The following is a 135,515-nucleotide window of genomic DNA, read 5'->3' on the forward strand; positions in this document are numbered from 1 at the left end:
TTTATCACTGCCTGTGGCTTTCCTACCATCTGATATGTATGAAAGGTACGACAAAATTCAACCACAACTTTATGTAATCCAGGCCAACAGAAATGCTTCTGTATCTTAGCCTGTGTCTTAGTCTTCCTCACTCCTAGATGATTTCCCTTAATTTATGGGCTACTCACAATACTTCCTGTCTGTACTCGACTGGCAACACAGTCTGGTGAACTTCTGCCCATTTCCCATCTGCACGAACCTGCCAAGGTCCCTATTTCTGCTTTAAGATTTTATCCTTAAGGTAACAGCATTCTGGAATACATTCTGATTTCTTTTTCAAGTAGGCTTTATGATATACATACTGTGGAAAATTCCAGGTCATTTTTCCTTTTAACTCCCCAGTTCCATGGTTTTCTTTTGGCTTTTTAACTATCAATCCCACCTGTGATCCAGCTATATCATTTCCAAAGTTGACTAACAGGAGGCTAGAAGAACATAGCCAGGCAGTATCTGGAGAAGAAAAGTCAACAAGTGTGAGGGGTAGGGAGTGGTGAAATGGAGGCGTCTGGTACCTTCCTTCACCCACTATCTGCAGCTTCCCCGACCCCCACATACAGACCTGAAGAAGGGTAACATCTTCTCCCTTCCTTCAGATGTTACCTGGCTTGCTGTGTTCTTCCAGCCTCCTGTTTGTCTACCTTGGATTTCAGCATCTGCAGTTTTTTTTGTCTTTACCCATATCATTTCTGAGAACAAACCGCATTCCTGGAATAGCCAATTTTCAATCACTCCCACCATCACCTCCCCAGTCTTAAATGGACTATCTAACATCATCTTACACAGGGAAACACTAATCCCTTCTCCATTTATTCCACAGATTATCATTCTCAGGCAATATTTCAGAAGGAGAGCAAATATTTTCATCTCTTAACTATTAGAGATTAACCAGCTTCCGTATCTCTCAATATTTTAACTTCTTTTCTACTCCCCTTATTCCAACTTCCCCACACAGGTGAAGTCTTTGAAAAGACTGGGCGCTATCTTAATATCCAGCTCATGACTAGGCTGATCACTCCACTGCAGCTCTTCAACTTCTCTTCAGATTTCCTTCACCACCTCAACTAATCTCACTAGTTTATCCTCTTTTACCACATTCTTTTTCCCAGTATCTTTCGTAAACCAGCAACACTGACTCAGTGTGTCCCACTTCATTACAATAAAAACAGCTGAGGTCTTTAACCTCTTTTCCACCTTCTTGAGTAACTTCTTTCACATGTGGTGCTCTGTTTCCAGTGTGATCTACTTTTTGTTTTTCATTGAAGGAGCTCCCTCTTTCCATCCCTCACAGAATGAAATTGCTGACAAAAGACAGATTTCGATTTATGAACTTTTGTGTATTCATCCACCGTCTCTGCAGCACTTCTTGCTGATTTAACTTTCTGTTCCTCAACATGAGTTCTTATCACTTCTGGAAGTGAGCTTTATGAACTCCTCCAGCAGAATAACATCTCTATGATCCTTAACTGCCTTTAGTATTTTTAATGCTCTCATCCATCTAAGTTGCTCTGTTTAATTCTTTCAAGTTCAACATAAGTCTGACATGGTTCCTTTCTTACATTTCTGAACTGTTCTCAATATGCTTCTAGTACTAATTCTTAGTCACACAAAATAGCCTTTTCTACATCTTCATATTCTCCTGACATCTCCTCTGACAGCACTGCTAACACGTCACCAGCCCTGCCTACCAACCTGGTCTGAATTAACATTACCACAAAGTCTCTGGCCAGTTCATCTGTTTAACCAATTTTTCCAAAGGGAAATGAAATAGACTTTTACATATTTTTCATCAAATTCTGGTAATGTTTTTACATATTCATATATATCTATACCAGGTCTTTGGCTATGATGGGTCTGCTCATCATCACCCTCCTCCTCTCTAAAGCTATCTTCTAACTTCATTTCCATTGTTTTAAGTCTGCTATCTTGTCTAATTTGCAACTTTTGAAGTTCAAACTCTCTTTTACTAATTCTAACAGTTCCAGTTCCCTTTCCTGTTCAAGTTGATTCATCTGCAATTGAATTCTAGCCATTTCCCCAAATACTCTGATGGTGTTCCCAGCAAATTTTAATGTCAAGCTGTAATCACTTCTCTTTTTTCCCCCTCACAGGCAAAGGCAACTCCAACTCCAGCTTGTCTGCCAATTCTTGTAGTTTTTCCTTGCTCACCTTTTGTAAAAACTCCCAAAGTCACTTCTGCCCACCCCCAGAAAACTCTTAGAGACTGAAAGAGACATCACATCACTTTTAATTTAAACAATCACTAGCAACCAAAATTAAACAGATTTTCTACTTTTCAGCAAGTTTTATTTAAAGATCTAGGACACTAGTCCCCAAATCTGTTTAAATCTGCTGGGAGCTCTTGCGCCCTAAATCTGTTCAAATCTGTCCAGTTCTCTTGAGGTCCATTCAGATCTGTCCCAACTTCCCGAATCCCAGACCTGAGCTGGCCAGATCACAGACCCGAGCCCTGAATCTGTTATAACGCAAAAGTTGACCCGCCCCCACCAAGAACCAAAGCCAAAACACCCAAACAGAAGTACCTCACCCTATAATCTATTAAAAGGGTGTGAGAAGGTGTGTAACTTATCTTTCAGCAACTTCTAGTGGTTAGATCAAATAAATCCCTGACACTCACTTTACAATCAACAAGTAACAATTATTTATCTGACTCTAACAGTGAACAAATTAACTAAACTATTAACAAACCAAAGAAATCTCTTCTAGTAACCAGTGCAAGATTCAAAATAATGCAAGATTGAAATGTTCCAATAAATACAAGTCACACTTATATATCAAAACAATAGAATTCTGTCTTTCAAAATTATAGCCAGGTTACATCTTCCAGAATGTTCTGTGTGTTTTCCATCGACTCTTGTGTCAGGAACACTCTGTTAATTCTTCTGTCAAGAATCTTAGCTAAGAGTGCCGTGGTACCATTGCGAATAGACGGTGCTTTCTTTAGGAACTGAGAGCTGTTATCTCTAGCAGATAGCAGTTAGCTCTGCTGATTTTCCAACTGCCCCATTCTTTTGTACCTCTGAAGATGTATCAATTTCTGGTAATTCAATTGGTCCTAGGTTGTCAAAACCGTCAGATTCAAATTTAATGGGTTTTATGTATCTAAGTGCCTGGTTCAAATTGATTGGCTAAATTCACAAACCTGTTGTCTTGGTAAAAAGGCCTGGCCTTTTGACACAAATGTTTTGATTCAGGTGTTCTCTGTATTTGCAAGCTTCCAAGCTACTCACAGACATCTCCAAGCACAGAAAAAGCACAATCTTTTAAAGGGACCACACAAAGCTTTCCTCCTAGCATTTCAAACACCAATACTTTAAAAACAGCAAATTCTAATGTCCTGCCTCCCAGTCCACAAATACTCTACCCAGCTTTGCAACAATTATCTATTAGGATAATGGATCCTAATTATCTATTGCGACACTTTGGTATGAGGAATACGGAGGCTACATTTGTGTTGAATAACGAAAGTCTGAATAGAGAAAGGATGAGAAGAATGTAGGGATAGGTATTTCCTAATCATTACAAGTAGCCTCATAAATTAGTAGAATCACAACACAAATAAAATAATTTATAGAGAAATAGAATCAAAAGAGATAGTATATTTCTTGGACAACACTTCAAAGACTGTGTAATAGTTCTGGTGCCTATATTACAAAGAGTTGAGGAGGTACTGGAGCACTGCTGCCTCACAGCACCAGGGACTCAGGTTTGATTCCACTCTTGGGCAACTGTCTGTGTGTTGTTTGCACATTCTTCCCATGTCTGTGTGGGTTTCTTCCCACAGTCCAAAGATGTGCAGGCTAGGTGGATTGGCCATGCTAAATTGCCCATAGTGTTCAGGGATGTTTAGATTAGGTGGGTTTCAGGGGATGAGTCTGGATGGGTTGCTCTGAGGTTCAGTGTGGGCTTGTTGGGCTAAAGGGCCTGTTTCCATACTGTAGGAATTCTATGAAAGGAATGTGAAGAGTTTCTTGTGGAACATTTACATGGGCACAGTTGTGTTAATGATCAGTTTCTGTGTTGTAAGCTCTATGTAATAATTTATGATTCTTCAAATAAAAGCTGCTGACAGGAGATTAAGGGGATAAGATTTTCTATTGTGACTCCAATTATCTCAATACTACATTGAGTAATATCACTTAAAAATAAATTAAGAAAGATTGCATAATTTACAGCAGAATGAGAGTCAAAGGGGCTGAAGAAGACAATTAGCACTCGTTGGTAGCTGTTAGTGAGTATGGAAATCTCTGTCAAATCTATTTTTTGTTTGTATTTAATATTTACCTGAGATCTAGTGTTCCAGTTCTCAATTTCACAAGCTTAAGTAGTCTTTTACAAGGTCTCCACTGGAAAAGCAATTGAAGTTAGATGATTGAGGATGGTAGCTGTGACCATTTTCTCTATAATTGGGGTCTGCTGGATTTTTTGTTTCAGAAGCAAATCAAGCCAAGCGTGCTCCGTCCATCTTTGAGATTTGGTGTTTAACACGATTTGGGGGAAAGGAGCAGGAGAGGAGTGGAAGGAGGGAAGGAGGTCTCCTTTGCTTTTTCTAACTTTATCACCTCTCTACATTGATTTTTACTGAACCACGGAGAGGAAGCAAACTATTTGGTGAGATTTGATGTTAAGATCTATTCTGTTCTTAATGTTCACAATAGCATAGGAACTGATGAGAAGATGAACAAATATATTCAAAAGAAACATAAATAATTGAATAAAGTTGTGAATTCAAATAAATTAAGGATGGTAGGAAAGTTGATTGATTATGACTGCAATATGCTTGTGTTTCTTGATGCTTTCACATCTACAGTAAGTGCTTGTGACTACAGAAATTTTAGATTCATAGATTCATACAGTGCAAAAAAAGGCTCTTTGCCCCACCGAGTTGGAAGAGTAGCACAAGAGCCTTAGTCTTTGCAATTATCAACTGGATTTAAGGTTGTTTCAGCTTGTTTGGATTTAGAATCATAGATCCACTACAGTGTGGAAACTGGCCATTTGGCCAAATGAGTCTGCGCAGGCCCTCCAAAGAGCATCCCACCCAGACTAAGGGTCTCAACCCAGCCCCGCAACCCACATTTATCCTGGCTAAACCATCTAACCTGGACATCCCTGGACACTACAGAGCAATTAGGAATAATTAATTCAACTAAACTGCACATATTTAGACTGTGGGAAGAAACCAGAGCACTTGGCGGAAACCCACGCAGAAAAAGAAGAACGTGCAAACTCACACAGACAGTCACCTAGGACCGAAATCAAATCTGATCCTAGTGCTGTGAGACAGCAGTGCTGACCACTGGGCCACCAGGCCACGTAACTGGGGACTGAGCTAACTTTCAATAGCACCACGATTCAGGAAGCCATTCAAGTTGTCGGAGCAAAAAGGAATGTAGTGATGGAAGGGGAATATAGTAAGTTACTAGTTTCTGCAGCAAAGAGCAAGAATCTAGAAGGCTATGTTTGCTGCCTAGTGCCAGTGTTTTTCCATTCACTCATAGGATGACCACCATTTATTGCCCATCCCTAGCTGCCCTTGAGAAACTGCCTTTTTGAACTACATGTTAGACTCACAATGTCATTTGGGAGGAAATTCCAGCAATTTTACCCAACCGAAGGAACTGCAATATATTTCCAGGTCAGGAAGGTGAATATAAAATCAGTGTGGAACTGGAGGAACACAGCAGGTCAGGCAGCATCAGAGGAGCAGGAAAGTTGATGTTTCAGGTTGGGACCATTCATTAGTACTAGGGAAGAGGAAGGGAGCTCGGAAATAAATAGAGGGAAGAGGGGTGGGGCTGGGGGTAGGTAGGTGGGATGGTGATAGGTGGATGCAGGTAGGGAGTTATAGGGATTGTTCAGTGGGAAGGGTGGGACAGAAGATGGACAGGTTGTGTCAGGCCACGGAGGTGGGGATGAGGGGGAGGACAAATCAAATCTGATCCCAGTGCTATGAAGCAGCAGTACTGACCACTGGGACACCATGCCATGTAACTGGGGACTGCAGTATGAATGAGATATAGGATGAGGCTGGGGGTGGGGAGATTTTGACACTGGTGAATTCTATATTTAGGCCATCAGGCTGTAGGCTACCGAGGTGGAACATGAGTGCTGTTCCTACAGTTTGCACATGGCGTCATTGTGACACTAGATGAGGCCCAGCATGGACATGTCACCAAGGGAGTGGGAGGGGGAGTTAAAATGGTTGGCAACTGGAAAGTGTTGTTGATTATAGTGTACAGAGTGCAGATGCTCCACGAATCAGTCATCAAGTCTGCGCCTGGTCTCACCGATATAGAGGAGACCACATCAGCAGCAATGGATACGGTAGATCAGGTTGGATGACGTACAGTATAGGGGCAGGTGTAGTACCTCTTGCGGTTGCAGGGAAAGTTGTTGTGTTGGGTGGGGTTGGGGCGGAGAGTAGAGCAGATGAGGGAGTCACGGAGTGAGCAGTCCCTACGAAAAACCGATTGGGCGGGAAGGGAAAAATCTCTTTAGTGGTGGGTTCGGATTGCAGGTGGCGAAAGTACTGGAGGATGATGTGCTGGACGCGGAGGTTGGTGGGGTGGTATGTGAGGATAAGTAGTCTCTTGTCCTTATGTTTGTTGGGAGGAGGTGGTTTGTGAGCAAAAGTGCAGGAAATGCAAACAATGTGGTTGAGGGTATTATGAATCAAAGAAGGGGGAAGTTACAGTCCTTGAAGTAGGAGGAGGACATCTGGGATGTCTGGGAATGAACAATCCATCTTGGGAGCAGATGCGACAGAAGCAGAGGAATTGGTAGTAAGGGATTGCATCCTTGCAGGAGAGTGGGTGAGAGGAGGTGTAGTCCATGTAGCTGTAGGAGTCCAAGATAATAAAATGTGAGGCTGGATGAACACAGCAGGCCCAGCAGCATCTCAGGAGCACAAAAGCTTCGGAATGAAAAAGCTTTTGTGCTCCGGAGATGCTGCTGGGCCTGCTGTGTTCATCCAGCCTCACATTTTATTATCTTGGATTCTCCAGCATCTGCAGTTCCCATTATCAGCTGTAGGAGTCAGTGGGTTTGAAATAGATATCAGTGCCGAGATGATTACCAGAGATGGAGAGAGAGAGCTCCAAGAAGGGGAGGGAGGTATTGGAGATGGTCATGGTGAATTTGAGGTTGGGGTGAAAGGTGCTAATAAAGTTGATAAACTGTTCAAGCTCCTCTTGGGAGAACGAGGCAGCGCCAATACTGTAATTTATTGTAACAGAGGAAGAGGTGACGGATGGTACCAGCGTAACAGTGGAAGACAGACTGTTCCATGTACCTTATGAAGAGGTAGGCATAGCTCAGATCCATATGGGTGGCCCCAGCCACCACTTCAGTTTGTCGGAAGTGGGAGGAGTTAAAGGAAAAGTTGTGGAGGGTAAGGGCAAGTTAGGTAAATGAGGGTGTCGGTGGAGGGAGACTGGCTGAGCCTGCGAGAGAGGAAGAAGCGGAGGGCTTTTAGGCTATCTGCATGGGGGATACAAGTGTACAGTGACTGGATCTCCATAGTGAAGATGAGTTGTTGGGGGCTGGGGAACTGAACATCTTGAAGGAGGTGGAGGGTGTGAGTAGTGTCCCAAACATAGATGGGGAGTTCCAGGATGGGGAGAGGGAGAGAAAATGGAGTCAAGCTAAGTGGAAATGAGTTCAGTTGGCAGGAGCAAGATCAGACAATGGATTCACCAGGGCAGTCAGGTTTTTTTGGATTTTGATAAAGAGATAGAACTGGGTGGTGCGGGGTTTAGGAACAATGAGGTTGGAGGCTATGGGTGGGAGGTCTCCTGAAATGATGAGGTTATTGATGGTCTGGGAGATAATGGTTTAGTGATCGGGGTGGGATCATAATCAATGGGCTGATAGGAGGTGTAGGAGAGTTGGCACTTAGCCCCCACAATGTAGAGGCCAGTATGCCATACCACCACCTTATCTGTGAGTCTAATGGTCAAGTTGGGGTTGAAGTGGAGGTAGTGGAGGGCTGTGCATTCTGTTGGGGAGAGGCTGGAGTGAGTGAGTGGGATGAAGAGGTTGAGACTATCAATGTTGTGACAGCGGTTTGAGATGAAGAGGTCAACGGAGGGTAGGAGGCTATAGCTTGGTGTCGAGGAGGTTCAGGTTTGTTGGAGGTAGGAAAAGCGGTTTGCAGAAGGTGGTTTAGACTCCTAGACAAAGAAATTGGTCAGGATGCCGAGGCGGCAGAAGAAGAGTTTGAGTCCTGGCATGTGCAGGACTCGTTAATGTATGGACACAGGGGAATGAAGGTGAGTCCTTTGCTGAGGACTGACTGTTCATCCTCAGTGAGGGGAAGGTCGGGGTGGAGAATGGTGAGTACCTGGCAGGGCTTGGGCTAGATGTAAAGTTGGAGCTAGAAGTGGGGGCTGAGACTGTCTTGGGAATGGGTCTGTGTATGGCAATGGTAACGTTGGAGGCAACGAAAGTGACATTGTCGACAGCAGCAATGGGAGTGATGTTGGCGGCATTATTAGTGATGTTGGCAGTGGAAGTGTCACTATTGGCAGCGGAAGTGACATTGTTAGTGGTGGGACTGGCATTGTTGGTGGCATCAGCAGCGAAAGCAGATTTGGTGGTGATGTTAGGAACAGCAGCCAAATCAACCACATGATTAACGGCATCCGGTGAATTAAGGATGAGGTCATGCAGGGGGTTTGGGTCCTACGGTAATGGAGGAGGTCTGAGTTTGGAGGTAAGCATGAGCAAGTTTGGTGTACTTACAATCCTTGATGTCCGATAGGGTGAAGAAAAAGCATTTGCTGAGGTAACGGATCTTGTATAGAATAAAAATCAGTAGAGGTCCTTTGCAGGTCTGGGGGATGGTAGAATGCTTCTACTTAAGGAAAATAAGTAATAAAAGAAGAAAAGGTGGCACTGCACTTCTGAAAAGCTATAACATCAGTGCATTGGTAAAAGAGGACGTAAGAACATAAGAACTAGGAGCAGGAATAGGCCATCTGGTCCCTTGAGCCTGCCCCACCATTTAATAAGATCACGGCTGATCTTTTTGAGACACAGCTCCACTTACCCGCCAACTCACCATAACCCTTAATTCCTTTACTATTCAAAAATTTATCTAGCCTAGCTTTAAAAACATTCAGTGAAGTAGCTTCAACCACTTCACTGGATAGGGAATTCCCCAGATTCACAACCCTTTGGGTGAAGAAGTGCCTCCTGACCTCAGTCCCACATCTGCTTCCCTTTATTTCCCTGGGTTTCCTCCCACTGTCCAAAGATGTGCAGGCTAGGAGGATCGGCCATGCTAAATTGCCCATAGTGTTCAGGGTTGTGTGGATTATAGGGGGATGGGTCTGGGTGAGATGCTTCAAGGGGCAGTGTGGACTTGTTGGGCCGAAGGGCCTGTTTCCACACTGTAGGGAATCTAATCTAATCTAAGCATATGGATGATGATGGGATAGTGCAGGGGGAAGGGCTTAGATTAGCTCACAGGTTGGCACAACATCGAGGGCCGAAGGGTCTGTTCTGCCCTGTATTGTTCTATTGTTCTATAATCTATTTTGAGGCAATGCCCTCTAGTCCTACTTTCACCTGCTAGCGGAAACAACCTCTGTGTCTTCACTTTACCCATTTCCTTCATAATCTTACAAGTTTCTATAAGATCTTATGAATTCCAATGAGTATAATCCCAGTCTACTCAGTCTCTCCATAAAAACCAACCCTCTCAACTCTTGATTCAATCGAGTGAATCTCCTCTGCGCCAGCTCCAGTGCTGGTATATCTCTTCTCAAGTAAGGAGGCCAAAACTGCATGCGGTACTCCAGGTGTGGCCTCACCAGGACCCTATACAGCTGTAGCATAGCCTCCCTGTTTTTAAACGCTATTCCTTGAGCAGACAAAATTGCATTTGCCTTTTTTAATCACCTGCTGCACCTGCAATCCCGTCTTCAGCGATTCATGCAAAAAGACACCCAAGTCTCTTTGCACAGCAGCATGCTGCAATTTTTTTACCATTTGAAACATAGTCCATTTTGCTGTTATTCCTACCAAAATGGATGACCTCATGCTTATCAACATTGTACTCCATTGGCCAGACCTTTGCCCACTCACTTAGACTAAATATACACCTCTGCAGACTTTCAGTGTTTTCTGCACACTTTGCTCTACCTTAGTGTCATCTGCAAATTTTGACACACCACACAGTCCCCAGCTTCAAATCATCTACGTAAATTGTAAACAATTGAGGTCCCAACACTGATCCCTGCAGCACACCACTAGCCACGGACCTCCAACCAGAAAAACACCCATTTACCCCTACTCTTTGCAAGGACCTTAGATCAAAGGATCAAAATGTAGATTTGTATGGATGTAGCTAAGAAAGAGCATGTGGAAGTAAATATTAGTGGGAATTGAATCATAGAATCCCTACAGTATGGGAACAGGCCATTGAGCCCAACAAGCCCACACTGACCCTCAAAGCATCCCACACATTCGCATCCCCTACAAACCACTTAATCCACAGATCCCCGAACACTCTGGGCAATTTAGCATGGCCAATCCACCTAACATGCACATCTTTGGACTATGGGAAGAAACCAGAGTGCTCGGAGGAAACCGGCAGAGATGCAGGGAGAATGTGCAAACTCCACCCAGACAGTTGCCCGAGGGTGGAATTGAACCCAGGTCCCTGGTGCTGTAAGACACCAGTGCTAATCATTAAGCCACCATGTTGCCCTGAATTGTTTGCAAAATACCAAACTATAATACCTGTACTAATGCTGAACATGATATAAATCAAGACATTAAAAATACATTGGGGGTAATATAGTAACAAAGGTCAACTTCAAATTTTGGCTTATAGCTTGGGTTAACCAAGTCAGCACTAATGCTGTGAAGGATGAATTTGTGAAGTGTGTCCTAGCAACAACAGGGTTTCAGAAATAGTACAGAGAGGAACCAACTAGTGATTGGTCTATTTTGAATTTGTATTCTATAAGGATGAAAGTGACCAATACAAGATTTTAATCAAGTTTGAATGTATCAGTTATTTCTGAAGCCAGAATATTAACTGAGCAAGGAAACTGAGGGTATGAGGGCAAGTTAGCCATGGTGGATTGGGAAAATATACTATTAGATTTGAACTTGTCAATGTCTACAACAGTCATATATTCCTTGAAAGTACAAAGTCCCACAGGGAATGGTTAATGACAGAGGTTAAAAATTGCTTTAGATCAAAAGAAGTGATTTATTGGAATACCATAAATAATGGTAAGCCTGTGAACTGAGTAATTTGTGATTCAGTAAAGAAAGATTCAAAAACTGATAACAGAAAACAGAATATGAAAGCAAGTCAGCAAGAACATAAAGGCAAACGGCAGAAGCTACTACCCACAAGTGAAAGGAAACAGATTAACAAGAAAGAGTGCAGGTAGGATAGAGGATTTATTCTGGAGAGTACAGAAATGGTAGAGCAACTAAATAGTAACATTGAAGAAACAGAAAATCTCCCAGCAATACTGGGTGAACAAGGGATTTGTGTATCTGAAGAGCTATAAAAAACAGGAAGACATAGTGAACATAGAGTCACAAAATAATCCCAACAGTGTGAAAGCAGGCCATTCAACCCATTGAATCCACACTGACTCTCCAAAGAGCATCTTACCCAGACGCCTATTCTATTCCTGCAACCATGCAGTTCCCAGGGCTAATCCACCTAACCTATACATCCCTGGATACTAGGGGAAATTTAGCATGGCCAATCTACCTGGCCTGTACATCTTTGGATTTACTGGTACTTATCTTCTTTAATTCTGTCGATTCTAGAAAGGTTCCCGCTGATTGGAAAATTACAAAGTAGCCCAATGAGAGTGGAGAACTACAGACCTGTTACATTGATGTCAGCAATAGGAAAATGTTAACATCTATTATAATGGAAGCAATAACTGAATATTTAGAAAATAGTTATAAAATTGGGCAGAATTAACATGGACTTAAGAAACGGATATCATGTTTCAGAAACACTTTGGAGTTTTTTTCAAAATGTTACTTGTAACATTTACACAAGAAATCCAGTAGAGGTGGTGTATGTAGATTTTCAGAAAGTTTCTGATTAGGTCTCACGCTGATGTTTAGTAAATAAAAATATTCTTCATGGCGTTGGTATACTAAAATGCATTGAAAGTTGGTTAATAGATAGTACGTAGAGTAGAAACAAACCTATCATTCTGGGGATAGCAGTATATTATCATTGGGGTACAAAAAGGGTCAGTGCTTGGTCCACAACTGTTTACAACACACATAAAGGCCTTGGATGAAAACTGTAATATTTTCAGATTTGCTCTTGACACCAAACTGGCTGCTAAAGTAAGTTATGAAAAGGATACCAGGAGGCTTTAAGAGGACCCGGCCTGGCTGAATGAATAGATTTTAGCATGAAAGAACAGCAAAAAAAGGCACAATATTCCTTAAATGGAAATATGGGTGTTCAAAGGGATTTGCATGTCCTTGTTCATGAGTCACTAAAACGAGCAAGCAGGTGCAGAAAGCAATTTGGAATGCAATTGATATGTTGATAATAATTTCCAACAGATTCTGAGTGCAGAAATAAAGATGTCTTACTGCAGGTGTCTACAGCCTTGGTGAGACCTCATCTGAGGGACTGTGTACAGTTCTGGTCTCCTTATATAAGGAAATGTACACATCCCATACAGGGAGTTCAGCAGAAATTCACCACATTAACCCCTTGAATGGCGGGACTATAGAAACACAGAAACAAAAAAATTGGAGCAGGAGCAGTTCTTTGAGCATATAACAAGCAGAGTTGATGAAGGGAAGCAATAGCTGTCATGTATTTGGGTTTCTATTTGCCACTTAACAGGTTATTACACTAGACAAAAGCTTGCAGTGTTGGGGGGTAACTTGTTAGCAAGGATTAAGGATTCGCTAACATACAGAAGACAATTAAGACTAGTGTGCATTTTCAGGTTGAAAGATGTGACTAATCGAGTGCCATGAAGATCAGTATTAGGGCCTCAATTATTTACCATCAATATTAATGATTTGCACAAGAGGGCAAAGTATAATAACTTGAACTTGCTGATGATAAGAATAAGTGAGTGAGTATGTTGTGACGAGGATATTAGGAATCAGTAAAGGGATACAGATAGGTTGAGTGCGTGAACAAAAACTTGGCAGATGGAGTTTAATGCAGGAAAGTATGGGGTAGGAAAAATCAAAATGCAGGTTATTATTTAAATATACTCCAAAAAATACCGCCAGTGAATATTGTCATAACTGATTCAATCTCTCTCCATACGTCAGTCCTGCTACCCCAGGAGTCAGTCTGGTAAACTTTTGTTGCGTCCCTCTATATCCAAAACATCCTTCTTCAGATAAGGAGACCAAAACTGCATACAATCCTCCAGGTATGGTCTCACCAAGGCCCTGCATGATTGCAACATACACCCCTGCTCCTGTGCTTGAATCCTCTCACTACAAAAGCTGTTTGCTTTCTCCACCACCTGATGCACCTGATTGCTTTCTTTCAGCGTCTGGCATACAAGACACCCAAGTCGCTTTGCATCGCCCACTGTCTAAATCAATCACCATTCAGATATTAATCTGTCTTCTGGATGCTACCAAAGCAAATCACCTCACATTTATCTACATTACATTTCATATGTCATGCATTTTCCCACTCACGCAATTTGCCCAAATCACATTGAAGCATTTCTGCATCATCCTCACAGCTCACCCTCCCAACTAGCTTTATGTCATCTCCAAACTTGGAGATATTACACTTAATTCCCTCATCGAAATCATTAATATATACAGTGAACAGTTGGGGTCCTAGCATCAATCCCTGCCATACCATACTAGTTACCACCTGCTACTCAAAAAAACTTTTTCTCCTCCTCTTTGTTTCCTGTCTGCCAAGTTCTCTATCCATATTAGTACATTACTTGCAATCCTATCAATTTCCCTAATACTGGTTTCCTTCAGTTCCTCCCTCTCTCTAGAACCTGTATTCCCCAATATTTTTAAAATACCATTGTGTCATCCTTTGTGAACATAGAACCAAAATATGTATTTGAATCAAAAACAGAAATTGTTGGAGAAACTCAAAAGTTCTGGCACCATGTGTGATAAGAAAACAGAGTTAATGTTTTGAGTCTAGTGATTCTTCTTCAGAACTTTTATATTTATGTAATTACTTAATTTACCAGCTCTTTGTTTACCACTATAACTTCCCCAGTTTCTGATAGCTGGACATGCCAAGTTCAAAATAACAAAAACTAGAACAAATTAGAACTAAATCCATAATGAATCACAGGCAACTATACAGGAGGAAAATAAGAAATTTTGAAAAATCTCCAATTTCTACCATTTCTGACTCATTTATTCTTTTTCTCTTCATATCCCTATGAAAGCTTTTACAATCAATTTGTACATTCCCACAAGCTTACTCTTGTATCTCTTAATCAATCCCTTTATCCACTAGAGTAACTGCACAGAGGCTGGTATCCTGTCACCAGGTCACCCTTTACTTACTTGAGCACAGTACACGGGCTGTAGCCAACCAGCTCGCAGTCAGTTGCCTGAACAGAGGAGATTCTAAAACCCTCTTGATATCGGTCAGCCAGGGCTTCCTGGTTGGCCGAGGTTAACAATCCCAATCAAGGATCTCATAGTTATCAAAATCCAGGAAAGCAGGCCTGGTCTTTCTCTCATAATAAATTGTGAAGCTGGATGAACACAGCAGGCCAAGCAGCATCTCAAGAGCACAAAAGTTGATGTTTCGGGCCTAGACCCTTCATCAGAGAGGGGGATGGGGTGAGGGTTCTGGAATAAATAGGGAGAGAGGGGGAGGCAGACCGAAGATGGAGAGAAAAGAAGATAGGTGGAGAGTAGAGTATAGGTGGGGAGGTAGGCAGGGGATAGGTCAGTCCAGGGAAGGAGGACAGGTCAAGGAGGTGGGAAGAGGTTAGTAGGAAATGGAGGTGCGGCTTGGGGTGGGAGGAAGGGATAGGTGAGAGGAAGAAGAGGTTAGGGAGGCAGAGACAGGCTGGGCTGGTTTTGGGATGCAGTGGGGGGAGGGGAAGAGCTGGGCTGTTTGTGTGGTGCAGTGGGGGGAGGGGACGAACTGGGCTGGTTTTGGGATGCTCCCTGGTCGACCCATTGTCTCAGCCTGTTCCTGCCCCACCGAACTCATCTCCACCTATCTGGACTCCATTTTCTCCCCTTTGGTCCACGAACTCCCTACCTATGTCCATAACACCACCCACGCCCTCCACCTCCCCCAGAACTTCCAATTCCCTGGCCCCCAACACCTCAGTTTCACCATGGACATCCAGTCCCTATACATCTGTATACCGAATGCAGATGGCCTCAAGGTCCTCCGCTTCTTCCTGTCCCGCAGGCCCGACCAGTCCCACTCCACCAACACCCTCATCCGCCTAGCTGAACTCGTCCTCAACCTCAACAACTTCTCTTTCGATTCCTCCCACTTCCTACAGACAAAGGGGGTGGCCATGGGCACCCACATGGGTCCCAGCTATGCCTACCTCTTTGTAGGTTATGTGGAACAGTCCCTCTTCCGCACCTACACAGGCCCCAAACCCCACCTCTTCCTCCGTTACATTGATGACTGTATCGGCGCCACCTCTTGCTCCCCAGAGGAGCTCGAACAGTTCATCCACTTCACCAACACCTTCCACCCCAACCTTCAGTTCACCTGGGCCATCTCCAGCACATCTCTGACCGTCCTGGACCTCTCAGTCTCCATCTCAGGCAACCAGCTTGTAACTGATGTCCATTTCAAGCCCACCGACTCCCACAGCTACCTAGAATACACCTGTTCTGGGGGAGGTGGAGGGCGTGGGTGGTGTTACGGATGTAGGTAGGGAGTTCATGGACCAAAGGGGAGAAAATGGAGTCCAGATAGGTGGAGATGAGTTCGGTGGGGCAGGAACAGGCTGAAACAATGGGTCGACCAGGCCAGGCAGGTTTGTGGATTTTGGAAAGGAGATAGAAACAGGCGGTGCAGGGTTGGGGAACAATGAGGTTGGAGGCTCTGGGTGGGAGGTCCCCTGAGGTGATGAGGTCAAGAATGGTGTTGGAGATGATGGTTTGGGGGTGCGGTCATGATCAAGGGGGCGGTAGGAGGAGGTGTCGGAGAGTTGGCGTTTGGCCTTGGTGATGTAGAGGTCAGTGCGCCATGCTACCACTGCACCACCCTTGTCTGCGGTTTTGATAGTGATGTTGGGGTTGGAGCGGAGGGAGCGGAGGGCTGCCCGTTCTGCGGTGGAGAGGTTGGAGTGGGTGAGATGGGTGGGGAGGTTGAGGCGGTTAATGTCTCGACGGCAGTTGGAGATGAAGAGGTCGAGGGAGGGTAGGAGGCCTGGGGGTGGTGTCCAGGAGGAGGACTTGTGTTGGAAGCGGATGAAGGGGTCAGTGGAGGGAGGGTTAGGATTTGGATTAGGGTTTGGATTCTCCAGCATCTGCAGTTCCCATTATCCCTTGTCTTTCTCTTGTAGCTTTTCCTGCAATGTTTTTACCCTAGGTCCAGTTTCTCGAACTCGGACTCTGATACGGATGGCAAGCACAGGACCATATCCTGACTCTTGCACTTTGAGTGTCTCAGGAGAGTTTTCTCCTCTTCTTCCAGCGGTAACTTTATCAAGGCTGCATCAATCTTCGACTCTGAGGTTTCCTCAACACTGGTTGGAGGGGGAGATCCCACGGTATCTGACAGGCCTCTGGCTGTTGTGACAGGCTAGGTACATTTTGTTCCTGACCTGTTTGCGAGATAACAGTTCTAAAGCCATCCACATGTTTGTCCAGAACTGTCTCATCTACTTTGTAAGTCACGGGACCAGATCTTGCGTCAATCTCGCCTCGCGCCATGCAAGGCCATTTCCATGGTTCCAGCACCAAATTTCATCCCCTGAATAAAATTATCTACCTCATTTAGAGGAGGCATTTGGTCAGCATTGGCATTCCTGCTGCCATTTCACCCTCCCCATTTCTCCCCATCAGCAACTCTGCTGGATCTATTCCTGTTGTTATGTGAGGGGTGGCCCTGTAACCCAGCAGAAACCAGGACAGTTTGGTTTCAAACGATACTGTTAGTCTACTTCTTTAAGCTTGGCTTCAACGTTTGGATCACTCTTTCTGCTAGACCATTGGACCCTCCCCAACTACGCTAGCAAATACTTCACCTGGGACAGCAGTACTAATCCTGCCTGGGTATAACCTATTCAGCTTGTAGTGGTCCCATCGCCCCCAAATCTAATCCCAATGTCCCAGGAATCTGAAACCGTCCACCTCTCACCATCTCTCTAGCCATGTATTCAACTAGTATATTCTGCTGTTGCTACTCTGATTAACACAAGGCACTGTTGCCAATCCTGAAATCACTACCTTTGAGAGCCTATTTTTTAACTTGCTTGGTAACTTGCTTTGAAACAAACCTTGTCCCTTTTTCTTAAACCATGTTATTTCAACCAATGTGTACCACAACCTTTTGCTACTCATCCTTCTACTCCAGAATGTCTTCACAACATACCGGGTCATCCTTGACCCTAGCACCCGTACCATCCTGGAATCTCACTTGCAGTCGCAGAAATGACTAGCTCTTCACTTGATAATTGAATCCTACATTGCTATAGGCTTCCTACACTTATTCCTCCCCTCTCATGCAGTCAGAGCCAACTGTGGTGCAGCAAATTTGGCTGTTGCTACTTTCCGTTGAGAGAGTATTCCCCCCAACTATATCCAAAGCAGATACATATTTTATAGAGGATTGACCACAAGGAACACCTGCACTGCCTGCCTATTCCTCTTGATCTGCCTGGTAGTCATCCATTCCTGTCTGTCAAGTCTTCATCTGTGGAGTGACCATCTCTCCTTATATCCAATCCATGATACTGTCAGCATCATAAATTCTCCATAGTTCCCAGCCACCACTCCAGGTCTAGCTCCAGCTCCAAAACTCAGCTTCCAGGAACCGCTGCTGAAGGCATTTGCTGGACACATTCTGATACTTTTTTTATCAGAAGTATATTTTATTCATTAAAAAATCTCTTTGTATGCAATATATATATTGGGGTGGCGGGGTGGCACAGCGGTGAGCACTGTGACCTCACAGCGCCAGGGGCCCGGGTTCGATTCCAGCCTCAGGTAACTATCTATGTGGATTTGCACGTTCTCCCCGTGTCTGCGTGGGTTTCCTCCAGGTGCTCCGGTTTCTCCTACAGTCCAGAGATGTGCAGGTTAGGTGGATTGGCCATGCTAAATTGCCTGTAGTGTTCAGGGAGGTGTAGATTAGGTGGGTTATAGGGGGATGGGTCCGGGTGGGATGCTCTGAGTCTCAGTGTGGACTTGTTGGGCTGAAGGGCCTGTTTCCACACTGTAGGGATTCTATGATTCTATGATATACACATATATACATTGACACAAAAGCAGCTCAGTTCTGCACAGTTGGAAATCAAGTAAACACACAAAACATTGGAGTTAACAAAGTGTGAAGCTGAATGAACACGGCAGGCCAAGCGGCATCAGAGGAGCGGGAAAGTTTGACGTTTTGGGTCGGGGCCCTTCTTCAGTTACTACTATCTCTGTAACATTTTCCTTCACACTGCCTTTGCAAAGGCACATTCCAGAAGGAGATGCATGACAGTCTCAACACCCTTGCAGCCACCCTTGCAGCGTGTGGTCATGCAGACTGACTGGACGTACATAAAGGATCTCACAGGTAGTGACTTCTCACCACCAGCCAAGTTCTGGTGATGAGGCATTTTGTAAAATGACTTTGACAGCATGCTCAGGGAACCATGCCACAGGATTCCGTTAGGGTCTCGAGGATGCTATGTGCTGATCACTTCCTGATGGACATGTGGTCAAAGGTGTTTTTCTTTCCAAATTTCCCAACAAAGGGATGACATCGGGTAGTCCAACTACTTGGAGAATTCCACAGCAGTGAGGCTAGTCCCATCCTTTGCAAGACCAGGGAGAAGTAAAACCTCTGTACATAGTGACACTTGGTGTTTACATACCGTGGGTCTACGCAGAGCTTGATGCTGCCGCATACAAATGCGTTCTTCCCCCTCTTATCCACAGTTTTGTATGTGGAGCCCCTCCAGACCCGGTCTACCTTAGGCTTCCAGATAAAATGGAAGATGGCTCCCGTGACTGAAACTTTGCAGTTCTGTGGGATAGGGCATACCTCTGCTATGTAAAACAACAGAGATAGTGCCTTGCACCTGATGATGAGGTTTTTACCTGCAATGGAGACGGAGCAGTGCTCCCAAAAGACCAGTTTCTGCTTAACTTTGGCAGTGCACTTCTCCCAAGATTCTGTGCATTCCCTGTTCCTTCTGAACCATGTTCCCAGTACCTTCAGGTAATCTGTCCTGACGGTGAAGGGAATGGAGGATCAGTTAGCCCAGTTCCCAATGATAATAGAACATAGAACATAGAACATTACAGCACAGTACAGGCCCTTCGGCCCTCGACATTGTGCCGCCCTGTCATACCGATCTCAAGCCCATCTAACCTACACTATTCCATGTACGTCCATATGCTCATCCAATGACAACAAAGAGTTCCATTCCCTTACTACTCTCTGCGTAAAGAAACTACCTCTGACATCTATCCTATATCTTTCACCCCTCAATTTAAAGCTATGCCCCCTCGTGCTCGCCATCACCATCCTAGGAGAAAGGATCTCCCTATCCACCCTATCTAACCCTCTGATTATTTTATATGTTTCAATTAAGTCACCTCTCATGCCCTCACTCTTCCCCCAATTTACTTGGGCATTCAAGGCCAGTTTAAACTAGTCACAGATGCTCATGAGTCTGTGCACTGACAGTGAAATCCATGCAGAAAACAGCGACGTTTTCAAAGTACAGGGAGGCATTGACCTGCAGGCCTCTGCTGCCTGGAATCGTCACCCCTCTCAGGATCACATCCTTCCTGACAGACTCAGCAAATGGCTCTATTCAACACACTAACAAGGCAGGAGAGAGTGGGCAGCCCTGCCTGCCACTCTGGATCTGATCGGGAAGTTTTCTAATTCTCACCCGTTCATTGAGACTGTGCTAACGATGTTGGTGCACAGCAGTCAGATCCAATTGCAGATTCCCTCCATAAGGCCCATGTTGAACAACACGTCCCACATGTACGCGTGCGATATCCCTTCAAAGGCCTTCTCCGGGTCCAGGCTGATGAGGCAGGCATCCATCCTGCTGTCCTGTACATAGGCGATCATATCCCTGAGGAACGCAAAGCTCTCAGAGATAGTCCTGCCGGGTACAGCACAGGTTTGATCAGGGTGAATCACCAATCGAGAGCAGACCTGACCTGGTTGGCAATGACCTTAGACAGAATTTTGTGGTCTGCATTCACAAATGAAACTGGCCACCAATTTTGAATTTCCTCCGTCACCCCATTCTGCTTGTAGACGAAGGTGATAATATCTTTCCTCTTTGTATTTCCTCGTGGTGCCTGCCAGAAGCATACTGTCATACGCCTGAAACAGGTCCTGACCAATCAATTCCCATAGAGCTGAATAAAACTCAGCCAGGAAACCATCATTTCAGGAAGTTGTTATAGAGATAGTAGGAAATGCTGATGCTGGAGAATCTGAGATAACACGATGTACAGCTGGTTGAACACAGCAGGCCAAGCAGCATCAGAAGAGCAGGAAAGCTGACATTTCAGGTCGAGACCCTTCTTCTGAAGGCTCTACACCATATTACTTTAGGAAGTTTCACTGTTTTCTAAGGACTTGAGAGCATGTTCTTGGGCTGGGGGCTGGAACCATACCCAACTCCCCATATAGGACAGGGAGAACACACAGTGTCTGGAGATCTCTTTCCATGACTTACCCCTTTAAATTGTCCTTAAAATCACACAATATTCACAAATACACTAGGGCCATTCCTCTTGGAATTGCTGCACTATTGTTCTTAATAAATTCAAACCCAAAATCAAGACCTTACAAACTACAGACAATAAAAATACTATAAATAATCACCCGATCTTACTCAACCAATCAGCTGCTTCCTCTGGTCCAGCATAACTCTCGGAATCTGGACATCACCTCACAAGTGCTGCCTCTGGATTCAGTGAAGGTTCTCTTTGGTCCTCTGTACTCCATTTCCATTGTTGTTCTGACTGAGCTCAATCTAAGCTTTATACTTCAAGCTTTCATTGGGAAGTTCCATTATCACTGTTCACCCCTCCATTCACTTCACTTCTTCTTGTCTTATGAAAAGAGAGTGAGGACACTCAGTTAATATTCCCCAGAGTTTAGAAGAATGAGAGGTGATCCCTACAAAACTCATAAGATTCTGACAGAGTGGACAAAGATGTTTCTCCTGGATGGTGAGTCTCAGACACATAATCTCAATATATGGGAGGGTAATCTAAGAAGGTCAGAGAAGGTACAGAGAAGCTGTAGAAGCTCAATCAATGAGTGGGCAGAGTAGTAATCAAGACATAAATGCAGAGGTTTCTGGAGACTAAGGTTATGAAAGGATAAGGAGATAGTGCAGGAAAGTAGCATTAAGGAGTTGATAGAATCATACAGTTATTCAGCATGGAAACAGACCGTTCAGTCCAACTCATCCATGCTGACCAGCTTTCCTAAACTGATCTAGTCCCATTTTCTAGCATTTGGTCCTTATCCCTCTAAACCCTTCTTATTTATGTACCCATTCAGATGCCTTTTAAATGCTGTTACTGTACCCACCTCCACTATATCCTCTGGCAACTTGTTCCATACATGCACCACCCTTTGCAAGAAAAAGTTGACCGTAAGGTACCTTTTAATCTTTCCCTTCTCACCTTAAACCTATGCCCTCTAGGTTTTGGACTACCCTTCCTGTGAAACATACCTTGGCTATTAATCCTATCCATGCCCCTTCATGGTTTTATAAACCTCTATAACGTCATCCCACAGCCACCAACATCCCAGAGAAGAAAGCTCCAGCCTATGCAGCCTCTCCCTATAGCTTAAACCCTCCAACCCTGTCAATGTCCATGTAAATCTTTTCTGAACCCTTTCAAGTTTAAAAACATCTTTTCTATAGAAGGGGAGACCAGAATTGAACAAAGTATTCTAAAATTGGCCTAACCAGCATCCTGCACAGTGGTAACATGAGACCCAAGTCTGATGCTCAATGCACTGATCAATGAACCACTTTTAACAAACTCCACTTTCAAGGAACTATGCACCTGCACCTCTCTGTCCCTTTGTTCAGCAACAATACCATTATCTGTATTAGTCCTGACCTGAACTGTCTTATCAAAATGCAATACCTCATATTTAGCTAAATTAAACTCCATCTGCCACTCCTTGGCCCATTGGCCCTTATGATTAATGTTCTATTGTACTCTGATATAACCTCCACTGTCCACTACACCAGTAACTTTGGTGCCGTCCGCAAACTTACTAAACATACCTCTTATAGTCACATTCAAATCATTGATATAAATGACAAAAAAACAGTGCACCCAGCACTGATTCTTATTGCACACCACTGACCACAGGCACCCAATCCAAAGAACAACCCTCCACCACCACCCTCTGTCTCCTACCATCAAGCCAATTTTGCTTCCAATTGGCGAACTCCCCCTGGATTCCATGTGATTATCCCTAATCAGTCCCTTCCTTTCCATGTAAATCTTGTCCATCAGAATCCCGTCCAACAACATACCCACCATTGACATCAGGTTCACCAGTCTATAGTTTCCTGGCTTTTCCTTACCAACTTTCTTAAATAATGGCACCACATCAGCCAACCTCCAGTCTTCCAGCACTTCATCTGTGGCTGTCAATGATACCAATGTCTCAGCAAGGGGCTCAGCGATCTCTTTCCTAGCTTCCTAGAAAGTACTGGGATACCTCTGATTAGGTCCTGGGGATTTATCCAGCTTAATGCATTTTAAGACATCTAGCACCTCCTCTTCTGCAATATGGACACTTTTCAAGATCTTATTATTTATTTCCCCAATTTCTCCAGTTTGCACATCCTTCTCCACAGCAAATACTGATGTGGAATACTTGTTTAGTATCTCACCCATCTCCTGCGGTTCCACACATAAAGCATTGTTGATCTTTAAAGGATCCTATTCTCTCCCTAGGTACTCTGTTGCCCTTAATGTATTTCTAGAAACTCTTTGGGTTCTTCTTAATCCTATTTGTCAATGATATCTCATGTCCCCTTTTTGCCCTCCTGATTTTCCTCTTAAGTATACTCTTATGTCGCTATACTCCAGGGATTCACGCGATCCCTGATGTCTGTACCTGACATGTGTCTCCTTCTTTTTCTTGACCACAGTCTCAATTTCTCTTCGTCATCCAGCATTCACCCCACCAACCAGCTTTGCTCTTCGCACTAACAGGAACATACAGTGTCTGAAATTTTGTTATCTCATTTTTGAAGGCCTCCCACTTTCCACCCATCCCTTCACCTGCTAATAGCCTCTCCCAATCAATTTTTGAAAGTTCTTGCCTAATACCTTCAAAATTGGCCTTACTCCAATTTATAACTTTAACTTTTAGATCAGTTCTATCCTTTTCCATAACTAGTTTAAAACTGTTAGAATTATGCTCACTGGCCTCAAAGTGCTCCCCCACTGACACCTCAGTCACTTGCCCTGCCATGTTTCTCAAAAGAAGGTCAAGTTTTGCTCTTTCTCTAGTAGACATACATACATGCTGAAGAAGAAAATTTTCACGTACACACTTAACAAATTCCTCTCCATCCAAGCCCTTAACACCACTGTAGTCCAGCCTATGTTTGGAAAGTTAAAATCACCTACTATTGCAACCCTATTTTTCTTACAGGTAACCAAGATCTCCTTCCATGTTTGTTTCTCAATTACCCACTGATTATTTCCCACTCAATTACGTCCCCATAACAGCTTAAAGCTTCCCAAGCAGCACTAGTAAATCTCCCCACAAGGATATTATCACCCTTCCAATTCAGGTGCAACCCATCCTTCTTATGCAGGTCATTTCTGCACTAAAAGAGATGCCAATGATCCAAATATAAATCCTTGCCCCGTGCACCATTTCTCAGCCATACATTCATCTGTCCCATCCTATTTCTATTCTCACTAACACATGGCACTGGGAGTAATCCAGATAATACTACCCACAAGGACCTCCTTTTTAACTTGCTGCCTAATTTCCTACATTCTCTCTGCTGAACCTTGTCCCTTTCCTCGTCCTTGTTGTTGGTACCAATATCTACAATAACCTTTTGCTGATCATTCTCTCCTTTCAGAACATTTTGCACCCTCTCCAAGGCATCCTTGGCCCTGGCACAAGGGAGGCAACACACCATTCTGATGTCTTGTTGTCAGCTACAGAAACATATGTCTGTGCCCTGACTAAAGAATCCCCGATCACAATCAATCACTTGGTATCTGGCATACCCCTCATTACCATACAGCCAGTCTCAGCACAAGAAACCTGGCTGTCAGTGCTATGTTCCCCTGAAAGGCCGTCACCCTTTAACATTATTCAAAACAACATACTTGCTTGAGATGGGGATAGCCACAGGAGACTCTTGCACTACCTGCTTAGCTTTCCTAGTAGTAACCTATCTATCTGATTGTATCTGCAGTTCTTCAACCTTCCTGAAACTGTCATCCATCACACCCATGGCTCCTTTAAATTCCATACTGCCTCTATCTGCTGCTTCAACTGATCCATATGATCCTATAGATTCACATCCAAACACACTTGCTGCAGAAGTAATCTCCAGGAACATTGAAATGCTCTCTGATCTCCCACATCTGACAGCATTAAGCTGCAAGGATTGCTGCTGGATCCACTACTGTTTGTCATTTACATAAATGATTTGGATGAGAATATAGTGGACTTGGTTAGTAAGTTTGCGGATGGCACCAAATTGGTGGGATAGTGAATGGTGAAGAAGGTTATCTTAGAGTACAAGGGAATCTTGAGCAACTGGGCTAGTGCACTGAGGAACGACAGACGGAGTTTAATTTAAATAAATGCAAGATGTTACATTTTGGTAAGATAAACTAGGGCAAGACTTACACAGTTAATGGTAGGACACTGGGGAGTTTTGTTGAACAGAGAGACCGAGGGGTGTAGACACATAATTCCTTGTAAGTGACATCACAGGTAGACAGATCGGTGAAGAAGGCATTTGGCACGTTTGCCTTCATTGGTCAGAGCACTGTGTACAGGCATTGGGAGATCAGATTATGCCTGTACAAGACATTGGTCAGGTCACATTTGGAGTACTGCATTCTAGGCTGGTCACCCTGCTATTGGAAGTTTGATATTAAACCGGAAAGGGTGCAACAAAAGTTTACAAGGATATTACCGAGACTGGAATGTTGAGTTTTAAGGAGAGGCTAGATAGGCTGGGAGTTTCTTCCGTGGAGCATAGGAGGCTGAGGGATGATATTGTAGAGGTTTATGGAATCATGCAGGGGCATAACTAAAGTGAATAACCAAGGTATTTTCCCCAGGGTAAGGGTGTCCAAAACTAGAGGGCATTGGTTTAATGTGAGACGGGAAAGATTTAGAGGAGACATGAACGGTAACATTTTCACACAGTGCGTGTACGGAAGGAGCTGTCAGAGGAAGTGGTAGACGCGGGTACAATGACAACACTTAAAAGACATTTGGACAGGTAGATGGATGGGAAAGTTTTAGAGGGATATAGGCCAAATGCAGGCAAATGGGACTAGTACGGTGTAGGAAAACTGGTCAGCATGAATGAGTTGGGCTGAAGGTTCTGTTTCTGAGCTGTATTATTCAATGGCTGCAGTAGTAGAGGAGACTGAGGGGGGACATGATTGAGATATAAAATATGTTCAGGAGCGTAGATAAAGTAGACAAGGAAGAACCTTTCCCTTTAGTGAAGGGGCCAATGACCAAAGGTCACAGATTTGAAGTAAAGGGCAGTAAGCTTAGAGGAAAGATTTTTTTCATCCAGAGGGTAGTGAGAACACTGGAACTTACTGCCTGTAAGAGTGGTACAGGTTAAAGTCCCCATTACACTTAAGAATGTTTTAGATGTACACTTGCAATGCCAGGGTATATAAAGCTGAGGGCCAAGGAGATTAGAATAGTTAGGTGCTTGTTTTAGCCATCATCGACTCGATGGGCTAACGGTTCTTTTCCTGTGCTGGAGATTTCTATGACTCTATGACTCAAAAAAACCCTATTAACTTATTCTTTAGGGATGGAAATCTGCCATCCTTACCTGGTCTGACCTACAGCTAGGTGGTTAACTCTTAATTGTCCATCTGAAAAGCCTCTTGCTGTCTCCTTCCTCCCTGTTTTATGAAAGGTGAAGTGTTGGATACCCAATTCTGAACGTCGATATAACCTACAAAGACAGAAATTGCTGGGAAAGCTGAGCAGGTATGGCAGCACCTGTGGAGAGAAAGCAGCATTAACACTCTAGACCCTTTGACTGGAAGGTCATCATTGCTGAAGCTTTCTTCGAAGATGCACGTACAAGTCCCATATAGCTGAATACATGGAATTGCTTGCATTGGCAACATTCTCACCTCTCAGTTAGAGAGGAATTGGAGGATCCTGAATTATATTTATGTGTTAATAGGACACAGGCATCACTCACGAGGCCACTGCAATCTTTGAGGTTTAACTTGCAGGTGATCCAACACAGCAGTGAGAGAGAAGGCAGCAAGAACTTATATTGAAGCCCAGGATTGGGTCCAGTGACCGCTCTTCAGAACTGAAGAACCCGTTCTGAAAAAGTGTCACTGGATTGGAAACATAATTTCTGTTTTCTCCCAAAGATGCTGCCAGACCTGCAAGTTTTTTTCCAGCAATTTCTGTTTTTATTTCTGATTTCCAGCATCCTTTCGGTTTTTTGCTCAATGTAACTTCTTGCTGCCTATTCTCTCATTGCTGTGTTGAAGCTGAAGTGCTAGACCCCTGGCTATAATATAACCTCTTACTGACTCCTCTCTTACTGCTGTGTGAAACGACCTGAAAGTTCCTCTCCAAGTCATACAGTATTTTGACTCAGAAATGTATCGCCATTCCTTCGCTGTTGCCCCGTCAAAACTCCTGGACCTTCCATGCTAAAAAAGCACTGTGTGTGTTGTTGCATCTTAAGGACTACAATGGCCTGGTGAGTGATGCCCACATCCCAGCAATGCACAAATAGAGTTTGGAACCATGCAACAACACCAACTCTAATTGAGAGGTTGAGATGTTTTCAAATTTACCCAATGTAAGCAATTCATGCAGAGTCGCCTGTCTGGGACTTCCACATGCATCTTCGATAACACTTCAGCAATAATGATCTTCCAATCAAAAGGTCAGGAGTGTATAGTGAGAGAGAGAGATAACAAAGTGTAGAGCTGGATGAACACAGCAGGCCAAGCAGGATCTTAGGAGCACAAAAGCAGACTTTTCGGGCCTAGACCCTTCATCAGAAATGGGGGAGGGGTAGAGGGCTCGGAATAAATGGGGAGAGAGGGGGAGGCAGATCAAAGATGGATAGAAGAGAAGATAGGTAGGGAGAGACAGACAAGTTAAAGAGGCGGGGATGGAGCCAGTAGAGGTGAGTGTAGGTGGGGAGGTAGGGAGGGTATAGGTCAGTCCAGGGAGGATGGCCAGGTCAAGGGGGCGGGATGAGGTTAGTAGTTAGGAGATGGGGATACGGCTTGAGGTGGGAGGATGGGATAGGAGAGAAGAAGAACAGGTTAGGGAGGCGGGGACGAGCTAGGCTGGTTTTAGGATGCAGTGGGGGGAGGGGAGATTTTGAAGCTTGTGAAATTCACATTGATACCTTTGGGCTGCAGGATTTCCAAGCGGAATATAAAGTGCTGTTCCTGCAACCTTTGGGTGGCATCGTTGTGGTACGGCAGGAGGCTCAGGATGGACATGTCATCTAAGGAATGGGAGGGAGAGTTGAAATGGTTCGCGACTGGGAGGTGCAGTTGTTTATTGTGAACCAAGCGTAGCTGTTCTGCAAAGCAGTCCCCAAGTCTTTGCTTGGTTTCCCCAATGTCAAGGAGGCCACAACGGGTACAGTGGATGCAGTTTACCACATTGGCAGATCTGCAGGTGAACATCTGGTTGACGTGGGAAGTCTTCTTGGGGCCTGGGATGGCAGTGAGGGAGGAGGTATGGGGGCACGTGTAGCACTTCCTGTGGTTTCAGGGGAAAGTGCCGGGTGTGGTGGGGTTGGAGGGGAGCGTAGAGCGGACAAGGGAGTCACAGAGAGAATGGTCCCTCCAGAAAGCAGGCAAGGGAGGGGAGGGAAAAATGTCTTTAGTGGTGGGGTCGGATTGCAGATGGCGGAAATGTCAGAGGATGATGCACTGGATCCGGAGCTTGGTGGAGTGGTACGTGAGGACAAGGGGGATTCTCTTTTGGCGGTTATTGGGGGGGTGGGGTGTGAGGAATGAGTTGCGGAAAATGCGGGAGACACAGTCAAGGGCATTCTCGACCACTGTGGGGGGGGGGGTGGAGTTGGGGTCCTTGATAAACGAGGACATCTGAGATGTATGGGAGTGGAATGCCTCATCCGAGGAGCAGATGCAGCAGAGGCAAAGGAATTGGGAATAAGGGATGGCATTTTTGCAGGAAGGTGGGTGGGAGGAGGTGTATTCTAGGTAGCTGTGGGAGGCAGTGGGCTTGGAACGGATATCGGATCCTAAGTGGTTGCCTGAGATGGAGACAGAGAGGTCCTCAAAGGTGAGGGAGGTGTTAGAGATAGTCCAGGTGAACTTGAGTTTGGGGTGGAAGGTGCTGGTGATGTGGACGATATGTTCGAGCTCCTCGTGGGAGCACAAGGTGGCGCCGATACAATGTCATCAATGGAATGGAGGAAGAGGTGGGGTTTTCGGCCAGTGTAGGTACAGCAGAGGGATTGTTCCACATAACCTACAAAGAGGAAGTCGTAGCTTGGGCCCATGCGGGTACCCATGGCCACCCCCTTTGTCTGTAGGAATGTGGGAGGAATCAAAAGAGAAGTTGTTGAGGGTGAGGATGAGTTCGGCTAGGCAGATAAGGGTGTCTGTGGAGGAGGACTTGTCGGGCCTGCATGACAGGAAGAACACAGAACATAGAACATAGAAAAGTGCAGCACAGTACAGGCCCTTCGGCCCACGATGATGTGCCATGGAATAATCCTAATCCAAAAATAAAATAACCTAACCTACATTCCCCTCAATTCACTGCTGTCCATGTGCATGTCTAGCAGTCGCTTAAATGTCACTAATGACTCTGCTTCGACGACTACCACTGGCAAACTATTCCATGCGCTCACAACTCTCTGGTTGAAGAACCTCCCTCTGACGTCTCCTCTATACCTTCCTCCTAACACCTTAAAACTATGACCCCTCATGGCAGTCAATCCTGCCCTGGGGAAAAGTCTCTGGCTATCGACTCTATCTATGCCTCTCATTACCTTGAACACCTCGATCAGGTCACCTCTCTTACTCCTTCTCTCCAGAGAGAAAAGTCCGAACTCAGTCAACCTCTCCTCGTAAGACAGGCCCTCCAGTCCAGGCAGCATCCTGGTAAACCTGGTAAATGCACGATAATTCCTCGAGGCATGGCATTCCAACCGGAATTCCATCAACAAACACGTTGATTTGGAGCCAATCTACCATCCTCTGAGAAAAAGAACAGGAAATGACATCACCAACGCATGAAATGACATCACCAACCCAAGGAAACCTAAACAGATAAATAGAAAGCGGGACATAACACCAGTGCTTCATCGGAGGCTCACTGATGATGTTACCTAAAATGGTGACGAAACGTCTGAAAACTAACCTTCCAGCTCAGCAAGCAAACTCACATCCAGAACTTACCATCTACAACCACTCGCTGCCTCCTGTCAGCCATCCAATTCTGAATCCAGACAGCCAAATCACCCTGTATCCCATACCTCCTGACTTTATGAATGAGCCTGCCGTGGGGAACCTTATCAAATGCCTTGCTGAAGTCCATGTACACCACATCCACTGCTCGATCCTTGTCAACCTGTCTCGTGACTTCCTCAAAGAATTTAATAAGATTTGTAAGGCATGACCTGCCCCTCACAAAGCCATGCTGACTCCCTTTAATCACACTATGCTTTTCCAAATGGTCATAAATCCTATCCCTTAGAATTCTTTCCAAAACCTTGCTGACCACAGACGTAAGACTGACTGGTCTGTAATTTCCAGGGATTTCCCTATTCCCTTTCTTGAAAAGCGGAGCAACATTTGCCTCCCTCCAATCTTCCGGTACAACTCCCATGGAGAGTGAGGAAGCAAAGATCTTCGCCAGCGGCTTAGCAACCTCCTTTCTCGCTTCCCGGAGCAACCTAGGATAAATCTGGTCTGGTCCTGGGGACTTATCAATCTTAATGTTTGCCAAAATTTCCAGCACATCAACTTCCTCAATCTTGATCTGTTCAAGCCTGTTTTCCTGCTCCTCAAAGTTCTCATTCACAACAAGGTCCCTTTTCTTAGTGAAAACTGAAGCGAAAAACTCATTTAGGGCTTCCCCATCTGCTCAGACTCCATGCGCAAGTTCCCTATGCTATCCCTGATTGGCCCTACCTTCTCCCTGATCATTCTCTTATTCCTCACGTATGAGTAAAATGCCTTTGGGTTCTCCCTAATCCTTCCTGCCAAGCCTTTTTCGTGCCCCCTCCTGGCCCTCCTCAGTCCACTTTTGAGCTCCTTCCGAGCAAGCCTGTAATCCTCTAAAGCTGTGCTAGACCCTTGCTTCCTCCACCTTACGTACGCTGCCTTTTTCTTTTTGACAAGAAGCACCTCTGTTCCCGTCGTCCAAGGCTCCTTAATCTTACCCCTTCTTACCTGTCTCAGAGGTACACTTTATACATCACTTGCAACAATGCTCCTTAAACAGCCTCCACATGTCTGCTGTGCCCTTTCTGTGGAACAATTGCTCCCAATCTGTATTTCCCAACTCCTGTCTGATAGCGTCATAGTTTCCTCTACCCCAGTTAAACATCTTCCCCTGGTAACTGCTCCTTTCCATCTCCATGGCTATGGTAAATGTGAGGCTGTTGTGGTCACTGTCGCCAAAGTGTTCTCCCACTACGAGATCTGACGCCTGTCCTGGCTCGTTGCCGAGCACAAAATCCAAAATGGCCTCCCCCCTCGTCGGCCTGTCCACATACTGAGTAAGGAAACCCTCCTGAACACTCCTGACAAAAATGGATCCATCCAAACCATCTGCACTAAGGAGGTTCCAATCTATATTGGGAAAGTTGAAGTCACCCATAACAACAACCCTGCTACGTTTGCACTTTCCAACAATCTGCGGCCAATGTTCTTCGATCTCTCTACTGCTATTTGGGGGTCTGTAGAAAACCCCAGTGAGGTGACTGCTCCCTTGCTGTTCCTAACTTTCACCCATACTGACTCAATCGACAAACCTTCCTCGGCAACCTCAGCCCATACCACCTCAGTAGACGAGTCCTCGTCAAAGGTTCTTTCAGCCGCCGTTATACTGTCCTTGACCAACAAAGCCACACCTCCCCCTCTTTTACCACCTTCCCTAACCTTAATGAAAGATCTAAACCCTGGAACCTGCAACATCCATTCCTGGCCCTGCTCTATCCATGTCTCCGAAATGGCCACAACATCGAAGTCCCAGGTACCTATCCAAGCTGCAAGCTCACCCACCTTATTCCGGATACTCCTGGCATTAAAGTAGGCACACTTCAATCCAGCTTGCTGTCTGCCAGCACACTCCTGTGACAGTGAGGTCCTGACCATGTCCTCCCTATGCTCATCCTCCTGTGTACTAAAACTACACCTCAGTTTCCCATTCCCCTTCAGAGCTAGTTTAAATCCACCCGAATAGCACTAGCGAATTTCCCACCCAGGATATTAGTGCCCCTCTGGTTCAAGTGGAGACCATCCTGTTTGTAGAGGCCCCACCTTCCCCAGAATGAACCCCAATTGTCCATGTACCTGAAGCCCTTCCTCCTGCACCATCCCTGCAGCCACATGTTCAAGAACAAGTGGAAGGCCTTTAGGCCATCTGAATGGGGAATGCAGGTGTATCGGGACTAGACATCCATAGTAAAAATGAAGTGTTGGGGACCAGGAAATTGGAAGTTCTGGAGGAGCTGGAGGGCGTAGGTGGTGTCACGGTTGTAGGTAGGGAGTTCCTGGACCTAGGGTGGGAAAATGGAGTCCAGATAGGTGGAGATGAGTTCGGTGGGACAGGAGCAGACGGAGACGGGTTGACCAGGGTAGTCAGGTTTGTGTATTTTGGGAAAGAGATAGAAACGGGCGGTGTGGGGTTGGGGAACAATGAGGTTGGAGGCTGTGGGTGGGAGGTCACCAGAGGTGATGAGGTTGTGGATGGTTTGGGAGATGGTGGTTTGGTGCTTGGGGGTGGGGTCATGTTCCGGGGGTGGTAGGAGGGTGTGTCGGGGAGTTGGAGTCTGGCCTCAGCGACGTAAAGGTCAGTGCATCATACGACAACTGTGCCTCCCTTGTCCGCGGGTTTTACGGTAATTTTAGGATTGGAGCAGAGGAAGCAGAGGGCTGCATGTTCTGCGGGGGGAAGGTTGGATTGGGTGAAAGAGGTAGAGAGGTTGAGGCGATTGATAGCATGATGGCAGTTGGAGATGAAGAGGTCGAGGGAGGGCAGGAGGCCTTGGGATGGTATCCGGGAGGAGGGGGTGTGTTGGAGGCAGGAGAAGGGGTCAGTAGAGAGACGGTTAGGCTCACGGTTAAAGAAGTAAGTGAGGAAAAACTGCTCGATGTCCAAACATGACTGGTATTTTTTGATGTGTGGGTGGAGGGGGGCAAAGGTGAGCCCCTTACTGAGGTCTGACCGTTCGTCCTCAGTAAGGCGGAGGTCTGGGGGATGGTGAAGATTTGGCAGGGCTCAGTGTTGCTGTCTACTCTGCAGCTGCTGGCTGTGGAGGCTGTGAGCGGAGCGATGTCAGCATCGGCTGTGGGCGGAGTTACATCAGCATGGCAGTAGGTGGGGTTCCATGGCATCAGCGGTGAGCGGAGTTGCATCGGCGGTGGACGGAGTTGCGTCCACGTCTGTGATGGGAGAAGCGGGGTGAGTGGTGGGAAGAGCGGGGTAGGTGGCAGCCGTAGTGGTGACTGTAATGTCTGTGGTGTTGGTTTCAGAAGTGGAGGCGGTGGCGACAGCAGCGATGGCGTTCGCTGTCCCGCGAGTGGTGTATCTGGCGGTGGCGGATGTGACGTTATCTGACAGTGGCCTCATAGCCAATGGCGGTGCATACATTGTGGGGAAGGTCCTGGGTACGGCTGGGGATTTGGGAGGTGGAGGAATCCTGTTTTAGGTGGCAGGGACCAGTGAGTTTACTGTACTTACAGTTTTTAGTGTCCAATAAAGCTGTGTAGAATTGTGAGTTCAGGTTGTGGATCCTATAAAGAATAAAAAAAAACAGGAGAGGTACTTTGCAGATCTGAGAGAATGACTGTCTGAGCTGGGGTAGGCTTGATTGTAGTGCCTGGAGATGCCGGCGCATTGCTGCAAGTGTGTGTTTCAGGAGTCGCAGGGCGAAACACTTCTGAAGGGTCTCAATGTTCTCGATGTAGATATTGTCACGGTTGGGGAAAAATTGGGAAGGCCTGAATGTGGACTGTAGTCCATTGAGGACGATCTGATTCCATAGGCAGGTACTAAGAAAGGTGATGTGGCTGCAGTACCTGGTTTGCTTCAGGACATGGTAGAGCAGTTTCAAGGCCGATGAGATTACAAGAGAGTTGCAGTGGGAGAGAGATCCCCTGACGTTTGTCCGGAGGAAGGAGCGTAACTTCTTCAGGTTAGGGATCCCCAGAAGAGGCTTCGCATTTAGGTTAAAATTGTATCAGAGATAATAGGAACTGCAGATGCTGGAAAATCCGAGATAATAAAGTGGATGAACACAGCAGGCCAAGCAGCATCATAGGAACTCAAAAGCTGACGTTTCCGGACTCGACTCTTCATCAGAAATGGGGGAGGAGGAGAGGGTTGAGCCTGGCTTTTGTGCTCAAGTGTTTAGAACAGCATCAGAACCTTCAAGTAATTGCCACCACCGTAGTCAGAGCTTAATATTAAAAATTAGTGACTTATGAAAAGTTCCCGGCACGCTTGTGGGATAATGTAAAGACTTAAACAAGAGCACAATAAACCGCTATTTTGTCGACAAATGTTCTCAAATTTCTGCAGATAACCTGAAACTATGAAGCCAATAATTAACTCCCGAGGGTTTTACGTTAGTTACTAAGTATGACCTAAACTGAATAACTGCTCCGCCTACCGCTTGTATGCAGCGGAGACTTCAGGGTTCAAGTTTATTTCATCCTGGTGGAGCAGCGACACGTCAGGCTGACGCTCGCTCGCTCACCATGGGCTGTGTCTGTGGCTGTGTCTGTGCTCTGCTGCGGTCTCTCTGGTTGCTCAGTGTGATTTGCATGACACGCACTTCTTCCTTGGAACTCACGATTCTTCACACTAACGATGTGCACGCCAGAGTGGAGGAGACGAGCGAGGATTCGAGCATGTGTGCCACCAACTGTTACGCAGGCGTGGCCAGGAGATTGACAGCCATCCGCCAGATCAGGGAGAAAGAGAAGAATATGCTGCTGCTGGATGCCGGGGATCAGTACCAGGGGACCATCTGGTTCAATTATTTCAAGGGTGCTGAGGCTGCTCACTTCATGCGCAAGCTGGGATACGACGCAATGGTAGGAATGCTCAGGTGTGCCGGTAATACCGGCTAAAACCACTGTAAAAGTGTGCCCTTATCCGTGAACAGGAGTGTTTTTTTTGCAATCAAATATTAAGCAACCTTTTTGTTTCTCATTTCCTTTCCAGAGATTTAAAAAAATGCATTTTTGTGCTATTTAACAATCTCAAAACACCCCAAAGGACTTTACAGTCAATGATATATTTTTAAAGTGTACTTATTGTAACGAAGGATACACAGCAACAAAGTTGCACACGTCAAACTCCCACAAATAGCAGCTGGTTATACGGTTCTGGATGTTGATTAAGTCATGTTGATTAAGGCCAGAAACCCAGACACATCTTTTCTGTTCTTCTTTGAAGAGTGCCAATGAATATTTTATGTCCACTTGCCAAGTAGAGATGATGCCCTGGTTTAATGACTTGCCTAAAAGATAACAAACATCTCCCAGCAGTGTAACATCTCCTCAGTATTGCACTGGAGCGCCAGGGATAGACTGTAGGCTCTTCTGGAACCGTGATTAGCATCTAATGAGCTAAACTCACCAGCACATTAACAACAGTCACAGTTCAGTCTGCATACTTGCAGTCTTCTCCCGATAATAATGCAAATCCATAACCCCTTGCAAATACACAGCTTGTTGTAAATGTTTTGTGAGACAACCGACTGCTCCAAAATCTCCACTGCCCATTACAGACTTATTAAACTGTTGAAGACTGTGAGAAACGTATTGAAGTGTACATGGGAGTGGAAAATTTGAGGCGTACAAATATCATGCATTTGTGAGAAGGCGTATGCTGTTTTTAAATGCTTGATATTGGCTGATAACCGAGTTTTATATTGATGTCAAAAGTCAACTGACAAAGTTCCTCACTGGAGACTGTCAGCTTAATGAAGCTCAAAAAATTACTGACCTGATTAGGACATTGACTAATGCCAGAAGACAGTGAGCAGGAACAATGTACGGGTATCTAAATTGGAAGGAAATATCCAATGGTGTGCTGCAAGGATCTATAATGGGGCTTCAACTATTTATCATATTTATTAAAAACTTAGTTGATAGGCTATAAAGTCATATGTTCACATTTGCTGATGACATTATCAATTATCAAAAAACCCAAGCTTCTGGTTCATTGATGTCCTTTAGGGAAGGAAACTGCCATCCTTACTTGGTCTTGCCTTCCTATGACTCCTATGACTGTGATTGGGGCAGCACAATGGCTCACTGATTAGCACTGCTGCCTCTCAGTGCCAGGAACCCGGGTTTGATTACACCCTCAGGCATCAATCTGTGTGGAGTTTGCACATTCACCTGTCTGCATGGGTTTCCTCTGAGAGCTGCGGTTTTATCCCAAAGTTCAGAGATATGCAGGTTCGGTGGATTGGCCGTGCTAAATTGCCCATAGTGTTCAGGGATGTAGACGCTAGGTGGGTTTGCCATGAGAAATGCAGGATTAAGGGAAAGGGTACGGGGGCGGTGGGGTGGTGTCAGGGGGGATGCTTTTCAGAAGGTAGGTGCAAAAGTGATGGGTTGAATAGCCTGCTTCCACACTGTAAGGATTGTATGACTCTTAACTGCCACTCATACAATTAGAAATGGGCAATAAGTATTGGCCTAGCCAGTGACACCCACATTCTGTGAATTAATTTTGTTTTTAAATTGATCCATTGTGACTCCATCGGCAATCTGACCTTTTTAATCCTGACTTTTCCCGATAACCCTGCACAGTGTTTCTATTTAAATACTTATCTCGCAAGATCCAGATCATTTATTTTTATATGTGTATATGTAGAAATGCAAGAATATCAAATCCAGCCCCTAGGGAATTCCACATTAAACATCCCAGACTGAAAAATATCCATTAACTATTACTCTCTGTTTCTTTTCCCTCAGCCAGCATTGTATTCAAGTTGCTTATGTTCCTTTTATAATTTATAAGCCTGAATTTATAAGCTAATTTGCTAAATCACATCTTAAAACTTTAGAAAAAGCCTACATTAAGCCTGGAAGCAACAACTAATGAATTTGCAATTCTTCCTTTTGTTATTTATAGCATCCAATAATTATCACATTAGTATTAATTTCCCATGTGATCTACTTAAATAAGTAGTCAAACCATTTAGAATAAAACATGTAGACACTAAGCTACCTAGGCTGCATCTAGTCTGCTACAACAGTGTATACAGGAATATGGCATGAATGCATTCAAAATAACGTGTAGAGGAATTTCAACCATGCGTACTCCCCTGCAATATTCACAAAGTTCTAGGATTAAGTGAGTTGAACCCTTAGCATTGGGTCATATGGAGCTCTTCTCTCCTGTGTTATAATGAATATGAACAATTAATTGGTTTATTGCATTCACTTTTCTAAGTCATAACTAAAATCACTTTTTAAATAATATTCATTTCTGCTGAAGTTTGTCCCAGGGCTGTTCAGTCTATGCAATAAATTGTCAGCCTGAAAAAAGTGATCTTGCAAAGCAGTTGTTGACAAATATTAAAACAGTTTGGCGCATACTATAGTGTTTAGCAAAATTAGACTTGCATCTATATTGCACCTTACGCAGCCACTGACATTCTCAAGCATGTTACAGCCAATGAAGTACTTTTTAAAATGCAGCCACTGTTGTAAGGCCCATGTGTCAGTCTGTTTATAGGAAGTTCACACAAGTAGCAATTTGATAATCATAGAATCCCAACAGTGCAGAAGGAGGCCATTCAGCCTGTTGAATCTGCGCCAACCCTCCAAACAGCATTCCACCCGACCCAGCCCCCTACTGTAACCCGTAATCCCACATTTGTCATGGCTAATCCACCTAATTTAACACAAGCCTGAAAACATTGGACAGTTTCAGTATGAACAATCCACCTAATCTGCACATTTTTGGACTATGGGAGGAAACCAGTCCACCCAGAGGAAACTCATGCTGGCACAGGGAGAACATGCAAACCCCAACAGAGAGTCACCCGAGGCCGGAGTCAAACCTGGGTACTGGTGCATTGGTGCTTTTTTATGATAAGTGAAAGCCAGGAAAAGTTCTGTGAACTGTGATACTGTTTCTCACCCAAAACCAAGTGATTGCCAAGGGAAGATATAAAATTAGATTGGAAGGACGGCTAAACAAAAGAGCAGCTTCGGGAGAACTTTCCATGAGAAGTATGTCTAAAATCTTAACTTAAGAGGACAGCTCATCTTTCTCCTGTATTCTTCACAAGCTACTGAAAAACACAAAAATGTAAGAATATAGGAGGAGGGTGTTCAGTGCAGTTAGATTCCAGTAATATTTAAAAGGATAGATCCAATAAAGATCTACCAAAGGTAAGTTATCAAATCCAGTGAATAGTGTTTTACACATGTGAAGCAATTCTGACTACAAGTTAATTTAATAAATACATGAATAAATGAGGCCTAAGATAAAGTCATAGAAGCACTAGGTTGGGCTTTAAATCATTCTGAGTTTATCGCCAATTCACTATTAAAAATGCAGAATGCCTCTCACCACTCATTTAAACTGTCTAAGTCATTTAATGTCTTTTATACTATTAAAATAAGTGACTGCTGTAACTGAGAGAAAGAGTTTACATAATTGTTCTGTGAGCAAGATGGAAGTGATGGAATGACCATGTATACTAAATGCAGAATAGTTATTGTGAATGGAGGACCAAAGTCGATACAGAGTAATCAGCTTTAGAAACATCTCTGCAGTGTTGTACCATATGGACAGGTCAGTGGGAAACAGAAGTAGATTTGGATTTTTTTTTGTTTTTAAGACATTTGCATCACAGGTTAGACAGTATTTATTATTCACCACCAGTTTTCTTCCAGACAATAAGGACAAGCTTCTGGAATTTTGAAATAAAAACAAAAATTGCTGGGAGATCTCAGCAGATCTGGTAGCTTCTGTAGAGAGAGAAACTGAATTAATATTTTATTTTATTGTGACTCTTGTCCGGAACTCAACTCAGAACATTCTTCACAATCTTTAGTTGGAGGAAATTGCAGCTGATCCAAATCTGAATGTCAGTTAAGCAGCCAGGCAACACCTGGTAGTCAAAGAGGTAATGGAAGCAGTGATTGAGGTTTGTCAACATATATGGAAACTTGTGTATTTACATGCAGCCACCAAAGAAACCTAGATTGGATTACTGGGTGACATTGGAATAGGAACAGCAGGAAAAAATCCATTTCTACATTTATGATTGAAATAATTTTCAGAGAAACCAAGCATTAGATTTACAGGACAGCTGGAGTCCAGGTGTTGAGGAGGATGGTTTGGTCAATCATATCTAAGGTGGCAGAGGGGTCTAGAAGGGATAGCACACCATGAATCCTGTCAGAGGTCACTGTGATAACAAGGTGTGGAGCTGGATGAACACAGCAGGCCAGGTAGCATCAGAGGAGCAGGAAAGCTGACGTTTTGGGTCTGGACCCTTGTGAATGTTATTAGGTCCATTTCAATCCAGTTGCACAGAGTACTTGGCATTGCCTAGGCACCAGAAATACTAATGATAAAAACAGCCCTGTTGGCCTGCAAAGTCCACCTGACCAAAATTTGGGGGCAAGTGCTAGAATTTAGACAGCTGTTTCACAGCCCAGATACCAGGGTGGCACGGTGCCTCAATGCTTAGCACTGCAGCCTCACAGCACCAGGGACCTGGGTTCGATTCCAGCCTCGGGCAACAGAAACTCTGTATGGAGTTTGCACATTCTCCCCGAGTCTGCGTGGGTTTCCTCCCACAGTCCAAAGATGTGCAGGCTAGGTGGATTGGCCATGCTAAATTGCCTGTAGTGTTCAGGTGTGCGTGGGTTATAGGGAGATGGGTCTGGGTCTGGGTTGGATGCTCCATCGGGCGGTGTGGACTTGTTGGGCCGAAGGGCCTGGTTCCACACCGTAGGGAATCTAATCTAATCACCACCATCACCATTCCTGAATATGTCCAGTCCTACCAGCTGAATGGATCCAGCAGAGGTCACATATGTAGTATATAATTGGGAGGGATTTGCCCTGGAAATCCTCAATATTGACTCTAGGTACCATAAAGTCTCATGGTATCAAGTGAAACATTGGCAAGGAAACCCCCTGCTATTTGCCACGTGCTGTCCTCACTTACCTGATGAATTAGTTGTCCATCATGTTGAACAATACTTGGAGGATGCACAGAAGGTGACAAGGGTGCAAAAGGTACTCTGGGTGGGGAATTTCAACATCCATCATGAAGAATAGCTCTGCAATAGCACTAATGATTGTGCCGGCCAAGTCTTTAAGGACATAGCTGCTGGACTGGATCTGTACCAGGTGGTGAGGAAAAACATACTTGATATCATCCTTGCCATCCACCTGCTGCAGATGTATCTATCCACAACAATACCCATGAGTGACCACCGCACAGTCCTTGTGCTGTGTGGCTTCCAACATGCTAAATGGGGCAAATTTCAAACAGATCTGGTAACTCAATATGAGGTATCCTCAGGTTCTGGGGACCATCAGCAGCAACCAAAGTGTACACCAATGCAACAGCAACTTCATGGCCCTGGCATTTTCCCCACTCAAACATTGCCATCAAGCAAAGGGATCAAGGTATACCTAAAAATGAGGTGTTAACCTGTTGAAGCTACATAGCAGGACTATTTGCCAGCCAAACAGCATAAGCATCAAGTAAAAGATGGAGCTAGATGATCCCACAACCAGAGGATTAGATCTAAGCTCTACGTTCCTATTATGTCTAGTCATGACGGGTGGTGGACTATGGACCATTAAACTACTCACTGGAGAAGAAGGCTCCACAAATATCACCATCTGAGTGATTTTGTCAAGAGACAGTTTCAGGTGCTAGATACTGCAAAGTCAATGGGCCTAGAAAGGATGATCTTCACACTCAAATCCCTCTTCCACATCAGTCAAGACTCATTTCTTAATTCAAACTTTTATTCATGTATACACAGGAGGTGTACCCATCAAACCTAGCACATGATTCAAGCTTTACAACAACAAGAAGCACAATTTTATATTAAAGTTTTGGCAAAGATCCATAGCTCGGGTTGTGAATGAGGTTGTTGATTTGTCGCCAAGCTGGCTTGTTGTTATTCAGACGTTTTGTCACCATGCTAGGTGACATCATCAGTGGAGCCTCCGGTGAAGTGATGTTATTCTACTCTGCTTGGAATTTATATTGTCCAGTCCACTATGGTGAGTACCACCCTGTCACTTCCAGTCTTGATCTGTATGGGTTTATATATGGGGTCCAATTCTATGTGTTTGTTGATTGAGGTACGGGTGGAAAACCATGCCTCTAGGAATTCGTGTGTGTGTCTATGTTTGGCTTGGGCTACTGTGGTTACTTTGCCCCAGTTAAACTGATGGCATTATTGTCTGAATGTACAGATATTAAGTACTACACCCATAGAACAAGCCATCACCATCAACCAACACAAAACCAAAACTAAGAAGAGATACAGACTACGGGAGAAACTGACCAAACTGATCCAACACAAAAACAAGAACAACAACAAACTGGACACATGGATAGAAACCTATCTAACAGACAACTCACAACAAACATCAGCTCGCAGCAAAACAGCACAATGAACTATCTTCAATAACTGCACATTCAGACAATGAAGGCCATCAGTTTAATTGGGAAAAAGTAACCATAGTAGTTCAAGCCACACATAGACACACACGGGAATTCCTAGAGGCATGATTCTCCATCCATACCTCAATCAACAAACACATGGAATTGGACCCCATGTATAAACCCATACAGATCAAAACCAGAAATGACAGTACTCACCATAATGGACTGGACAGTATAATTTCCAAGCAGAGTAGAATAACATTGTTTCATTAGAGGCTCCACTGATGATGTCACCTAGCATGGTGGAGAACATCTGAACAAACACAAGCCAGCTTGGCAAGAAAGTCAGCAACCTCATGATTTTAGATTATTTCTCTGGATAATAAGTTTTCAATCAAAACATTTTATATTTACTCACTCATATCACTATCCAACAGTGTTCACATAGTTTATATTCCAGTTTAGTACACATGATTATCCAACCATGTCATAACACATTCTCATTTTCTAAGTCTAAGTATTTACTTATGATTCGCAGAATTCTTTACTGTCCTTTCCTCCTTTCAGGCCCCGAGAACATTTCACGAATAGTAGAGTCATACAGACCCTTCGGTCGAAGTCGCGCTTGCCGACCAGGTTTCCCAAATTAAATTTGTCCCACTTGCTTGTGTTTGGTCTTTATTCCTCTAAACCTTTCAAAAACCATGTACCTGTCCAAATGTCTTTTAAATGTTGTAACTGTACTTATATCTACCACTTCCTGGGGCAGCTCGTTCCATGTACACACCACCCTCTGTGCAAAAAAGTTGCCTCTCAGGTCCATTTCAAATCTTTCTCCTATCACTTTAAAAATATGCCCCCTAGATTTGAACAGCCTACCGTAGGGAAAAGATCTTTGTTATTCACCTTATCTATGCTCCTCATGATTTTATAAACCTCTGTAAGGGCACCACTTGCCCTCCTACAAGCCAGGGGAAAAGAGTCCCAGCCTATCCAGCCTCTGTTTATAATTCAAGTACTCCATTCCTGACTTCCTGGTGTATCTTTTTTGAACCCTCTCCAATTAAATAATACCCTTCCTAAAGGGGGACAATAAGAACTGTACACAGTACTCCAAAAGTGGCCTTACCAATATCCTGTATAATCTCAACATAATGTCCCATCTCCCATTCTCAGTGGTCTGAGCAATGAAGGCAGGCATGCCAAATGCCTTGGAATGGCTCAGACTTTTTTACTGGAGTGTAAGAGGTTGAGGGGTGGCCTTATGACCGTTAAGATAAGTGACAAAGATCTTTTCTCTAAGGTGGGAATTCAAAATTAGGGGGCAAGCTTTTAAGGTGAGAGGAGAAAGATTTAAAGAGAACAGAGAGTGATTCCTGTGTAGAATGAACTTCCAGAGGAAGTGGTTGATTCAAGTACATTTTATATCCAATTGGCAATCTCTCCCTGAATTCCATGTAATCTAACATTACTAATTAATCTACTGGGTGGCATGGTGGCTCAGTGGCTAGCACCGCTGTGCCATGTGCCAGCAGTGCCTGGGTTTGACTCCACCCTTCGGCGACTGTGTGTGGAGTTTGCACATTTTTCCTGTGTCTGCATGGATTTCTGCTGGATGCTCCAATTTTCTCCCAATGTCACAGATGTGCAGCTTGGGTGGATTGGTGATGCTGAATTGTCCACAGCATCCTGGGAATGTGCAAGCTGGGTGGATTAGCCATGGGAAATGCAGGGTTATATGGATTGGGTAAAGGGTAAGTTTGGGTGGGTTGTCTTTGGAGGAACGATGTGCCTTGATGGATCAAAGGGCCTGCTTCCATTCTATAGGGATTCAATGCTTTGTAACCCTGTCAAAGGCTTTACCAAAGTCCATTTAGACAACATCTAGCCCTCTGCCCTCAAAGAACTCGATCAAGTTTGTGAGACATGATTTCCCAAGCACAAAACCATGCTGACTACCCCTAATCAATCCTCTCCACAAGCATGTAAATTCTATCTTTCAGAATCATTTCCAACAACTTACCCACCACCAATGTCAGCTCACAGGTCTCTAATTCCCAGGCATCGCCTTACAGCCTTTCTTAATTAAGGCCACAACGTAGGCCACCCTCCAGTCCTCTGGCACCTCACCCATGGCTGTAGATGAAACAAATATCTGTGCTAGACACCCCATGATTTCTTCCCAAACTTCCCAAAATATCCTGTGATTTCTGAACAAGGGTCCCAGCCCAAACCTCAACTTTCCTGCTCCTCACACTAACAAGTAAGAAGATTTTGTAGATTTTTCACTTATAGAACACAGAACATAGAACATTACAGCACAGTACAGGCCCTTTGGCCCTCGATGTTGTGCCGACCTGTCATACCGATCTCAAGCCCATCTAACCTACACTATTCCATGTACGTCCATATGCTTGTCCAATGACGACTTAAATGTACCTAAAGTTGGCAAATCTACAACCGTTGCAGGCAAAGCGTTCCATTCCCTTACTACTCTCTGAGTAAAGAAACTACCTTTGACATCTGTCCTATATCTTTCACTCCTCAATTTAAAGCTATGCCCCCTCGTGCTCGCCGTCACCATCCTAGGAAAAAGGCTCTCCCTATCCACCCTATCTAACCCTCTGATTATTTTATATGTTTCAATTAAGTCACCTCTCAACCTTCTTCTTTCTAATGAAAACAGCCTCAAGTCCCTCAGCCTTTCCTCGTAAGACCTTCCGTCCATACCAGGCAACATCCTAGTAAATCTCCTCTGCACCCTTTCCAAAGCTTCCAAATCCTTCTTATAATGCGGTGACCAGAACTGTACACAATACTCCAAGTGCGGCCGCACCAGAGTTTTGTACAGCTTCACCATAACCTCTTGGTTCCGGAACTCGATCCCTCTATTAATAAAAGCTAAAACACTATATGCCTTCTTAACAGCCCTGTCAACCTGGGTGGCAACTTTCAAGGATCTGTGTACCTGGACACCGAGATCTCTCTACTCATCTACACTGCTAAGAATCTTACCATTAGCCCTGTCGTTTGCCTTCTGGTTACTCATACCAAAGTGCATCACCTCACACTTGTCTGCATTAAACTCCATTTGCCACCTCTCAGCCCAGCTCTGCAGCTTCTCTATGTCTCTCTATAGCATCCTTCGTCACTATCCACAACTCCACCGACCTTAGTGTCGTCTGCAAATTTACTAACCCATCCTTCTACACCCTCATCCAGGTCATTTATAAAAATGACAAACAGCAGTGGACCCAACACCGACCCTTGCGGTACACCACTACTAACGGTCTCCAGGATGACTATTTCCCATCAACTACCACCCTCTGTCTTCTTTCAGCAAGCCAATTTCCGATCCAAACTGCTATATCTCCCACAATTTCATGCCTCTGCATTTTGTACAAATGTACAACTTGATTGAGTTCTTTGAGGCCAGAGGGCTGGATGTTGTCTAAATGGACTTTGGTAAAGTCAATGTAACTTACAGGCTGATTCTGCTACTTCTGTTTCTTCTAAATTTATACCTTCATCGATCCCATCCTCACCGTATCCCTGACACCTGCCCAAGTAGGATACATGGAACAATTTACTATACTGGCCCTATCCCCCACCTCTTCCTTTGTTAATCGTTGACTATATCTGCGCTGCCTCATGCTCCCATGAGGAGCTCGAACAGTTCATCCACCTCACTGACCACCTTTCATCCCAACCTTAAGTTTACCTGGACCATCTTCGATACCTCTCTCTCCTTCCTGAACCTCTCTGTTTCCATCTGTGGCAACCACCTGGAAATCAATATCCATTTCAAGCCTACCAACTCCTACAGCTACCTAGAATACACCTCCTCTAACCCAGCTTCCTGCAAAAATGCCACTCCCTATTCCCAATTCCTTTGCCTCCGCCGCATCTGCTCCTGAGATGAGACATTCCACTCCCGGACATCCCACACGTCCTCGTTTTTCAAGGACCGCAACTACGCCTCCACAGTGGTCAAAAACACCCTCAACCATGTATCTCGTGTTTCCCACAACTCATCCCTCAAAATACCCCCTTCCTGTAATACAACCAAAACAGAATCCACCTCATGTACCACCTGACCAACCTCCAGATCTAACGCATCCTCCTCCGCCACTTCCGCCATCGGCTATGTGACCCTGCTCCCAAAGACATTTTTCCCTCTCCACGCTTATCTGCCTTCCAGAGGGACCACTCTCTCCATGACTCCCTTGTCCGCTCCACACTCCCCACTACCCCCGGCACTTTTCCCTACAACCACAGGAAATGCTATACCTACCCCCTCACCCTCATCCCAGGCCCCAGATAAAACTTTCCACATCAAGCACATGTTCAATTGCACATCTGCTAATGTGGTATACTGTATCCGCAGTTCCCGATGTGGCCTCCTCTACATCAGGGAAACCAAGCGGAGGCTTGGCGACCGCTTTGTGGAACACCTACGCTCAATTTGCAACAAACGATTGCACCTATCAGTCACGAACCACTTCAGCTCTCCCCCCCCCCCCACTCCTTGGATGACATGTCCATCCTGGGCCTCCTCCAGTGCCACAACGATGCCACCCGAAGGTTTCAGGAACAGCACCTCACATTTCGCTTGGCAGCCCAATGTTATCGATGTGGACTTCACAAGCTTCAAAATCTCCCTGCCCCAACCGCATCCCAAAACCAGCCCAGCTCATCCCCGCCTGCCTGACCCATCCATCCTTTCTCCACCTATCCACTCCTCCCACTTCAAACCCCACCCCCACCTCTTACTTACCAGCCTCATTCCACCTCCTTGACTTGCCTGTCTTCCCTGGATTAACCAACCCCCACCCTAACTCCCCACCTACACTCACCTTTACTGGCTCCATCCCCGCCCCTTGACCTGTCGGTCTCCTCTCCACCTATTTGCTCCTTTATCCATCTTCCATCCACCTCCCCTCCCAATTTATTTCAGAATCCCCTTCCCCTCCCCCATTTCTGAAGAAGGGTCCAGACCCGAAATGTCAGCTTTCCTGCTCCTCTGATGCTGATTGGTCTGCTGTGTTCATCCAGCTCTACACTTTGTTCTCCAAGTTTCTCACTGTTTCTCCTCCCCTCTATAAACTCATGTAGTTTGTCTAGAATAGCTCCTCAGTAACTATTTATGCACGCAAGTATAATTGATCCTCATGTCCCTTTGCTCCTCAAACTACTATTGTGACCCTCTGCTCTTAAAAGCCAAGACTTCTTCCATCTGTCTTATCCAACAACTTTCTATCTCCCTTAATTCTCCAAGGCCTTGGTACATGCTGTAGCCATACACATAGGTACAGAAAAAACTGTTCAAAGTTCTTAAGAACTCATAGAATGTGACCGTGACTAGAAAACAAGTTTGTCATTCTTGAAGAAGAAATTTCAAGGCTCTAATGAAGGGTTAGGGAGGACAAACATATTATAGCATTCTTTGTGTTCTTGCCTCAGGGTAAGTTCAAAAGTTGGTGTTATTAACATAAGAGAAACTACTATTCAAAGTGACTTTACAGAAGTTATTCAAGTTAACAGGATATTGGATTCTATACTTTTGTGAGGGTCATTTGTGAAACACAAAAGTTTGGATGAAAACTGATAGAACTACGTATGCTATAAATCAAAAACAAAATCAGAAATGCTGGAAAAGCTCAGCAGGTCTGGCAGCATGCGTGGAGAGAAACCAGAGTTAATATTTCGGGCCAAGTGACCTGTCCTAAGTCTGGATGAATGGGCCGCATTAATTTTTCTTATTTAATAATACTGGAATTGCTAAGCATTTCCCATGGTCTGGATACTCTTTTGTGCAAGAATTTTTGTTTTAGTCATTCATGAGATGTCGACGACATTAGCTAGGCCAGTGTTTATTGCTTGGTGACAATGGTAGTGAATTGGCTTTCAAAAATGCTGCAGGCAATGGGCAGGGGACACCCACAATGCTCTTAGGAAGGGAATTCCAGGATTTTTATCGAGCAACTGTGAAGAATTATTACAAAAAAATTCCAAATCAGGATGGCTTGTGGCTTGAAGGATAACTTGTAAGTGATGGTGTTCCCACGTATCTAGGTGTAGAGGTGTGAGTCTGGAAGGTGCTGTTAAATGAGCTTTGGTGAGATACTACAGAGCATCTTGTAGATGGTACACTCTGTTGCCCTGTGCATCAGTGGTAAAAGGAATGAATGTTAAAGGCGTTGTATGGGGGCCCAATCAAATGGATGCTTTGTTCTGAATTGTCGCAAATGTCTCGAATGTTGGAAGAGCTGCACTCATCCAGGCAAGTACACAGTATTCCATCACTTTGACTTCTGTCTTGTACATGGTGAACAGTCACTGGGAGACCAGGAGTGAGTTACTGCCAGCAGAATTCCTAGCCTCTGATTGGCTCTTTTAGCTAGTCTTTATATGGTTGGACCGTTTAGTTTCTGGTCAGTTGTAACCTCCAGGATGTTGTTAATGGGTGATTCAGCAATGATAATACCATTGAACATTACTGTGGGATGGCTGGATTCTTTCTCACTGGAAATGATCATTGCTGGGTGCTTGTGTGGCACAAATCTTTCTTGTCTCTTATCAGCCCAAGCTTGGATGTTATCCAGTTCTTACTGCATTTGGACATGGACTACTTCAGTATGTGAGGAGTCACTAATGGTGCTGAACATTTTGCAATCATCAGTGAATATCTCCACTTCTGACCTTATGATGGAAGAATGTTCACTGAAGCAGCTGAAGTTGGTTGGATTTAAGACAGTACCCTGAGGAACTCCTGCAGAAATGTCCTACAACTGAATTGACCTCCACCCACCAAAACCATCTTCCCTCTGTGGTAGGTATAATTCCAAACAGCAGATAATCTTTTCATTATTCCCAATGACGCCTATGTTCCTAGGGTTTCTTGCTACCATGCTCAGCTTTGATGTCAAGGCCTATCGATTTCATCTCATCAGATGATTAAGAAAGCAGTTAATATTTAAAGTGTTTGAGAAGATTTGTTGCTCAGATGGTGGATGAGGTTGTAGGCATGCTTGCCAAGCTGGTGCATTTGGTTGCAAACGTTTTGTCACCCTACTAGGTAACATCGTCTGTGCATCTCCGGTGAAAGCGTTGGTGTTCTGTCCCACTTGTTATTTATATGCCTTGGTTTACTGAAGTGGTTGGTATTACTTCTGGTTTTCTTTCTCAGTGGTTTGTACACAGGGTACAGTTCAAAGTGCTTGTTGATGGAGTGCCATTTGGAATACCAGGCCTCCAGGAATTCTCTGGCGTGTCACTGTATGGCTTGTGTGATTATCGATGTGTTGCCTAGTCGAATTCCTGTCAGTCTTTTTCCGTGTGTAGTGAGACAACAATCAAATTCAACTGGCACTACACATCGATAATCACACAAGCCTAGCAGAGACAAGCCAGAGAGTTTCTGGAGGCCTGCTATGCCAACCGGAACTCCATCAACAAACACATTGAATATATTGGGTAACTTTCCACATTGTCAGATAGATTCTTACATTTTAGTTCTGGAGTAGCATGATGAGGGGTACAGCTAGTTTTGGAGCACATGCCTTCAGTACTATTGCTCACGTATAGTCAGGACACATAGCCTTTGTTGTATGTGGTACTTCTTGATATTACGTGGACTGAATCAATACAAATATCTGTGATGTTAGAGACCTCAGGAGGAGGCCAAGATGGATCACCCACTCTGCACACTACATAAATGCTTCAAGCTCATCTTTCACATGGAGCTGCTTCATCCTTAACATTGAGGTTATTTATGGAGTTGCCTACTCCTGCCAGTTGTTTAGTTGTCCACCACCATTCATGGCTGGAAGTATCATTAAATCTCCACAGTACTGATAGAAGACATTTCTTCCATTAAGTCTGCACCAACCATCCAAACAGCATCCTATTCAGACCCACTCTTTTCTTATAAACCTGCATTTACCATGGCTAATCCACCCAGCCTGCACATCCCTAGATACTACAGGGCAATTTACCACGGCTAATTTGCCTATCTGGCATATCTTTGGACTATGGGAGGAAACTGGAGCACCCAGCAGAAACCCAGGCAGACAGGGCGAGATTATGCAAACTCCCAAGGTCTTTGGTGCTGTGAGGTGGCAGTGCTAAAAACTGAGCCACCATGCTGCCTGTAGTAGCACTTCGGAGTCTAAAATCTGATCTGTCGTTTATGGGAGTTAAAAAGACAATTAAAAAGAAAATGGCAGGTAGTGTAGGGGTCCCCGGAATGATCCCACTCTCCAACCAGTGTACTGTTCTGAATACTGATGAAGGTAATGGTGTATCTGGGGGAGTGCAGCTAAAGCCAAGAAATGCCATCACCGCTGACTCAGCTGCAGGTGGAGAAAGGAAAAACCATAGTAATAGGAGGGTCTAGGCCCAAAACATCAGCCTTCCTTCTCTTCTGACAATGCTTGGCCTGCTGTGTTCATCCAGCTCTACACCTTGTTATCTCAATATCTAGATTACTTCTGGTTCGGTATGAGCAGGATTAGAAATGCAAGGCAAGAGCAGATGAGGGCAAGGCTGGAGAAGTGGTACAGGAGAGGTGGCATTAAATTCTCGAGGCATTGGGATTGGTTTGGAGGTGGGAATGTGATCAGTACCAACCAAACAGGTTGTACCGAAAAAGAACTAGGGCCAATTTTCTTGCAGGTCAATTTGTTAATGCTACTTTTGAGCGTTTAAACTAATTTGATAGAGATCTGGAAGCCAGGAGATAATATCAGAGGGGAATACAAAGGTCCAAAAAATGTTGGGAGCTAGGCAGTTGGCTCACTGTAAGAAAGAAAGTAACATAGTCTAAATTAGTGTTTATGGTGCATTAATGTGAATGTGTAAGTATAGTAAATAAATTGTTCAGCAGTAGATACAGTTAGCCACATGACAAGTCTTTACAGGGATTGGACTTAAAGAATGGTTGAACTAGGTGTTAAGTTTTCTTGTTACAAGGTGTTTAAGAGTGACAACATTACCTAAGGTGAGCAGTTCTGAAGAAACAAGATATCCCAAAAATGTCAAGCCTAGATTCTATTTGGTTCAAGCTAAGGAAGAAAAAGTTGCAATTACATTACTAAGACTGGTCAATGGGCCACTATCCAGTAGCAATGATTGTGAGGAACAGATTTGATAGGAAATTACAAAGAAGTTCAAGAATCATAGAATAGTTACAATGGGGAAATATTACAGCCTGATTTGGATAATATAAGAGGCAGAAAGGGGCTCGAATTCTTAGTGTGTACAGGCTGTCTTTAGAGGAGAAAGAATTTAGACACTTTCAGGTATAATCCTATATAGTGGATAGCTCCTCAGATGATGGAAGAGTTAGTCATTAAGATGAAGCTGAGAAGTGTGCTTATGACAGATATCAGACAAAAACAAAACTGAATATTGAAGGTTGAGGGAAAGTTAGAAAAGCAAATAAAAGAAGCAAAGAAAGTCTATGAGAAGAGACTGGCAGATAATATAAAAAATGAATCTAGAAGTCTTCTATAGCTTAGAAACCCCATGAAGTGCTTCTGCTCCTGCTCCAGAAGGAGCGTATTGACATTTCTGAGTGTGTGATGCTGCTTGGCCTGCTGTGTTCATCCAGCTCCACACTTTGTTATCCCTTGATTCAAAAATATGTACACTTAGGAAAAAGAAAAAGAGGAGCTGAGCACATTAGAGATCAAGAAAGTAATTTGTATATTGAGACAGGGAGCATGACTGGGTACTAAATTAATTATTATTAATATCTCTCTTTATCAAGGAAAAAATACTCCAAGGTCATAGGGAAAATGGATTCAGTTCAAATACTTGAAGGATTTAAAATTAGTAAGGGGATGGTATTAGACAGGCTGTCTGTACTTGAAGTTGATAAGACAACTGGATTGATGGTGATGCATCCCAAGATAATGAGGGGAAATTGGTGGAAATTATAAAGACACCAGACATAATTTTCCAATCTTAGGCTTTTTGGGTGATGCCAGAGGATTTGAAAATTATTTAATGAAGGTGTAACAATAAGGTGAATAACTACAGCCAGCCAGTTTACAATCATTGAGGTTTACAGCACAGAAAAATGCCCTTTGGCCTATTCAGTCTGCGCTGATCAAATACCATCACATACCTATTGTAATCCCATTTTCCAGCACTTGGACCATAGCCTCATATGCCTTGGCGTTGCAAGTGTACATCTAAATACGTTTCAAACATTATGAGGACTTCTGCCTGTACTACCCTTGTAAAGCGGTGAATTTCAGATTCCCACCACCTCTAAGCCAAAAAAATAGCTTCTTCACATCCCCTCCGAATCGCCTGCCCTTTGCCCTGCATCTATGTCACTTGGACATTGATCCCTCCACCATGAGGAAAAGTTCATTTTTGCCTGTCCTGTCTGTGCCCCCTTACAATTCTAAACATCTCAATTATTTCCCCCCTAAGTGTCTTCTGCTGCAAAGACAACAACCCTAGATTATCCAATCTATTCTCATCAGTGAAACTCTCCAGCCCAGCACCATCTCCAATATAATCACATCCCTCCCATAACTTGGATTCTGGAAGTGCCAACAATGCTCTATTTGTGGTCTCACCAATGCTTTATACAGTTTCAGCGTACCCTCCCTGTTCTTAAATTATGCCTCAGCTAAGAAAGTATCCCATATGCCTTTTTAACCACTTTATCTAACTGTTCCACTATCATATGAGATTGGTGGACATGCAACCTAAGGTCCCTCTGACTCTCAATGCTTCCCAGTATCCTACTGTTCATCATGTATTCCTTTGCTTTGTTTATCCTGTCCAAGTGGATCACCTCACACTTATCTGGATTGGATTTGATTTTCCACTAATAAGCCTGTCTGGCCAAACTATCTACATCCTTCTGTAATTTAAGGCTATCCTCCTCATTATTTACTACTCCACAATTTTCATATCATCTGTATATTTCCTGATGAAACCCTGAAAATTAAAGTCAAAATCATTTATATAAACCACAAATAGCAAGGGCCCCAACACTGAACCTGTGAAACTCCACTGGACATGGGTTTTCAGTCACAAAAATACCCTCAACAATCACCCTCTGTTTCCTGCCACTCAGCCAGTTCTGTGTCCAATTAGCCAAATTTCCTTGGATCCCATGGGTGCTTACCTTTGCTATCGGTCTCCCATGTGGCACCTTATCAAAAACCTCGCCGAAATTCAAGTAAACTATGTCAAATGCATTGCCTTTACTTAGATACATGGTTACCTCTTCAAAAATTGGTTCGCCTTAGTAGTCGCAAAGGCTTTTAGAAACAATAATTCAGGAAAAATTAATGGTCACTTGGGAAATTCAGGTTTATTCAAGAAAGCCACTATAGATTTGTTAAGGGCAAACTGTGTTTGACTGACTTAGTTTGAGTTTTTTGATGACAAAACAGAAATGGTTGATGTGGCCACTGCTGACGCTGTGGTGTAGATGAATGTTCAAAGGGCATTTGATGAAATGCCACACCGCAGACTTATATACAAAGTTAGAGCTCATGAAATAAATAGAACAATTGCAACATGGATATGAAATAGGCTGAGTAAAAGGAAATGAAGAGTAATGATAAATGATTGTTTTCAAGCTCTACCTAGTTCGCAATGTCCTTCAGGAAAGCAAAATCCTGTCCTTCACACATGCTGACTTATATATGATTCCAGACTTGCAGCAATGTGATTGACTCTTGACTGCCCATTATGATAGGCTTAAGTTCAAGGAAATTAGAGATGGACAACAAATGCAAATCTTGACTACAAATCACATAACCGTGAAAGAATAAAAGGAAAATGATGTACTGTTACACTATTGAGCTTCAACTGGAATATACGTCTAGTTTTGGGTACCACATTTTAGGGAGAATGTAAAGGCATTACTAAAAATAATCACAGGTAATACGCCATGGTAGATAGATTGCAGAAGTTGGAACTGTCCTCTTTGGAGAAGGCTGTGATAAGATTTAATGGAAAAATTCAATATTAAGGGGGATTTGGACACAGTAGATAGGGCAAAACTGTTCCCTTTGTGGCATGATCAACAGTCAAAGGATGTAAATTTAAGGTTAGTGGCAAAAGAAACAATGAAATCATAAGGAAAAATACTTTTCATCCAGCAATTAGTCAGCATCTGGAAGCATTATACTAGAATGTGGTGGAAGCAAAGGTTAATTAAAGGTTTCAAGAGGGAATTGAATCATGGTGTGAAAGAGAAAATATTGCAGAGCCACACATAAAAGACAGGGGAGTGGTATCGGTTAAATTGCTCCTCAGAGAGCCAGAACAGACATGACAATCTGAATGGCCTCCTGTGCTATAACAATACCATGATTGCAACTTCAGTTTGATATCAGAAAGTGTTTATTTTCTTTCTCAACTATTGGCTTCAGGGTTAGAAGGATGTACATTCAAACCCAACTACAGAAACCTGAGTTCAAAATCTAGGCTGAAACTCCTGTTTCATACTGAAGGAGTACAATACTGTTGGCAATATTTCACATGAGATTTTAAACCAAAGCTTCAACAAGCCCTGTCTGTTAAATGCAAAATTATCCCATTCAAAAAGAGCAGAGATCAACATTACGACAAAAATTATCCTATTCTCCATTAATACCGACATGAAGTGAAACATCGATTTCACAGTAAATGAAAAGTCAAGCCTTATACTACATGTTTATGGAATCTTGCTACATACAGATTGGCTGCTGCATTTCCTACCATACAATAGTAACCACACTTTGAAAGCCTGTGATTTTCCATTCTCACTTCCTTTAGGGATGACAGCATCCCACCCAGTTTAAGTGGCTTTTCCACTTCAGTATTGCCAAACCTTCCTCCTCTTGATTTTTTTTTAGCAATAGCCAATTTAAGCAATAAAACTGTTCTGTGTTTGGTAGAATTATGCCTTGTGGTTTTCTAGTTGCGTATTATCGGAATAATGATGGTTTGAATGCTCTCTGTGTCTTAGAGTTGCTGGTGCAACCCAATTTAAATCATTTGCAGCTGGCTTCTCCTGTTCCTGAGTCTCACTCCTGATCCTCCCCCTGCTTTTTCTAACAGAATTTACTTTGTACTATAAAATATTATAAATAGAATCTTATATTGTATCATTAATTGAGAATTTGGACTTCAGAAGTAAATAGGTTTTGACTTTAGTTTTGCGAAGTTAACTTGCTTTATTAAGAGGTCACACAGTAGTTTTGAACAATTACTTCAAATATCATTTTCAAGAAAGCATTTACCATAAGCTAAATGACCTAGACAAACTACTTGGGAAGTTATCTGATGAAATATTTAAACAAAGTTGAACGCTTTGACATACAGAAAGACAGACAAGAGACCACTATCAGTTGAGAACAACAGTTTCCTGCCAGCAGAAAGGAAGTTTAGTCTGTGGCAATTCAAACTTCATGAGCTGAAAAATGACTTAGAACTCTTTTAGCAGTTTAGGTAGACATAAATTTTCTTAACATTCAGTTAGAAAAAAAATCAGTGAAGTAGTCATGCCCCTGTGTTTCGTGGAGTAACAAAGAGAATTACATCTGGTGAATGGCTAGGATGACACTAAATGAAGATACTTGCAATCTTGTCAGCTGAGTAAGAAACTGAAGACTTCAAGATAGGATTAACACTTCACTGGGATTAGGTGATTGTAAAGAATATTCTTGGGAAAAGGGTTGAATCTTTCTTTTTGCGATTTCTAAGTTCTTATTAGACAATCATATGTATAGTGTTCTTGTTTGTGTAGTAAATGATTGTTCTTTTGTTAAGTACACATTAGCAGCCTTGTGTGGCATTCAGTGACAAACCACCATATTAACCAAATTTCAAAACTAAAACTCATGACCCATTTAAACAGGTTTCACTCTGAGACATGACTTGTCCAATATTACCACAGTATTTTACATAACAAAGAGCAGATAAACTGTCAGTGGAAAGCAAGGGTGCTGTACTGCATGACCAAAAATTGTATCATTTGCTCACGACAAGTTTTCAGTTTTTTTCTTGGTCTGACTTCTCATTCTTTAAAATCACAGTATGAGAAACTTCCTTATGGTCCTTTCTTCTCCAAAAAACAGAGAACTTGAGATATGTTTCAGGGTTGCATTAGTTCCCTCCAATACAACTTCCCTTTTTTAACAAGACTGTTTTAATAAGGAACAAAAGCAGAAGTTGCTGGAAAAGCTCAGCAGGTCTAGCAGCATCTGTGAAGTAAAGTCAGAGTTAACTTTTCAGGTCTGATGACCCTTCCTTAGAACTTTCCAAAAACTTCTGCTTTTGTTCTTGATTTACAGCATCTGCAGTTCTTTCATGATGTAACATTGAAAGACATTTCCCTCAGACCTCCAATGCATGTAAATCCAATGAATTCAATGCATGTATCTCCATACATACATACTTAAATTACTGAAATATTGGATATCCCTATCACTCATGTAACAACCACATCCATTCACAGATTAACACTCAGGGGTATATTTTGTTTGTCATGTTTTTATTGTTTTGTAGCATTTTTACCAATTTTCTAATATTGAGAGTACAGGTATATACATTCTATTCTGCTACCTGCAGTGCCGATCCTTACACCGTCCCACTGCTTGTGCACATATGGCTAATATCGAGTTTTGAGAAGATTTGTAGCTCAGGTTGAGGTTCTGGATGTGAGTTTGCTCGCTGAGCTGGAAGGTTAGTTTTCAGACGTTTCGTCACCATTCTAGGTAACATCATCAGTGAGCCTCCGACGAAGCACTGGTGTTATGTCCCACTTTCTATTTATCTGGTTAGGTTTCCTTGGGTTGGTGATGTCATTTCCTGTTCTTTTTCTCAGGGGATGGTAGATTGATTTGGAGCCAATGTGTTTGTTGATGGAGTTCCGGTTGGAATGCCATGCTTCTAGGAATTCTCGTGCATGTCTCTGTTTGGCTTGTCCTAGGATGGATGTGTTGTCCCAATCAAAGTGGTGTCCTTCCTTATCTGTATGTAAGGATACGAGTGATAGTGGGTCAATGTCGTTTTGTGGCTAGTTGATGTTCATGTATCCTGGTGGCTAGCTTTCTGCCAGTTTGTCCAATGTAGTGTTTGTCACAGTTCTTGCAAGGTATTTTGTAGATGACGTTCGTTTTATTTGTTGTCTGTATAGGGTCTTTTAAGTTCATTAGCTGCTGTTTTAGTGTGTTGGTGTGTTTGTGGGCTACCCTGATGCCAAGGGGTCCGGGTAGTCTGGCAGTCATTTCGGAAATATCTTTGATGTAGGGGAGAGTGGTTATGGTTTCTGAGCCCGTTTTGTCTGTTTGTTTGGGTTTGTTGCTGAGAAATCGGCGGACTGTGTTCATAGGGTACCCATTCTTTTTGAATATGCTGTATAGGTGATTTTCCTCTGCTCTGCGTAGTTCCTTTGTGCTGCAGTGTGTGGTGGCTGGTTGGAATAATGTTCTAATGCAGCTTCGTTTGTAGCCTGATGATGTTGTCCTTGCAAGTGGACCTATGCCTCACCACCCACTTCACTTTCAATAACAAAACCTACAGACAAACCAACGGTACACCCATGGGATCTCCGATATCAGGGTTCTTAGCAGAGGCAGTAATGCAGAGACTCGAACAAACAGCTCTGCCAATCATTCAACCTAAACTTTGGGTCCGCTATGTGGATGACACCTTTGTCATCACTAAACAAAACAAATTAGAGGAAACATTCAAGACCATCAATAATACCCTTACTGGCATAACATTCACAAAAGAGGAGGAAAACAACAACAAACTGCCATTCCTAGATGTCACAGTAGAGCGAACAGCCATTGGGGAACTTCAAACCAGCGTCTACAGGAAAACAACACATTCAGCCCAAATACTGAACTACAGGAGCAACCATCCCAACACCCACAAACGAAGCTGCATTAGAACATTATTCCAACCAGCCACCACACACTGCAGCACAAAGGAACTACGCAGAGCAGAGGAAAATCACCTATACAGCATATTCAAAAAGAATGGGTACCCTATGAACACAGTCCGCCGATTTCTCAGCAACAAACCCAAACAAACAGACAAAACGGGCTCAGAAACCATAACCACTCTCCCCTACATCAAAGATATTTCCGAAATGACTGCCAGACTACCCGGACCCCTTGGCATCAGGGTAGCCCACAAACACACCAACACACTAAAACAGCAGCTAATGAACTTAAAAGACCCTATACAGACAACAAATAAAACGAACGTCATCTACAAAATACCTTGCAAGAACTGTGACAAACACTACATTGGACAAACTGGCAGAAAGCTAGCCACCAGGATACATGAACATCAACTAGCCACAAAACGACATTGACCCACTATCACTCGTATCCTTACATACAGATAAGGAAGGACACCACTTTGATTGGGACAACACATCCATCCTAGGACAAGCCAAACAGAGACATGCACGAGAATTCCTAGAAGCATGGCATTCCAACCGGAACTCCATCAACAAACACATTGGCTCCAAATCAATCTACCATCCCCTGAGAAAAAGAACAGGAAATGACATCACCAACCCAAGGAAACCTAACCAGATAAATAGAAAGTGGGACATAACACCAGTGCTTCGTCGGAGGCTCACTGATGATGTTACCTAGAATGGTGACGAAACGTCTGAAAACTAACCTTCCAGCTCAGCGAGCAAACTCACTTCCAGAATATGGCTAATATTTATGCATGTGATTTTGCCCTGCTAGATCAGCTTATGTTTCCGAAGTGTTAGTGTCAAGGCCGCTAGGTTCATTCAAATGTGTGAAAATGACAGACAAGGAAATACCAGCCGGCTTGTCAGTCCTGTAGCATGCTTACTGGAACATGACGGGGGGACATGCTAAGGCACCACCAATCACCTCACTCCATCAACCACTGACAACTACATTATAGCCAAGGAGAGACAAAAGAAAAATTAATCATCCAGAATGATGAAAACCAACAGGCAGCTCTGGGAACTTACAACTGAAAAAAGGTTGCATGACAGAATATGGCACAACAGTGGAAGCACCAGGCAAGAGCAGTAAGGACACTCTTCCCTCCTTAGCGTACTTGCCAAACAGCAGAAGCTCCACTGAGAGCTTCACATATTAAGCAACTTAGTGCTAAATTTACATGAATGCCCTCCTTGACTATTAACATAGGATATGCACATCACTCTCTGTAATCGTGTTTATTAGTTTTTATAATTTTGAAAAATATAATCTCAAATTATGGAATATGGAATACATTTAACATATAAAAGGTAGGCTTGAGTTCTCAGGCTTTGATTATGTCACGGCAACTGCAGGTCCATTCTATGCCTTGTCCTTGTGCTGGGACTTGTCATTAAATAATTGTTTTAAAAATGATTAATGCACCTTGGGGCTAGTTTCTTGCCAGCAATATGTAACCGATGTAACTAAATACAACTTTGGAGTTGGGTGAATACAGGGAGTTTCAAGGGGTAAGTTGCAAGCAGTAAGTGATAATTAAACTTGATTTCACGACTTATTTCTAAGCTAAATTAGTTCTTTAATCTAGTAACTAAAAACTGCTGTGTATGAATGGGTCTAGTTGTAATCAATTTATGAAACTGGAATCTGCTGAATCACTCTTAGGTGAAGCGGGTTAGCTGAACAACAGGTTTTATTCAGGTCAGAAGTGTTGTTTTTGGAGAATATAATAAAGGAGACAACCTCAGCACTTGTTACACTGTGAGTGTTTCTTGGCTAAGTGAGAATGCTTTGGAATTGAGTGAAATTGGGGAGTTAGATGAGACAGGGAGTAGGTGAAGCTGAATGATTGAGTGCATTGCTCAGTCTCAGTTTGGGTAGTTAAGAAAGTGGCATGCTCCCAATGGAAACACCATCTGGTAAGTGATACCTGCAGAGTATTTTCTTATAGTTTTTAAAGCATGTTAGCTTAACTAAGGTAGGGTCTTTTGTTTATAATAGAAGTGTTTGAAACGATGGAAGTTCCTTCACTTATTTAAATTCCCTTAAAGAGAGTAAGTAGCTTAATCTAGAAAGAAATTATGACAGGAGAGCTCAGACCTGTGGAGTACTCCTCTTGTGCAATGTGAGAAATAAGGGACACTTCTGGTGTGCCTGATGACTATGTATTCAAGAAGTGTGTCCAGCTGTGAATACTGGCTATCTGTTTTTTTTGGAATGAGCAGACTCACTGTTGAGCATGTGTGATGTTGAGAATGTCATTGATAGCATGTTTTGTGAGATGGTCACACTGGAGGTGAGGATCACATAAGCAGAAATGGAATGAGTGACCACCAGACAAAGTAAAAGGCTCAGGGTGGAAGTGCAGTAATCCCCTTCTCACACAGATATACCGCTTTGGATATTCTTGGGGATGCAGGTGGCCTCTCAGTAGAAAGTTCATGGCAGATGGGTAGCTCTGCTGCATAGAAAGGAAGGCAAATGAACAGCAGGGCCATAGTGAGAGAGGATTCAATAGTAAGGGATGCAGATGGGTGCTTCTGTGACTGCAGATGTGAATCCAGGATGCTTTGTTTCCAGAGTCAGGGATGTCAGGAGTGGGTGCAGGACATTCTGGAATGGGAGAGTGAACAGCTGGTGGTCATGGGACATTAGGTAAACAAAGGAATGTGCATCTGAAAGCTGAAAATAGGAAAGCTAGGAGATAAACTAAAATATAGGACCTAAAATGTAGAAATCTCAGGATTACTCCCAGTGCCATGTGCCAGGAAGAGTAAGATTAAAAGGATAGATTAAACAAATGCTTGGCTGGAGAAATGGTGTACCACAGAGGGCTTTATGTTCACGAGGCATTGAGACCATTTCAAAAAGTACCTGGATCTGCATCTTTAGGGCTGTACATTGCAGGGCTGTGTGCAGGAAGATGGGATTAGCAAGGGCATCAGGGTGTCTTTGGGTTAGTCTGACAAAATAGGCTGAATGGCCCCCTTCTGAGCTGTATCATTTTGATGGTTCTAAATGTTGGTCAAGCACTATATGCAAACATGTAAACTAGCATGAATTTATTTTCAGGAATGAAATACTGAATCTCAATTTCAGTCTTGCAAAATGGATCAGAAATCACCATTCTTGACATGAATGACCTGCAAGTCAAGTCATCATTATGCACACATACCCAAATTCCATGAGTGGACTACAGTGGAAGTGGGACTTACTGAAGCACATTGTTTTGCTGAGGCTGATGCCTGGATTCTACAAGGCAGAGAGTAGACAAAATCAAAAAGTTCTGAAACAAAACCAAAAATTGCTGGAAAAGCTTAGCAGGTCTGGTAGCATCTGTGGAGAACGAGTTTAGAATCACAGAATTCATATAGTGTGGAAGCAGGCCATTTTGGCCCATTGAATCCACATTGACCATCAGAGCATCCCAACTAGATCCAGCCCCCCTACCCTTCCCTGTAACCCTACATTTTCCATGACCCATTCACCTAGCTTGCACAAATATGGGGCAATTTAACATGGCCAATCCAGGCAGCCTATATATCTTTGGACTGTGAGAGGAAACCAGAGCACCCAGACAAAACTCATGGAGAGATGGAGAGAATGTGCAAACTCCACACACAGTCACCAAGGCTGGAATTCAACCCAGGTTCCTTGTGCTATAAGGTAGCAGTGCTAACCACTGAGCTCTGGGTCATCTTCAAAAAGGTTTTTTAGCAATATGCAAATATGTACATGTCATAGCACAGATAACAAGGTGTAGAGCTGGATGGACACAGCAGGCCAAGCAGCGTCAGAGGAGCAGGAAAACTGATGTTTCGGGCCTGGACCCTTCCTCAGAAATGGGGGAGGGACAGGGGATTCTGAAATAAATATAGCGAGAGGGGGAGGCGGATGGAAGGAGGATAAAGGAGCAGATAGGTGGAGAGGAGACAGTTGGGTCAAGGGGGCAGGGATGGAGCCAGTTAAGGTGAGTGTAGGTGAGGAGTTAGGATGGAGTTTGGTCAGTCAAGGGAAGACGTTAAGGTCAAGGAGGCGGGGATGAGGCTAGTAGGTCAGAGGTGGGGGTGGGGGTTGAGGTGGGAGGAGTGGATGGCGGGAAGAAAAACAGATGGGTCAGGGAGGCAGGGACGAGCTGAGCTGGTTTTGGGATTAGGTCAGGTGCAGGGAGATGTTGAAGCTTGTGAAGTCCACATTGATACCATTGGGCTGCAGGGTTCCCAAGCGAAATATGAGGTGCTGTTCCTGCAAGCTTTGAATGGCACCATTGTGGCACTGAATGAGGCCCAGGATGGACGTGACATGCAAGGAGTGGGAGTGGGAGGGGGAGTTGAAGTGGTTCGCGACTGGGAGGTGCAATCATTTGTTGTGAACGAAGCATAGGTGTTCCACAAGGCAGTCTCCAAGCCACCACTTGGTTTCCCCAATGTAGAGGAGGCCACATCAGATACACTACATTGGGGAAACCAAGTGGAGGCTTGGAGACCACCTTATGGAACACCTACACTCAATTCACAACAAACGACCGCACCTCTGCCTCCCCCTCTCTCTCCATCTATTTCAGAATACCCTTCCCCTCCAGAATTTCTGAAAAAGGGTCTACACCCAAAACGTCACCTTTCCTGCTCCTCTGATACTGCTTGGCCTGCTGTGTTCATCCAGCTCTACACCTTGTTCTCTCAGATTCTCCAGCATCAGCAGTTCCTACTGTCTCCACATCATAGCACAGATTGATAAAGTAACTGCAGCATAAGTGTTTGGAAAGTTATGGTGACATGCGCATTCTTCCAAGCCACTTCAAATGTGTGGAATCGAGATAAATGCAGTTAAGCTGACTTTTGAAATTCATATCTAATTGTGACCTACAGGATGCTCTTTTTCTAGTTTCTAGAAGTGCCAGTGATTCTAGACAAGAGAAGAAGTACTTGGGGAAGGAGGGGGGAAAGATGGGGAGGAGGGAGGAAGATACACAGGAAAGCTACCCAGCTGAATTTTTTTAAAAATCAGATAATGATGTGTATAGATTTCAGATGTTATTAAATATCTCCAACTTTCACTCCCAACATTACCTTGTTCTTGAAGAGCAGTAGCAACAGTGGACAGTGCCCCAAAACCAGGCGAAGCTGTCAAACAAAGTGACCTTACACATGGGAAGGAAAGCCTACAAATGCTTAATCACTACTACAAAGGATCCTGTCAGCATCAATACAGCTGATAGGATCCAAACCTACTCAAATAAAAAGATGAAAGAACTGCAGATGCTGTAAGTCAGAAACAAAAGCAGAAATTGCTGGAAAAGCTCAGCAGGTCTGGCAACATCTGTGGAGAAAAATCTGAGTTAATGTTTCGGGTCGAGAATTCTGAGGAAGAGTCACTAGACCCAAAATGTTAACTCTTTCTCTCCACAGATGTGGCCAGACCTACTGACCTTTACAGTAATTTCTGCTTTTGTTTCCAGCCTTACTAAGCTCACAAAAGGAGACGGTCCATCAGGCCACGATGTAGCAGCAAGAGGGAAAACAAGATGGCAGCTGAGGATCAGCAAAGTTCTCGCACTCTCAATCTAAGACTTGGATAAATGATAGTTGCTGGATCTTCTGTCTAAAATCTAGTAAGGAATATTACTGGAATTAAAGCAAAATACTGCAGATGCTGGAAATCTAAAACAAACAGAATGTGGAAGAAAGCCAGCAAGTCCAGTAGCATCTGTCAAAAAACAGTTAACATTTTAAGTCCAGTATGACACTACTTTCAGAACTGAAAGATATTGGAAAAGTGTTTTGAATACTCTTTGGCAGAGGCAAAAGACAAAGACATTTTTGATGGTGTTGAAAGATGTAAAATGGGCACAGGTGAAGGTGTGAAAGTAAGGAAATGAATTCTCTGTACTAAAAGTAAAGCAAACGAGACAATGTTGTAGGGAGAAGGAGGGAGAGAATTTTTTTCAAAAAAAAATACACATAACAAACATTAATCAATTTCTGAAAGTATTGAATTCAATTTTGAGTCCTCAAGGCTGAAAGTAGTGTGCTGAAGCAGAAAATGAGGTGTGTTACTTCAGCTTCTGTTGTGCTTGATTGGAACATTGCAGCAGGCCTAAGACGGACATGCTAGCGTGACTATAAAATGGATTAGATTAGATTCCCTACAGTGTGGAAACAGGCCCTTCAGCCCAACAAGTCCACACCGCCCCTTGAAGCATTCCACCCAGACCCAGTCCCCTATGACCCACACACCCCTGAACACTACAGGCAATTTAGCTTGGCCGATCCACCTAGCCTGCATATCTTTGGATTGTGGGAGGAAACCGGAGCACCTGGAGGAAACCCACGCAGACACGGGGAGAATGTGCAAACTCCACACAGACAGTCGCCCGAGGCTGGAATCGCACCCGGGTCCCTGGCACTGTGAAGCTGCAGTGCTAACCACTGAGCCACAATGCCATTTATTGAAATGTCAAACAGTTGGGAGGTCAGGGTCATTTCTGTAGGCAGAATGGAGGTGTTCTGCAAATCAGTCACCTCATCTGCATTTGATGCCTTCAATGTTAGGAAATCATATTATGAGCAGTGAATACAGTAGACTAGAAAGTAGAAGTAAAACTGTGTTTGGGACCTTGGGCAGTGCGGAAGTAAGAAGTGGGAAAGAGCAAATGCATGGAAAGGTGCTATGTGTAAGTGAGGAGATGTTAGGAGAAGTGGAGGAGTGGACCAGGGTATCCATGAAGGAACAGTCCCTGTGAAATGAGAGAGTGATCTCTGCGGAAGGCAGACAAGGGTGGGGATGGAAAAATGTCTTGGGTGGTGGGGTCGGATTGTAGATGGCGGAAGTGTCGGAGGATGATGCGTTATATCCAGAGGTTGGTGGGGTGGTATGTGAGGACGAGGGGGATTCTCTTAGGGCAGTTATTGCGGGGGTGGGGTGTGAGGGGTATGTTGCAGGAAATGTGGGAGACACGGTCAAGGGCGTTCTTGACCACTGCGGGGGGGGGAAGTTGCGGTCCTTGAAGAACGCGGCCATCTGGGATGTGCGGGAGTGGATTGCCTCATCCTGGGAGCAGATGCGGCACAGGCGAAGGAATTGGGAACAGGGGATGGAATTTTTGCAGGGGGGTGGGTGGGAGGAGGTGTATTCTAGGTAGCTGTGGGAGTCGGTGGGCTTGAAATGGACATCAGTTTGTAGCTGGTTGCCTGAGATGGAGACACAGAGGTCCAGGAAGGTGAGGGATGTGTTGGAGATGGCCCAGGTGAACTTGAGGAAAGATGTGTTTGGTGTTTAGGAGGCTGATGGGAATCTGATTGCAACTTACAGGATACTGAGAGGCATGGATAAAGTGGACATGGAGAAGATGTTTGGGTTAGTAGATGAAACTAGGACCTGGGACCACAGACGTCTCCCCATAATCCTTGATTCCCATCACTCAGGGCATGGGGTTGAGAAATGCATCAGCGATGAATGGCAGAGGAGACTAGGTGCTCGTATTTCTTATGGTGTTGTGGTGGCATTCTGCTGGAAGTGGCAGAAGTAGCAGAGGATGATCCTTTGAATGCAAAGACTAGTGGGATGGAAAGGAAGGACAAAGGGAATCTATCCTTCTGGAAAGGAGAAGAAGTGTTGAGGGTAGAAGTTCAGGAGATGAGACGGACAAGGCTGAAGGTTCAGTCACCCATTGGGATTCCTCAGTTGAAGGAAAAGGAAGTCTATCAGAGGTGGCTTTGTCAGAACAAATTGGAATGGAGTCCTTGCAGAGCATAAGGAGATGTGTTCAAAGTAATTATGGGAGTCAGTGGGTCTGTAATGGATACTGGAGACAGTCTTTACATAGAAATGGGAACAGTGAACTTAAGGAAGGGAGATTCATACGGATCAGATGAAGGTAAGAATGTTGGAAATTGAAAGCAAAACTGATTAATTCTTATCAAATTCTAGACAAAAGCACTCGACATCATCAATGTATTGGAGAAAGAGTTAAGTGGGGGCCTTACCATGGAAAATGTTCCACATACCCCACAAGTGGACAGAAATAGCTGAGACCATTGCCACACATTTAATTTGGAGAAAGTGAGATGAGTTAAAGTAGAAGTTGTTCAAAGTGTGCAAGCTCAGACAGGCAAAAGAGATGGTGGACGGAGACAATATGCAAGGCCTCTTTCTTCAAGGAAGAAATGACGAGCTTTCAGATCATCTTGATGGGGAACAGATGTTTAGAAGGATTGTAGACTATAGTGAAGAAGAGGTGGCTATGATCAGAAAAGTGGAAATTGTCGAACCAGCATAAAGCATCAGAAGAATCACAAATATAAGTGGGAACAGACTGTACAGGTTAGGATGGTTGGGGGGGATGTTTTGACAATCTAAGGTCAAGATAGGAAACAACATAAGCTCAGTAGGGCAGGAACAGGCTACAAACAGGGAGGCAATAGCCTAGTGGTATTTTCATTGGACTGCTAATACAGAAATCCAGGCAGTGTTCTGAGGACCTAGGTTTAAATCTCACCATGGCAGATGGTAGAATTTGTATTCAAAGAAAAAATTTGGAATTAAGAATCGAATGATGACCAGGAAGCCATTGTCAAATGTCAGAAAAACCCATCTGGTTCCCTAATGCCCTTTAGGAAAAGAAACTGCCATCCTTACCTGGTCTGGCATAAATAATGACTCCAGACCCACAGCACAGTGTGATCAGTGGTTAGCACTGCAGCCTCACAGCACCAGGGACCCAGATTCAATTCCAGCCTCAGGCGACGGTCTGTGTGGAGTTTGCACATTCTCCCTGTGTCTGCGTGTGTTTCCTCCCACAGTCCAAAAATGTGCAGGCTAGGTGGATCGGCTGTGCTAAATTGCCGGTTGTGTCCAGGCGTATGTGGGTTATAGGGCGATGGGTCTGAATGGGATGCTTCAAAGGGTGGTGTGGACTTGTTGGGCCAAAGGGCCTGATTCCACGCTGTAGGGACTCTAATCTAATCAATGTGCTTGAGTTTAAACAGCCCGCTGGACAATTGGAGATGGGCAACGAATATGGCCTGGCCAGAGATACCCACATCCCCATGAAATGAATAAAGAAAAATCTGCCAGGGTAGCCCTATTTGTGGATTTTCAGCAGGAGTAGAAGCCATGCAGGTATGGGACTGAGTGGGGAAGCTGTGGAGGGGACATCTCCAGAGGAGATGAGGTCCAAGAGTGCACTGGAAACTACAACCCGATGTTCAATGTTGGGGTCATGATCCGGGGAGAAAAGATGTGTCTGAGAATTGGCTTCCTGGTTTTGCCAGGTAGAGGTCAACCTGCCAGATATCAACCATACCACCCTATTGGTAGGCTTGATAGGTCTTGGAGATCATTGCTCTAGGATAAAGGGTAACAGATTTAAAGTAAATGAGAAATAATCCTTTTCAAAGGATTGTGAATCAATGGAATTAATTATCCTAGAGTGTGGTAGACTGTAACACACAATAAATTTAATGAGGTGACAGACAGATTTTTAGTGAGTAATGAGTTGTACAGCTATGGACAGTGTGAAAAGAAAAGAGGTTGAGTCTGAGTTTGGATCAACCACTTTTGTGTTAAATGAGGGAACAGGTTTGAGGGCCTGAATTGCCTACTCCTATTCCTAGTTCTAATGTTAACAAGGTCAGGGTTCAACCTGAGGGAAGAGTGCAGCAAGTTCAGAATGAGACAGTTTCAAGAGTGTGAAGCGAGCAGAGACAGTAAGGCACTGATGTCATGTCAGCAAATCTCAAGGCAACATTACTGCTGGACACCTCAAGAATGTCCACTCTTTTCCTAAAAATTTACAGCAGTTCCTCCAATCACTGGCTTGCTCACTCCCTCCCAAGACTGCTACTCCAAGCTCAGATTTTGTCTCTAGAATAAATTGGATCAAAAGAAAGGGAAACTGACTGGAGGAGCAGAAGCAGCCAGTGTGGGAGAGATCGTATCTGTAATTAGAACAGCAACACTATCTTGTGCAAGGTTCGCTACTTGTCTAATCACATTTCCAATGAATTCCAGTTGTCACTGTCTGCTGCCATTTTTTTAAGAGCTCAGGTAGGAAGAGTGGAACTGATAGTTAAAATGGTGAATTTCTGAGTTGCAACATTCATTTCGAAGTCAAGATGGTTTGTGACTTGAAGGAGAACTTTCACATGATAGTTTCCCAATGTATCTGTTGCCGTTGTCTTGATAACGATGGACATGAATTAAGAAGATACTTTTAGAAACGCAAACAGGGAAAACAGGAGCAGGAGTAGGCCATTCAGTCATTTTTGAACCTGCTCCACCATTCAATATATTGATGGCTGATCATCCAATTCACTATCCTGTGCTTGCTTTTGCCCCATACCCTTTGAACCCTTTACCCTTAAGGGGTGGCATGGTGGCTCAGTGGTTCGCACTGCTGCCTCACTGCTCCAGGAGCCAGGGTTTGATTCCACTGTATGGAGTTCGTGCATTCTCCCTGTGTCTGCGTGGGTTTGCTCCGCGTGCTGCGGTTTCCTCCCACAGTCCAAAAATGTGCAGATTCGGTGGATTGGCCATGCCAAATTGCCCATAGTGTTCAGGGATATGTGGGTTATAGAACATAGAACACAGAACATTACAGCACAGTACAAGCCCTTCGGCCCTCGATGTTGTGCCGACCTGTCATACCGATCTGAAGCCCAACTAACCTACTCTATTCTATGTACGTCCATATGCTTGTCCGATGATGACTTAAATGTGCTACCATTGTAGGCAAAGCATTCCATTCCCTTACTACTCTGTGAGTAAAGAAACTACCTCTGACATCTGTCCTATATCTTTCACCCCTCAATTTAAAGCTGTGCCCCCTCGTGCTCGCCGTCACCATTCTAGGAAAAGGTTCTCCCTCCACCCTATCTAACACTCTGATTATTTTATATGTTTCAATTAAGTCACCTCTCAACCTTCTTCTCTCTAACGAAAACAGCCTCAAGTCCCTCAGCCTTTCCTCATAAGACCTTCCCTCCATACCAGGCACCATTCTAGTAAATCTCCTCTGCACCCTTTCCAAAGCTTGCATGTCCTTCTTATAATGCAGTGACCAGAACTGTACGCAATACTCCCAAGTGCGGCTGCACCAGAGTTTTGTACAGCTGCAGCATAACCTCTTGGTTCCGGAACTTGATCCCTCTTTTAATAAAAGCTAAAACACTGTATGCCTTAACAGCCCTGTCAACCTGGGTGGCAACTTTCAAGGATCTGTGTACATGGACACCGAGATCTCTCTGCTCATCTACACTACCAAGAATCTTACCATAAGCCCAGTACTTTGCATTCCAGTTACTCCTGCCAAAGTGCATCACCTCATACTTGTCCACATTAAACTCCACTTGCCACCTCTTAGCCCAGCTCTGCAGCTTATCTGTGTCTCTGTGCAACCTACAGCGTCCTTCGTCACTATCCACAACTCCACCGACCTTAGTGTCGTCTGCAAATTTACTAACCCATCCTTCTACGCCCTCATCCAGGTCATTTATACAAATGACAAACAGCAGTGGACCCAACACTGACCCTTGTGGTCCACCACTAGTAACTGGTCTCCAGGATGAACATTTCCCATCAAACACCACCCTCTGTCTTCTCTCAGCAAGCCAATTTCCGATCCAAACTGCTATATCTCCCACAATCCCATTCCTCTGCATTTTGTACAATAGGCTACTGTGGGGAACCTTATTGAACGCCTTGCTGAAATCCATATATACCACATCAACCGGTTTCTCTCATCTACCTGTTTGGTCACCTTCTCAAAGAACTCAAGGTTTGTGAGGCATGACCTACCCTTCACAAAACCGTGCTGACTATCCCTAATCAATTTATTCTTTTCTAGATTATTATAAATCCTATCTCTTATAACCTTTTCCAACACTTTACCAACAACTGAGGTAAGGCTCACAGGTCTATAATTACCAGGGTTGTCTCTACTCCCCTTCTTGAACAGGTGAACCACATTTGCTGTCCTCCAGTCGTCTGGCACTATTCCTGTAGACAATGACGAGTTAAAGATCAATGCCAAAGGCTCGGCAATCTCCTCCCTGGCTTCCCAGAGGATCCTAGGATAAATCCCATCCGGCCCAGGGGACTTAGCTATGTTCACACTCTGTAGGATTTCTAATACCTCTTCCTTGTGAACCTCAATCCCACCTAGTCTAGTAGCCTGTATCTCAGTATTCTCCTCGACAACATTGTCGTTTTCTAGAGTGAATAGTGTTGAAAAATATTCATTTAGTGCTTCCCCTATCTCCTCTGACTCTACACACAACTTCCCACTACTATCCTTGATTGGGCCTACTCTTACTTTTGTCATTCTTTTATTCCTTAAATACCGATAGAAAGCCTTAGGGTTTACCCTGATCCTATCAGCCAACAACTTCTCATGTCTCCTCCTGGCTCTTCTGAGCTCTCTCTTTAGGTCTTTCCTGGCTACCTTGTAGCCCTCAAGCGCCCTAACTGAGCCTTCACATCTCATCCTAACATAAGCCTTCTTCTTCCTCTTGACCAGAAATTCCACTTCCTTCGTAAACCACGACTCCCGCACTCTACAGCTTCTTCCCTGCCTGACAGGTTCATACTTATCCAGGACACACAGGAGCTTTTCCTTGAATAGGCTCCACATTTCTAACGTGCCCATCCCCTGCAGTTTCCTTCCCCATCCTATGCTCCCTAAATCTTGCCTAATCTCATCGTAATTGCCTTTCCCCCAACAATAACTCTTGCCCAGTGGTATACACCTATCCCTTTCCATCACTAAAGTAAACATAACAGAATTGTGATCGCTATCACCAAAGTGCTCACCTACTTCCAAATCTAACACCTGGCCAGGCTCATTACTTAGTCCTAAATCTAATGTGGCTTCGCCCCTTGTTGGCCTATCTACATACTGTGTCAGGAAGCCCTCCTGCACACACTGGGGGTTGCTCTGAGGGTCGGCGTGGAATTGTTCAGCCGAACAGCCTGTTTCCACATTTGTAGGGATTCTAAGATCTAAGAACTATTTCTAAATCCTCGAACATTCAGTGTTTTGGCCATAATCGCTTTCTGAAATAGTAAGTTCCATAGTCTCACATCTAAGTGATTGTGTCTCTTGAGCTCAGTCCTAAACGGCCTGTCCATATTCTTAAACTACGATCCCCAGTTTTGGGAATATCCATCCTGCATTTACCCTGCCTAGTCCTGTCAGAATTTTCTGTGTTTCTATGAATTCTCTTCTCATTCTTCCAAAGTCTAATGAACATGGTCATATTTGATCTAGTCTTTCTTCATATGTCTGTTCTACTATCCCAGGAATCAGTCTGGTAAGCCTTCATCGCAGCCTTAGATAAAGAGTCTAAAACTGAGCACACTACTGTAGATGGAGTCCCACCAAGGCACTGTGCGATTGCAGCCAGGCAACTCTGTTCCTATACTCACATCCTATCGCTATGAAGGTCAACTTACTATTTGCCATCATCACTGGTTGCTATACTTGCATTATTACTTTCAGTGTCTGGGTGTATAAGGACATCCAGCTCTCGTCACACCACCCATTTCCTAATCTGTAACCATTTGGATATTAATCTGCCTTCCTGATTTTGCTACCAAATTGGACAACCTCACATTGATCTAAATTGCACTTCACCTGCCATGCATTTGCCCACTCACTCAAAATGCCCGATCCATACTGAAGCATCACTACATCATCCTCATCTCTTTTTAATTTGATTTTGATTTTATTATTGACACATGTTTCTAGGTACAATGTTTTGCATGCAGTACAGGCCAGAATGAGGAATTAAAAGTTAAGGCTGCAAAGAAGGCACACAAAAGCAAGATCAAGACTAGCTTTTAAATTTGAGAAGTATATTCAGAGGTTTGAAGAGATCATAACTGGGGTAGAAAGGATCTTTGTTGTTGGTTGCCTTACCAAGGCAGCAAGAAATGTAGATGGAATCAATGGATGGAAGGTTAGCCTGTGAAATGCACTGGGCTGTATTTATAACTCTCTGTAGTTCTCAGCAGAGCAGTTGCCATACCAAGCTGTGATGCATCCAGATAGAATGCTTTCTATGGTATATCTGTAAAGGTTGGTGAGAGTCCTTGTGAACATGCTGAATTTCCTTAGCCTCCTGAGGAAGAAGAGGTGTTGTGGTGCCTTCTTGACCATCATAAGTGTGTGGTCCAGGACCAATTGAGGATTGTCCCACCCAGGAACTTGATGCTCTTGACCATCACCCACCTTAACTCCATTGATATAGATAGGGGAGTGCCGTCCTTGTTTCCTGAAGTCAATAACTAGCCGTTTTGATTTGCTGCTGTTGAGGGAGGTTGTTATCTTTACACCATGCCACTATGCGCTCTATCTCTTTCCTGTGTTCTGATTCATCATTGTTTGATATCCAGTGTATAACTGTGATGTCATCAGCAAACTTATAGATGGAGTTCAGATGAAATTTTGCCACGCAGTCATGAGTGTATAGGGAATATAGTAGGGGGCTGAGCATGCAGCCTTGCAAGGCGCCACTGTTAAGGATTGCTGTGAAGATAGTGGTGTTACCTATCCTCACTGCAGTCTGAGTCAGGAAGTTGAGGATTTAGTTTCAGAGGGTGGAGAAGAGACTTAGGTCTTGAGTTTGGAAATTAGTTTGCTTTGGATTATAGCGTTGAAGACAGAACTGTAGTCAATAAGTAGAAGCCTGATGTAGGTATCCTTTATTGTCCAGATGTTCCAGGGATGAGTGTAGGGCTAGGAAGCTGGTGCCAGCCATGGACCTGTTGCAGGCTGCGAGGCTAGAGTTGATATGAGCCATGACTAACCTCTCAAAGCATTCATAATTGTGGAGGTCATAGCTACCAGGCAGTAGTCATTGGAAGTATGTTGCCTGTTTTTTGTTACAGGGAGGACAGTAGTTTTCTTAAAGCAGGTGAGGACTTCAGATTGTAGCAAGGCGAGGTTAAAGATGTTAGTGAATACTTCTGCCAGCTGGTCTGTGCAGGATCTGGGTGCATGGCCTGGGACTCTGTCTGGGGTAGTTGCTTTCCTTAGGTTTACTCTCAAGAAGACTAAGCAGATGTCTGTTGTGGTGACTGAGGGAACAGGTGCATTGGAGGTTGCCAAGGCAGGTGACTCCTTTTCACTGATCTTTTGTTCAAATAGAGCGCGTCAGGGAGCGATATATTTTTGTCCATCATCTTATTCTACTTCACATCGTAGCCCGTTATGTCATGTAGACAAGTGTCCATGTGGTTAATTTGTGTCTCTAACTTAGTCTGGTATTGGGCCTTGGCATCTAAAATGGCCTTACAAAGGTTATATCTGGATTTCCTGTGAAGGTCAGGGTCATCCGACTTGAATACCGCGTACCTGGCTTTCAGCAGGCAATGAGATTTCTCAGTTCACCTATGGTTTTTGGTTGGGAACATACAGATTGACTTCTTTGGCAAGTAATTCTCTACACACATGCTAAGGAATCCATGACATTGGTGGTATGCTCGTTTAGGTTGACTGCTCATTATATTGAATATGGACGAATCCACTGATTCCAAGAGGTCCTGCAGAAACTCTTCTGCTGTCTCACCTCCAGCACGGTACTACTTTCTGTACTGCATACTCACATTTCAACTTCTGCTTGTAAGTTGGGAGGAGGAATACAGTGTTGTGATCTGACTTTCAAAAGTGCAGTGGAATTTTGGAGATGTAGGCATTTTTCATTGTAAAACTGCGGTCAAGGATGAGTGCCCTCCTGGGGGGTGCAGGAGATTTGTTGATGGTATTTTGCTGGCTCCCTCTTGTCCTCCCAGCCAGCTTTGTTCTCTACAAACATATTACATTTAGTTCCCTTAGCTAAGTCATTAATATTTTTGTGAATAGCTAGCATCCAAGCAATGATCCCTGAAATACCCCACAAGTTACTGCCTGCCACTTGGAAATAGAATCCTTTGCTCCTATTTTTTTTGTTTCCTGACTGTCACTGTCACTTTTTCTATCCATGTAAATACACTACCCAAGTCCCATGTGTTTTAATTTTACCTGCTAATCTCTTAGGTGGAACCTTATAGAAAGGTTTATTAAAAGTCAGACCACATCTGCTGGCTTCCCCTTATCAATTGCAGCAACCAGTTTTCTATCAATATCAGTACACTACCACCAATCCCATGTGCTTTAATTTTATATGCTATTCTCTTATGCAGAAACTTTATCAAAAGTCTTCGGAAAGTTCAAACCATTCTGCTGTTTTCCCCCTTATCAACTATGGAAGCGATCTTGTTTGTTGCTGCCGTCCATTTGTAGATAGTACACACCGCTGCTGTTTTTAGTGGTGAGTGAATATTGAAGGTAGTAGCTTGGATGCCTATCAAGCAGGCTGCTTTGTCCTGAACTGAGTTGAGATTGTGTTGTTGGAGTTGCATCCACTCAGGCAAATGGGAAGTATCTGTCATGTGTTTCTTGTGTTTTGCAGCTGGTAGACAGGCTTTGGGAAATCAGGTGTTACTTGCCACGATATTCTTAGTCTCTACCTGCTTTTCTAGACACACTTCTTATAGCGGGATTATGTCAGTTTCTGGTCAGTGATAACCCTCAAGTGTTGCTAATGAGAATTCAATGATAATGCCATTAATTTCAAGAGGAGATGGATAGGATCTCTCTTGTTGGAGATGGTCATGACTGACACTTCTGTAACATGAATGTTGCTGCAATTATCAGCCCAAGCTTGAATGTTGTCAGGTCCTGCTGCTTATTAACTTAAGATGCTAAAACAATCCATGTTGTGAATGATGCTGAACAATTTTGTAATCATCAATGAATATCCCCATTTCTGATTTAATGGTTGCGCCCAGGACACTACCATATGGAGCTTCCTGCAGTTATGTCCTGAGACCAAGATCGTTATCCAACAACAGTTATAATTGTTTTCCTCTGTGCTAGATATGACTTCAACTAGTGGATCATTATCCTCCCTCATGCCCATTGATTTTGCTGTACCTACCTGATGCCATATTCTGTTACATGCTACTTTGTTGTCAATAGCATTCTCACTTGCCTTGCATCTGGAGTTCAGGTCTTCTATTCATGTACAACATTTGCAACAAGGCTGTAATAAGATTAAGAGCTGAGTGCCTGGTGGCACCACCAACAGACCAGATCAATGTTCTGCGGACAACATCTTGACTATGGTGCTGTATGCTTGAGTTCCTGAACTGTGCTCCCAAACGAGCAATTCCAATCCAGTTACTATTGCCAAACTGGATAACAAATTTTCTGTGAAAAACCAGACAAATCGAAACTAGTCAATTACCACCCCAACAGCTTAATATCAAACAGAAACTACTAGAAAAACTTGGATCTGTCAGTATCAGTGCAATGAAGAAGAATTCTGAAGACAAGTCACTGGACCGAAATGTTAACTCTACTTTGTGTCCACAGGTGCTCTCAGACCTGCTGACTTTCTCCAGCAATTTCTGTTCAGGTTTCTGATTTCCGGCATCAGTGGTTTTTTTTGTTTTTTTAAGCTTAATATCAATCACTGAGTGCTGTCAAGTAGCACAAGAATAACCTTCTCACCAAAGCTCAGTTTAAGTTCCGCAAAGATCACTCGGTTCCTAATATTGTTACAGTCCAAGTATGGATGAAAGAGTTACATTCCAGACTTGAGGAAAAAGTAGCTATCCTAAACATCCTGCTTCTAAGTAAGCAGTTAAGGTACAGGTAGAGTTCAAAGCTTAGATACTGCTCAGCATGTAAGTTACCTCCTAACTCTGCCTTAACCTACATGGCACAAGGCAGGAATGTGGTGAAATGCTCCCCACTTGCCTGGACGAATGCAGCTGCAAAACCCAAGAAGCTCGACAACGCCCAGGACAAAACAGCCAAATTGATCAGCACCTCCTAACTCACTACTCCCTGGGGTCATTACAAAAGCTAATCAAAGGATGCAAATCCCCCAATATACCTGTTTAATAAAATCAGTTTAACTGAAAACATTGACCAGATTCCTGAACTTAACAAGCACTGTTGATTATAACAAATAAATAAAGTTCTAACAAAAGCAGAATAAAACTACCAATACCGCTTGGGGCGGCATGGTGGTTCAGCGGTTAGCACTGCAGCCTCACAGCACCAGGGACCTGGGTTCGATTCCAGCCTCGGGTAACTGTCTGTGTGGAGTTTGCACATTCTCTCCCTGTGTCTGCGTGGATTCCCTCCGGGTGCTCCGGGTTCCTCTCACAGTCCAAAGATGTGCAGGCTAGGTGGATTGGCCATGCTTTGTTGCCCATAGCGTTCAGGGGTGTGTCGGTTATAGGGGGATGGGCCTGGGTGGGATGCTGCAAGGGGCTGTATGGACTTGTTGGGCCGAAGGGCCTGTTTCCACACTGTAGGGAATCTAATCTAATCATAACTCAACACATGGAAACTTTAACCCTCCTTTTAAGGGAGATTTAGAAGGATATGGGCTAAATGCAGGTAAATAGGACTAGTTCAGCTTTGGAAACTTGGTCGGTATGGACAAGTTTGGCTGATTCTGTGCTGCATGATATTATGACTGTATAACCATCGATGTAACACGGCTGCTGTGTGCTCAATCCACAAGATGCAATGCAATAATTTATCACACTCCTTCCAAACCTGTGATCTTCTCCACCTGGAAGGACACGGCAGCAAGTGCATTGAAGCATTGCTCTTTGATTATCCTTCCAAGCCACACAGCTTTTGAAATATAACTATTCCTTCACTGTCACCAGGTCAGAATCTTGGAACTGCCCCCCTAAAAGCACAGTGATTGTACCTGCACCATACACACTACAGTTGTTCAAGAAAACACTCAACATCCCATTCTCAAGCTAATTAGGGATGGGTAATAAATACTGGGCTAGGTAGCAATGGCCACATCCTATAAGTAAACTAAAAGAAGTGGCATAAACCAGTGATCACTGGACCTAAGGAAGATATTTCGCTTCGAGGGTAGATCAAAGTATGGACCATAGCACAAAGGAGTTGAAGCCAAAAGCTCAGATTCATTTAAAGGAGCAGTGAGACCAAGTGAGAAAAGGGAAGATGATGATGATAGTTAGATGAAAAGGGGTGGGAGGAGGTTCATGTAGACCAGTTGGCTGCATATCCTATATGCCTTTCCGGCCAACATTTGTGTCATGTACAAGCTACTTTAGTTTCACTGTAATTTCCTCTGTGAATTACTGTAAAATTGGCAGACAAATCAAACAGATCCACACCAGTTTCTCTACTTGCACTGAATGTTTAACATTAAGACACCGAGCAAAGTATGTAGTCATAAGTTAGAAAAATATGGAATGTACTTCCACAGACAAAACAGTTTTGATTTTGATTTCCTAAATGTGTATGTTCTCGTTTTAAACTTTGTAACTGAAATGCTCTTCTCTCCCATAGGCACTGGGAAATCATGAATTTGACAATGGTGTGGATGGCCTTTTGTACCCCTTTCTTCAGAATGTTACTTTTCCTGTGCTGAGTGCAAATATAAAAGCAGATCAGCAGTTATCACCAAGCATCATGGGCTACTATGAACCATATGTGATCCTAAAAGTCGGTGGGCAAAAGATCGGTGTGGTTGGGTACACCACCAAAGAAACCCCAATGCTTTCAAGCCCAGGTGGGGACCAGTTGAAGCTGAGGTTCAGTGTTACAGAGCTTTGAAAAAGCCACCAATTCTTTTTAATGTATATTCCAGGGCCGCACCTATTTTTCGAGGATGAGATTGAAGCTCTGCAGCGTGAAGTTAACAAACTCACAACTCTGGGAGTTAACAAGATTATCGCCCTAGGTCATTCAGGTTTTGAGACTGACAAACAAATTGCAAAGAAAGTGAAAGGTGTCGATGTCGTAGTGGGAGGACATTCCAACACTTTTCTTTACACAGGTAAACTTTTCAACTAATTTTGTCCATTAGTTGCATTGAAATTATGGAATAATGGAGAAGGATTTGTCCATTGTGCCTATGCCAGCTGTTTGAAAGAGCTGCCAGTTAATTTCAATCACTAACTCTCCCCTCATAAACTAAAACATTATTTGCCTTCCAAATGCTTGCAAATTCACTTTTAAGATTGATTACTGAATCTCCCTCCATCACAATTTTAGACAGTACTTTCTAGATTAAAACAACTCGTTCTGTAATAAAGTCCATGTACAAAACAGTATACAAATTACATATTGCACATAACAACATATTGTTTTTAGTATCATCCAGTCGCAACTTGACCTTATGTAGTCTGCCTAATTCAATGTTAGTTGAAATGTCATGGTCTATAGACATAGCCTTAAGCTATAGGGACAATTATTTAATTCCCCAATTGAAAGCAACTGATGTAAATGTTGAGACAACAAGGTGTAGAGCTAGTTGAGTACAGCAGGCCAAGCAGCATCAGAGGACAGGAAAGCTGACGTTTCGGGCCTGGACCCTTCTTCAGACATGAGGGAGGGGAAGGGGATTCTGAAATAGAGAGACAGAGCAGGAGGCGGTGGGAGGTGGATAAAGAAGCAGATAAGTGGAGAGGAGACAGAAAGGTCATGGAGGCAGGGATGAGGCTAGTAAGTAGGAGGTGGGGGTGGGGTTTGAGGTGAGAGGAGCAAATAGGTGGGCGAAAAGACGGACAGGTCAAGGAGGTCGGGACGAGCTGGGCTCGTTTTGGGATGAGGTTGGGGGTGGGGGTTAGCTGGGCTGGTTTTGGGATGCAGTTGGGGTTGGGGAGATTTTGAAGCTTGTGAAGTCCGCATTAATACCATTGGGCTGCAGGGTTCCCAAGCAAAATATGAGGTGCTGTTCCTGAAACCTTCGGGTGGCATCATTGTGGCACTGGAGGAGGCCCAGGATGGACATGTCATCCAAGGTGTGGGAGTGGGAGTTGAAGGGGTTCGCGACTGGGAGGTGCAGTCGTTTGTTGCGAATTGAGCGTAGGTGTTCCACAAAGTGGTCTCCAAGCCTCCGTGTGGTTTCCCCAATGTAGAGGAAGCCACATCGGGAACAGCGGATACAATATACCACATTGGCAGATGTGAAGTTGAACATCTGTTTAATGTGGAAGGCTTTCTTCGGGCCTGGGATGGAGGTGAGGGGGGAGGTGAAGGGGCAGGTGTAGCACTTCCTGCGGCTGCAGGGAAAAGTGCCAGGGGTGGTGGGGCTAGTGGGGAGTGTGCAGCAGACAAGGGAGTCATGGAAAGAGCAGTCCCTCTGGAAGGCAGATAAGGGTGGGGAGGGAAAAATGTCCTTGATAGTGGGGTCAGATTGCAGGTGGCGGAAGATGGTGCATTGAATCTGGAAGTTGGTGGGGTGGTTAGCGAGGACTAGGGGGATTCTGCTTTTGTTGTTATTGTGGGGAGGGGATGGTCCGGGGAACTTAAGGTTGGGGTGGGAAGGTGTTAGTGAAGTGGATGAACTGTTCGAGCTCCTCATGGGAGCACAAGGCGGTGCTGATACAGTCATCGATATAACGGAAGAAGAGGTGAGGGACGGGGACAGTGTAACTGCAGAAGAGGGACTTCCACATATCCTCCAAAGAGACAGGCATAGCTTGGGCCCAACGTGTAGCATTGGTCACCTCCTTTGTCTGTAGGAAGTGGGAGGAATTGAAAGAGAAGTTGTTGAGGGTGAGGACGAGCTCGGCTAAGCAGATGAGGGTGTCAGTGGAGGGGAACTGGTCGGGCTTGTGGGACAGGAAGAAGCAGAGGGCCTTTAGGCCATCTGCATGGGCAATGCAAGTATATAGGGACTGGACGTCCGTGGTGATGATGAGGTGTTGGGACCAGGGAATTGGAAGTTCTGGAGGAGGTGGAGGGCGTATGTGGTGTCACGGATGTAGGTAGGGAGTTTCTGGACCAAGGGGGAGAAAATGGAGTCCAGATAGGTGGTGATGAGTGCTGTGGGGCAAGAGCAGGCAGAGACAATGGGTCGACCAGGGCAGACGTGTTTGTGTATTTCAGGAAGGAGATAGAAATGGGCAGTACAGGGTTGGGGAATGATGAGGTTGGAGGCTGTGGTGGGAGGTCACCTGACGTGATGACATTGTGGATGGTCTGGGAGATGATGCTTTGTTAGTCAGGAGTAGGGTCATGATCAAGAGGACGGTAGGAGGAGAAGTCAGAGCTGGTGCCTAGCCTCGGTGATGTAGAGGTCAGTGCATCATACACTGCGCCACCCTTGTCCATGGGTTTTATAGTGAGGTCAGGGTTGGAGCAGGGGAAATGGAGGGCTGCATGTTCTGTGGCGGAGGTTGGAGTGGGTGAAAAGGTTGGAGATGTTGAAGCGATTGATGTCTTGATGGCAATTGGGTAGGAAAGAGGGTTGGTGTCCAGGAGGATGGGGTGTAATGGAGGCAGGAAAAAGGGTTAGGTTCACAGTTAAAGAAGTAAGCGTGGAGGCGGAGGTGGCAGGTAAACTGTTCAACGTCCAAGCGTGAGCGGTATTCATTGATGTTAGGGTGGAGGGGCATAAAGGTGAGTTCTTTACAGAGGGCTTACCGTTCTTCCCCAGCAAGGATGAGGTCTGGGGGGATGGTGAAGTCCCGGCAGGGCTGGGTGCTAGTGTGTACTCTGGAGGCGGTGGCGAAGGAACATCGGTGGTGGGCGAAGTGGCGTCAGGGGTCGGTGGAGTGGCGTCAGGCAGGGATGTAAATTCTGGCTTGCATGGTCAGGCATCTGAATCTCCAGTATCTGTTTTGAGGTGGGAGGAGATGAAAGTCACTGATTGAACTCCAACGTCTGGCAATTCCCCTTGATGTATCTCATGATAAGTTTTGGATATCTTTCAGTTGAGTGCCACAAAAGAAACTGTGATCCCTGTTTGTGATGCCTGATTCACTAGCACTTTCATTTTGTCTTTTAAGTTTATCTTACACAAATTACTAGTAGCCAAGAAGATAGATATCAGCATTAGTAAAGTCAGGCAAATCTTCCACTTCAGTCATTTGCTGAATCATGAAACTTTTCAAAGTGGATATTCAGCTGTACTGCCTCAGCCACCTTTTAATCCAGTCTCGTCCACCTGTCTTTTCCGAGTATTTTTCAAATTCTTTTGCAAATATTTACTCACTTTACCTTTAAAAGTCACCATGAATTCTGTTTAGACCCCTCTTTGTACTGCTACATTTATATCTTACATAAAATAAATCTCCTAATTTGTTGATTCACTTCTGACTCTGACCATAAATTTACACACCCTTGTTAGTAATCAGCAAACAGTTTGGCAAAGGTTTTTTTATGGTTTAATTTGTCAAAATACTTTGCAATTCTAAACACTGATGGGTGAAATTCCAAAAATCTTTAAGAAGCTCAGCACCGTTCAGAACATAGCAGCCTGCTTGTTGGCACCCTATTCACCACAATGAACTCCTAACACCAATTACAAAATGCACTGCAGTAACTCATCAGGGCTCTGTCAACAGCACTTTTCAAACTTGCAACAGCTACTACCATTAAGGAGAAGTGCATCAGATGAATGGGAACACCCCACCTGCAGTTTTCCAGCTACCATCATTTCTGAGGAAGGGTTACCAGACCCGAAACATTAACTTTGATTTCTCTTCACAGATGCTGCCAGTCCTGCTTAGCATTCCCAGCAACTTCTGTTTTTGTTTCTGATTTGCAGCATCCGTAGTTCTTTCGGTTTTTATGGGTTCAATGGTGATGGCCCACAGCGTCAAGGGCCCGGTTTAGGGTTGTTTGATATGTTTCAATGTTGGCCCATTTAGCATGGTGACAGTGCTGTACGGCATGAAAGACATTGTTAAAACCCTTTTTTCATTATTTCTGTTTTTTAATCAATTTGGTTTACAACTATGAACTGGGAACTAGGAATGACTTTTGGACTAAGGGTTACAGCTTATGTTAAAAGGAAAACAGACCAAAAATGTTTTTTAGATAATAAAATGTGAGGCTGGATGAACACAGCAGGCCAAGCAGCATCCCAGGAGCACAAAAGCTGATGTTTCGGGCCTAGAGCCTTCATCAGAGAGGGGGATGGGGTGAGGGTTCTGGAATAAGTAGGGAGAGAGGGGGAGGCAGACCGAAGATGGAGAGAAAAGAAGATAGGTGGCGAGGAGAGTATAGGTGGGGAGGTAGGGAGGGGATAGGTCAGTCCAGGGAAGACGGACAGGTCAAGGAGGTGGGATGAGGTTAGAAGGTAGGAGATGGAGGTGCGGCTTGGGGTGGGAGGAAGGGATGGGTGAGAGGAAGAACAGGTTAGGGAGGCAGAGACAGGTTGGACTGGTTTTGGGATGCAGTGGGTGGAGGGGAAGAGCTGGGCTGGTTGTGTGGTGCAGTGGGGGGAGGGGACGAACTGGGCTGGTTTTGGGATGCGGTGGGGGAAGGGGAGATTTTGAAGCTGGTGAAGTCCACATTGATAACATTGGGCTGCAGGGTTCCCAAGCGGAATATGAGTTGCTGTTCCTGCAACCTTCGGGTGGCATCATTGTGGCACTGCAGGAGGCCCATGATGGACATGTCATCTAAAGAATGGGAGGGGGAGTGGAAATGGTTTGCGACTGGGAGGTGCAGTTGTTTATTGCGAACCGAGCGGAAGTGTTCTGCAAAGCGGTCCCCAAGCCTCCGCTTGGTTTCCCCAATGTAGAGGAAGCCACACCGGGTACAGTGGATGCAGTATACCACATTGGCAGATGTGCAGGTGAACCTCTGCTTAATATGGAAAGTCATCTCGGGGCCTGGGATAGGGGTGAGGGAGGAGGTGTGGGGGCAAGTGTAGCATTTCCTGCGGTTGCAGGGGAAGGTGCCAGGTGTGGTGAGGCTGGAGGGCAGTGTGAAGCGAACAAGGGAGTCACGGAGAGAGTGGTCTCTCCGGAAAGCAGACAAGGGTGGGGATGGAAAAGTGTCTTCGGTGGTGATGTCGGATTGTAGATGGCAGAAGTGTCGGAGGATGGTGCATTGTATCCGGAAGTTGGTGGGGTGGTGTGTGAGAATGAGGGGGATCCTCTTTGGGCGGTTGTGGCGGGGGCGGGGTGTGAGGGATGTGTTGTGCGAAATGCGGGAGACGCGGTCAAGGGCGTTCTTGACTACTGGGGGTAAAGTTGCGGTCCTTGAAGAACTTGGACATCTGGGATGTGCAGGAGTGGAATGCCTCATCGTGGGAGCAGATGGGGCCCAGGCAGAGGAATTGGGAATAGGGGATGGAATTTTTGCAGGAGGGTGGGTGGGAGGAGGTGTATTCTAGGTAGCTGTGGGAGTTGGTGGGCTTGAAATGGACATCAGTTACAAACTGGTTGCCTGAGATGGAGACTGAGAGGTCCAGGAAGGTGAGGGATGTGCTGGAGATGTCCCAGGTGAACTGAAGGTTGGGGTGGAAGGTGTTGGTGAAGTGGATGAACTGTTCGAGCTCCTCTGGGGAGCAAGAGGCAGCGCCGATACAGTCATCAATGTAACGGAGGAAGAGGTGGGGTTTGGGGCCTGTGTGGGTGTGGAAGAGGGACTGTTCCACGTAACCTACAAAGAGGCAGGCATAGCTGGGGCCCATGCGGGTGCCCATGGCCACCCCCTTAGTCTGTAGGAAGTGGGAGGAATCGAAAGAGAAGTTGTTGAGGGTGAGAGTTCACCTGGGCCATACTTTTATGCTCAAGCAGATGGCAGATGTTGAGTGGTTATTCGGAATTCATATAGCTGATGGTTGGTTTGTCTGTCAGGGAGTGAATTGTGTTTTGGAAAAAAAGAAACTGGTGGCTGATGCCACAGCATAAAGATTTGAAAAAGCTCCCTGCCTAATCTCCCATGGGCAACTCTTGGAAGCTCAGAGAAGATAAAACTAAGTTATAAATATTGAGTGAACTGAAAAGTTGACTCTGACCAATGTCTTTGGAAATTCAACCAAGGAACAATCAGCTATGACTGTGGAACAATGCATCATGTAAAGTACTTAAGTAATCTGGCCAGTTTTGTCTATTTTCTTCTTTTTATGCCATTGCTGTTTCTGTCTTTGTGTGAATGTGGTTGAAAAGAAAGGGCTTTGGATTTAAACAGTCGACCAGTTAGATTACTTTAACTTGCTCCACTGAAGTTGCAATATTATTAATAAATTGTTTTGGTTTGTATCTGAAACAAAAGACAATGTCTGGAATTGATTTTTTTACAGAAGCTGAGATGGGCTTTTCAAAAGTCTGGTTAGGAATCATCGAGGTCAGTTCTGAGGGTCTTTTGAAAGTTTTAACTTTACTGTGTTGAGAATATAGGGGTAGAAAGCTGATATGGTTTGGCTGGCTGTCTCTATTGTAACAATAACATCAGTATGAAGGTGGAGACTTTCTCTCCACAAAGACTGTGCACAGTAGTCATAGAACATTAGAGCACAGTACAGGCCCTTCGGCCCTCAATGTTATGCTGACCTGTCATACCAATCTGAAGCCCATCTAACCTACACTATTTCATGTACGTCCATATGCTTAACCAATGACGACTTAAATGTACCTAAAGTTGGCGAATCTACTAAAGTTGCAGGCAAAGCGTTCCATTCCCTTACTACTCTGAGTAAAGAAACTACCTCTGACATCTGTCCTATATCTTTCACCCCTCAATTCAAAGCTATGCCCCCTCGTGCTTGCCGTCACCATCCTAGGAAAAAGGCTCTCCCTATCCACCCTATCTAACCACCTGATTATTTTATATGTTTCAATTAAGTCACCTCTCAACCTTCTTCTCTCTAATGAAAACAGCCTCAAGTCGCTCAGCCTTTCCTCGTAAGACCTTCCCTCCATACCAGGCAACATCCTAGTAAATCTCCTCTGCACCCTTTCCAAAGCTTCCACATCCTTCTTATAATGCAGTGACCAGAACTGTACACAATGCTCCAAGTGCGGCCGCACCAGAGTTTTGTACAGCTGCAGCATAACCTCTTGGTTCTGGAACTCGATCCGTCTATTAATAAAAGCTAAAACACTGTATGCCTTCTTAACAGCCCTGTCAACCTGGGTGGCAACTTTCAAGGATCTGTGTACATGGATACCGAGATCTCTCTGCTCATCTACACTACCAACAAACTTACCATTAGTCCAGTACTTTGCATTCCGGTTACTCCTACCAAAGTGCATCACCTCACACTTGTCTGCATTAAACTCCATTTGCCACCTCTCAGCCCAGCTCTGCAGCTTCTCTATGTCTCTCTGCAACCTACAGCATCCTTCATCACTATCCACAACTCCACCGAACTTAGTGTCGTCTGCAAATTTACTAACCCATCCTTCTACGCTCTCTTCCAGGTTATTTATAAAAATGACAAACAGCAGTGGACCCAACACCGACCCTTGCGGTACACCACTACTAACTGGTCTCCAGGATGAACGTTTCCCATCAACTACCACCCTCTGTCTTCTTTCAGCAAGCCAATTTCCGATCCAAACTGCTATATCTCCCACAATTCCATTCCTCCACATTTTGTACAATAGCCTACTGTGGGGAACCTTATCGAACACCTTGCTCTAATCCATATACACCACATCAACCGGTTTACTCTCATCTACCTGTTTGGTTACCTTCTCAAAGAACTCAATAAGGTTTGTGAGGCACGACCTTCCCTTCACAAAACCGTGCTGACTATCCCTAATCAACTTATTCTTTTCTAGATGATTATAAATCCTATCCCTTATAACCTTTTCCAACACTTTACCAACAACTGAGGTAAGTCTCACTGGTCTATAATTACCAGGGTTGTCTCTGCTCCCCTTCTTGAACAGGGGAACCACATTTGCTATCCACCCGTCATCTGGCACTATTCCTGTATACAAAGATGAGTTAAAGATCAATGCCAAAGGCTCGGCAATCTCCTCCCTGGCTTCCCAGAGGATCCTAGGATAAATGCCATCTGGCCCAGGGGACTATCTATCTTCATCCTCTGTAGGATTTCTAATACCTCTTCCTTGTGTACCTCAATCCCACCTAGTCTAGTAGCCTGTATCTCAGTATTCTCCTTGACAACATTGTCCTTTTCTGGAGTGAATACTGTTGAAAAATATTCATTTAGCGCTTCCCCTATCTCTCTAACTCTACACACAACTTACCACTACTATCCTTGATTGGTCCTAATCTTACTTTTGTCATTCTTTTATTCCTTAAATACCTTTAGAAAGCCTTAGGGTTTGCCCTGATCCTATCTACCAACAACTTCTCATGTCTCCTCCTGGCTCTTCTGAGCTCTCTCTTTAGGTCTTTCCTGGCTACCTTGTAGCCCTCAAGCGCCCTAACTGAGCTTGATCTCATCCTAACATAAGCCTTCTTCTTCCTCTTGACCAGAGATTCCACCTCCTTCGTAAACCACGGCTCCCGCGCTCTGCAGCTTCCTCCCTGCCCGACAGGTACATACTTATCTCGGACACGCAGGAGCTTTTCCTTGAATAAGCTCCACATTTCTAATGTGCCCGTCCCCTGCAGTTTCCTTCATCCTATGCTCCCTAAATCTTTCCTAATCTCATCATAATTGCCTTTTCCCCAGCTATAACTCTTGCTCAGTGGTATACACCTATCCCTTTCCATCACTAAAGTAAACATAACAGAATTGTGATTGCTATCACCAAAGTGCTCACCTACTTCCAAATCTAACACCTGGCCGAGCTCATTACCCAGTACCAAATCTAATGTGGCTTTGCCCCTTGTTGGCCTAACTACAAGGGGCCAGGTCACTCCAACTGATATTACCATGGATGCAATAAGTAGGTAGATTCAATGTAGTAGATGAAGCCTAGTAGATATTTCCCATGTTTTGCTTCCCACACCACCTGCTGCTGATGCAGTCTAGCAGCTTTGTCCTTTTGATCTCAACCACTTATTCAGTAGTGATGCTGCTGAGTCACTTAGTGATGGACATAGATGTCCTTCATCCACGAGATTTGATTGAGTCTGGAGTCAGTGTTGCAGACTCTCAAAGCAACTCTTTCTGACCTGGTACACGAATGTGGGACAGGACATAATCAGGGATGATGATGGCAGTGTCTGGGACGTTGTAAAGTATGATTCCATGAATATGGCTGTAACAGGCTGTTGCTTGATTAGTCTGTGAGACAATTTTCCCAATGTTGCCTTGTTTAGCCATACCAGCCAACTCATTACCACTGACCACAATAATTAGACCATAACAGCCAAAGATTTGGCAGCTATGACATTCTTTCCAGAGTGCAAAACAGAACTGAATGCACCCATTTCATCACCAAGACACAATACAGCATCAGGGGCATTTATTAACTGGAAGGCTACCATTTACTCAATGTCTGTGACCACTAACGGTAAGGAGTATCCATAATTCTGATATTCTAGTGTTAGGTGTTTCTCCCTAATGAGAGAGTAGCCCTATGGTCCAGTAAAACTGTGGTGGTTTACTATGAATTATAAAATCCCTAATGTTTGAATGCTGTGGTACAGTGTGGTGTGATACCCACATTTGTAGCTGTGGTGGAGAAATGAGAACATAAGAACTAGGAGCAGGAATAGGCCATCCGGCCCCTCAAACCTGCCCCGCCATTTTATAAGATCATGGCAGATCTTTTTGAGATGCAGCTCCACTTACCCGCCTACTCACCATAACCCTTAATTCCTTTACTGTTCAAAAATTTATCTAGCCTTGCCTTAAAAACATTCAGCGAGGTAGCTTTGACTGCTTCACTGGGCAGGGAATTCCACAGATTCTCAACCCTTTGAGTGAAGAAGTTCCTCCTGTCCTCAATCCTACATCTGCTTCCCTTTATTTTGAGGCTATGCCCTCTCGTCTTAGTTTCACCTGCTAGCGGAAACAAACTCCCTGCCCCACCTTATCTATCTCCTTCATGATCTTATATGTTTCTATAGGATCTCCCCTCATTCTTCTGAATTTGAATGAGTATAATCCCAGTCTGCTCAGTTTTGCCTCATAATCCAACCCTCTCAACTCTAGAATCTCCTCTGCACCCCCTCCAGTGCTAGTATATCTCTTATCAAGTAAAGAGGCCAAAACTGCACACAGTACTCCAAGTGTGGCCTCACCAGGATCCTATACAGCTGCAGCATAGCCTCCCTGTTTTTAAACTCCATCCTTCTAGTAGTGGCAGACAAAGTTCCATTTGCCTTTTTAATTACCGGCTGCGCCTGCAATCCTAGTTGTAGCGATTCATGCAAAAGGACACCCAAGTCTGTCTGTACAGCAGCATGTTGCAATTATTCACCATTTAAAACATAGTCTATTTTGCTGTTATTCCTACCAAAATGGATGACTTCACACTTATCGACATTGTACTCCATCTGCCAGACCTTTGCCTACTCACTTAGACTATCTATATCCCTCTGCAGACTTTCAGTGTCTTCTGCACACTTTTTACTCTACCACTCATCTAGCGTCATCTACAAATTTTGACACACCACACATAGTCCCCAACTGCAAATCATCTATGTAAATTGTAAACAATTGCAGTCTGAACACTGATCCCTGAGGCACACCACTAGCTGCTGACTGCCACCCAGAAAAACATCAATTTACCCCTACTCTTTGCTTTCTACTGGTCAACCAATCCTCTATCCATGCCAATACATGACCTGTAATACCATGCAACTTTATCTTATGTAGCAGCCTTTGGTGTGGCACCTTGTCAAATGCCTTCTGGAAATCCAGATACACCACATCCACAGGGTGTCCACCGTGCAAGTAATGTCCTCAAAGAATTCCACCACATTAGTTAAACATGACCTACCCTTCATGAACCCATGCTGGGTATTCCCAATGGGACAATTTATATCCAGATGTCTTGCTATTTCTTCCTTAATGATAGATTCAAGCATTTTCCCCACTACCGAAGTTAAACTGGCCTATAGTTACCTGTTTTTTTTGTCTACTTCCTTTTTTAAACAGTGGTGTCACATTGGCTGTTTTCCAATCTGCGGGAACGACCCCAGAGTCCAGTGAATTTTGTAAATAAATACATGTGCGTTTGCTATTTTCCCCCATCACCTCTTTTAGTACCCTGGGATGCATTTCATCAGGGCCAGGAGACATGTCTACCTTTAGCCCCATTAGGTTGCCAAGCACTGCCTCCTTAGTGATGATAGTTCCTAGGTCCTCACCTGCTATAACCTTCTTGCCATTAGTTTTCAGAATGTTATTTGTGTCTTCTGCAGTAAAGATCGACGCAAAACAACTGTTGGATGTCTCGACCATTTCCTCATTCCCAGTTATTAAATTGGCCTTCTCATCCTCCAAAGGACCGATGTTTACCTTGGCCACTCTTTTACGATTTACATATTTATGGAAACTTTTGCTGCCTGTTTTTATATTCTGAGCTAGTTTACTCTCATAATCTATCTTACTTTTCTTTATGAATGTATTTTTTGTGGCTTTCTGTTCGCCTTTAAAGATTTCCCAGTCTACTAGTTACCCACTACGCTTTGCTTTTTTGTATGTGTTTTTATTTCAATCTGATACTTTCCTTTATTTCCTTAGACATCCATGTCTGGGTCTCTCTTTTTCCAACAGTTCTTCCTTATCACTGGAATATACTTCTGCTGAGCACTGTGAAAAATCACTTTGAAAGTCCTCCACTGTTACTCAATTGACCCACCATAAAGTTTTTGCTCCCATTCTACCTTAGCTAACTCCTCCCTCATTCCTTCATAGTCTCCTTTGTTTAAGTTCAGGACATAGGTACTGGATTTAAACTTCTCACGCTCCATCTGTATTTTAAATTCAGCCATACTGTGCTCCTTCGCTCCTTCTGAGAGGATTCCTAATTATGATATCATTATTTATTCCTGTCTCATTACACAGGACTAGATCTAGGGTAGCTTGCTCCCTCATAGGTTCCATTACATATTGTTCAAGGAAATTATCACGGATGCATTCTATGAACCGTTCCTCAAGGCTGCCGTGACCGACCTGGTTTGACTAATCGATATGTAGATTAAAATCCCCCATGATAATTGCTGTACCATTCTTACATGCATTAACTATTTCTATGTTTATTGCCCGCCCCACCACGATTTCATTATTTGGTGGCCTCTAGATCACACCTATTAGTGACTTCTCCCTGCAGTTCCTAATTTCCACCCAAATGGATTCAACATTTTGTTCAATAGAACCTATATCATCTCTCAATACCACTCTGATATCATCCTTAAAAATCAGAGCAACACCACCTCCCTTACCTTCCTGTCTGTCCTTCCGAACAGCTTGAGACATGCTACTCCTGTTCTCCCTTGTTTCCAACGGCATAAGCAGCCATCTTCTGGTCAATTTAAGTCAGTGAAGACTCTGGCATAATGGCAGCCTTCTGAACAGTGGCAGCAAGCCGCTCTATTGCCAGAGCACTATTGCAGTGTTTTTTTTTTTCCTTTATTCATTCATGGGATGAGGGCATCACTGGCTAGGTCGGCATTTATTGCCCACCCCTAATTGCCCGGAGAGCAGTTAAGAGTCAACCACATTGCTTTTTCCTTGGATCAGATACATACAGATTGGCCAAGAAAAATAATAAATCTGAGGACTGGGAGCAGTTTATAATTCAGCAAAAAAGGACCAAGGGATTGATTAAGAAGGGCAAAACAGAGTACAGAAGTAAGGTTGTTTCTACAGAGACATGGTAAGGATGGCTGTTTCCTTCCCTAAAGGACAATCAGCAATGGATTCATAGTCATCATTAGATTCTTAATTCCAAATGTTTATTGAATTCAAATTTCCAATGTCTTCCTTGGCAGGATTCGAACCCAGGACCCAAGAACATTATCTGGGTTTCTGGATTAGTAGTCCAGTGATAATACGACTCAGCCATTTCCTCCGTAAAGAGTGGCACAGGAGAGACTGTGCTTAAAAAAAAAAAGTTGGAATGCAAGTCAGTAATTTGCTGGGCCTACCCTCCAAGACAGTCGCCAGTTTGTTCATGGGGAAGCTATGTGCTGATAGCCTGGATAGATACTTCCAAAGTCCATGACAGAACATACTACCCCTCTGATATCTCCTGCACCCAGTTCATACTGGACATGCGGCATCCATCACATTTTTTTTTATGGACGATTCCAGATAATCATCTGACTGGGACTCCACATCTAGCTGTCCTCTAGCCTTCCTCCATCTGCTTTATCTCAGCCTCCAACAACTGCAGGTGCAACTGAATGCTTTCACCAGATTGTGATGCTCTGACTCCCAAGGTATGATACCCTTCCCTGATGTCAGAAAATTACAACAATTGTTTATTTCTGTCTGTTGCAAAAGCAAAATGGGTAAGAGGGCCAATCCATGGCTTACAAAGAAAATGAGATAGTATCCGATCCAACAAAGAAGCATACAGATTGACCAAGAAAAATAATAAATCTGAGGATTGGGAGCAGTTTATAATTCAGCAAAGAAGGACCAAGGGATTGATTAAGAAGGGGAAAACAGAATACAAAAGTAAGGTTGTAGGAAACATGAAGACTGACGCTAAGAATTTCTATGGAAACATGAAGAGAAAGAGTAAAGACAGATGTAGGTCACCTACGGACAGAAACAGAGGAATGTATAATAGGACACAAGGAAATGGCTGGGGAATTGAATGCATACGTTGCTTCTGTCTTCACAAAAGGGCCGGTACAGTGGCTCAGTGGTTAGCACTGCAGCCTCACAGCACCAGGGACCCAGGTTCGATTTCAGCCTCAGGAAACTGTCTGTGTGGAGTTTGCACATTCTCCCTGTGTCAGTGTCGGTTTTTTCCCACAGTCCAAAGATGTGCAGGTTAGGTGGATCAGCCATGCTAAATTGCCCGTAGTGTTTAGGGGTGTGTGGGTTATAGGGGAATGGGTCTGGGTGGGATGATTCAAGGGGCAGCGTGGACTTGTTGGGCCGAAGGGCCTGTTTCCATACTCTAGGGAATCTAATCTAATCTAAGTAAAGCAGGATATAAATCAGATACCAGAATAGTTTGCAAGATTTTGTGAGAAGTAAGAACTGAGGGACATCAATATTAATAGTGAAATGGTGCTAGGAAAATTGATGGGATTGAAGGCTAATAAATCCCGAGGGCATGACAATCTACATCCCAGAGTACTTAAGGAAATAGCTCTAGAAATAACGGATGCATTGGTGGCCATCTTCCAGGATTCTGTAGACTCTGGAACATTCCCTGCAGATTGAAGGGTGGCTAATATCAGTCCAATATTCAAAAAGGGAGGTAGAGGAAAAAACATGGAATTATACAATTTGGGGTGGCTTGGTGGCTCAGTGATTAGCACTGCTACCTCACAGCGCCAGGGACCTGGGTTTGATTCCACCCTCGGGTGACTGTCTGTATGGAGTTTGCACATTTTCCCCGTGTCTGTGTGGGTTTCCTCCCACAGTCCAAAGATGTATAGGTTAGTTGGATTGGCCATGCTAAATTGCCCGTAGAGTTCAGGGATGTATGGGTTATAGGGGGATGGGTCTGGGTGGGATGTTCTGAAGGTCGATGTGGACTTGTTGGACCGAAGGGCCTGTTTCCACATTGTAGGGATTCTATGATTCTACAATGTAATCTAAACTGGTGAGCCTAACATCAGTAGTGAAGAAAATTCTCAAATTGATTGTCAAGGATTTTACAGCAGAGCATTTAGAAACAATGGCAAGATCAGACGGAGTCAGCATGGATTTTTGAAGGAGAAATCATGCTTGACAAATCTGTTACAATTCTATGAAAATGTAACTAGTAGAGTTGACATGGGGTAGCCAGTCAATGTAATAAATTTGGTCTTTCAGAAAGTGTTTGACAAAGCCCTAAATAAGAGATTAATGTGCAAGAATAAAGATTGCGGGTGGTGTATTGAGATGGATAGGAAACTGTTTGGCAGAGAACAATCAAAGGGTAGGAATTAATGGGCCCTTTTGAAATTGGCAGGCAGTAATTAGTGGAATGCACAGGGATCGTTGCTTGGACCCCAGCTATTCACAATATGTATTAATGATTTGGATGGAGGGAACAAAAGGTAACATCTCAAAGTTTGCAGATGATGCCAAGTTGGGTGAGAGGATGAACTGTGACAGGCATGCAGAGATCCTTCAGCATGATCTTGACAGGCTGAGTGAGTGGGCAAATTCAATGGCAGATGCAAGAATAGTTTGGATAAATGTGAGGTTATCCACTTCGGAAGCAAAATCAAGACTGCATAGCTGTAAATTGGGAGAGGGGAGTGTGCAGCAGGACCTAGGCATCCTTGTGCACCAGTCACTAAAGGTAAACATGCAGGTGGTAAAGAAGGCAAATGGTATGTTGGCCTTCATTGCAAGAGGTTTTGAGTACAGGAGCAGGGATGTGTTGTTGCTGTTGGACTGGGCCTCGGTGAGACCATACCTGGAGTACTGTATGCAATTTTGTTATCCTTTTCTGAGGAAGGATGCTCTTGCTCTTTCATGAGTGTAGCAAAGATTTACCTGGCTAATCCCGGGGATGGCAGGTCAGATGTATGAGGATTGACTAGGTTGCGATTGTTTTCATTAGAGTTCACGTGAATGAAGTGGGATCTCATAGAGACTTATAAAAATCTAATAGGACTGGACAGTGTAGATGCAGGGAGGATGTTCCCAGTGGTGTGTGTGTACAGAATGAGGGGGTCACAGTATGATGATTTGATATGGAGCTGAGACATTTGTTCACCCAAGGAGTGGTGAGCCTGTGGAATTCATTACCACAGGAAGTAGTTGATGCCAAAACATTAAATGTATTCAAGAGGCGACTATATATAGCACTTGGGGCGAATGAGATCAAAGGTTATGGGAAGAAAGCAGGGTTAAACTGTTGAGTTGGTTGATCAGCCATAATCGTGGAGAATGGTGGAGCATGCTCAAAGGGCAGAATAGCCTCCTGTGCTCATATCTTATGTTTCTGTTTCTGTGTATTTGCACAGTTTCTGGGTACAGAACAAGCATGTAAGGCTATACCCTCCTCAGAGGTCAGCATGGGATCCTGGTGACTAGCAGCAGCATCAGTACTTGATGGTAAATCTGCGCAGCGACAAAGCAGGAATGTTCCTGTTGTCATCAGTAATTGAGAAGTGTGCATTTAGATACTACCATATTGGCAATACTTAAGGTGTTGTGAAATGTGCATCTTTGTACTCCAAAACTTGTAGCATATATTGGCTTATCCTTCACTGCATGAGAGCAAATACTGTCAATGCCTCTTTCATAACATGCCAGAGCTGTGCCAATCATGCATCCTCCTGTTAGCACTATTAACACATCTCCTTCAAATGTCCACAACACCCCTCACAATCTTATTACCCTAGGACCTTCTTGCTACTTTGTCTGTGACAATGGACCAGCTCCACATGTTGGTGGGGAGTTCCAAAATCACCAGTTCTACTGACGTCAGGCAAATTACTCCATCTTTGCATTTTCGTAGACATTCTTTTAAAAATTAATTTCTGAGGATGGGGATCTGCTGGCAAAGCCAGCATTTATCACCCATTCCTAATTATGGTTATGCTGGAACCACATAAAATGTTGGTTAGGCCAAAACTAGAATATTGCATGCAGCTCTGGAATCCATATTATCAGAGGGATGTAATAGCAATGGATACAGTGCAAAGGATGTTGCCTGGACTGGAGAGTATTCACTATTAAGAAAGATTGGATACAATTGGGGTTGCTTTCTTTAGAGGAGATTGAGAGAAGACATGATTGAGAAGGGCATAAATGGGGTCAACAAAGAAATCTTACCCCTTGATGGAGTGATCAATGACCAGGGGTGTAGATTTAAGGTAAGAGGCAGAATGTTTAGAGGAGATGTGAGGGAAAAGCTTTTACACCCAGCGTGTGGCAGAAATCTGGAATTCACTGCCTATAGGGGTGATAGAGGAGAAACTCTCATGACATTCGAAGTCTTTAGATGTGTACTTGCGATGCCAAGGCATTCAAGACTTTGGGCCATGTGTTGGAAAATGGATTAGAATTGTTCGGTTGTTTTTGACTGCTGCAGACATAATGGACTGAAGGGCCTTAATCTGTGCTGTAGTTCTCTATGATTCTAATTGCCATTGATGATGTAGTGGTGAACTGTTTTCCTGAACCACAGTAGTTTAATTGATAGAGGTAGAGCCGCAAATGACATTAGGGAGGGAATTCCAGGATTTGACCCAGTGACCCTGAAAGACAACAGTATATTCCCAAGTCAAAATAGTGTAGCCACGACCTTTAATATCCTAGAATGCAACCCATCAGGTCCAGGGGACATATTGGCCTTTAGCCTCATTAGTTTCCCTAGCACTCCTTTACTAGGAATTAGTTATTTCATTTACTTCCTCTCTGCATTTTCCCCTTGAATGTTTAGTAATTTTGCAGTATAATGAGCGTCTCCTAGCGTGCAGATGTTTGGTTTAGCTTAGCTGTCTGGATAGTTGGTTTCTGACATAGTGTGACTACAAAAGCATAGATTCAATTCCTTCACTCATTGAGGTTACCATGAAGGATTCTCTTTCTCAACCTCTCCCCTTGCCTGAGGCTTGGTGATCCTCAGGTTAAATCATCACCACTAGTCATCTCTGTCTATTGATAATGAAGCCCAACATTTCTCATATTCTTTCCTACCTTTTTTCCCCTTGGTTCTCTTACCAATCCATCTCTGCCTTAAATATACACAAGGACTCCACAGTTCTTTGTGGCTCGAAGTTCCAAAGACACTGAACCACCTGTGAAGAAATTCCTCCCTGTGTCAGTATTAATTTTGGAGCCCCTTTATTCTGAGACTCTACTCTCACATTCTAGATTCTCACATAATCTTGTCAGCAGCTCCTGACAAGCCCGTTAAGAATCCTGTACATTTCAAAATGATCACCTCTCATTCTTCTAAATTCCACTGAGTAGAGTCTCAAACTGTTTAGCCTTTGCTCATAAGATAGTCCTTCCACACCAGGAAACCTCCTGTAAATTGTCTCCAATGAAATGATATCTTTCTTTGAACAAGGGGACCAAAACTGTTCATGATACCCCAGTTGCTGTCTCACAGGTACCTTGTGCAGTTGCAATAAGACTTTTCCACTGTTATATCCCAAACCCCTTGAGTTAAGGACTAACACTCCATTAGCCTTCCCATTGCCTGTATGCCAGCTTTGTGTATAAGTACCCCCAAGTCTCTGTGTTGTAGTTTTCTGCAGATTTTCTCCGTTTAAATAATATTTTGTTCTTTTGTTCTCCATTCTAAAATGAACTTCACATTTTACCATATTATAATCCACTCGTCAACTTTTTGCCCACTTACTTAACCTATCAATTTCTCTCTGTAAACTGTTGGTATCCCACTCTCAATCTGGCTTTCCACCTATTTAATGCCGTCTGAAAATTTGGCAACGGTACATACACTTCCTTCCCCCAAGTCATTTATACATATTGTAAACAATTGCAGTCCCAGCACTGATTCCTGTGGAAGCTGACTGGATACAAGATGCCAACTTGAAAAAGAATTCCATCTGAGATAACAAGGTGTAGAGCTGAATGAACACAGCAGGCCAAGCAGCATCAGAGGAGTAGGCAAGCTGATGTTTTGGGTCTTGACCCTTCTCCAGACATGGAGACATGATTTCGCTTTCTTGAAGCAATACCAACTCTGCTTGATTAGATTATGATTTTCCAAATGTTCTGCTATTACTCGGAGTTCTACAGCATGGAGACAGGCCCTTTGGCCCAAATTGGCTCATGCTGATCAAAATGTCCATCCTCACTATCCACGTTTTCCCTGCATTTGGCCCATGTCCTTCTAAACCTCTCCTATCCAAGTATTCATCCAAATGACTTCTAAATCTTCTTAATGTACCCACCTGAACCACTTCCACTGGTAGTTCATTCAATATGCATACCAACCTGTGTTCTTAAAAAAAAGTTGCCCCTCAAGTTTCCATGTATTCTTTCTCCTCTTACAACTGATGCCCTCTAGTCATCTTTTCCCCAACCCTGGGAAAAGGACTGAGTGCATTCACCCTATCCATGACTCTCATGATCTTATGCACTTCTATAAGGTTCCCCCCCCCCCACCAGTCTCTTACGCTCTAAAGAAAAAGTCCTGGCTTATCCATCCTCTCTCTATGAACTCAATCCCTTGAGTCTTGGCAACATCCCTGTAAATTTCTTCTGCACTCTGTCCAGCTTATTAATGTCTTTCCTATAGCAAGGTGACCAAAACCAAACATAATATTCCAAGTGTGGCCTCACCAATGTCCTGTACGACAGCAACATACCTTCCCAACTTCTATACTCAGTGTCTTGACTGATGGCCAGTGTGCCAGAAGCCGCCTTCACTACCCTGAGGACCATGCATCTGAATTCCAATGTCCCTCTGTTCAAGTGCACTCCTTAAGGCCCTACAGTTCACCATGGAAGTCCTACTTTGGTTTGGCTTCCCAAAATGCAACACCTCACATTTATTGATATTAACCCACATTTGCCATTTCTTGGCTCACTTCCCTAGCTGATCAAGATCCTGCTGCAATTTCTAACAACCTTACTCACTGTCCACAAATACCACCTATTTTAATGTCATCCACAAACTTACTAATCATGCCTTATACTCTGTCATCCAAATCATTGCCATGGATAACAAATAGCAACGAACGCAGCACCAACCCATGAGGCACACCACAAGTCACAGGCCTCCAATCCAACAAGCATCCTTCCACAATTACTCTTGCCTTCCTACCGTCAAGCCAGTTGTCTATCTAATTTGCCATCTCTCCCTGGATCCCACGCGACCTAACCTTCCACAGCAGCCCACCATGTGTCTCTACCTCTGTCCCATCTAAAGCACCTGTACCCTTTATCTGCCAAACCTGTCTCTTCCTTAGCCATGTTTCTGTTATAACTATAATATCATATGCCAGTCCCATGTACCAATCCACACCCTGGGTTCATCAGCCTTACCTGTCAGCCCTCTTGCATTGAAATGGATTCAGTTTAATCTAACAGGCATTCTTCGCTCCCTGTTTTGTTCCAGCCTGACCTGTCTCTTCAGCTTGCTATTTCTGATTACCGTATCTCCTTCCTGCCTCACATTTGTCTTCCTGCTGTTGAGGATCCCACCCCCTGCCAACTTCCTTAATAATGATTCTAATGCTTTTCCAACTAAAGATGTTAGCCTACTCAGCCTATAGGCTACTTAATCAGAATCCAACAAATTTTTAGGAAATTACAACTAATGCATCCACTGTCTCTGTAGCCACTTCTCTTAGGATCCGAGGATGCAAGCCAACAAAGCCAAGGGACTTATCTGCCTTTAGCTCCATTAGTTTGTGTATTACTACTACATCAGTGATGGTTATTATACTTAATCCATTCCCTTTTTTTCGTATTAATGATATGTTTAAAGTGTCTTCGACTATAAAGACCAATATAAAATATCTATTTAACTCCACTTCCATTTCCTTCGCCCCCCCCCCCCCAAAACCATTTCCCATGATTCAGTTTTAAAAGGGTTAATGGGCAACATGGTGGCTCAGCGGTTCGCACTGCTCACATCAACAGGGATCTTGGACAGCTGGCTGTATGGATTTGGAGTGAACTCCCTTGTCTTTGTTTTCTCCGGGTGCTCCAGTTTCGTCCCTCAATCTAAAGATGTTCAGAGTCAGTGGATTAGGCATGGGAAATGCAAGGTTACAAGGACAGAATAGGGGTTCTGGATGGGATGCTCCTTGGAGGATCTGTGTGGATTCAATGGACCAAATGGCTTGTTTCCACACTCTAGGGCTATGATTCTAAATTTACTTTGACCTCTCGCTTCCATTTTATATATTTAAAGCTCTTATTGTCAGTTTTTGTATTCCTTGCTCAGTTTATTTTCAGCTTTTTATGATCTTTTCAGTCATCCTTTGCTGGATTATGCATTTATCGGAGTCTGTTATTACTGACTTTGGCCTCCTTTTTATATGTTTTTTTCTTTAAACATAATGCACTCCTAACTTGTGATCAGAGATAATGGGAACTGCAGGTGCTGGAGAATCCAAGATAACAAAGCGCGAAGCTAGATGAACACAGCAGGCCAAGCAGCATCTCAGGAGCACAAAAGCTGACATTTCGAGCCTAGACCCTTCATCAGAGAGGGGGATGGGAAGACCATTGATACCATTGGGCTGCAGGGTTCCCAAGCGGAATATGATCCACATTGATACCATTGGGCTGCAGGGTTCCCAACCTGCAGTGCCACAATGATGCCAATAAACAACTGCACCTCCTGGTCGCGAACCATTTTAACTCCCCCTCCCATTCCTTAGATGATATGTCCATCATGGGCCTCCTGCAGTACCACAATGATGCCACCAGAAGGTTGCAGGAATAGCACCTCATATTCCGCAATTCACAAGCTTCAAAATCTCCCCTTACCCCACTGCATCCCAAAACCAGCCCAGCTCATCCCCGCCTCCCTAACCTGCTCTTCCTCTCACCTATCCCCTCCTCCCACCTCAAGCCGCACCTCCATTTCCTACCTACTAACCTCATCCTGCCTTCTTGACCAGTCCGTCCTCCCTGGACTGACCTATCCCCTCCCTACCTCCCCACCTATACTCTCCTCTCCACCTATTTTCTTTTCTCTCCATCTTCGGTCCGCCTCCCCCTCTCTCCCGATTTATTTCAGAACCCTCTCCCCATCCCCCTCTCTGATGAAGGGCCTCGGCCCGAAATGTCAGCTTTTGTGCTCCTGAGATGCTGCTTGGCCTGCTGTGTTCATCCACCTTCACACTTTGTTATCCTGTACTCCTTAACTTCACTGGTTAGCCATGATTAGTCAATCCCTCTCTTTAAAACCTTTTCTCCTAACTGGGATGTACTTTTGCTAAGTGTCATGCATTACCTCAAGTGTATGCCACTGCTTGCTTACACTCATTCCTGCTAATCTATCTGCCCAGCTTTAGCTAATTATGTCCTCATTTCTATGTAATTCCCTTTATTTAATTTGAACACGGTTGTTTCTGACCATATATTTCACTTAAACTAAATATTAATTCTGTCACATTATGATCACCACTTCTGGAGGCTCTTTTACTTTGAAGTCATTTATTAAACCTGCTGCATTACCCATTAGCAGATCAAGATAGCCTGCTTCCTGATTAGGTCTGTAACACATTGCTGTAGGAAGCTTTCTCTAATGTACTCTATGAATTCATTGTTGTAGCTACACTTTCTAATTTAATTGATCCAATCATCATGAAGATTAAAGTCATCATAATTATTGCTTTATTCTTTTTACATGCACGTATTGTTGATTTTATAGCCTTTAGCACAGAGTGGCTATTTGGATGTCTGTACACTGTTCCTACTAAGGTATTGCCAGGTTTTGCCTCCAACCAAGTAATCTCTACATCATCTAAGCCTAGATGTGAAAAGTGATACATTAATATAATATTCCTTTTCTTTCTCCTGATAGTCACAATGAGTTATTAACTTGTTTTTGCTTCTGGAATTAAAGGATCAATAGAAGGATCAAACAAAGGAATAAATAACTGTCAGCCTGCGAAAAACACAGAATCCTTAACCTTTCATAAACAGCGGCATAAGAGCACGAAAGCAATATATTGTTTAAACTTTACAAATCACCAGTTAGGCCCAAGGTACTGTGTTGGTTCAGTTGTGGGTTTCACGCTTTAGGAAGTGTCAAAGGCTTGAATACAGAGGAGATTTGCTCTCCAAAGATGATTTTAGTTCTGTGGCGAGATGGGTAAAGGGAGGAAAGTGGATGTGAGAAATGTCAGATCAGCTGTATCGTACTGAATGGCGGAGCAGACTCAAGGGACAGAATGCTAGCTTCATGTTCGTATTTGGTAGGGACTATGGAAATTGGGGTTATTTCCCTTAAAACCAAGATTAAGATGAATTTGAAAGGAATTGTGTAAATTGAGAAGTTTTGATCAGATGGATAGAAAATGTTTCCACCATGAGGATGATGGGTAATAAAACGTAGAATTGTAAGCTAGTTAGTGTAGCATCCAAGAAACTATCACTGATTGTCATAAAACTCCACCTGGTTCATTAATGTCTTGAAGGAAAGAAATTCCCCATCCTTAACCTGTCTGGCCTACATGTGACTCTAGACCACAGTAGATAGGTTAGTGCAGACTCAATGGGCTGAAGGGCCTGTTCTGTGGTACATGACTCTTGACATTGCAGTCAACCCTTACCTGCCCTCTGAAACATCTTAGCTAGCCACTCAGTTCAAGGACAATTAAGGATGGGCAATAAATGCTAGGTTTAATTGACAGAGACATCCACATCCATGAAAAAGTAGGAAAAACTGAGAACAAAGGTCAAATAAGAAATCATGGACAAAAAAGCCAGGGAAGAAGAGATTTTTTTTTGCACAGAGCTAATGTTATCAGGAATGCATTGCCAGAAAGGTGATGAAAGTGGATTCACTAGCAACTTTTAAAAGGAAATGTACCTCTACTTAAAATGAAGGAAATTTGCAGAAGTCTGTGCAACAGCAAAATCACAAAATAATTGATATTTACAGCAAACTTTGTTTTAACTGGCACCTTATGAACTGGCCCTCTGAATAAACCAACAAAAATTACATACTGGAAATTGTGGAATCTTTACTATTGTGATTTCTGTTGAGAGTACAAGTGAGAAGGCTGTCTGCTGCTAAGCATTATTTAAGGCAAAGTTGCATTATTATTTAAGTGATTTATGCTGTAAATAAAGTTTAACTGTATATACACCCTGCAAGACATTTATATTTTTAATATGTATTTTTATGCTGTTTATGTGGACCTCTTGATTAATCAGCATACTCCTGATTCCATAGGTGTCGACTAATAAAGTCTGCTGTATTTCAATTAACTAACATAGACTTGGTGAGCTGAATGAATGTAGCTCTCTGACTGTATAAGGCAAATAAAAGATCTTAATTTTTGCTGCCTCTGTATGCCATACTTACTGCAGTGTTTGCTTTCACTTAACAGGCACACCTCCTTCCAGTGATAACCCTGTTGGTCCTTATCCTTACTGGGTAAAATCAGATGATGGCAGAAATGTCCCTGTGGTACAGGCCTATGCATATGGAAAATACCTTGGATATCTAAAAGTGACATTCAATGATAAGGGATTGGTGACCAAAGCTGAGGGAAATCCAATATTATTAAACATCAGCATTGATCAAGGTAATGTGACAAGTGCACATTTCAAATGGTAGATTATTCATTGCATCAAAATATTTGAATTTTTGAAACAACTTATCAAAGTGGTGCATTTTGAGTTTTGATAAATTGTAATTAAAAGAATTCTCAGACATGATTTAAATGCTGAATGATTGATGTTTATGCTGAGTGTTATTTGAGGAGGGTTGACTTTGTCTCCTACACCAAACATTTCCATTTTCCTCAGTTTTGCATCCAATCATTGTATTTGATAGTCCTCATGGGATAAACCATGTAATTTTATTTTCTCTTCATATTTGTATCTTATTTCTTTGTATTTACAATATATTATTGAGGTATCAGTTGTGGAATAGATATTGGCCAGGTTAAGAAATCCCACCTATTTATACAATAGTGCCAGGGGACCTGTGCACAACCTAAGAGAGCAGAGTCACTCAGACAAAATTGTTATTGCTTACTACAAAGTGCATAAGTTATAAGAGTACAGCCTTCTACTCCAGTGCTGAATGGTCTTTCTGAAGGAAGAGGTAGACTTCAGTTTTAGAAGGTTATTTTGTGACTTCAAAAATGCACTGCTAGCGCAGGGTGCATGATGCTTAACGTTATAAGTGAATGTAACCTGGTTGCATTGGGAAGTGAGAGGCTGGGAGCAACATTCCCTCTAAAGTTCTTACCAGCTGTGTAGGCCTTAAAGGCCCATGCATGGCTGCAACTTGCAGAATTGCAAGTCAATATTACGATTGGTGTGCTAACATCATCCTGCAATGTACCAAACATTTGAGCAGCTGCATGTGTGTATAGTCGAAAGGAAACATTTGCTGGGAGCTGCTGAAAGAGGAGTGCTCACTCGAACCTTTCATCTTGGAAATCAAGAGCGCACAATGAGATGAGTATGGCTGTGCCCACACTTGAATTGAGCTGTGTCAGTGATTCAACCTGTGAGGGAGAGGATTGCATCACACACCATTCAGAGGACTTTTAAAATGGAAACAACTTTGGTGATATACCCCTGAAAGGTCTAGCACAAAGGTCAGTGGGAACCATACTTACCGGTTACTCTGCAATGTTAGCCCTCTTTGAAGGTGGCAGCTCCTGGGTGCAGCTGCTGCTGGACAATTCTTTAGCAGCTAAACCTGTATGCACAAAGGAATCCAGACATTCTGGGTCATTGTCAAGAAAGTCGTGAGGTACCTGTTACACACAAAGCCAAATGTACACATTGTTCCCCCAATTGTAGCTGACGTCGTTGTCTCTGAGTGCACACCTCAATCCACGGAGCCTCGTGTTTGGCTGTGAACTGCTGTGAAAATGCATACAGCACTTAAAAAGAGAGACTCAGACAGACTCACGAAAGTTACATGCAACGATATTTATATACACATTCAGAAAAAAACAGGATAGCCTTTTTCACCTCTGCCACCAATTCACCCTCATAATATTTTTCTGTTTTCTCTCTCGCGCTCGCTCGCTCTCTCTCGCGCTCGCTCGCTCTCTCTCGTTCTCGCGCTCTCTCTCGTTCTCGCGCTCTCTCTCGTTCTCGCGCTCTCTCTCGTTCTCGCGCTCTCTCTCGTTCTCGCGCTCTCTCTCGTTCTCGCGCTCTCTCTCGTTCGCGCTCTCTCTCGTTCTCGCTCTCTCTTATATATAAAATGGGTCTTGGATGTCACAGCTGGAGTTGGGGGTGTCAAGCTCTGCTGTAGGCCCTGGAGCACTAGCAGGGTAACCCTGGGGCCACTCATGTCTAGATGCATCAGACAAACTGCGAGTTGTTTTGTCAGTGTCGTTCATCATTCAGCTGGGTGCCTCCTGGAACTGTCTTGTTTTCTTGTGGAAAAAAGGGGAGCCTGGACTATGCCTGGTCCCCGTGCTGCCATGCCTTTGGTCCTAGAGACCAATGGGTGGGGTGATAGAGTGCAGGTATGTTCTGCTGTCCAGTAGACCACTGCACCTGGTTTTACAAGGCAGCTACAAACCTGTCCATGAAGGCAGCCTGGCTACCACTTGACTCGCCGCATTGATTTAGTTTCTGGGCAAGGACAGCCGTTGTCTCACACATACCTGTCTGCCACTGCCTCTCCTCTGCGCGCTTGGACGAAACTCCTGACTGCTAAAATCACCCATTCATCTCCTGCCTGTGCTTGAGCAGGTGACTAGTCTGCAGTAGTCCTCTGAGTGCTAACTGCCTGATCCACCTCTTTCTTGCCAGCTGCAGAGCTGTTGCAATAAAGTGCTGACCAGATTCTGCACCATCACCCTCTGCCACAATGATTCCCACCAAGGTGTCAGTATCTGGGTTGGCGGTTTGCAAGAGAACTTTGCTAGTGCTTCTTCTGAGGCCTCCGTACTCTTTTCTCCTTAGAGATCAAGGAAGGGGTTTCATGGGTCATGGAAAGAGTCTTTCTACAGATGTTCAAGGTTGTCTCGTGGAGTCTGCAGACGAATGAAAGGAAACATTGTGGACAGTGGTTGCAGTGGTATCCAGGGGTTGATGGAAGAGCAACAGTGGCATGCAGAGTGATGTCACAGCAGGCCGCTGATCTTTCAGTGATTAAGATCCTGTGAGGGACAATATTATACTCTTGTGCAGGAACTGATTATTATTTCAATGAAGAAAGACTGCAGAAAGCTACAGAACAGAGGGATTTAGGAGCCCTTGTCCATGAATCTCAAAGCTGGTTTCCAAGTTCATCGAGTAATCAGGAAGGCAAATGGAATGTTGGCCTTTATCCAAAGAAAATAGAATGTGAAGTAGGGAGATTTTGCTAAAATTATACAAGGCACTAGTCAGACTACAGCTTTAAGTTCCTTATCCAAAAAAACATACTCTGTCATTGGAGGCAGTACAGAGAATGTTATTACGCAATCTCAGGTTTGGAGGGACTGTCCAAAAAAGATTGGAAAGTTGGGCCTGTACTCATTGGAGTTTAGAACGAGAAGCAACCTTGTTGAAATATACAAGATTCTTCAGGGATTTGACAGATTAGATGCTGAATGGTTGTTATCCCTTGTGGGAGAGTCTGGAATCAGAGGCCATAATCTCAAAAAAAAAAGGATCGCTGTTTTAATATAGATATGAAAAGAAATTTCTTCTCAGAGAATGGTGAATCTGTGGAAGTCCTCCCTGCAAAGAGCAATCATTATGTGTATTCAAGACTTGAGATTTTTAATCGGTAAGAGAATCAAGTCTTATGGGGAAAAGTCAGGAAAGTGGAGTTGAGGATTATCAAATCAGCTGTGATCTGACTGAATGGTGGAGAAGACGCGATCAGCTGAATGACCTGTTTCTGCTCCTACATCTTACAGCCTTATGGTGGCTAAGGAGCCTGATGTCAGGCACCTCTTGAACCATCAGGCCTCCTTGTGCCCTGTTATAGGCTGTCTTCTCCTGCAATGAGACTAATGGGGTGAATGAGTGGTTGATGTAGCTTTTAGTGCTTGTGCATGTGGGGTAAAAATGGTGAGATCAACTGAAGAACTAAAGAGGCAGCACAGAGGACTTGCAGTGTTAGTGCTGTGGGAACCTAGGCAAAAGCAGTGAAGGAAGCTGTACAGATATAGCATGAGTCTTGGTTGGAGATGGGTGCATTGGCAGAGATACAGTGCCTTACGGGTGGCAGTGGGAAGAATATGGCACTTACTGTGGCAGAGCTTCTGGCTTTTGCTCTGCACCACTGAGATGGCATTGACCTGGGCAGTAACCTCAAATTTGACTGGTAAGGTGTGACGACATGGCTGCCCCTGATGGTCTTGTATGAGGATGGCCCTCCTCTGCATTGCCGAATCCATCAGCACCTTTGTGATGAATCATGGTCCCATATTTCCCTTCTCTGCCATCTTGTGGATACAGCCTTTAATGAGCAAGAGAGCTTTGGAAGGCCAATGCTTGACTAGATTCATTGTAACATTTTAACAATGGCATGAGCACAGGAAATTTCTTTCAGCAGATATCTGCTGAGTGGCAAGTTGTTCTGTGGAAAGAGTGGAAAATAAACGTGAGACATGCCATGGGGCAGGGTCGACCATCATCATAGATCATATCATAGAATTAGTGTGGAAACAGGCGCTTCAGCCCAACAAGTCCACACCCAACCTCAAAGCATCTCACCCAGACCTACCCCAGTATAACTCACCTAAGCTACACATCCCTGAACACTACAGGCAATTTAGCATGGCCAATGCACATAGCGTGCACAGCTTTGGACTGTGGGAGGAAACCAAAGCACCCACAGGAAACCCACACAGACACGGGGAGAATGTGCAAACTCCACACAGCCAGTTGCCCAAGGCTAGAATTGAACCTGGGTCCCTGACGCTGTGAGGCAGCAGTGCTAACCACTGAGCCACCGTGCCACCTGTGCTAACAATAGAGTTTGGTGGAATACAGCAAGAAAACTCGCAAGCCTCATGATGAGCCTTCCAAAAATCTCAACGTAGGATGCAGCCACACTATTTTTGAAAGTACTTTGAAGCATGGTCACTGTCATGATCTAAAACAAAATTCTATTTCTGGGACTTTGCAGTCAGCATATTGGACTGCAATATTACAATATGCTCCTGGGGAAAACCTTCTTCACTCTTCTTCAAAATACTGTTGTGCATTCTTTTACATTCATCCATGTAGGCGAATGGGACCTCAGTTTAACACCTCATCCGAAAGATGAAGCCTCCAAAAGTGCAGCTCTCTCAATACTGCACCATGTGTCAGACTTCAGTGTCAATCCAGGGACTGAACCCCCAACCTTCTCAAAGGCTGAGAGAGCTACTCATTGACACCGTGTTACAGACTAGGTGATATCAGAAGGAACATGGGGAAAAAAAAGGTGCCACCCAGCCTGGTCATAAAAGATCCTGACAACTCTGCAATTCTCTACATCTGATTTTTCGTGCATCTCTGATTTTAAATCACTCCATCATTGGTGGCTGTGCTTTCAAGTGCCTCCACTCTAAGTTCTGGAATTCCTTCTCCAAATATATCCAGCTTTCGCCATCTCTTGCTCATCCTTTTAAAACATTTCTTAAAACGAAGCTCTTTGACCTAAGCTTTTGGTTCAAATATTTTGTTGTGATTTGATGTTTGATAATGCTTCTGTGAAATCCCCTGGACTTTTATCAAATACAGGCATGATATAAATGCAAGCACCAGTTAGTTTTTTTTCAAACAGCAGGAAAGTTCTCCCCAGAGCAAGAAAAGACAAAACTATTAAAATATTGTTTAATTCCAACAAATGGCATTAAATCTTTGTCTTCTGCCTTACATATAGATGAGATGCTGCTGGCTGATGTGAACAACTGGAAAAAAACACTTGCCAATTTTGGAAAGGACTACATTGGAAAAACGTTGGTTTATCTGAATGGAACCACAGAGGAGTGCAGGAATCGGGAATGCAATATGGGGAATTTAATTTGTGAAGCCATGGTAAGAAATGTTTGTGTGGCCAATGTCTGTGTCATTTATTTCAAAAATATGAAGGCAGCACTAGGAAAAGTAGCACTAAAGTAGAGCAATTGACATGGAGAATATTCACCTCAGTTAAACCAGTCACAACTATCACCTTATGGAAAATGCCATTTTGGCTTTATGTGGGAGGAATATTCATAAAGGGACGCAATTAGTGTCCTTTTGCTCAGTATGTTTTTTTTTCCCTAATTTCCTTGATAGCCTTTTCAAATTAAGTGAACAGCTATAGGCAGTTGGTCAAAATTTACTAATTGGATGAGACAAGACCTAAACTTGGAGACTTGGCAGTAGTTGTCTGTGGCCTGAGGAGACTTGGCACTTTTTGCCAAACTCCCACTCAGCTGGATATGCCCACTTTAGGAAAGTAAGTGGTGTTCTCCTTAGCATTTGGGTCAATACTTATTCCATAACCAGCACATGTAAAACAGATACTGTAGTATTATCACATTACTGTGGGGCTTGCAGTTTGCAAACATAATTCCTTGAAAGTGGAGTTTCAGGTAGACAGGGTGGTGGAGAAAGTAGTTGGCATCCTTGCCTTCACTGGTCAGTGCATTGAGTACAGGACTTGATGCACTGTACAGGACATTGGTGAGGCCACTTTTAGAATACTGAGTTCAGTTCTGGCCTCTGCTGGAGGAAAGGTGTTCAAGTTGAAAAGGTGCAGAAAAGATTTACGAGGACGTTGGCAGAACTAGTGTGTTTGAGCTCTAGGGAGAGGCTGGATAGTCTGGGGCTTTCTCCCCTGGAGCATCAGACGCTAAGGTGATGTTATAGAGGTTTATAAAATCGTGAGGGGCATGGATAATGTAAATAGCCAAGTATTTTTTTTCCCAGGGTAGGGGAGCCCAAAACCAAAGGTCATAAGTTTGAGTTGAAAGGGTAAAGATTTAAAATGGATCTGATGGGTGACGTTTACACGCAAAGGATGTGTGTCTATGGAATGAGCAGCCGAGGCAAGTACAATTACAACATTTAAAAGGCAAGTGGATGCGTGTATAAATAGGAAGGGTTTAGATGGATGTGGACCAAATGTTGGCAAATGGGACTAGATCAGTTAAGGATATCTGGTCAGCATGGATGTGTTGGTCCAAAGGGTCTGTATCCGTGCTGTATAACTCTACGACTCTATAAGCAGTATGTGGCTATCTGATATAATTTAAATAGGGAAAGGGTTACCTTCAGATCATCCTGTTTGTTCGGGTGATAAATAAGTTGTACAGTAAGTGATAAAGATGCCTTGTGTTCCAACTTCATTTTGATTTAGCCCCCTGTCTATCCCTCCTTCATCGTTGGTGGCTTACATTGCCCTTAATGGACTTTGCACATAAAATTATTCTATTGGAAAATACTAGTGATTTACTGATGGTGGTTAATAGATAAAAACCATGGGCAATTTGGTGATTTTTTTTTGAGTGGGGTGATGTCAGTTGTGTAAGAGCACTTTCTGTATGATTTTTTTTAAAAAAAGCATCTCCTGAATTCTCATCTCTGAAAGATGGAAATGTATGTAAGGTTTTCGAGTAGATTTATAGCTCAGGTTGTGGGTGTTGTGGTTGGTTGGCTCACCAAGCTGGTTTGTTGTTCCGCAGACATTTCATTACCCTGCTGGGTAACATAATCAGTGCAGCCTCTGATGAAGTGCCGGTGTGTTTTCCTGCCTGGTATTTAAACTCTGGAGTCCATTGAGCTGGATTACCTCACCTCTGGTTTTCCTTCACAATGGAGTGTATATCCATCAATAAACACATAGATCTATACCCCATATACACTCCATTGTGAAGGAAAACCAGAAGTGAGGTAATCTAGCTCAACAGACAATCCTGGCTCCCCACTAAATTACATCTTGATTTTAAAACTCTCATCCTCATTTTCAAATTCTTCCTTGGCTTCATCCTTCACTATCTCTGTAATCTCTTCCTACTCATAGATATCTGTGTTCCTCTAATTGTGGTCTCTTGTGCATTCAGAATTCTAAAAGCTCCACCAATGGCTGTGTCTTCAATAGCACAGGCCCCAACCTCACATCTAACTCATTTCCCCATTTTGGGTTTTCCTAAAACCCACCTGTTTGTCCAAGCTTTACTCATCTGAACTAACATCTCTTTTTGTGGGTTTATGTCATATTTAGTTTTATACTGCAGCTGTGACCACCTTGGTGCTCTACAAATATAAATTCTTGTTTGCTGAATCTCACTAATCAATAAATAACTAACAACATGCCTGCAGACAGCAGTGATAAAAATGAAAATCCTGCAAGAGTGCAGAGTATTGTTCAAGTGAGCTAACAGAACCTGTTACTACAATTTCAGATTTATGAAAATATCCGGAAACCAGATGACAGTTCATGGACTCATGTATCCATTTGTTTGACACAAGGGGGTGGAATCCGTTCATCCATTGACGAACAAGTTAATAATGGTATGTTGGACAGCTAACAATTTAACAAATTATTTCCCTGATAACCAGTGCCCTATTTCATTAGAATCCATCTCAACTAGAAATAGCGCAAACTGAACCACTGAAGTATTAATGAATTTAAAACATTTAATAATGTACTTGTATTAGCCAAAACATTCTTCAGCATTGAGATTTAGTTGCTGGGCATTTAGCAAGAAAAAAGGTCTATCGGAAGCATCTGTAACAATGGAGGAGAGACTTGTTGTGATTTAAGGAGAAAGTAAGGCCAAGAATGGTTTTTTTCCCCCATTCATACATGATGTGTGGGTATTGCCCATCCCCAGTTGCCCTTGAATGTGGTGGTGAACTGCTCTTTTGAACTGCTGCAGTCCATTTGCTGTAGGTAACCCCACGGAACTGCTGAGAATGGAATTCCTGGATTTTTGACCTAGCAACACTGAAGGAATAGCAATGTATTTCCAAGTCAGAATGGTGAGTGGCTTGGAGAGGAACTTATAGGTGGTGATATCCCCATATATCTGCTGCCCTTTTGTTTCTAGAAGGCGGTGGTTGTGGGTTTGGAAGATGCTTTCCAAGGAGCCACGGGGAACGTCTGCAATGCACTGGTTAATAATGAGCAGCTACTAGAGATGTTCTGGATTTGAGAAAACTGACCTCCAGCTACCATAACCACAACCTTTGTACTTGGTATGACTCCAACCTGTGGTACATTTTACCTCAATATCCATCGATTACTGTTTCACTATGGTTTCTTGATGCCATACTCAGTCAAATGTGGCCTTAATGCCAAGGGCAGTCACTCACACCTCACCTCTAGAATTCAGCTCTTTTGTCCATGTTTGAACCATGCCAGTAGTGAGTACAGGAACTGAGTGACCCTGGCAGAATCCAAACTGAATGTCACTGAGCAGGTTATAGGACTGATAGGACTGTTGATGACACTTTCATTCACTTTAATGATGATAGAGAGTAGACTATTGGGCAGTAATTGGCTGGATTAGAATTGGCCTGCTTTTTGCCTACAGGACATACTTTCGTATTTTACCATGGTGTGGGCTAAATGCTATTGATGTAGATGTAACAGAACAGCTTGGGTAAGGGTTCATCAAAACTCTGGAGCACAAGTCTTCAGACTACTGCTGGGATACTATCAGAGCCCATAGCCTTTGCATTATCCTATGACTCCAGCCATTTCTCGATATCATGTGGAATGAATCGACTTGGCTGAACAGATTTATGTGAATTCACAAGCTTTGTGATTCCTTCTTCATGTGAAGTGAGAGAGAAAAACACACAGACACTGAATTTACAGGCAGAGAGATCAAAAGATCATAAAAATGGTGTGGGTGGAGTGTCAAATAATAAGTCTGCGGGTGATCGAGAGCATCGGACGTGTCAGTAAAGTGTCAACAACTGAAAAACAAGCAAAGGGATGAGCTATATTCTGATTAAATGAGGCAGAGATTTTTTTTAAATAACAATGAGGTGGAACTGGAGACAAACCAAATGATTGGAATAACATGATGGGTATAACAGTCGCATGCTGAGTGTCTAACCAAAGTAATAAGTAATCCAAAACTGTACAAACTAACTAAGGTAGAGAGACTATAACAATTTATCAAGGTGATGGTGCCAAAACAGGCCAATAAGGAGGATTTTACAGATACAGAAGTGTGGTATGGTCACATGTAGCACAATATGAATTCAAGATCACAGTTGAGGCCACCTTCACAGATACAGAATTTGACGATCAGTTTCTGCTCAGTGTTTCTGTGTTGTTGTGTATCTCGAAGGCCACCTTGGCGGATGCTTACCCGAAGGTCAGAGACTGAAAGTCTTTGACTGCTAAAGCTTTCCACAACTGGGAGGGAACATTCCTTTCCGGTGATTGTTGCATGGTGTCCATTTTCTTGTTGTCCAAGTGTCCGCGTGGTTTTGCCAATAAACCAGCAGGACATCCTTGCCTGCAGTGCATGAGAAAGACAACATTGGCTGAGTCATGAGTATCCATGAGTAGCTGTGTATGTGGTGGGTGGTTTTCCCACGTGATGGTCGTATCCATGTCGATGATCTGGCATGTCTTGCAGAGGTTGCCATGGCAACGTGGTGTGGTGTTGCGGTCGATGTTGTACCAAAGGCTGGGTAGTTTGCTGTGAATGATGGTCTGTTTAAGGTTTGGTTATTTGGAGGCGAGAAGTGGAGGTGTAGGGATACTCTTGGCGAGATGCTTATTGTCATTGATGACAAAGGCTGCGAACAACAAGATGTAGTCTGTTCGCTCTCGAAGTACTGAATAATGAAGGGTACTCTATCCTGCGTCTGTGTTCTGAGGAGGTCATTGTGGTTTTTTGTTGTGGCACATTGGAACTAGCGATCAATGAGTTGAGCATCGTACCATATTCTTGAGGATATCCTTCAAAATCTTTAGGTGTCTATCGCATTTTGCAACTTTATTTTATTGGTCTTTATGAAAAATTATAACTTTCATTATGTGTCATAGCATAGATTAAATTTACTTGAAAATCCCAGAGGTTTACTTACAGACAAATTGTTTGTTTGGTAACTGCAAGTTATCAAAGCACGTACACATTCTAAAATCTAGCAAACGTGAAGTCCTCATAGTTACTAGTCATGTAGCTTCATCCTAATCCTTAGCTTATTGGCATTCTCAGCTTTTAGAGTAGTACTCAATCCTGCTTTTTTTTGGCTAAGTCCAGGGTGAATCAAGTTTCTTTTCAGAGATTTTTACAAGTCCTAGCAAGATTTTTCACTGCATCTAATGAAAACATACTACATTGATGCCCTACCACTACCTCTACTTCCTGCAAAATCTTTCTCACTCCCTAACACCAACATCACTAACCCTGCATGCCCTTAGTACTACCTACTCACTTGCTAGGGCACCTCCCCACCTGCATCAAAAGTAACAGCTGTGCTGGCGACTTCCATCTCCTTTAATACCCACCTCTTCTCATTTTAGGAGGACAATAGCCCCCAAAAGATTCACGACAGATATTGGACTCCTTTATGTGGATAGCATACTGTTCCTGAATGCCCCAAGTGGCTGACTTGTCCCAGTCCCTTGACTGGTGTCAACGGGTGCCCTTGACTTACTGTGACAGGACCCCCAGACTGAAGGTTATCCCCCTAACTTGATTGAGGTCTGCGGACAACTGTCACGAGCTTCCTGGTTTTGAATCTACACCGCAGTACTGCAATACAATGATAAGAGCCTCGTATTTCCGAGGGGATCAAAGAACTAAATGAAAGGAAATTTTAGGCTCCGAGTGTGTGAGCACTCTAACAACAAATAAAAAGTCCCGTGGGCAACCTAGTCCAGTCCATGGGCTAATGTACCCCGCTGAGTGCACAGTGTCCTTGCTGCAATGATAGTTACTGGTGAAGCCAGAGGTGCAGCATTGGAAGTGCAGAAATGTATGGTAAGTGAATTGGCGATGTCATGAGGGTTCATAGAAGCTGATTCGTGTTGGATGCTAATGTTCGTGAACATGAGTGTATGGTGTCGGTTCCCATGGAACATGTTCTGAAATGTTGGTGCACTCTGTCAAACATGAAAGTCTTTTGAACTAAGTAGCAACTTGAATCTGACATCCATGTCTTGAATTCCCAATGCCTAGCTTATGTGGAGAGTTTGGTAAAATAGAAAGCTGAATATTAATGCGGTGACTTGAACCATAATCCAGTTTAATTAGTAACTCGACACAGCAAAGTGCAAAACGCATCTTGACGTTTGGCAAGATTATAAAAGATGGAGCAAGCCGATCCTGATGTTGAGATAGGCGTCATTGGACTTCTCGTCTAATCCTGCCACAAATCCCACCATAGCCCACACCGTTCAGACCCCTGTAAGATTCCACCCTGAATATCACCCACAATCCTGTGAATCTTCCTGGCTATGGTAAACTAGGATTAATCTGCAAATATGTATCCCTCTAAACCATTCCTATTCATTTACCCATTCAGATGCCTTTTAAATGTTGTAATTGTACCAGCCTCCACCACTTCCTTTGACAGTTCATTCCATATGTGCACAGCCCTCTGCATGAAAAAGCTGCTTCTTAGGTCCCTTTTAAATTTTTCCCCTCTCACCTTAAACTTATGCTGTCTTGTTTTGAACCCCCCACACCCCAGGGAAAAGGCCCTGTCTATTCACTCTATCCATGCCCTTCACAATTTTATAAAGCTCCATAAGGTGACCCCTCCAGCGAATCTCCAGGGAAAATAGCCCCAGCCTATTCAGCCTCTCCTACAGCTCATGTCTCCAAACCCTGGCAACATCCTTAAGTCTTTTCTGAACCCTTTCAAGTTTCACAACATTTCCGACAGCAGACAGACCAGAATTGCACGCAGTATTGCAAAAGTGGCCAAACCAATATCCTGTACAGCCACTGCATAACCTTGCAGCTCCCTTACTGAATGCACTGACCAATAAATGACTTCTTCACTATCCTGTCTAAATGCAACTCTACTTTCAAGGAGATATTAACCTGCACACTGAGGTCTGTTTGTTCACAACACTCCCCAGAACCTTACCATTTTCTGTAAATATTCTGTCCTGATCTCTACACAAAACATAGCGAGTCACCCAGAAACACAGGGCAAATAGAAACTAAACTTCAAAGAAATAGAGTAGAGTTTTCATTTTGAATGAAATTGTTGATCTGGCTACAAATCTTGAACCTGAAATTCCACTAATTATGAAATAGTATTTAACTTGAAACTCCACTGAAGTCTAAATGTAAAATCATATGAAAGCTCCACCATGATCTGGCATAGGTAGTGTTAGGATGGAGTCTGGGTGTGGTGGAGAGATATGCTTGCGGGTGACGGTGGAAGGAGAGTGATTTAGTGGCCATTGTGGAGGAGGTTGAACATCATGAGGGTGGCATTGTGGGGGAAGATGACCAGTGTGAAATGATGAAGGGTAAGCATCATGGAGAAGTACGGGAAGGTGAGCATTGTATGTGGGCATGCTCAATGCATTATCAGGGGATTGTGAGCATTATTTGTTGTGGAGGTGAACATTGTGGAAGTGTGAGAGTTTGTCAGCTGTTGGGTAAAGAGGCTTTTTTAGGCTTTGCTATACAGCTCACACTGTCAATTGTTGAGCTCCACCTGAGTTTAAGACGACGAATAGGATGGATGATTGTAATAACTTTGTTTGATGAATTGAGTGAAGGGTTAAATAAAGAGATACAATAGATTGTTCATAAGTTGTACTTTTATATAAAATCAGAGAAACTTATCAAAAGGCTTGATAAAGAGAGATAACAAGGTGTAGAGCTTGATGAACACAGCAGGCCAAGCAGCATCAGAGGAGCAGGAAAGCTGATGTTTCGGGTCTAGACCCTTCTTCATAAATCAAAAGGCTTGATGTCTTGTTATTATTAAAGTCAATGCAAAAAGGTTATAAATTATTATGAAATTGAGACACCATACAAGAAGAAATATAGTTATGGGGATCAAACCTTTGTTTGACGGATGGGGCACATTATTAAGTTTGCAATCCCAGAGGCCCAGCTATTGCCCTAGGTTCATGGTTTCAAATCCTACTAGAACAGCTGGTGGAATTGAAATTTAATTCATAAATGTGAAATATAAAAGCAGACCACGAAGCTTGAAAATGAATTTGAAAATAAGCGCTGATCATTTGTTTGAAAATACATTTGGTTTTTTTATGGAAGGAAATCTGCCATCCTTACCTGGTCTGGCCTAAATATGACTCCAGTAATGTTGATTTAAAAAGTTTCACTCTTAAGAAGTAACTAATGAGTTGGTCTTTTCCTCTTACAGGAACAATACTAGTAGAAAATATTTTGGCCGTTCTGCCATTTGGAAGTACTATTGATCTGCTCAAGGTTCGGGGTTCAACGTTAAGAGCAGCTTTTGAGCATTCTGTCAGAAGATATGGACAGAACACAGGGGAGTTTTTGCAGGTGTCTGGTAAGGCTGAACGCAGCACTATCCCACAAACAAGTTGTTGCTGAAATACAACAGTGGATCTCTTCTGGAGCAATAAAATACTTCAGCAATCATTGGCACTATTTTTATGCAATATTGCTAAACAAGACTATTAAGGAGTTATACTGCACAGTTGGGGTTCAAGAAAATGCAGTTTTATAACTGGAGTGATAAAATACTTCAGCAATCATTGACACCACTTTTATGCAATATTGCTAATTAAGACTATTAAGGAGTTATACTGCACAGTTCGGGTTCAAGAAAATGCAGGTTTATAACTGGAGCAAATTTTAACATGACTGAAATCACGACTTCCTCAATGAGTAGACCTAATTCCTTTTAAATACTACTACTGTCCAATGGTCATTTGTATTCCGCATGGAAAAACATGTTTGCATATTTCGTTTGCATCTTTGAACATTTTTAACATATAAATTGAGGCCCTAAAATGACATAGGACCCCCATTGCAATTTTGGGTATAGTTGAAGCTTGCAGTTATGCTATTTGGAGAGGTGAATGCATGACTGAAATAGTATGGGAAACAGATGTACCACTTCACGGGACTTTAACACCAGTACAGTACTGTGATAGAGGTCACTAACCATTGGAATCAGTTTCCTATCTGAACAAGCGTCCTAGTGAAAAAGGTGAATAGGGCAGTCATGAATACTTTAAACCAGTAAATAGAGTTGGGGTGAAGGCAGGGACTCAAGTGGAAAAGATAGTCTAAATAATAATCCAGGAACAAACAAAAGAGAGTAGAGTTACAGCAAACCTTGTTATAAAGTAATGTTGAAAAAGATGCATTGTTCTTTTTGGAAGGAAGTGTTGGAGACTGGTACAATTACAACATTTAAAAGATACCTAGATATGTATATGAATAAGAAGGGTTTAGAGTGATGTGGGTCAAATGCTGGCACGTAGGACTGGATTAATTTAGGATATCTGGTCGGCATTGTTGAGTTGGGCCAAAGGGTCTGTTTCAGTGCTATATGAGGCAGGTACAATGACCACATTTTAAAAAGACATTTGTATAGGTACATGGATGGGAAGGATTTCGAGGGATGTGGACCAAATGTGGGCAACTGAATCTAGCTGAGTGAGCACCACCTGGACCAGTTTGGGCTGAAGACCCTGTTTCCAATACTCTCTGACTCTAAAACAAATATTAAGTCAAGAATAGGGGTTCCATACACAGATCGTTAAAATTTCATGAACATGTCCAGGAAATAATCAAAGCCTCATGGAATAAAACATTTAGAGGCCTGAAATACAAGGGAATTGCCTTGTTGTTAATTATCTGATATCTCCATGCTGTTCTGATTAATTATCTAATCTCCACTTAAACCGCAGTTTAAGCGAGAAAGGAGACGATGAAAGCCAGTAAAATCTCCTAGTTTTTGCCTAACTGACATGGCTGCACAGGAACTCCGTTTCTCAGTAACCCAATAAAACACACAAACTGCACTCATTACGACCGATTTATTAAGTGTTTCAACACTGGCATAGACAATGATGATGGCCTGAACATGGTGGCACTTTATTTCAATCCTGTGTAAAGACCCAAGAAGTCACAGAATTGTAGAATCTCCATTTGGCCCAATTTGTCCACAGAAAAGAACACCAGCCAGCACCCCCCCCCCCCACTTCCTGTCCCTTTAACCCTGCATTTCCTGTTGTTAATGCACCTAAGCTACACATTCCTCAACATTATGGGCAATTTAGCATTGCCAATTCAACTAGCTTGCATATCTTTCGACTGTGGGAGGAAACCAGAGCACCCTAAGGAAATCCATGCAGACGCTGGGACACTATGCAAACTCCATACAGACAGTCGCCCAAGGTTAGAATCAAACCCAGGTCCCTGGTGCTGTGAGGCAAAATATTACCCCTCTAATCCTTTTGTATCTCTCCCTTCTCACCTTAAACCTATGCCCTCTAGATTTAGATTACCCTACCATGGGGAAGGGCTGTTGGCTATCTTTCTTGGCTATGACTCTCAAGATTTTATAAACCTCTGTAAGGTTATACCTCAGCATCCTATGCTCCAGGGGAAACAAGTCCCAGCCTATCCCACATCTCCTTATAACTCAAAGTTTCCCGTTCAGGTAGCGTCTTAGTAAATTTTTGATGCACTCTTTCTGGTTTAATAATATCATTTCTGTAGCAGGGCAACCAGAACTGCATGCAATACTCCAAATGTGGCCTTACCAATGATTTGTACAATTGCCACAAGTCATCTCACCACCTATTCTCAATGTTCTGACCAATGAAAGGAAGCATGCTAAAAGCCACCTTCACCATTCTATCTAACTGTGACTCCATTTTCAAGGTACTATGAACATGTACTCCTGGATCTTTGTTCTAAAACACTCCCAGGGCCCTACCATCGACTGTGCAAGTCTTGTCCTGGTTTGACCTACCAAAATACGACACCTTGCATTTATCCAAATTAAACTTGCTCTGCCATTCGTCAGCCCACTATCCCAGTTGACCATGATCTCACTGTATTCCCAGATAACCTCCTTTACTGTCTACCATACCACAAAATCTTAGTGCCATCTGCAAACTTAATAACCCCATACCTCCTAAATTCTCATCCAAATTATATATATAAATGACAAATAACAGTGGACCCAGCACCAGTGTCTGTGGCATACTGATGATCACAGGCCTCCAATTTGAAAAACCCTCTACCACCACCTTCTGTCTTCTACTTTCAAATCAATTTCATATCCACTGGTTAGCTCTCCCTAGATCCCATGAGATGTAAGCTGACTCAACAACCTACCCAGCAGTACCTTGTCAAAGTCCTTGCTAAAGTCCATATAGATAATGTCTACTGCACTGCTCACCTTTACTTTCTTGGTCATCCCTTCCAAAAAGCTTGATTAAATTCATGAGACAATTTTCCATGCACAAAATCATGCTGATGATCCTGAATGAGTTCTTCCCTCTCCAAATGCCTGTAGATCCTGTAACTCAGAATCCCCTCGAACAACTTAACAACCATAAATGTTAGGCTCACCGGCCTATAGTACCCAGGCATTTCCCTGCAGCATTTTGTGAATAATGGCACAATATTAACCACCCCTTGAGCCTTCAGGCACTTCACCCCTGGCTGTCAATGATACAAATATTTCCTCCAGGGCCCCTGTAATTTCCTCCCTAGTCTCCCACAAAATCCTGGGATACTCCACATCAGGCCCCAGGTATTTACCTACCTTATGCATTTTAAGACTTCCAGCATCACCTCTTCTGTAATGTAGACTTTCTTCAAGACATATACATTATTTCCCCAAGTTCTCTAGCATCCGTGCCTTTCTCAACGGTAAATACCGATAAGAAAAATTTGTAGGATCTCACGCATCTTTTGTGATTCCACACATAAACGATCTTGTTGATCTTTTAAGAGTTGATTGTTTCTAATCTTGCTGCCAAGACTAAAATGATTCATTTTCTTAGGTGTCCACATAGAATTTGACCTGAGTAGAAAACCAGGACACAGGGTGGTCAAATTAGATGTTCTCTGTTCAGACTGCCGCGTACCTCACTATGAACCGCTCGAAGACACCAGAATTTACAAAATCGTTGTCAATTCTTACATTGCTCAGGGTGGAGACGGATTCACCATGTTGAAGAATGAAAACCTGAAACATGACACTGGTAAACATACATTTTCACATGTTCAGCCATTTACTACCAATCCATAATATTAATATACAATTTAATCTGCCACACTTCTTATTGCCAATGAATTGATTTGGTGGGCAGGGCTGACACACACGGCATGCAAACAATTAATGCATTTGGTGAACATGTGGCTTCAAATGGTTGGTGATGGTGTCAGTGGGTTTGAACAGAGTTGGTGGAGGCAAACAAAAGCAGAGGTAAGGGGAGTCCAACAACAAAGTCTGCATTGCTGGAAGGAGCTGGTAGAATGGGAAGAGGTACGAATTGAAAAGGGGAATGACATGGGATGGGAGTGAATGGCATGGGGAGAGCACCATAGGGGATTGCAGCATGGAAGGGGTTTGTAGCATGTGAGGTATGGGCTGAGAGAGAGTTCGATAAAGAGGAGAGGCTGCAGCAGGGAATAGAATGAGGATCTCTGGAATGGGATGAAAGCAATAGGATGAGTATGTCTAAGAAAGAAGCCACCGGAGCATGGAATGGCACTAGATGCAGTAAAGCAGTATGTCAGGCAAGCATTAGAACATAGAACATAAAACAGTACATCACTGTACAGGCCCTTTGGCCCACGATGTTGTGTCAAACCTTTACCCTAAACCTAACCTCTACCCTTACCTTATACTATCATCCATATGCCTATCTAATTACTGCTTATATGCCCCTAATGAGGCCCACTCCACTGCCCTCTCCAGCAATGCATTCCACGCCCCTACTACTCTCTGAGTAAAGAGCCTACCTCTGACAGTTGCAAAAAAGTTTCTAATTTCATTGCAGATGTTATGGGTCACTGCCAGTGTGTGTGTACTATATATATGAAATACTATTTTAATAAGCTTTTATTTTGCTGCTCTAGGTGACACAGACATTTCAGTGCTTTCAAACTACATCAAGCTAATGCAACGGGTTTATCCTGGAGTTGATGGAAGAATATCGCTTATTGGAAACAGTGGCACACAGTTATACATTAATATGAAAATTGGATTACTTTCTGTCTCAATTTTTGTATTCTTTTTCCTTTTTTGTTGACTTTGATGAGTTGATTCGTTTAGTGAAATAACTAGTCCCTTTCCTAATGTTGTTTTGCTGTAACTTGCATATGCAAAGTTATATTAATAATATTTTCTATTTAAAATACTGATGAGTTGATTTTCAGACCAACTGCTTACTGAAGAGGTGATTGGATTTCTAGCTGGAGCTTCACAATGCAACCAACAAGTGACTTACATTTACTTAGTGCCTTTCACAGCAACAAATATGCCTTAAAGTGCTTTCCCATTGATAAGAGTTCAGCCACGTTGGAATGTGGGAAACGTGGCAGCTAGTTTCTACGTGGAGTCTCCAACAAACAGGAATGAGACAAATTACCAGAAAATCTGTTGTATTTCTTGTCTGAAGAATAAATACTTGGCAGGACAACAAATTTGGGTAAGAGTTATCCAAATCCATGCACCTCTTCTAAATATCTCTTGTATCTACATATGAAAGACAGAAACTCTGTTCAAGTTCCTGTCAGAAAGACAGCACCTCCAGCACTGTAGTGCTTCCTCGGTACTGCATTGGAACATCACCCAGACATTGTATCCAACATTCTGAAGTGAAATTCTAACCTACAACCTGACTCCAGGGTTATCTCTGAACCATGGAAATGACCAACACTGTGCTCACAATATGTACAGTCCTATAAGCTGATAGCAGTACCTCAGCTTGTGTATTTTCATATGAAATTATGGAATTTGGAGCTCGAGTGATATAATTCATTTGTTATACAAATTAAGGAATGTTTCTTACACTGAAATCAGAATACTTTGAACAAGATTGCAGAAACCATACATCTACCAAAATTCATATCAGGCATAGTATCTGGAAGCATTAATAGGTTAATTTTAAGATGATTTTATGATGAAAGGATTGCTCTCTCATGGCTTTGCTCACAGAAGTTAAAACATGCAATGTTATATAGTGGCAAAAGAATGAAACTAAGTAATGTGTAACTTAATTTTTGAGATCTGATTGATTAGTGCACTTATCAATTAGAATTTTGAATAAAGATGTTTAATTGTTTATTTTTGAGTAGTTGGGTTTCTTCAACTTTTTCAGTTGCGAAGGAAATACATTTTTTAAGCTTTCCAAAACATATGAAAATAAACATATAAACATTGAGGAGCTGGGAAGTACAGGGAATTTGGATACTCATACTGAATAAAAACAAAAAAAATTACATGGAAACAAACAGTATAGAAATAGGATTAAGAAATCTAAATCCAATTCTAAGTGGGCAATTGTCTATAAAATGCCCTGAGCTCAATGTTTAGCCGATTTTTGGGATCATATATATCTTCAAATTCTCGAGTGCTCTTGGACTCAGTACTAACACTGGTAATGTTCTAGGATGTAATTGGGAAGGAAATGCCTGTTTGACAGTTAAGAAGCATGAATTCAATTCACTTTCACTGACGTCTCCCCTATGTCTACCTCCACTCACTTTAAAACTATGCCCCCTAATAATAGCTACCTCCACCATAGGAAAAAGTCTCTGGTTGTCCACTCTATCTATACTTCTGATCATCTTGTACACTTCATCATTATGGGTGGGCTGTTGGAGACCCAATGGTCTTGTGGTGATATATTAAGAAATTTGTTCAAGCCATTACATAACATCCTACAAACTAATGGCAAACTGGACATTGACCACAAACTATGAAGCTTCATGAAGTTAAAGAGAAATCATTCTTGGCAGTTCACAATTATACAAGTTTCAAAAGATATTCAATACTGAAAAGGTTAATCTGTGTTTCAAATCAGTGACGTGTGACAGTGGCAAAGCACTGGCATTGGTTTCTTATTCTAAGTCTTCCTCAGCTTATGAATCTGTGTTAGAAACTACTTCTAAGTAGATTTGAAGATGGAGACTAATGGAACTGCCTTTGCGTTAAAGGATACAACAGTAAGAGACAGTTTCGGAGAGCTCTGTCCATGACTTACAAATGTAACTACCCTGCCATCCTTGTAAGGGCTAAGTCCTATTTTCCAATATGTGACACTAGTTCTCCAGTTCCAAACCAATCTCATTTAACAATCTGTCAACTCAAAACTGCATATCTGAGGCATGTGAACCATCAGGAAAAGCAAATATACTTGAAAATGAACTGTCAACTCTGTGAAGTTACAGTACAGGACTACATACATGCTAAATACCTGAAGCAGAATAAGATATACAGAGCTAAGCAATCCCACATTTATTGGATCAGATCAAAGCTCTGCAGTCATTTTGCATCCTGTCATCTCTGGAAACAATTAAACAACTGGTAGAAGTGGAAGTGCTATGAGTATCATTACCCTCAATGGTAGTTGTGTATTTCAGAAGGCAAGGCTGAATTATTTGGGACCCTCTCTATAGCCAGAAGTGCCCAGACAATGATCCTTCTCTACCAACTTCTGAATTCCCACTCTCTCAGACGTCGGTCTTCAGTTGATATCAGAAGAGTGTTCTGGGCATTGGAAAAGCTGCAGTCCTCCTCCAACAACAGCGCAGCTACTATGCTTCAGGATCCACTGTACCCATGACTGAGCTAAAACACTGGCATCTATTTAGATTAGATTCCCTACAGTGTGGAAACAGGCCCTTTGGCCCAGCAAGTCCACACCGCCCTTTGAAGCATACCACCCAGACCCATTCCCCTATCACCCACACACCCTTGAATGCTATGGGCAATTTAGCATGGCCAATCCACCTAGCCTGCACATCTTTGGACTGTGGGAGAAAACCAGAGCACCCGGAGGAAACCCACACAGACACGGGGTGAATGTGCAAACTCCACACAGACAGTCACCCAAGGCTGGATTCAAACCTGGGTTGCTGGAGCTGTGAGGCTGCAGTGCTAACCACTGAGCCACCATGCTGCCCAAAGTTAAAATGGCCCATGTGTCCTGTCACAAAAGCCAAGCCAAATCCAACCTAACTAAACATTGATTGGAAATCAACTGATTGTGTTGGAGAATTCATCAATGGATTGGAAGTAAGGAGGTTTTTTTTTCCTCTGATAGTTGTGAGTCTTTCAAATTCCCGTCCATAGACAGCAGTGGAGGCAGTTATTGGATATTCTTAAAACAAATATACTTATATTCTAACAAGGGAGTCAAAGATTTTGGGGTTAAGCAAGACAGCATACAAGATGTAGGAGTGAACCATTCAGTTCCTTGAGCCTGCTCTACCATATAATAAAATCATAGTAATCTGATTATAATCTCAAATCCACATTCCCATCTATCCATGGAAATGTATCACTGACCCCACCCCCCACAACACTTGCATAATAGAAATCTAAATAAGGAATGTAGATGATTCAAGATGGCAGCAGAGAATGAAGTTCCAGCTGGAGTTCGTCTGCTCTGTCTGTTCCTTTTCTTTTTTTTTCTTCTATTTTTTCTTCTTCTGTCTGCAGTCCAGAGCAAAGTGGGTGCTGCCATTGGCCCGGAATGGAGCAAGGGCAGCCGACAATCCCAAGCAGACCAGGAGCAGCTAGCAGCCCAGACCAAAGTGGGAGCAACCAGTGGAACAGAAATGGTGGACAGTGGCCCTGGAGCAGAGCAGGGATAGCCTGCAGGCCTGGAGTAAAGCAGGGAGGTAAACAGGCCCAGAGCAATGAAGGCCACTGGTTGGGAATCGGTGGCATCTGGGTCAGACAATGTGTAAGCCTTTTATAGAAAACTTTGTCTATATTTTTAGCTTTATTTCTTATTTTCCTAATTTACACTTATACAATATATACACCATATATATTGCTAATGCCTCTTACTCAACTTTTGAAGAATTTTCTCTGACTTTGTCAAAATATGTGAAGTACATGTTACAGGCTGCATCACAGTATCTTTTCACTATGTGAGAAAACACCACAATGAAACCCTATGGTGAGTTACCACACAGTGTAACCGACTTTTTCTTGGGATCACAAATAATAGGCTTCCGCTACTTTGCCCTAACATTTTCAATATGTAATTCACACTTTATTTAGGCAAGTTTCTCCAGTAACTCATAATTCCCAAACTAGGGTAGGAGGACTGTCAGAGCAAATCTGTTTGCATCTTCAATTGCTATAAATTACACAGGAAAATGACCAAAACTAGCCCTATCAGTGCTTTAAGTCATTTCAAAAATTAATCATTTCTTTAGTGTATTTTTACGTGAAAACCTTAATTCTTGTATTGTATCAGGAGTCTAGTTATTGTCTAAATAATATGCTAGAATTGACATCCCAAAAGCAAATCAATCATTATTCTCAAAGCTAGCAGAGTATTCTACATATTAGTGTACATGTTTAACCTGTGTGGCTCATCAGTGTGAAAGAAATGAGAGGTGAGGAACAGAAAGGAAATGAAAAAGGCAAGAGCTAAACTGTACGGTTCCTAAACTATGGAAGAGAAATTTTATGAAGGAAATCTGAAGGATTCTGACAAAATCTCAAGTGCTGACTACTCTCTTATTAACTCAGTTGAGGTTTCCTGTTTTCTTTGCACTCCACCAAGAGCAAGGTTTAGAAATATGAACACTCAATGGGTCATTTTGCAACCTACTATCTTAAATGATCTTTGGATTCGTGGAAATTCAGGTCAGCAAAAATATTCTCTCTTCCACTTGTTAATATTACTAATCTTCAGTGCAGGCTGCAATTTGAAATAATATTCGGTATTACTTAATTTCAACAAAAAGGTAGCCACTGTGCGGTTTTCCTTTGGAAAAAATACACAAGAAAAATGCACATATTGGAAAGTCTGAGTGGGGAGCAGTGGAGAGAAGCAATGTGTTCACATTTCAGGATAAACACCTCAATAGATTTGTAGGAGGGCCAAGTTTGCTGAAAGTATATATGTTTAGAATTAGATTTGCTTCAGATTTTCCCAACTGTGACAGCCTGTTTCTTATAGGAGGATGCTTCAGCAGTTCTTTTTTGATAACGATTTTAAATTTAAACAACAGACCTGTTTGCAGTGAATGTGCTTAGCACTGAGTCATGTAGCACAGCTTTATTTAAAACACAGGAAACATTCAACATAAATAAAATTAATCTAATGTAGGCTATCCCACATCCTGCTTGTTGGGCCTGACTGAAATGTCACATCCTGCTGCTGACAATCACATATCTTGTTTAGGCATATGCTGGAAGAACTAAAGTATTACACTAGGTAACTCACTAAAGGGGTGAAGGGTGTCTGAAGAATTTAAAAAGAGGCATTTCTGACTGAAAGAACTGGCAGGGGAATAAACTACTCATTAAAAATGTGGAAGGAAAAGAGAGGCAGTATCCAATGAAAAGGGGCTCTATGCATTTATATACAGAAATAATTGGGATAGCTGAGGTCACAGATTGTATTTTTTAAAAGAAACACTATTTAAAAAGGGAAACTGAGAAAGGAAATTGACTCACAGTTTCTAAGGAAAATAAGACTGAAACAGATTGAAAACCAAAACAATATAAACCTATAGAATAGGAGACAAATTTAAGTACCTTGAAGGTGGTTCAGTGCAGTTTTACTAGATTGATACCCGGTATGAGGTGGCTATCTTACTAGAATAAATTGGACAGATTAGCCTTCTCTCCACTGGGGTTTGGGAGAATGATTGTTGGGTTAACAGAAGAGTTTAAGATCCTAAATGATCTTGACAGGGTGGATGTGAAGATAATATTTCCTCCTATGTGTCAATATAGATCTGGTGATATGGCTTTAAAACTATAATTATAAAGTCTGCCTTTCTGGACAGATAGGAGAAGAATTTTTTTTCATCTGAGGGTTGTTCAACTTTGAAACTATCTGGAAGCAGGTAATCCAGAGTTATCTGAGATAGAAGGAAATGTGGAATTTGGAACAAAACAGATCAGCCATAATCTTATTGAATGGTGAAAGGCAAACTGTCACCTTCCGCTATTAATTCCCATAAACAATCATAGTTCAGTTATTGAGTCCAGTGGCGCAGTTCAGGCAGGTTGAAGACAGAAGTTGGCTTCAGAAACTGAGAATAAGGAAAGATATAGATGCTACAATTTTTTCTGTATTTGAGGATATCATTGGTATATGTGTACAATCCAGACTGAATTAAGCAGATTTGAGGGGTTCCTGCAGATGCGTGTCATTTTTTTGTGAAAACTATGTCTATGGAACATATGTACATTTGTGTTCAGCAGTTTGTTAGATATCATGTTACTACTCAAGGAGAAGAGCTAAAATTCTTCATGAAGAAGAGAGCTTTAAGGACTTTATGATGAAGATTGATGACCAAATGCTGAACGGATTGCTGAGATCAATGATAAGATCTATCTTAGTTGTATCAGCGGCGATATCAATGGCGTTCACTGTACTGGAAATGGCGTACCTGGTGGTGGAGGATGTGACGTCATCCGTGGGTGCTTCGTCAGTGGCCACATGGCCAATGGCGGTGGGCACATTGTGGGGAAGGTCCTGGGTAATGTGGCTGTAGTACCTGGTTCAGGATGCATTCGAGCAGTTTCAGGACCAAAGAGATTATGAGAGAGGTCCAGTGGGAGAGAGATCCACCAAGATCTTTCCGGAGGGAGGAGGGTAACTTCTTCAAGGTGGGCATCCTTAGAAGAGTCTTCACAGTGGGGTTAAAATTGTTTCAGAGACAGTCGGAACTGCAGGCATTAGAGAGTCTGAGGTAACAAGGTGTAGAGCTGGATGAACACAGCAGGCCATGCAGCATCAGAGGAACAGGAAAGCCAATGTTTTGGCCCTAGGCTGTTCTTCAGAAATGGGGTGGAAGGGGCAAGGGGGTTCTGAAATAAATAGGGAGAGAGGGGGAGGCAGATAGAAGATGGATAGAGGAAAAGGTAGGTGGAGAGGAATCAGACAGATCAAAGAGGCGGGGATGGAGCCAGTAAAGGTGAGTGTAGATGGAGAGTTAGGGAGGAGATAGGTCAGTCCAGGGAAGACGAACAGGTCAAGGAGGCTGGATGAGGCTAGTAGGTAGGAGGTGGTGGTGGGGCCCAAGGTGGGACGAAGGACATGTTAGGGAGGCAGGGACAAGCTGGGCTGGTTTTGGGATGTGGTGGGGGAGGGCAGATTTTGAAGCTTGTGAAGTCCACATTGATACCATTGGGCTGCAGGGTTCCCTGTGAGTTAGGCTCATTTTTAAGGTTAGGGATTATGATAGTATCATTGTTACCATGAGGATTAGGGGTCAGGGTTGGGCTCACTGTTAGGGTTAACATTTGCTTTAGGTTAAGGATTGCAAGGTTGGAATTAGGTTTGTAGCCAGGGTAAAGGGGTGGTCAAGGTGGCTAGGTTCAGAGTAAGCTTGAATGGCACAAGGTGAGGGTCAGGGTGAGACTCAAAATTAGGGTTACAGTTCAGGGTGAGATTGGGACCTGTTTTCAGGTTGGGATTGTATCTTAAAATGACATATATTCTCTGAAATCTGCAAGGTATTATTCATGAGTTTGGAACTCTGTACGAATACTTTCATTTGGATATCTAGAATATCTGATACCAAATCGGTTCGAACGGAGCAGAAGAAAGAAAATCCTATTTAATTATTTTTGTATTCCTTTTTTAATGAACATATAAAATATGGAATTTACATCAACTAGTACATTCCAAAAAATTAAAGTAACCATCCAGAAATTATGCTATTAAACTTTATATTTATTCAAGATTATCCTTTTAGGAAAATTAAAGTGAAATCTATTTAAAATGGCAGAAGAATTTGGGGGAAAATCTTCAGAAATGAGGAAATTAACAAAAAATATTGATCTTATTGTTTGATTTGATTTATTATTGTCACATATCAAAATAGAGTGAAAAGTAACGTTTTGCATGCTATCTAGACAAATCATACCTTACATGTGCTAATAAGGGATTGAGACATAATTTATTAATTTTTAATTGACCTGTCAAAATACTAAAATTGGTTTTCAAATGGGCATATTGAATGATGTGAATAAGAATTGAGGTTCTGTTCTCACATTACTAGAATTTTGACAAAAAAACTTCATTGAAGATTAATTAAGATTACATCCAAATACCTTTGTATACAAATTACTCAACTCCTCTACCAATTTCCTACTTAAATTTCCTTATATTTTTGTGTAGTATGTATAACTCTAGTTTATAAGTAGGAAATAAAATGCCTTCCACTGAATGCAAATGTACAAAGTGTAGAAAAAGTGTAGATTATGTCCTCATGTAGTTTGATTATTGAAATATGTGTGCATGTTTCCTCAACTCCTGTTTAGACTCTGACACACTTCCAACCTGTTTCACACTTGCTTGCTCTTCCTCAGGGAAGAAAACTTTGCAATTAACAGTCAGTTTCATGACCAGTTGAGCTGCTTATGATTTGAGGTTTTGACTGATTATCCTATCTATGTACTGCTTGACTATCCCTGTACACTGCTCTCCTGGCTGTTCTAATCAGCTGGGCTACTAAAGCAAAGAAAGCCTTAACTGACAATCAAATCTGGAATTCAAATCTTTCATAAAGGAGAAATATGAGCTTATACCAATTCATTAATGGTAATATTAATTTCCTCACCTCAATGCTTTAATTAGGTGCAAGTTATTATTTCTATTTAAAGTGACTATACAGTAAGTTGCAACCCTTTGTTTATTCAAAATTCCCCAAGTTTTATTTTAATATAAAATTGTCTTAGCAACATGTAATAATTAGTACCGAACAATCCTGTTCCTGCTGTGACAATTTATCTTGTTAATGGCTAAGCTGACCATAAAATTATCAAACTCATTAGATCAGTTCAAGGTTTTGGCAAAGATCTGTTGTTGGTGAGGTTGTTGACTTGCTTGCTGAGCTGGCTTGTTCAAATTCAAATGTTTTGTCACCGTGCTAGATGATATCATCAGTGGAGCCTCCAATGAAGTGGTGTTGTTCTACTCCGTTTGGAATTTATACTGTTTGGTCCATTATAGTGAGCAGTGTTGTTTCCAGTTTTGATCTGTACAGGTTTGTATATGAGGTCCATATCTATGTGTTTGTTGACCGCATTACAGGTGGAGAGCCTTGCCTCTAGGAATTCCCATGTCTGTCTATGTTAGGCTTAGGCTGCTATGGTTACCTTGTCCCAGTTAAACTGATAGCCTTCATTGTCTGAGTGTATTGATATTAAGGACAGTTTGTCATGCTGTGCTGCTTAAACAGACAACAACAGGAGGATGCAGTCTGCTCTAACACACTGGTCACACTGACCTACAGCAAGAACATTTTGGAACTGACGACAAGACTCCTAAGACCACTAGGAATCATGGTGGCCCACAAGCCCACAGCCCCTCTATGACAAACACTTAAAAGGATTAAAGACCCCTTCCCCACAACATGCAGAACCAAACTTTTTTACAAAACACCATGTAACAACTGTCGCAAACGTTACATTGGACAGACAGGAAGGAAGCTAGCCATCAGAGTACATGAACATCAACTAGCAGCAAAACAGCACGACAAACTCTCCTTAATATCGGTACACTCAGACAATGAAGGCCATCAGTTTAACTGGGACAAGGTAGCCATAGTAGCCCAAGCCAAACTTAGACACGCACAGAAATTCCTGGAGGCATGGTTCTCCACCCGAAATGCAATCAGCAAATACATAGAATTGGATCCCATATACAAACCCATACAGATCAAAACCAGAAACGGCACTACTCACCATAACGGACCAACAGTATCAATTCCAAGCGGAGTAGAATGATACCGCTTCATCGGAGGCTCCACTGATGATGTCACCCAAAATGATGACAAAATGTCTGGACGAGTACAAGCCAGCTTGGTGAGCAAATCAACAACTTTATTAGACCAGTGCTTTGAAGGTTAAAGTTCCTTCACTGCATTATTTGATTTAATACAAACTTTATATTTTGTTGGGTCAATGTAAGTTGGAACTAGTTAGAATAAATTCTATAAAGCAATTATATTTTGAAGCTATTAAGAGATCATTAAATTTTGATATATGAAGGACTAGAGCAGAAAGAATAATATGCAATATTTCATACTGAAAAGCATTATCATGATTATTTTTAGAAAACCTTTTCTAAAGGGAACAAATTCTTTCGGGGGAAAAATACTGAAGTTTTATCAAGTGTATGGTTTACACAACTGCCTGTTTTTCAAATTTGCAGCTATGAGCTTTATTGGAGGAAACAGAAATTGTAATGGTAAAGCAGGCCATTCTACCCCATCAAATGTTGGCATTTGTCTTCCAATCAGCAAATAGCTTGAGATAAAACGGTGTGAAGCTGGATGAACACAGCAGGCCAAGCAGCATCAGAGGAGCAGGTAGGTTGATGTTTCGGGTCGAGACCGTTCTTCATAAATGGGGGAGGGAAAGGGGATTTTTTTTAAATTTCAGATTCCCCTTCCCCTCCCCAATTTCTGAAGAAGGGTCTCGACCTGAAACGTCAGCTTTCCTGTTCCTCTGATGCTGCTTGGCCTGCTGTGTTCATCCAGCTTCATACCGTTTTATCTCAGATTTTCCAGCATCAGCAGCTCCTTTTATCCCTGCAGTAAATAGCTTGAAATTTGTTTTGGCATTGTGTTCCAATATCCCTCCAGGTCTTTATCTCTCATCAAGTCATCTGGGAGAATGTTGAGATTGGGCTGGTCTTTACATTTGGAGAATTGGAAATGGAAAGTACAGAATGAATGGTCCATTCAGTATGGTTTCGGCCATCCAACATCAGGATAGCCCAATTGCTGATCGTGTGGCAGGAGGCAACTCGACAGAAGGGTGCAGAGTGGGGGCTCTGCACCCAATCGGCACGGTGAGTCATGCGGGCAAAAGATTAGGGCCACAAATGAGAAGTCAGTCACAGCCAGAGTAAGACAGCAGAAACAGCTCTCAGAGTTTAAAATAGTATCAGGGATAATGGGAACTGCGGATGCTGGAGAATTCCAAGATAATAAAATGTGAGGCTGGATGAACACAGCAGGCCAAGCAGCATCTCAGGAGCACAAAAGCTGATGTTTCGGGCCTAGACCCTTCATCAGAGAGGGGGATGGGGAGAGGGAACTGGAATAAATAGGGAGAGAGGGGGAGGCGGACCGAAGATGGAGAGCAAAGAAGATAGGTGGAGAGAGTATAGGTGGGGAGGTAGGGAGGGGATAGGTCAGTCCAGGGAAGACGGACAGGTCAAGGAGGTGGGATGAGGTTAGTAGGTAGATGGGGGTGCGGCTTGGGGTGGGAGTAAGGGATGGGTGAGAGGAAGAACCGGTTAGGGAGGCAGAGACAGGTTGGACTGGTTTTGGGATGCAGTGGGTGGGAGGGAAGAGCTGGGCTGGTTGTGTGGTGCAGTGGGGGGAGGGGACGAACTGGGCTGGTTTATGGATGCAGTAGGAGAAGGGGAGATTTTGAAACTGGTGAAGTCCTGAGATGCTGCTTGGCCTGCTGTGTTCATCCAACCTCACATTTTATTATCTTGGAATTCTCCAGCATCTGCAGTTCCCATTATCCCTGATACTATTTTAACCTCACTGCGAAGCCTCTTCCAGGGATGCCTAACCTGAAGAAGTTACCCTCCTCCCTCCGGACCAACCTCAGGGAATCTCTCTCCCATTGCAACTCTCTTGTAATCTCTTCGGCCTTGAAACTGCTCGACCATGTCCTGAAGCAAACCAGTTACCACAGCCACATCACCTTCCTCAGCACCTGCCTACGGAACCAGATCATCCCCAAGGGACTACAGTCCACATTTCAGACTTCCCAATTTGGTCCCAACTGTGACCACCTCTACACCCAGAATATTCAGACCCTTCAGAAGCGTTTCTCCCTGCGAGTCCTGAAACAGACACTCGCAGCCATGCGCCGGCACCTCCACACACTGCAATCCAGCCTGCCCCAGCTCAGAGCCTCCCTCTCCCAGACCTGCACAGGACCTCTGCTGTTTTTCATCCTCCGCAGGATCCACACACTGAACACCCAGTTCCACTCAGCTTTACTGGACACCAAAAATCGTAAGTACAACCAACTCACTGGCCCCTGCCACCCACAAGAGGATTCCTGCGCCTCCCAAATCCCGACTCTGTCCCTGCCCCTCCCCCACCATGCACCCGCCGCCATTGACCATGAGGACACGGCCGGAGACCCCACCGATGATGTCACATCCGCCTCCGCCGGCCACAGAACTTCCGGAACCGCTGCTGCAGTCACCACCTCCACGTCCAGGTACAACACCCCACACACCACCCTCACCGCAGCTGCTGCCGCCCACCCCCATCCTCCAACCGCCGACGGAACCCCGCCCACGGTCGATGCCGACGGAACCCCGCCCACGGCCGACGGAACCCCGCCCATGGCCGACGCCGGCGCAACCCCGCCCACGGCCGACGCCGGTGCAACCCCGCCCACGGCCGACGCCGGCGCAACCCCGCCCACAACCTCCACAGCCAGCAACCCCAGAGAAGACAGCCACACTGAGCTCTGCCGCATCTTCACCATCCCCCCAGACCTCCCACTGACTGAGGACGAACGGTCAGTCCTCAGCAAGGGGCTCACCTTTGTCCCCCTACAACCACACGTCAACGAATACCAGTCACGGTTGGATATAGAGCAGTTTTTCCGCCGTCTTCGCCTCCATGCCTACTTCTTCAACCGGGAACCCAACCCTCCTTCCACTGACCCCTTCACCCGCTCCCAACACAAGTCATCCTCCTGGACACCACCCCCAGGCCTCCTACCCTCCCTCGACCTCTTCATCTCCAACTGCCGTCGAGACATTAACCGCCTCAACCTCTCCACCCCTCTCACCCACTCCAACCTCTCCCCCGCAGAACGGGCAGCCCTCCACTCCCTCCGCTCCAACCCCAACCTCACCATCAAACCCGCAGACAAGGGTGGTGCAGTGGTAGTATGGCGCACTGACCTCTACATTGCCGAGGCCAGACGCCAACTCTCCGACACCACCTCCTACCGCCTCCTCGATCATGACCCCACACCCGAGCACCAAACCATCATCTCCAACACCATTCACGACCTCATCACCACAGGGGACCTCCCACCCACATCCTCCAACCACATTGTTCCCCAACCTCGCACGGCCCGTTTCTATCTCCTTCCCAAAATCCACAAACCTGCCTGCCCTGGTCGACCCATCGTCTCAGCCTGCTCCTGCCCCACCGAACTCATCTCCACCTATCTGGACTCCGTTTTCTCCCCTTTGGTCCATGAACTCCCCACCTACGTCCGTGACACCACCCACGCCCTCCACCTCCTCCAGGACTTCCAATTCCCTGGCCCCCAACACCTCATATTCACCATGGACGTCCAGTCCCTGTACACCTGCATTCCACATGGAGATGGCCTCAAGGCCCTCCGCTTCTTCCTATCCCGAAGGCCCGACCAGTCCCCCTCCACCGACACTCTCATCCGCCTAGCTGAACTCGTCCTCACACTCAACAACTTCTCTTTTGACTCCTCCCACTTCCTACAGACTAAGGGGGTGGCCATGGGCACCCGCATGGGCCCCAGCTATGCCTGCCTCTTTGTAGGTTACGTGGAACAGTCCCTCTTCCGCACCTACACAGGCCCCAAACCCCACCTCTTCCTCCGGTACATTGATGACTGTATCGGCGCCGCCTCTTGCTCCCCAGAGGAGCTCGAACAGTTCATCCACTTCACCAACACCTTCCACCCCAACCTTCAGTTCACCTGGGCCATCTCCAGCACATCCCTCACCTTCCTGGACCTCTCAGTCTCCATCTCAGGCAACCAGCTTGTAACTGATGTCCATTTCAAGCCCACCGACTCACACAGCTACCTAGAATACACCTCCTCCCACCCACCCTCCTGCAAAAATTCCATCCCCTATTCCCAATTCCTCCGCCTCCGCCGCATCTGCTCCCACGATAAGACATTCCACTCCCGCACATCCCAGATGTCCAAGTTCTTTAAGGACCGCAACTTTCCCCCCACAGTGATCGAGAACACCCTTGACCGCGTCTCCCGCATTTCCCGCGACACATCCCTCACACCCCGCCCCCGCCACAACCGCCCCAAGAGGATCCCCCTCGTTCTCACACACCACCCTACCAACCTCCGGATACAACGCATTATCCTCCGACACTTCCGCCATTTACAATCCGACCCCACCACCCAAGACATTTTTCCATCCCCTCCCCTGTCTGCTTTCTGGAGAGACCACTCTCTCCGTGACTCCCTTGTTCGCTCCACACTGCCCTCCAACCCCACCACACCCGGCACCTTCCCCTGCAACCGCAGGAAATGCTACACCTGTCCCCACACCTCCTCCCTCACCCCCATCCCAGGCCCCAAGATGACATTCCACATTAAGCAGAGGTTCACCTGCACATCTGCCAATGTGGTATACTGCATCCACTGTACCCGGTGCGGCTTCCTCTACATTGGGGAAACCAAGCGGAGGCTTGGGGACCGCTTTGCAGAACACCTCCGCTCAGTTCGCAACAAACAACTGCATCTCCCAGTCGCAAACTATTTCCACTCCCCCTCCCATTCTTTAGATGACATGTCCATCATGGGCCTCCTGCAGTGCCACAATGATGCCACCCGAAGGTTGCAGGAACAGCAACTCATATTCCGCCTGGGAACCCTGCAGCCATATGGTATCAATGTGGACTTCACCAGTTTCAAAATCTCCCCTTCTCCTACTGCATCCCTAAACCAGCCCAGTTCGTCTCCTCCCCCCACTGCACCACACAACCAGCCCAGCTCTTCCCCCCCACCCACTGCATCCCAAAACCAGTCCAACCTGTCTCTGCCTCCCTAACCGGTTCTCCCTCTCACCCATCCCTTCCTCCCACCCCAAGCCGCACCCCCAGCTACCTACTAACCTCATCCCACCTCCTTGACCTGTCCGTCTTCCCTGGACTGACCTATCCCCTCCCTACCTCCCCACCTACACTCTCTCCACCTATCTTCTTTACTCTCCATCTTCGGTCCGCCTCCCCCTCTCTCCCTATTTATTCCAGTTCCCTCTCCCCATCCCCCTCTCTGATGAAGGGTCTAGGCCCGAAACGTCAGCTTTTGTGCTCCTGAGATACTGCTTGGCCTGCTGTGTTCATCCAGCCTCACATTTTATTATCTTGCAGCTCTCAGAGTTTGTTTGGCTGATTCTGTTGAGAAATCTCTTCATCCAGAGAAAGGGGAACCTGTGGAATTCTCTGCCACAGAAAGTGGTTGAGGCCAAAATATTGAATACCTTCAAAAAGTTGGGTAATGTTCTTAGGGTTAAAGGGATCAAAGGTATGGCGGTGACGCATGAACGGGGGACTGAGTTGAAAGATCATCCACAATCAAATTGAATATCGGAGCAGACTTGAAGTGCCAAATGGCCTACTCCTGCTCCTATTTACTGTTTCTATGATTACCAACTCCTTGCGAGAAGTCACTGCTGTTGGACTGCTTTGCATGCCACTGGATTGGAAAGGTCCTGGGAAGATTTAGGGACAGATGATGGCATAGTGATAATGTCACTCTACTAATAATCCAGTGCCCCAGACCAATATACAAACAGTCAGTGCTGAAAACCATCAGCAGGTGTGGAGAGAGCGAGGGAGTGAACTTTTTGAATGTTCGGAACTAAGGCCTGGGTTGACAATTTGCAGACATGAATT

The 135,515-nt window shown here is 43.7% G+C and overlaps 1 protein-coding gene across 1 annotated transcript; it reads left to right on the forward strand.

Moving 5' to 3' along the window:
* Window positions 1–34,347: 34,347 nt before the first annotated feature.
* Window positions 34,348–120,935, forward strand: nt5e (5'-nucleotidase, ecto (CD73)). Its single transcript, XM_048536243.1, has 9 exons — window positions 34,348–34,767; window positions 76,710–76,932; window positions 77,011–77,199; window positions 101,163–101,360; window positions 106,616–106,770; window positions 109,125–109,233; window positions 115,048–115,197; window positions 118,682–118,882; window positions 119,763–120,935. Exons 1-9 carry the CDS (start codon window positions 34,348–34,350, stop codon window positions 119,933–119,935), a joined length of 1,818 nt encoding a protein of 605 aa, XP_048392200.1. The 3' UTR covers window positions 119,936–120,935.
* The last annotated feature ends 14,580 nt before the right edge of the window (window positions 120,936–135,515 follow it).

Source organism: Stegostoma tigrinum, chromosome 9 (assembly GCF_030684315.1).
Source record: "Stegostoma tigrinum isolate sSteTig4 chromosome 9, sSteTig4.hap1, whole genome shotgun sequence".
Lineage (NCBI taxonomy): Eukaryota > Metazoa > Chordata > Chondrichthyes > Orectolobiformes > Stegostomatidae > Stegostoma > Stegostoma tigrinum.

Coding starts and splice junctions, on each gene's coding strand:
- nt5e (XM_048536243.1), top strand. CDS start 34,348: ATGCAGCGGAGACTTCAGGGTTCAAGTTTATTTCATCCTGGTGGAGCA. Junction 77,200..101,162: donor CAACACTTTTCTTTACACAG/GTAAACTTTTCA, acceptor TTCACTTAACAG/GCACACCTCCTTCCAGTGAT. Junction 115,198..118,681: donor GGAGTTTTTGCAGGTGTCTG/GTAAGGCTGAAC, acceptor TCATTTTCTTAG/GTGTCCACATAGAATTTGAC.